Raw genomic sequence first — 121,653 nt, forward strand, 5'->3', positions numbered from 1 at the left:
ACAGTGGGCACGGCCCAACCCGTAAGATTAGCATCAAAGGCCCCTAGCGGAGGGACAGGTGAGGTCGTATCAACTGGTGAGTACGGCACCATACACTGTGCTGAAACCATTTCACCACATGCTGTAGAATCTACTCAGAATGATGTTATTGGACTTAATCCCGTTAGGGTAATAGCAGTGCCAAATGGGAAAACTGACACTTCAGGAGCCACTCCTGTCAGAAACATCGCCATGCACTGTCCTTTTTCCCGAATGGATTTAAGAGCAATAGTGTCTGAATTCCCTGATCCTGGAAAAGATCTAGTTGCTAGCCAGAAATACATTAGAGAACTAGGAAATACTGTAGTGCCCAATAACAAAGACTGGCAGATATTGCTGAGGGCATGTTTACCTTCCAATGTCGACTCAGCAAGATTTTTAGCCGACTGTAAATTAGATGAAGATGTACCCCTTACGGATGTGTACAACCAAGACAATGTAAAGAGAATAAATTTACAGTTAAAAGAGTATTTTCCAACTGTTGCCAAATGGAACAAAATTTTCTCCATTAAACAAAAAGAAGCAGAAACCGCTGCTGAGTATTTCCATCGGGCACTACAGGAAATGGCTAAATATACAGGTATAGAAGACATTAAGACAAATGTAAACCATAGAGAAGTGGCAGTATCTGTGTTAATGGATGGTTTAAAAGAAGTATTGAGGACAAGGGTACAGACCACGCAACCATGTTGGCGAGGTCTGTCGGTGGCTACTTTGAGAGAGGCTGCTATTGATCATGATCGGAATATCACCAGACACAGGGAGTCACAAAGTGATAAGTTAATGGCCGTAAGTATACAGGCCCTGACCACAAGACAACCTCTGTATAAATCTCCGACCCCTGTGGGTAAGTCAAATGTGGGAACTTGTTATTTCTGTCATAAAGAGGGACATTTTGCACGAGACTGTAGAGTGAAAAATGCACAAAAATCATATCAACCCCCTAGACAACGACATGACACACGAAATTGGGATCAGGGACCGCAGAAACGGAGTTATGAGCCACACGCAGGGGAAACAAGAAGGTATCCCCCAAAACGAGACTGGCAAGTCTCCTCTGGTATTTCCCATTTACCCCCTTCACAGGTAATAGCGGCCACTGCAATACAGGGAGGTAACCACACACCATAGGGGTGTGGCCATACCTGTAATCTGCAGCCAGTGAAATTAATTGCGAATCTTGGAAGTGAACCCGAGGTTACAATTGATGTAGCTGGAAAATCTTTAAATTTCCTTGTAGATACGGGGGCGGCCAAGTCAGTGATAAATTCAACCGTGGGCATGAGAACCACTGGTAAAACAATTCCAGCCATGGGAGTAACAGGATTAGTACGACAATACTCTTTAAGCAAACCAACAGAGGTTACGATAGGGCCTTTGCATACCAAGCATTCTTTCCTGCTGGCTGCATCGGCTCCGACTAATCTCTTAGGGAGAGATTTACTGTGCAAAATGGGATGCGTCATATACTGTACTCCTGAAGGTGTGTTCTTGGACATACCCGAAAACCACGCTCAAGAAGCACAAGATATGCTAGACTCCCCAACAAGATTAATGTCACACACTGTTATTGTAAATAGGTGTCCGTCCAAGATTAAAGAAATGATGTCCCAGATACCAGATTCACTGTGGACCAAGGACGGACAAGACACTGGATTGATGGCAAATGTAGCCCCAGTAGTTGTGCAAGTAAAAGAGGGTAGGATAGCTCCAAAAATCCCACAGTACCCTCTGAAGCCAGAGGTGGAGTTAGGAGTTTACCCTGTAATAGAGCGCTTGCTACAACAGGGCATTCTGGTAAGGACGTCCAGCACTGCCAATAGCCCCATCTTCCCTGTTAAAAAGAGTGGGGGGAGGGGTTATAGATTAGTGCAGGATCTAAGAGGGGTCAACAAAATAGTTGAGAGTCAATTCCCCGTAGTGCCAAATCCAGCTGTTATCCTAATACAAATCCCTCCCACTGCCAAATTTTTCACTGTGATTGACCTCTGCTCCGCTTTCTTTTCGGTACCCCTGCACCCTGACAGTCAATACTTATTTGCATTCACATACAGAGGAGTCCAATATACATGGACTCGCTTACCACAAGGTTTCATAGACAGTCCAAGTATATTTTCACAGGCTTTGCATGATTGTTTACAGTCTTTCCAACCAGAGAGTGGATCAGTATTGATACAGTATGTGGATGATTTACTACTGTGTTCAGATTCACTGGAGGCGTCCCTGAAGGATACGAAACAGCTCCTGTTTCATCTTTCAGACACAGGACACAAGGTTTCCAAAGACAAGTTACAATTATGCCAGGACCGGGTAAACTATTTGGGACACTGTCTGACACAAGACTGAGACACCTGACCGCTGATAGAATTCAGCTAGATACAGTAGCGCGATCCCTCCCCACATGCTTGCGAAGTGTTGCAGCAATAGCATTGCTAGTTACAAAAAGCGAAGATGTAGTGCTAGGACACAACCTCACAATTCATACGCCACATGCAGTGTCAGCCTTGTTAAATTCTGCCCAAACCAGGCACGTCTCATCAGCGCGGTTTACAAGATGGGAATTGGCATTAATGGCCCCCGTAAACATCACCATAAAGAGATGCAGCACATTAAATCCTGCAACGTATCTCCCAGGTGTGCCTGGACAGGCACAAAGGGTGGAGGATGAGAGTGATGGTGAAGGAGGATTTAATACAGGGGATGACATGCATGATTGTATGGAATATTTGACCCAAAATTTCACGGCAAGGCCTGACATCAGTGACAACCCACTGGAAGATGTAGATTTTACTTTCTACACTGACGGTAGTTGTCACAGACAGACGGACTAGGGAGACTTGTGTACTGGATACGCAGTCGTAGATGACCAAGGTACCATAGAAGCAGAACCGCTAGGCCCACCTCACTCAGCACAAGTTGCTGAACTGGTTGCCCTAACCAGAGCATGTGAATTGGCTAAGGGCAAGTCAGCCAATATCTACACAGATTCTAGGTACGACTTCGGAGTAGTCCATGATTTCGGAGCCCTATGGCGCCTCAGAAATTTCATGACGGCAGCTGGCACACCCGTAGCGCATGCAGCCCACATCAAAAGGCTTCTAACAGCGATACAGGAACCCGACAGAGTGGCTGTTATCAAGTGTAAAGCACACACATATAGCCAAGACCCGGTATCACTTGGTAACAGCCGAGCAGACGAAGCTGCTAAAATAGCAGCCGGTACCCCCAGACAGACAGACATCACACAACTGATGGTATTTAATACTGTAAACACACAGAAATTGTGTGAAATGCTAAACTTGTGTTCCCCACAGGAAAAGGCAGTCTGGAGGTCAAAAGGATATAGCCAGGAGTCCTCAGGACTCTGAACAGATGGACAAGGTAAACCAGTGTCACCAAGAGCATACCTTCCAAGTCTAGCAGAAGCAGCACACGGGCTGACTCATCTGGGCAAAGAAGGAATGTGTAAGCTAGTAAGAGCTTATTGGTGCGCCCCAGGTTTTTCTTCCCATGCAGGAAAAAGGGCAATGACATGCCTCACCTGCTTGAGGAAGAATATCGGGAAGACAATACCAACAGAGCCATCTCATATCCCTCCAACAGATGGCCCTTTCCAAGTAATACAAATTGATTTCATACAATTGCCACCTTGTAGGAATTTGAAGTATGTTTTGGTCTGTATTGATGTGTTCTCAAATTGGGTTGAAACATTTCCCGCGGCCACAAATACCGCTATGTTTACTGCAAAGAAAATTGTGCAGGAATTTGTGTGTAGGTACGGTATCCCTAGAATAATTGAAAGTGATATGGGTACCCACTTTACAGGTGAAGTTTTTCAAACAATGTGTAAGTTAATGGGAATTAATAGTAAGCTGCATACTCCGTATCGCCCCCAGGCGAGTGCGAAGGTGGAGAGAGTGAACAGCACTATTAAAAATAAACTGAGCAAAGTTATGGCAGAAACAGGACTGACATGGCCAGAAGCTTTACCCATTGTATTATACAGCATCAGAACCACTCCCAGGTCCCCTCTTAATCTGTCCCCCTTTGAAATTCTGTTTGGTCGACAACCGCATGTTATGATTAACCCTCAGGAAGATTTGAAGTGTAACAATGAAGTGACTGTAAAGTATTTGGTTAAGATGAGTAAACAGCTAAGGAATCAGAATGACAATTTTAAGTTGGTGATTCCTGATATGCCAGATAGTAATTGTCATGACATTGAACCTGGGGATACGGAATTTTCTACGCTCAGGTTGCCTTATTGACAGATGGGAAGGACCATATCAAGTCTTATTGACCAGCACAACTGCTTTGAAGGTTGCCGAGAGAGAGACTTGGGTCCATACGTCTCATTGTAAAAAGGTTGCGGATCCAGAGAGGTCCCGTGACAAAGAATAGACGGTAGAGGTTGTATCACTAGAGTGTCTGTTCAGGGAAAATTGAGACGACACCTGAGCGTTGAGGATAATAAGACCAGAAGCTTGTCGAGCCAGATTTCTTTCTCCCATTTGTTATTTTCTCCAGTTCCCACCTCCCTCATATTTCCCTTCCCCCTTCTTATTTTCTCCTTTTACTCCTCTAAGATGGACTTGCCCCAAGAGACTGTGATACGGATTTTCCTGTTGACCATGATGTTGACCAGAGCAGTCTGTTTCGGTGAGAGTACCATGGAAGTCGAGAAAGGATCTGGAATGGGTTCCGATGACAGAGATGGAGGCGTAGTTTTCCAAGAACAACATAATCACGAGTATCAGAAAACGATCCGATAGCATTGACAATAGAAGGAATTGTGAAGGATTGTTAGCTGAAGAGAACTGTATCTGTAGACACTGTGACAGTATAGTTGAGGATGGGTGCATCAAGAAATGTCAGTCCAGTTTTAATATCCACATGGACCGGCATCCATTGAGTAACTATCACTCCTTAGTGGGTAAAGTGTTAAACCAGACAGATTGTTGGGTATGCTCTCAAGTACCTCAAGGCCATAGCAAATCAGGATTAGTACCATTCCCTTTAACTATAGGAGAGGTACTTGAGCTAAGTGGTGGGAGGCCGGTGGACAGGAGGTTTAATATCTCCAGTCCTCCTAGTTTGAAGCTCCACCAATATCATGTGGATAGATCCCTAGTATGCTTTAACATTTCCAATCCCCGAAAGCCGGGAAATTGGGAAGTGTCATGGAGTAATCAAACCATGACATTCTCACATAGAGCCGACAGATTGCCCATAGACACAGAACTTATACGCCAGATAGCCGACCATAGGAAATTCTTTCGGTATAGGTACACCTTGGGAAGTAGGATCATGCGAGTTGGAGAAGTATCACGAGGATACTGTGCACATGTCGTACAAACAGATACGTGTACTAAGCAGATGGGAGAATTAGGGTTAGGAGATTTCACATGGAAAATTTGTAATATGGTTATGTCATACTCCATCCCATATGTTCTCCCCGATGATGCATATTTCATATGCGGGAGTGTTAGGGTCTCCTGCCCTGTGCTGCCACGTCGTCATGGCAACCGGGAGACAAGTGCTAGCGGAGTAACCTGAGCGCAGCTAATACTCCGGTTCGGGTCTTTTGCTGTGCAGTGGTTATAGGCTCTGTGCACGGCAGGGGATCCGGTGCTGGTTTTGTGCTCACAGTCTGTGAGGTCTGAGTGGGGCGTGGACAGCACCTGCTTTATAAGGCCTCTTCTCAGTTTATGCAGATGCTGCTGAATCTTTGTTGGTTAGTCAGTTCCTGAAAGTTAGCCAGTACTGTGTAGCTTTGTATTTGTTTGTTGCTTACTGCAAATAGGCCTGGGGATTTGGTATTACACTCTGTCAATCCAGACCTAGCAGTAAGACTGGAGTCAGTCGTTTAGCTTGCTGGGGTTCTGTTACTACTCTTTGAACTTAGCAAGTTTGCGGCTGTATTCTAAGACTTGCCTGTCTAATCCTGTCTCACTGTGCTAGGTGTCAGGAGTCAGTTTAGTGGCAGTAAGCTGAACCTGTGCACTGCAAGTGAGAATTAGGATTGTGGAGACTCTCCTTGTGTCTATCATTCCATCTCTGACCAAGGAGTTTACTGCCACACCCGTTGGTAACCCTTTAGGGTTTTGCTGTTGCCCTTAGCAACAGCATTTCGGGTTCTCTACGTATTAAAACACAACATCTTTGCTTTTCCCATCTGAGCATTACTAATACAAGGGAGACACCCAGTTCCTTAGCCTCTGGGCTTCTCTGTTCACTTTGTGTGTATTTTGTTACCCTATCACCTTCTCTGTACGTAATGTCATATTCCCCAGTCTGTCTGAGTCCATTTGTTTTGCATACCTATCCGTTCAGACACCAGTACATTCCTGCAGGCACTGGTGTGCATAACATATTCAGCAGCCTAATACTCCTGTTGAAATTTTGTGGGAATATGGAGCATACCCCTCAAAATACGTTGCAACAGGTGGTCGATCAGGTGCAGGTCCTGACTCGACAATTTAATGATTTGTCCATTAAAATGCACACCTCCCAGGCCGCTGGCGGAGCTCCCGCAGCAGCAGCACCTGCAGGGGTTAAGGAGCCGAAAGTAAATCTCCCGGATCGTTTTTCTGGAGATCGCTCGCAGTTCTTTTGTTTCAAGGAGAGCTGCAAGCTATACTTCCGGCTTAGGCCTCAGTCTTCTGGGTCGGAGATTCAGCGGGTGGGCATAGTGATTTCCTTGCTACAAGGAGACCCACAGGTCTGGGCATATGGGTTGCAGCCTGACTGTCCGTCGCTTAAAAGTGTTGATGCTTTTTTTACGGCACTGGGCATGTTGTATGATGACCCTGACAAGACGGCCTCAGCCGAGGCTCAGATTTCGATCCTTAAGCAAGGGCGAAGGCCAGTTGAGGTTTACTGTACGGAGTTTCGGAGGTTGGCCCATGATACCCAGTGGAATGACCCAGCCCTGAGACACCAGTACCGAAGAGGTCTTTCTAACCAGATAAAGGACCAACTGGTACAATATCCCTTGCCTGATAGCTTGGATCAGCTCATGCAGTTATCCATCCGGGTGGATAGACGGCTGAGAGAGCGTAGGCTTGAAAGGGAGACTGAGATTTCCTTCTTTCCCAAGGGAACCTCAGACTCTGAGGAATTTTCCGTGGAGCCTATGCAGATTGGGGCTACCCGCCTCTCCTCGCGTGAGAAGACGCGGAGGAGACAGCAGGGGTTGTGTTTGTACTGTGGGAATAAAGGTCATGTGGTAGTATCATGCCCAGAAAAGCCAGAAAACTTCAGGGCCTGAGGGTGATGGGAAATATCCTGTCAGGCCAGAAGTCAGAATTTCCCAAGAAGACTTTTATCATTCCGGTGACCTTGAAGATCCTCGGTCAAACTGTCAAGACTGAGGCCTTTGTGGACAGTGAGGCCGACGGGGTTTTTATGGACCGCCAATTCGCCCTGAAACACTCTGTTCCCTTAGTACCCTTGGCATCGGAAATTGAGATTTGTGGGTTAAACGGGGAACCATTATCCCAAGGAAAAATTACCTCTTGCACTAGCCAGATTTCTTTGTTTATTGGAGCCACACACTCTGAAAAATTATCCTTTTATGTGACTGTCTGTACTTTTGCCCCATTGGTGTTGGGGTTACCCTGATTAAGGGCCCACAATCCTCAATTTGACTGGGTCTCTGGGGAGACTCTTAGTTGGGGTACTGATTGTTTCAGGAGTTGCTTGAGCCTTCCAGTCAGGCTCTCGTAGCTAAGTTTGCCAGGATTGCCAGGGTGTTATGCAGATTTTGCGGACGTGTTCTCCAAAAAAGTTGCAGAGGTACTACCTCCCCATCGCCCCTATGACTGTGCCATTGATTTGTTGCCAAATGCTAAGCTTCCCAAGAGCAGGTTGTACTCCCTGTCACGTCCTGAGACTCAGGCTATGGCAGAGTACATTCAGGAGAACTTGGCTAAGGGATTTATCAGACCTTCACAGTCTCCAGTTGGGTCGGGGTTCTTCTTCGTGGGTAAAAAGGACGGTTCGTTGCGACCCTGCATCGACTTCAGGGAATTGAACCGTATCACGATTAAAAACTCATACCCACTGCCTCTCATTTCGGTCTTGTTTGACCAGCTTCGTACTGCCACCATTTTTTCTAAGATTGACCTACGCGGTGCGTACAATCTGATCCGAATAAGAGAGGGGGATGAATGGAAGACTGCCTTTAATACCCACTCAGGGCATTATGAATATTTGGTGATGCCTTTTGGGCTCTGTAATGCCCCGGCAGTCTTCCAGGATTTCATGAATGATGTGCTCAGGGAATATTTGGATAGATTCTTAGTTGTATACTTAGATGACATCCTAATCTTCTCCCATTCCCTGGAGGAACATCGGAAGCATGTACGCTTAGTCCTCCAGAAACTCAGAGACCACCGGCTTGGGGCGAAGCTGGAGAAGTGCGAATTTGAAGTTCAGCAAATCGCATTTCTAGGATATATTATCTCCCCAGAAGGTTTCCAAATGGAGGGGTCCAAGGTACAGGCAGTCCTGGATTGGGTGCAGCCCACTAGTTTGAAGGCGCTTCAGCGTTTCCTGGGCTTTGCGAATTTTTATAGACGATTTATCGCTGGATTTTCGTCTATAGTGGCGCCCTTGGTGGCACTCACTAAGAAAGGGGCGGATGTTGCTCACTGGTCTTGTGAAGCTAAAGCGGCTTTTGCCCGTCTCAAAAGGGCATTTGTATCGGCCAAGGTGCTGCGACACCCAGATCCAGAGCGTCCTTTTGTGGTGGAGGTGGATGCCTCTGAGATGGGTATTGGGGCAGTGCTTTCTCAGATGGGAGTGTCTGATAATCGCCTTCATCCCTGTGCTTACTTTTCCCGTAAATTTTCGCCTGCCGAGATGAATTATGACGTGGGTAACCGGGAATTGTTGGCTATTAAGGATGCACTCGAGGAGTGGAGACACTGGCTTGAGGGGGCTAAGTTTGTGGTCTCAATTCTCACTGACCATAAGAATCTGGCATATTTAGAGTCAGCGAAGCGTCTCAATGCCAGGCAGGTACGATGGGCTTTGTTTTTTGCTCGCTTTAATTTTTTGATAACATATCGCCCTGGGTCAAAAAACATCAAGGCTGATGCGCTCTCGCGGAGTTTTGCTCCAATCCAGGAGACCACCGAGGAGCCGTTGCCCATTGTTTCCCCATCATGTATTAAAGTGGGCATTACCTAGGACCTCTTATCATTAGTCCTTAGAGCACAGGAGCAGGCTCCTCCAGACCTTCCGGTAGGTCTTTTGTTTGTGCCTCCTAGGTTAAGACAGCGAGTGTTCCTGGAATTCCATGCCAAGAAGTCGGCAGGTCACCCGGGTATTGCCAGAACTCGGGAGTTGCTATCTAGGGCGGTGTGGTGGCCCTCGGTGGCTAAGGATGTGGATCAGTGGGTTCGGGCATGTGACATCTGTGCCCGAAATAAGACTCCTAGAGGGGTTCCTGTTGGCCCATTACATCCACTCTCTATCCCATCTAAGCCATGGACCCACATTTCAATGGATTTTGTGGTGGACTTGCCCAAATCCTCGGGGATGACAGCCATCTGGGTTGTCGTTGACAGGTTTTCGAAGATGGCGCACTTCGTTCCACTGGTTGGGCTGCCATCGGCCAGACGCCTGTCTGAATTATTTATGCTGCATGTTGTGCGTCTCCACGGGTTGCCACTTGATGTGGTCTCTGACCGCGAATCCCAGTTTGTGGCCAAATTCTGGAGGGCATTTTGTTCCGATCTCCAGATTTCTGTCAGCTTGTCGTCAGGCTACCATCCGCAGTCTAATGGGCAGACTGAAAGGGTGAACCAGTCCTTGGAGCAGTTCCTCAGGTGTTATGTCTCCAAGTGTCAGACTGACTGGGTTGCTCATCTGTCCATGGCGGAGTTTGCCTATAACAACGCGGCTCACTCTGCTACAGAGATCTCTCCCTTCCTTTGTGTGTATGGGCATCATCCTAAGGCCAATTCTTTTGACCCCCTGGACTCCACGCCTGGTGGTTCCTCTGTGGTTTCGGTCCTTAGAGGTATTTGGCGGAAAGTGAAGAAAGCCCTTGTGTCTGTGTCATTAGTGACCAAAAGGGTTTTTGATAAGCGGAAAAGACCCTGCAGCTTCAAATTAGGAGACTTCGTCTGGTTGTCTACCAAGAATTTGAAGTTGAGGACAGCCATCTCATAAGTTAGGCCCCCGGTTCATCGGCCCTTATAAGATCACCAGGGTTATCAATCCGGTGGCATTTCAGTTAGATCTGCCCCGTTCTTTGGGTATCAATAAACATTTCATTGTTCCCTTTTAAAACGGGCGATTAGTAATCCTTCTTACAGTGGAAGACCTTCCCCTCTTCTGATACGTGGCCAGAGGGAGTTTGTTGTTGAAAGGATTCTTGACTCCAAGATGGTTCGGGGTCGGCTGTCATTTTTGGTGCACTGGAAGGGGTATGGCCCGGAGGAGCGGTCGTGGGTGCGCAGTTGTGATCTTCATGCCCCCAGACTGATACGCTCTTTCTTCTCGCAGTTCCCCGATAAACCCGGTGGTAGGGGTTCTTTGACCTCTCGTCAGAGGGGGGGGTACTGTTAGGGTCTCCTGCCCTGTGCTGCCACGTTGTCATGGCAACCGGGAGACAAGTGCTAGCGGAGTAACCTGAGCGCAGCTAATACTCCGGTTCGGGTCTTTTGCTGTGCAGTGGTTATAGGCTCTGTGCACGGCAGGGGATCCGGTGCTGGTTTTTGTGCTCACAGTCTGTGAGGTCTGAGTGGGGCGTGGACAGCACCTGCTTTATAAGGCCTCTTCTCAGTTTAAGCAGATACTGCTGAATCTTTGTTGGTTAGTCAATTCCTGAAAGTTAGCCAGTACTGTGTAGCTTTGTATTTGTTTGTTGCTTACTGCAAATAGGCCTGGGGATTTGGTATTACACTCTGTCAATCCAGACCTAGCAGTAAGACTGGAGTCAGTCGTTTAGCTTGCTGGGGTTCTGTTACTACTCTGTGAACTTAGCAAGTTTGCGGCTGTATTCTAAGACTGGCCTGTCTAATCCTGTCTCACTGTGCTAGGTGTCAGGGGTCAGTTTAGTGGCAGTAAGCTGAACCTGTGCACTGCAAGTGAGAATTAGGACTGTGGAGACTCTCTTTGTGTCTATCATTCCATCTCTGACCAAGGAGTTTACTGCCACACCCGTTGGTAACCCTTTAGGGTTTTGCTGTTGCCCTTAGCAACAGCATTTCGGGTTCTCTACGTATTAAAACACAACATCTTTGCTTTTCCCATCTGAGCATTACTAATACAAGGGAGACACCCAGTTCCTTAGCCTCTGGGCTTCTCTGTTCACTTTGTGTGTATTTTGTTACCCTATCACCTTCTGTGTACGTAATGTCATATTCCCCAGTCTGTCTGTGAGTCCATTTGTTTTGCATACCTATCCGTTCAGATACCAGTACATTCCTGCAGGCACTGGTGTGCATAACAGTTCAAACACCAGTACTTTCCTGCAGGCACTGGTGTGCATAACAGGGAGAAAGGCATATAAGTGGCTTGCCCCAAACTCAGAAGGGTTGTGTTATATTGGAAAAGTACTGCCTGAGGTAATGACTGTATCCCACACTAAAATGAAAGATATTCACCGTGGTGCCCAAGCTCCTTACACTCACACTCATTACAAGCACGTAGTTAAAAGGCAACTGACAGAAAGAACAGAGCATCCGGCCTCTGACCTGATCCATGAATTCACCGGGATTCAGTTTCTACTCGCGTTAGATTTCACTCGCACCGCCAGAGGAGTGTTGAATTATAAATATATATCTGCGCTTGCAAATTTATTAGACAATATCACTGAAATGTATGACGACACTTTTAGGTATACTGGATGGGAGCTCCAAGCTTATAAAACAGAACTGGTTCAGCATAGGATGGTTCTCAATTATCTCACGGCAGTGACAGGTGGATATTGTGTCACACTGGCAACGCAGTACGGCGTAAAATGCTGCACTTATATTGCAAATAGCACCGAGGACCCGGTCGAGGTCATAGACCAAAATATGGACGACATTCTCCAATTAAAGTGGGAGTTCCGCAGGAGACACAATCTCACCCTTGCTGCTGTGGGTAATGAGCTGACCGGTTGGGTGTCATGGTTGAACCCGCGAAATTGGTTCTCAGGTATAGGAGAATGGGCTCAAGGAATTATAATGGATGTAGGGAAATTTCTTCTGTGTATCTTGGGTATCGTCATAACGATTGGTTTGATATGTAGATGCGTTCAGGCTTTAACGAAGTGCAAACGAAGTACTAGGGTGATGAGTCTAAGGAGTGAGGACATTGTAATTCCAATGGATTTGATTTATGACCCAACGATAGAGACAATGTTGTGATGAAAATGTGATTCTACGGTCCATTTCTTTCACCCGTTTCTCCTTTGCTTTCCTCCAAGGTAAAAAGACATCCGCTTGGAAGAAGAATTTGACAACCTTTTACACAGACAACTGATGGACTATGCCATAGACCCCCCATATCCCTAGTAATTTTAATTTTACGCTAGCCCAACACTTTTTGTAAGTCTATGGACATTGAGAAAGCTTTTTGCTCGCACTTTGGCAAAAGCCCAAGGAGACTACAGTCAACATGTACATCAAGACAAGACACCAGACAAGACTTCAATCAACAAATGTATATTAAACTCACATAGTTTATGACTGCATTTACCATAATTGCTCTTTATCTTCATTTCTACAACCTTCAGGTAATGACACACATAGTCGATAGGGAATACAGACACAGATATCAGCACTCACATATTCCCCCATTCATGTATCATCAACTAAAATGTGCTCCCCCATTTTGTTGCAACCAAAAGCCGAAAAGAGCTCGGTAAAGTTTGATAGCCCATCCACAGACCCTTAATACGGGATAAGAAGGAATTTAAATGTATACTTCGCAATACCTCGAAGCTTGATTTAAAACACGTACGGCACAATGATACATGACCCCCCAAACATGGATTCATACACACATGCTTCTGCTATCTCACTAGGTCATACCCTTTTCCCACCTTCTTGTCTCCTCCCCTACCCAATCATAGAAATGTATTTACACATGACATATATTTTTCTCTTTTTGACCTGTTTTAGGAAGTGGCAGTTATTGGTGACTGCCAAAGGGTGGACTGTTAAAGTCAGAAAAATATCGCGCTGCACGTTGCCATATATTATCTTCATGCGCGTGCCCGCTGCACATGCACTTTCACTGGCGTGCGTGCACATACTCGCAAATGCGTGATGACGCTTCTATGAGCGTACGCTCGAGCGCATGGTATGTGCACTTACGGTAGAGTTTGTGCGCGTCTAGCGAGCGTCTCAATCGCTCGTAAATAAATTCATATAGCAGGTTTTGTTGGTAATGTTCCCTTTAGTGATAAATGTTAGTTTGGTTAATGTAACTTGTTCACGGACTTGGGAATCCCTCTTTACGTGGTACAAAGGGTCTGATTAAGGTAGAACAGTTGTGTCTGGTACCTAACCGAAGAGTATTTTAATAGCAATAATCCTGTGTTGGTTAGGTACAGATTAAACGCTCCTGCATATAGTTATGGCCATTAGTAGTTTCTGGACATTTCATATATTTGCAGTTCATTACCCATGCGGCGGGAATCCGGAGATTCCCTCCCACCTGAGCTGATTGTAATAGCCACAGCCCACCTGTTCAAACTAACCTATGACCTTTTGTTATGATGCGAGGAGACATTCCTGTGTCCAATTAACAATAAGATTATAGGTCCCTTTGTAGTATACTGTATGCAGTGAATATAAGGACAAGCCGACCTGGGCCAGCTCCCACTCTCTACTCTTTCAACGGTTCTCATCACTGATAATCGGGAGCTGGATATCCGGGAAGGCGCATGCGATTGTACCCCTTTGTGCGTAAGTTTCTCTGCAATCATCTCGCTCTGTTTTGTATTGACCATTCTCTCTCTCTCTCTATCTCTCTCTGATATAGTATATGACTGTAACGTTATTGTATATTTTTGTCTAGATAATCTGTTAGAATTATGTTAGTTTGTAGTGTATGACTTGTGAACTGTTTCTCTTTTCGATATAACTTAAGACGCTTGTTAGTAAAGGTGTTGGATCCTTAGCACGGCATTGTGTGTTCATTATATTGCAAAGGGTAATAAGAGCGCCTCGATCGCTCAAACAGCTTTAGTATTATTAAGGTTAAGCAGCGTTATATCGCTACAGTGTTACAGAACAAGGTTTACAGCATAAGTGTCCTTTCTGTGTGTTACATTCAAGGTTTACTGATTGTCATAGTGTGAGCGTCTGCGCCGCTCGTGATCTCCTCGTGGTCTCGAGCGTCCGCTACGCTGGTAGCGTATCATTACGTCAGTCAGCAGCCTATAGCGTGCTTGACTCTACGCATTAAGCCGTGAGCGAACGTGCCGCTCGTGCGTCTCGTCCACGGCTAAGCGTCTACTACGCTAAGTGCGTACCCTTACGGTATATCATATGCCAATTGCGTATTAGTCTCTTACCCATATAGTAAAGGTTATAAGGTAATCAATATCAGCATTATCAAGACTGACACAGGACATATTAAAAAGAATAAGCATTTATTTATCTAAGATACAATATTGAAAACCTGCAAACAACAAGTTATACTCAGTTTTATCTCAGATGTTTTAAGATCTGTCCCAGATGATGGTCATCGATTAAGTACTTTAATAATCCAGGGTCCCACCTAATAACTTTGTCGCAAGTTAAAAGCTGGAGGGCATTTGTCGAAGTCTAGGTCCGCAGCAGCCAGACCCAGATTCAATCAGAACTCACTGCTATGTGTAAGTGTCTAGGCTTTATACCCCTGCAAGGATACGCTAACATTGTCTTACCAGATATTACATTGCCCCGAGGGAGATAAGTGATGTAGCATTAGGTCGACTGAGTGTGTCATCTGATTTGGCCCCTTTTAGAAGGGAAGAGAATAGCAGGGGCTTGATGGCCAGTTACTGCAGGCAAGTGCAGGGTTAAAATTGATGTACAGAAGGTGGGAGGTCCAAGAGATGGAGGAGGGGACGTGACCTGGAGAGAGCAAAAGGCTGAAGCACAGAAGGATTGTCCTCTTTGCATGAGATCTTTCAGTCAGAAGCCAGATACAGCTAGAAGGATAAGTAGTTTTCTTGGTATCCGGTATATAGATCTACACGATATATCTGTGATAGCTCAATAGTTTTATTAAATGTATGTTTATTGAGAAAGAAAAATCAAGCAGTACATATGAAATAAATGACACGGGTATAGGCACAGTATGGTAGTAGGCACAAAAGAGTCCACTCAGGGATACACAAGGTTGCTACAAAAATCAATTAGAAATCAGTGTCACATGGGAGAGCCTCAAGTAAAATGAAACAGATGAGAACCAACATACAATAAAAATACAACACATCCAGAGACACTGCGGAGGTAACATAATAAAGAAAACTTCCAAACAACCCAGTTAGAAAGGAGGTGCGTTCCCCACCAGGGTCGCCATGTTATACCATGTAGTAAGGTGAACAATTCTTCTAATCTGGTCCTTCTCAATATTACATAGCGTAACAATATAAGGCAGCCATATGTCAAAGAAGTTTGACGCCCGTGACTCAACATCCAACGAGCATTCAACCCAGTCCATTCTATAAACATGGGCAAGTCCGGAAACATACATGACAAAGAGATACGGTCAGGGTGTATCCATTTTGAGAGAATGGTTTTCTTAGCAACCGCAGCTATTTTGGCCAAATAAGCGACAGACACCCATTGTTGGTTCATTGGACCTTGAGGAAGGAAAGTGATTCCACAAAGCCCATGAAACAGTCTCAGAGAAAGGAATGTACAAGGTATCATTAATCTGGATCTCTTTCCAAAACAATTGACCAATGTCACAAGACCACAGACAGTGGAAGATATCAGCCTCCGGGAATGAGAATATAAAACAATTAGAATTATCCAATATGCCCATTATAAAACGTAATCTGGGGGTGTAATAAGCCCTATGTAACATTTTATATTGTATTTCTACAAAAGAAGACAATATTAATTGTTTGTTCAATGAAACTGAAAGCTTAACTATAGCCTGCAAAGAAAGCTCAGGAACGGAATCCAACCACTTAACCGTACCAGTAGTAACCGCCGATAGGTCGAGTTTTTTGCTAATCTGATCATACAGCATAGAAGTGGGGAGCGGACCCCATTTATATTCCAATACTAAAGCATCAAGAGAGTTAGTCCTATCAATTAGGGAAAGCTCTGTCATTTAAAAATATAGCTGAGGGCTTGAAAGTATGCTAACAATGGAATTGTAGCATTAGAGTATCATTTTGTGAGCTTGGACAGAGTAAGGCTAGAGGATCGGTCGTCCTACAGAAATTGATGCACTGAGCGGAGTCCATGGAGGTGCTAAGTATTAAAAATAATGTCCGCACTCCCATTATGTAAGTCTCAAGTATGAACTAAAAGGTAAAAATAACATCTTGGTACAAGACAAGCAAAGTCTCCTACGTAAAAGATGCCAGGTCAAAATAGGATTTTAATTACCTACCGGTAAATCCTTTTTTCGTAGTCCGTAGAGGATACTGGGGTCTACATTAGTACCATTGGGTATAGACGGGTCCCTTGGGAGCCATGGGCACTTTAAAAGTTTAATAGTCTGGGCTGGCTCCTCCCTCTATGCCCCTCCTACCAGACTCAGTCTAGAAACAGTGCCCGAGGAGACGGACATACTTCGAGTGAAGGACATACACAGATAGTGGTGAGATTCGCACCAGCTAACACATACAAGGCAAACCAAGCTAACCAGCTTGAACTCAGCAACAGCTGAAGAAAATTACTTATCCAAGTAACAATGCAGTACATAACCAAAAACAAACAGTACTGAATCAAGTAACCACTGCAGGAAAATTAAGCGTTGGGCAGGTGCCCAGCATCCTCTACTGACTATGAGAAAAGGATTTACCGGTAGGTATTTAAATACTTAATTTTCTCTTACGTCCTAGAGGATGCTGGGGTCCACATTAGTACCATGGGGATGTACCAAAGCTCCCAGAATGGGAGGGAGAGCGTGGAGGCTCCTGCAGAACTGCTTGACCAAACTATAGGTCCTCAGTGGCCAACATATCGAACTTGTAGAATTTAGCAAACGTGTTTGACCCACACCAAGAAGCCGCTCAGCAAAGTTGTAAAGCAGAGACCCCCTGGGCAGCCGCCCAGGAAGAATCCACCTTACAAGTAGAGTGGGCCTTAACAGATTTTGGACACAGCAATCCTGCCATAGCATACACATGCTGGATTGCCTGCTTAGAAGCAGAACACCAAACCTTCTTGGGATCATAAAAGGACAAACAGAGTCTGATTTCCTGTGACAAGCAATCTTCCTCACACAGATCTTCAAAGCCCTCACAACATCCAAGGACTTTTATGTAATTGAGGAGTCAGTAGCCACTGGCACCACAATAGGTTGGTTGATCTGAAAAGCTGACACAACCTTTGGAAGGAACTGCTGATGCATCCTGAGCTCAGCTGTATCTTCATGGAAAATTAAGTAGGGGCTTTTACAGGACAAAGCCCCCAATTCCGACACACGTCTAGCAGAAGCTAAGACCAACAATGTGACAGCCTTCCATATGAGGAACTTGACCTCAACATCCTGTAAAAGGTTCGAACCAATCCAATTTCAGGAACTGCAACACCGCGTTAAGATCCCAGGGTGCCGTAAGAAGGACAAAGGGAGGCTGGACGTGCAGAACCCCTTTCAAGAAAGTCTGAACTTCAGGGAGGGCAGCCAATTGTTTCTGGAAAATAGATAAGGCCGAAATTTGGACCTTTATGGATCCCAAACACAGGCCCACATCCACACCTGCTTGCAGGAAGAGAAACTATCCAAGTTGAAACTCCACCGGAGGAAACTTCTTAGATCCACACCAAGACACATTTTTTCCAAATGCGAAGGTAATGTTTAGATGTTACTCCTTTCCTAGCCTGTATCAGGGTCGGAATAACCGTGGTTGGAATGCCTTTCCATGTTAAGATCTAGCTTTCAACCTCCATGCCGTCAAACAAAGCCATGGTAATTCTTCATAAGCGAATGGCCCCTGTTGTAACAGGTCCGTGCTAAGAGGAAGAGGCCTTAGATCTTCCAGCGGTAACTCCAGAAGATCCGTGTACCAAGCCCTTCTTGGCCAGTCCGGACCAATGAGGATCGCCTGAACTTTTGTCCTTTTTATTAGTTTGAGAATCCTCAGGATGAGTGGAAGTGGAGGGAATACATACACCGACTGGAAGAACCACTGAGTTACCAGTGCATCCACCGCCACTGCCTGTGGGTCTCTCAACCTGGAACAGTACCTGCGAAGCTTCTTGTTGAGGCGTGAGGCCATCCCGTCTACCTGAGGTACGCTCCAAAGACTTGTCACCTCTGCAAACACCTTGGGGTGGAGTCCCCACTCTCCTGGATGGAGATCGTGTCTGCTGAGGAAATCCGCTTCCCAGTTGTCTACTCCCAGAATGAAGATTGCCGACAGCGCCATTGCATGCTTTTCTGCCCAGAGGATTTTCGTTACCTCTGACATTGCCGCCCTGCTCTTCGTTCCGCCTGGTCAGTTTATGTAGGCCACCATTGTCACATTGTCCGACTGCACCTGAATGGCCTGATCTTGCAGAAGATGTGCAGCTTGTAGGAGACCATTGTACACGGCTTAGTCCCAGAATGTTTATTGGAAGAATGGATTCCAGACTTGACCACCTTCCCTGGAAGGTTTCCCCTTGGGCAACTGCGCCCCAACCTCTGAGACTTGCATCCATGGTTAGAAGGATCCAGTTCTGAATCCCAAACCTGCATCCCTCGAGAAGGTGAGGCAGTTGTAGCCATCATAGGAGTGAAATCCTGCCTTTCGGCGACAGACATATTCTCTGGTGCATGTGTAGGTGCGATCCAGACCACTTGTCCAGGAGATCCAGTTGGAAGGACCACGCATGAAACCATCCGTACTGTAGAGCCTCATAAGCGGCGACCATCTTCCCCAGCAGACGAATGCACTGATGAACAGATACCTGGGCTGGCTTCAAGACATCAAGGATCATTGTTTGTATCACCAATGCCTTCTCCACTGGCAGAAATACCCTCTGCACTTCCATGTCGAGGATCATCCCCAGGAAAGATAATCTCCTTGTCGGCTCCAAATGTGACTTTGGAAGATTTAGGATCCATCCATGATCCCTGAGCAGTCGAGTCGTGAGAGTAATGGACTGTAACAACCTCTCCCTGGATGATGCCTTTATCAGATCATCCAGATATGGAATTATGTTCACTCCTTGCCTGCGGAGTATCATCATCTCTGACATCACCTTGGTGAACAACCTCGATGCCGTGGAGAGGGCAAATGGCAGTGCCTGGAACTGATAGTGACAGTCCAAATCTGAGATAAGCCAGGTGTGACAGCCAAATCGGAATGTGGAGGTACGCATCCTTGATATCTATGGATACCATGAACTCCCCCCTCCTCCAGACCTGAGATCACCACTCTCAGAGACTCCATTTGAATTCCCTCAGATAAGGGTTTAATGACTTCAGGTTCAAAATCGGTCTGACTGAACCGTCCGGTTTCGGTACCATAAATAGGTTTGAATAGTAACCCTTGCTTTCCAGATGAGGTGGAACTGGAACAATTACATTTGCCTTTTCCACTTTTTTGAATGGCTTCCTGTAGGATAGCCCTTTCTGTCAGCAAAGCTGGTAAGCTTGATTTGAAGAATCTGTGAGGTGGGAGCTCTGGAAACTCCAGTCTGTACCCCTGGGACACAATATCCTGTACCCAGGGATCCAGGCCTGATGAAACCCAGATGTGACTGAAATGTCTGAATCTCGCTCCCACCTGCCCGCTCTCCAGGCAGTGAGGTCCACCGTCATGCTGAGGATTTTTAGGAAACGGAGCCGGGCTTCTGTTCCTGGGAACCTTCGGTACAGGTTTTCTGGATTTTCCCCACCCACTTCTGAAGTCGTAGGAAGCTTGGACTTCTTAACCTTTGTGGTCCGAAAGGACTGCATAGTAAACAGAAAAAGGTTTCTTCGGGTTCTGCATGGCTGAGGAAAGAAAGGTTGACTTACCCGCGGTTGCCGTGGAGATCCACCCATCCAATGCCTCCCCAAATAGAGCCTGACCTGTGAAGGGTAGGTTCTCCACACTTCTCCTGGACTCTGTGTCTGCAGACCACTGGCGCAGCCAGAGTCCCATGCATGCCGAGACAGCCATGGAAGACGTCCTTGCATTTAGATGACCCAGGTCCTTCATGGCCTCCACCATGAAACCCGCAGAATCCTGTATGTGACGTAAAAACATTTCAATGTCACTTCTATCCATAGAATCTAATGACTCTAGTTATGTGCCTGACCACTTTACTATGGCTTTAGAAATCCATGCACAGGCAATAGTGGGCTGCAATGTAAATGGATTTGAGCATAGCCTCAATCTTGCATTCTGCCGGTTCTTTCAAAGCGGTAGACCCAGGGACAGGTAAAACCACTTTTTTTGACAGTCTAGATACAGAAGCGTCTACTATAGGCGGGTTTTCCCACTTTTCCTATCCTCTGGAAAAACAACTAGAACCCTTTTAGGGATCTGGAATTCTTTTTCCTAATGTTTTCCCAGGAAATTTCAAATAATGCGTTTAATTCCTGAGACGCAGGGAAGGTCAGGGAGGCTTTATTATCCGTAAAGTAAGCCTCCTCGACCTGCTCAGGTGCTTTGTCAGTAATGTGTAACACATCCCTAATGGCATCAATCATGAGCTGCTCCCCCCTGGCCAGGGATGCCTCACCCCCTCATATGCCCATCACTGTCTCCCGTATCAGAGTCGGTATCCACCTCAACTTGCATAATCTGGGCAAGAGCACGCTTCTTTGGGCATATACCAGGGGATTTTGATGAGGTAGTGAGAACAGAACCAGACAAAACCTCCAGATAAATTCAAAACCTGTGTTTCAGTCTCATTATGTGCTATCCTAGAAGAAATCTGGGATATCATTCCCTTTATGGAAGCCACCCACTGGTGTTCGGATTCGGAAGGCTGAGACATATTACATTCCTGAGTACATGGAATGGATTCCTCTGGGGAAGATACATATTCTGCAGCACAAGACACAGAGTCCCTGGACATAGTACTGTAAGAAACTAGTATACACACACACAGGAAAATGGCAGTTTCTCCCAAGTACCTTCAGAGAAACAGAGTTAATGGAGCCAGCACCCACACAGCGCCCCAGTAGGCAGTTATAGAATAAGTGCCTGGCGCTGACTGTGCACCCTTAATAGACCACACAGTTATAATGAATATACACTCTCCCTCCCTCTATAACCCGCTGGTACCGCACAGGATAGCTGGAGTACTGTGGAGGGGCAGCGTTCCCGGTCAGCGCCTCAGTGTGATGATCTGCAGGGAGAAAATGGTGCTGGTGAGCTGATGGGTCTGCTATGAGAAGCCCTGCCCCCTAAAATGGTGCGTCTTCCCGCACTTTGATTATACAGGTCTGAAGTAAATGATCGCTGGCAGCAGAGTCCCTGATAGCTTATAAGTGACCAATGTTAGGGTATTGCACTGGCCCAGGGGGCCCCTCCCAGCGCCACACCATAGTACCGCTGAGCCCACCGGAGTGCAGCTTCAGTACTGTGCTCCCACCATGATGCCGCCATTCTCACCAGCTCCCCGCTTGTCGGGTCGATGGTGCCCTACTCACCATCATAATTTTCTGGCTTGGTTAGGAGGTAGCAGGAGTGAGCGGTCGCATCGGGGACTAGAGATCATCACCCTCAGGAGCTTAGTGTTCTGTTAGCAGAGATAGTGGCCATTAACCTCAAGAGTTTGACACTACCCCCCCCCTAAGTCCCACGAAGCAGGGAGGCTGTTGCCAGCAGCCTCCCTGTGCCTAACATCTCTTAAAAAAATAAGAATTTACTTACTGATAATTCTATTTCTCGTAGTCCGTAGTGGATGCTGGGGACTCCGTAAGGACCATGGGGAATAGCGGCTCCGCAGGAGACTGGGCACATCTAAAGAAAGCTTTAGGACTATCTGGTGTGCACTGGCTCCTCCCCCTATGACCCTCCTCCAAGCCTCAGTTAGGATACTGTGCCCGGACGAGCGTACACAATAAGGAAGGATCTTGAATCCCGGGTAAGACTCATACCAGCCACACCAATCACACCGTATAACTTGTGATCTGAACCCAGTTAACAGCATGATAACAGAGGAGCCTCTAGAAAAGATGGCTCACTACAGCAATAACCCGATTTTTTTTTGGTAACAATAACTATGTACCAGTATTGCAGACAATCCGCACTTGGGATGGGCGCCCAGCATCCACTATGGACTACGAGAAATAGAATTATCGGTAAGTAAATTAACTTATTTTCTCTAACGTCCTAAGTGGATGCTGGGGACTCCGTAAGGACCATGGGGATTATACCAAAGCTCCCAAACGGGCGGGAGAGTGCGGATGACTCTGCAGCACCAAATGAGAGAACTCCCGGTCCTCCTCAGCCAGGGTATCAATTTTGTAGAATTTTACAAACGTATTTGCTCCTGACCAAGTAGCTGCTCGGCAAAGTTGTAAAGCCGGGACCCCTCGGGCAGCCGCCCAAGATGAGCCCACCTTCCTTGTGTAGTGGGCATTTACAGATTTTTGGCTGTGGCAGGCCTGCCACAGAATGTGCAAGCTGAACTGTACTACAAATCCAACGAGCAATAGTCTGCTTAGAAGCAGGAGCACCCAGCTTGTTGGGTGCATACAGGATAAACAGCGAGTCAGATTTTCTGACTCCAGCCGTCCTGGAAACATATATTTTCAGGGCCCTGCCAACGTCTAGCAACTTGGAGTCCTCCAAGTCCCTAGTAGCCGCAGGCACCACAATAGGTTGGTTCAGGTGAAACGCTGAAACCACCTTAGGGAGAAACTGAGGACGAGTCCTCAATTCTGCCCTGTCCGAATGGAAAATCAGATAAGGGCTTTTTCAGGATAAAGCCGCCAATTCTGACACGCGCCTGGCCCAGGCCAGAGCCAACAGCATGACCACTTTCCATGTGAGATATTTTAACTCCACAGATTTAAGTGGTTCAAACCAATGTGACTTTTGGAATCTAAAAACTACATTGAGATCCCAAAGTGCCACTGGAGGGACAAAAGGAGGCTGTATATGCAGTACCCCTTTTTCAAACGTCTGAACTTCAGGGACTGAAGCTAGTTATTTTTGGAAGAAAATTGACAGGGCCGAAATTTGAACCTTAATGGACCCCAATTTCAGGCCCATAGACACTCCTGTTTGCAGGAAATGTAGGAATCGACCCAGTTGAATTTCCTCCGTCGGGCCTTACTGGCCTCGCACCACGCAACATATTTTCGCCAAATGCGGTGATAATGTTTTGCGGTTACATCCTTCCTGGCTTTGATCAGGATAGGGATGACTTCATCCGGAATGCCTTTTCTCCTTCAGGATCCGGCGTTCAACCGCCATGCCGTCAAACGCAGCCGCGGTAAGTCTTGGAACAGACAGGGTCCTTGCTGGAGCAGGTCCCTTCTTAGAGATAGAGGCCACGGATCCTCCGTGAGCATCTCTTGAAGTTCCGGTTACCAAGTCCTTCTTGGCCAATCCGGAGCCACGAATATAGTGCTTACTCCTCTCCATCTTATCAATCTCAGTACCTTGGGTATGAGAGGCAGAGAAGGGAACACATACACTGACTGGTACACCCACGGTGTTACCAGAGCGTCTACAGCTATTGCTTGAGGGTCCCTTGACCTGGCGCAATACCTGTCGAGTTTTTCCCAATGGTTTATAATCATGTGGAAGACTTCTGGGTGAAGTACCCACTCTCCCGGGTGGAGGTCGTGCTGAGGAAGTCTGCTTCCCAGTTGTCCACTCCCGGAATGAATACTGCTGACAGTGCTATCACCTGATTTTTCGCCCAGCGAAGAATCCTTGCAGCTTCTGCCATTGCCCTCCTGCTTCTTGTGCCACCCTGTCTGTTTACGTGGGTGACTGCCGTGATGTTGTCCGACTGGATCAACACCGGCTGACCCTGAAGCAGAGGTCTTGCTAAGCTTAGAGCATTGTAAATGGCCCTTAGCTTCAGGATATTTATGTGAAGTGATGTCTCCAGGCTTGACCATAAGCCCTGGATATTTCTTCCCTGTGTGACTGCTCCCCAGCCTCGCAGGCTGGCATCCGTGGTCACCAGGACCCAGTCCTGAATGCCGAATCTGCGGCCCTCTAGAAGATGAGCACTCTGCAACCACCACAGGAGGGACACCCTTGTCCTTGGTGACAGGGTTATCTGCTGATGCATCTGAAGATGCGACCCAGACCATTTGTCCAGCAGGTCCCACTGGAAAGTTCTTTGGTGGAATCTGCCTAATGGGATTGCTTCGTAGGAAGCCACCATTTTACCAGAACCCTTGTGCATTGATGCACTGAGACTTGGCTCGGTTTTAGGAGGTTCCTGACTAGCTCGGATAACTCCCTGGCTTTCTCCTCCGGGAGAAACACCTTTTTCTGGACTGTGTCCAGGATCATCCCTAGGAACAGAAGACAAGTCGTCGGAACTAGCTGCGATTTTGGAATATTGAGAATCCAATCGTGCTGCCGCAACACTACCTGAGATAGTGCTACACCGACCTCCAAATGTTCCCTGGATCTTACCCTGATCAGGGAATCGTCCAAGTAAGGGATAACTAAAATTCCCTTCCTTCGAAGGAATATCATCATTTCGGCCATTACCTTGGTAAAGACCCGGGGTGCCGTGGACCATCCATACGGCAGCGTCTGAACTGATAGTGACAGTTCTGTACCATAAACCTGAGGTACCCTTGATGAGAAGGGTAAATTTTGACATGAAGGTAAGCATCCTTGATGTCGCGAGACATCATGTAGTCCCCTTCTTCCAGGTTCGCAATCACTGCTCTGAGTGACTCAATCTTGAATTTGAACCTCTGTATGTAAGTGTTCAAAGATTTTAGATTTAGAATCGGTCTTACCGAGCCGTCCGGCTTCGGTACCACAACAGTGTGGAATAATACCCCGTTCCCTGTTGCAGGAGGGGTACCTTGATTATCACCTGCTGGGAATACAGCTTGTGAATGGCTTCCAAAACTGTCTCCCTGTCAGAAGGAGACATTGGTACAGCCGACTTTAGGAAACGGCGAGGGGGAGACGTCTCGAATTCTAATTTGTACCCCTGAGATATCACCTGAAGGATCCAGGGGTCTACTTGCGAGTGAGCCCACTGCGCGCTGAAATTCATTGAGACGGGTCCCCCACCGTGCCTGATTCTGCTTGTAAAGCCCCAGCGTCATACTGAGGGCTTGGCAGAGGCGGGAGAGGGTTTCTGTTCCTGGGAACTGGCTGATTTCTGCAGCCTTTTTCCTCTCCCCCTGTCACGGGGCAGAAATGAGGAACCTTTTGCCCGCTTGTCCACGAAAAGACTGCGCCTGATAATACGGCGTCTTCTCATGTTGAGAGGCGACCTGGGGTACAAACGTGGATTTCCCAGCTGTTGCCGTGGCCACCAGGTCTGAAAGACCGACCCCAAATAACTCCTCCCCTTAATAAGGCAATACTTCCAAATGCCGTTTGGAATACGCATCACCTGACCACTGACGTGTCCATAACCCTCTACTGGTATAAATGGACAACGCACTTAGACTTGATGCCAGTCGGCAAATATTCCGCTGTGCATCACGCATATATAGAAATGCATCTTTTAAATGCCCTATAGGCAAAACATATACTGTCCCTATCCAGGGTATCAATATTTTCAGTCAGGGAATCCGACCACGCCAACCCAGCACTGCACATCCAGGCTGAGGCGATTGCTGGTCGCAGTATAACACCAGTATGTGTGTAAATACATCTTAGGATACCCTCCTGCTTTCTATCAGCAGGATCCTTAAGGGCGGCCATCTCAGGAGAGGGTAGTGCCCTTACAAGCGTGTGAGCGCTTTATCCACCCTAGGGGGTGTTTCCCAACGCACCCTAACCTCTGCCGGGAAAGGATATAATGCCAATAACATTTTAGAAATTATCAGTTGTTATCGGGGGAAACCCACGCATCATCACACACCTCATTTAATTTCTCAGATTCAGGAAAACTACAGGTAGTTTTTCCTCACCGAACATAATACCCCTTTTTGGTGGTACTCGTATTATCAGAAATGTGTAAAACATTTTTCATTGCCTCAATCATGTAACGTGTGGCCCTACTGGAAGTCACATTTGTCTCTTCACCGTCGACACTGGAGTTAGTATCCGTGTCGGCTTCTATATCTGCCATCTGAGGTAACGGGCGCTTTAGAGCCCCTGACGGCCTATGAGACGTCTGGACAGGCACAAGCTGAGTAGCCGGCTGTCTCATGTCAACCACTGTCTTTTATACAGAGCTGACACTGTCACGTAATTCTTCCAACAGTTCATCCACTCAGGTGTCGACCCCCTAGGGGGTGACATCACTATTACAGGCAATCTGCTCCGTCTCCACATCATTTTTCTCCTCATACATGTCGACACAAACGTACCGACATACAGCACACACACAGGGAATGCTCTGATAGAGGACAGGACCCCACTAGCCCTTTGGGGAGACAGAGGGAGAGTTTGCCAGCACACACCAGAGCGCCATATATATATACAGAGATAACCTTATATAAGTGTTTTTCCCCTTATAGCTGCTGTATCTTTAATACTGCGCGTAATTAGTGCCCCCCCTCTCTTTTTTAACCCTTTCTGTAGTGTAGTGACTGCAGGGGAGAGACAGGGAGCTTCCCTCCAACGGAGCTGTGAGGGAAAATGGCGCCAGTGTGCTGAGGATAGGCTCCGCCCCCTTCTCGGCTGCCTTATCTCCCGTTTTTCTATGTATTCTGGCAGGGGTTAAATGCATCCATATAGCCCAGGAGCTATATGTGATGCATTTTTTGCCATCCAAGGTGTTTTTATTGCGTCTCAGGGCGCCCCCCCTAGCGCCCTGCACCCTCAGTGACCGGAGTGTGAAGTGTGCTGAGAGCAATGGCGCACAGCTGCAGTGCTGTGCGCTACCTTGTTGAAGACAGGACGTCTTCTGCCGTCGATTTTCCGGACCTCTTCTGCCTTCTGGCTCTGTAAGGGGGCCGGCGGCGCGGCTCTGGGACCCATCCAGGCTGGGCCTGTGATCGTCCCTCTGGAGCTAATGTCCAGTAGCCTAAGAAGCCCAATCCACTCTGCACGCAGGTGAGTTCGCTTCTTCTCCCCTTAGTCCCTCGATGCAGTGAGCCTGTTGCCAGCAGGTCTCAATGAAAATAAAAAACCTAAACTAAAACTTTCACTAAGAAGCTCAGGAGAGCCCCTAGTGTGCACCCTTCTCGTTCGGGCACAGAGATCTAACTGAGGCTTGGAGGAGGGTCATAGGGGGAGGAGCCAGTGCACACCAGATAGTCCTAAAGCTTTCTTTAGATGTGCCCAGTCTCCTGCGGAGCCGCTATTCCCCATGGTCCTTACGGAGTCCCCAGCATCCACTTAGGACGTTAGAGAAACAATAAAACCAGAAAAGCTCTAGGAGCTACCCTAGCTGTAAACAGCTCCACCGGGGACATTTTCTAAACTGAGTCTGGTACGAGGGGCATAGACGGAGGAGCCAGCCCACACTATTAAACTCTTAAAGTGCCCACGGCTCCTAAGGGACCCGTCTATGCCCCATGGTACTAATGTGGACCCCAGCATCCTCTAGGACGTAAGAGAAATATGGGGTATAGAGTAGAGTAATGGATTATCGCATAGTTCCACTGGAAAAGAAGTTATCGGTAAATGTAATAAGGCATCCAAAGTAACAACAGAAACGCTTGATCAAGAGAATAACAAACATAATTGTCCACACTCCTTAACCAATCCAGTGCATATCATAGGTTTGATGTCAGGGCATAATCATGAACATTCTGGAAGTTAATGCCTCCCAGCAACGGCTGCTGCAATTTATACAGTGATATCCTGGGGCGTTTACCAGACGATATTAATTTGGTTATAGTCCTATTAATATGTGCAACATCACGGTCAGTCAGAAAGAAAGGCAACATCTCGATTGGGTAAAGAAGTCTGGGAAAGAAGACCATCAACGGCCGATATATGATAACGGCAAATGACGCCATTTATCAAAATCAGTCAACATTTGAGTAATAAAATAAGTAAAACTAACCAAATAAAGAGTGGATATATCCCCTGGAAATCGGAGTACCAAATACACTAAAAAATCTGGTGCCCAACGGAAAGGGAACGAGATACCTCAATAGTTTATGTTCATGCTTCAATGAAGATTTTATAATCCAAAAAACAAAACATAGGACATAGAATAGCACCTGAAGGAACAATGCAGGGAAATGGTGAAGATGAGTCTACTCCAGAAGATTAAAATGCTTCCCCACCTGTGTGATGTCTACAGTGTGCATCAAGAGCTGATTTATTTCTCACTCAGAACATGCAAATGGCCTCACCTGTGACTTCTCTGATGTCTAATCAGATGTGATTGCCGAGCAAAACATTTTCCACACTCAGTGCATGCAAAGGGCTTCTCACCTGTATGAATTCTCTGATGTATAACAAGATGTGATTTCTCTTTAAAACATGTCCCACACTCAGAACATGGAAATGGTTTCTCACCAGTGTGATTTCTCTGATGAATAACAAGATGTGATGAAGTAGTATAACATTTTCCACACTCAGAACATGCAAAGGGCTTCTCACCTGTGTGACTTCTCTGATGTATAACAAGAGTTGATTTGGAAGTAAAACATTTCCCACACTCAGAACATGAAAATGGTTTTTCACCTGTGTGACTTCTCTGATGTATTACAAGAGCTGATTTATTTGCAAAACATTTCCCACACTCAGAACATGAAAATTGCTCCTTACCTGTGTGACTTCTCTGATGTATAACAAGATATGATGCCTTAGTAAAACATTTCCCACACTCAGAACATGAAAATGGTTCCTCACCTGTGTGACTTTTCTGATGTGTAACCAGATTTAATTGCAGAGCAAAACATTTCCCACACTCAGAACACTTAAATGGTTTCTCACCTGTGTGACTTCTCTGATGTCTCACAAGTTTTGATTTAGCTGCAAAACATTTCCCACACTCAGAACATGATAATTGCTCCTTACCTGTGTGACTTCTCTGATGTATAACAAGATATGATGCTTTAGTAAAACATTTCCCACACTCAGAACATGAAGATGGTTCCTCACCTATGTGACTTTTCTGATGTGTAACAAGAACTGATTTGTGTGTGAAACATTTCCCACACTCAGAACATGGAAATGTATTCTCACCTGTGTGACTTCTCTGATGTGTAACAAGAACTGATTTGTGTGTGAAACATTTCCCACACTCAGAACATGGAAATGGTTTCTCACCTGTGTGACTTCTCTGATGTCTAACAAGAGCTGATTTGTGTGTGAAACATTTCCCACACTCAGAACATGGAAATGGATTCTCACCTGTGTGACTTCTCTGATGTGTAACAAGAACTGATTTGTGTGTGAAACATTTCCCACACTCAGAACATGGAAATGGTTTCTCACCTGTGTGACTTCTCTGATGTGCAACAAGAACTGATTTGTGTGTGAAACATTTCCCACACTCAGAACATGGAAAGTTCCCCTCACCTGTGTGACTTCTCTCATGTTGAACAAGATATGATTTCAGTGTAAAACATTTCCCACACTCAGAACATGGAAATGGCCTCTCACCTGTGTGAGTTTTCTGATGTGTAACAAGAGTTGATTTCCATGTAAAACATTTCCCACACACAGAACATGGAAATGGCCTCTCACCTGTGTGAATTCTCAGATGTGCAACAAGAGCTGATTTGCATGTAAAACATTTCCCACACTCAGAACATGGAAATGGCCTCTCATATGCCTTAGCTGACTGATGGGTAATAAGCTTTGTGTTCGGTGTAAAACATTTGGCATCTATAGAACAGGGAAACACTGTATCTACTGTCAGAGCTGTAACAGATGCACCAATATCAGAGTGATCAGGAGAACATTTCCCAGGATCAGAGGGATCAGCTGACAGGGCTGGAGGTACAATTGGGGTAATGGGGTTATCTCCTGGAGAATCCTGTCTACTGTCATCATCTTTTATTTCACAGTCCGGGGATAACATTAGATGTCCTTCTGAGATGTTCCTGCTTTTGTGTCCATCTGCTGGAAATAAAATACATTATGGAAATGTGACATTTCCTGTAACAATTTTAATCTTGTAAAGAATAATGGTAAAAAAATGGCAAATTACTATAAAATTAGTAGACAAGACCCAGGATGTTACATGGTACAATATATAATTCTATAAATGACATTGTAATCCGTACTATATTTCAATCATTGCTTTTCTGTTTAATTAAAAATACTAGGACGCTTGGACTGGAGTGCAACCTACACTGAGAGATCATGTGGGATTACTAGAGGTGACATGGGCTGTGCAGTAATATAACATTGCCTGTGCATACATATAGGTAACACTGAGATCAAGTGGAATTACTAGAGGTGACATGGGCTGGGCAGTAATAAATCGAGTTATGGTAGACCTACCCTTGATAACTCTATTTCTCCGAAGTCCAGTGTCTACAGGGTACCTTGGGATATGAGGTATCTTAAGCGGATTGGCACCAACGATCAAAGCTTTCAGCCTCCCAGAATGCAACAGGCCAGTCCCCTATATCCCTGCCTCTTGGCTCAGGCAATTCAGTTATTTTCCAAAGCTCAAGGCAGAAGCATCATAGAGAACCCTAATCAGGCGAGAAGAACACATACACACTTCCATACAAAAAGGAAGGGGTTAGTAAATGTAAGCATCCTCAAATCAGGTGCGTCAGGGTGGGATCCCCGTGGACACTATAGACTTCGAAGAAATAGAGTTATCAACGGTAGGTCTATCACAACTCGATATTTCTCCTGCATGGTCCACAGTGTAGTCCACATGGTACCTTGGGATGTTCCAAAGCAAACATTTAGTGGAGGGGATGCTCCTGATTGGACAGAATCCTTCGCCCGAATGCAGTGTCCTGAGAGGCATCAAAGGCGTAAAGTCTAATGAATGTATTGACGTAAGACCATGTGGCTTCCTCTCCCCGTATGTGAGCACCTTGAAGTACTGCTGAGAAGCCATGAGATCTCTCTCTGGCAACCCCCATATTTGTCTACCAGGCTCTGGAAGACCTCTGGGTGTAAAGCCCATTCGTTTGCATGAATGGTGTGTCGCCTGAGAAAATCTGCTTCCCAGTTTAGGATTCCCAGAATGAATACTGCGGACAAGGCCGGATAATGAAATTCTGCCCACCTTAGTGTGCGACTTACCTCCTTCATTGCCTTTTGACTGCGCGTTCCTCCTTAATGATTTAGGTACGCTACTGCCGTCGCATTTTCCGAACGAATCTGCACTGGCTTTTCCTGAAGAATGTCCTTCGCCTGAGGGAGAGCCAGATACACAGCCCGAAGCTCCAATATATTTAATCGGCAAGCAACTTTCTTCTTTGGTCCACTGCCCCTAAAAGCAACCCTTTTCTGAAACGGCTCCCCAGGCCAAAAGGCTGGCGTCCGTTATCAGAATCTCCCAATCCGAGATCCAAAAGGGTCGTTCTTTGTTCAGATGGGACGTCTGTAGCCACCAGGCTAATGACCTACAAACTTCCAAAGGAAGGACCAAATTCTGAATTTTAATTGTCTGATGTAACCACTTCCATTTGGAAGGAATCAGACGCAGAAGGAGCCTCAAGTGGAATTGAGTGATAATGTCGGTATTATCTTAGACCGCAAAGCTATACCTCTAAATACACTTTTACCGTTGAGCCGCTAGACTACGTGCACGTGCTACGCACTTTGTACGCTATTTGCGTACAGAGTCCTGCGCGCGATACGCACTTGGCGTACACACGCTGCGCTGAGTGTACAGAGAACACACAGCGAGCGCACACACAATTAATAAACTTTAAACCTTGTTAACGATATAATGTAATATGCTTGCACTTAAAACCCTTAACAGTAAAGTACTGTAATGATGTTATACCTTTAAACCTTAAGTAGCGCTGGCGATACAAAGTACCCGCAGTGCGTACACCTTAACAATGCTTATACACCTTAAACAGGTTAAACTACTTTAAAGCCCATGCAGGAAAGTGAAAACACAACACTGATTTGTAGTTGAAACCACAGGGTTCTAAGGCCACCGTGGTTTGATTCCAAAAGATAAAAACAATACAATTTATACACTACAGGCTAACAAGTAAATCTAAACAGAAAAATGGCTACAGAGAATGTACGTACGTGAGAATATTCGCAAGCGCAACCCGAATCTGGTCCTCCGCTCATCAGGTAGATAGCGTTCAGAGTCTTCTGACCGGCCAGGCAACAGTGGTCTTTTTATACACAACATGCATACACAATACAATGGTCACTGTAATCTCATTGTTCATTGGACACAGGGACATGTCTCTACATTACAGTAAAGGTCATAGGTGGATTTGAAAGGGTGGGCGATGTCTTTCCCCAACTGCTCTTGTGGGTGGTATCCTCTGGATTCCCGCCGCATGTGTAATTTACAGTAAATACAGTTAATGTTCATATTCTACTTTTGTACATAACTATACGCAGGAGCAAGCTATCTTTCTCTAACTAACACCGGAATGTTACCCTCAAAATACCCTACAGCTGGATACTAGACATCACCTCCCAACCTTTATCTGACCCTTCCTATCATGAAAAGGCAAATCCCTTTGTCCAGGAACTGTTTAAACTAATAATACTCGCTGACATGGTCTAGGGCAGTGGTTCTCAAACTCGGTCCTCAGGACCCCACACAGTTCACGTTTTCCATGTCACCCAGCAGGTGCACTGGGTATCACCAACTGTCACATTTTAAAAATTTACAGGTGACCTGCAAAACATGAACCGTGTGGGGTCCTGAGGACCGAGTTTGAGAACCTGTGGTCTAGGGGAACTACTTCTAAAATGTACGCTATTTGGGTTAAATATGCAATGTTCTAATAACACTCTACACGCTCACAAACCCTACCGTAAATGTGCATACCACGCGCCAAGGCGCATGGCCGTGAAAGCTCCGTTACGCAAAGTGCGGATATGCGCACGCACGTCAGAGCGAGTGCGCGCGCAGCGGGCATGTGCATGGGGTTAGCACAAGGCATATACATTATATTTTTCGACTTTGACATGAGCATATTCCGCCATGTCGAAACCATAGATCCCATCACAAGCATCGCTGCGTGAATGGACACCCTTCGACTGTGTAAAAGCTCCCGAATCCTTGACTGTATTGTGGATATTTTGTTCAGAGGGAGAAACACCCTCTGAAGACCGGAATCCAATACAACCCCTAAGTGCGTCATACTTTATGACGGAACCAAGGATGACTTTTGCCCAATTTATGAGCCAGCCGTGGCTTTGTAAACAGGCAATTATCAGTTGCAGATGGCACTGGTTTCCTGGGACTGAGCCAGAATTATCAGGTCACCCAAGTATGGGAAATTCCTTACCCACTGACGACGGAGATAAGCCGCCATCACCACCATAATTTTGGTGAACACTCTTGGAGCTGTAGCCAGTCCAAATGTTAAGGCCTGAAACTGAAAATGTTGCCGGAGGATAGTAAACCTGAGATAATACTGATGGGACTCTGCTATAGGTATACGTAGGTAAGCATCCTGAATGTCTAGGGATACCATAAAATCCCCCGGCTCCATGGCCAAGATAATGGAACGTAAAGTCTCCATATGAAACCGCGGCACTCAAATGTATTTGTTCAGAGTTTTGAGATTGAGAATGCTCCGGAATGACCCATTTGGTTTCTGTACTAGAAACAGGTTGGAATAGAAACCTTGTCCCTGCTGTGCAGGTGGGACCAGTACTATCACCCCTGATTGTACCAACTTCTGAACTGCCTTCTGTAAAGCCCTGGCCTTCGCTTCCACTGAAAACGGGCTGGTACAAAGCTTACAGCTGCTAGAACAACAGCCCAAAGATCGTGGTCCGGCTCCTGCCGCACCAACATAAAAAACAGAATCGCCTGAGCCAGGAAGCGGGGATATAGGAGACTGGCCCATTGCATTCTGGGAGGCCAAAAACTTTGATCTCTGGTGCCAATCCACTGATGCTACCTCATATCCCAAGGTACCCTGTGGACTTCACTGTGGACCCTGCAGGAGAAAATAGGCTTTTAATATACCTACTGGTAAATCCTTTTCTCATAGTCCGTAGAGGATGTTGGGCAGCATCAAAGACCATGGGGTATAGATGGGTCCTGTGGAGCCTTGGGCACTATAAAATTTGAATAGTGTGGGTTGGCTCCTCCCTCTATGCCCCTCCTCCAGACCTCAGCTTAGGAACTGTGCCCGAGGAGACGGACAACCTCGAGAGAGGATACTACAATGATATGCGGTGAGATTCACACTGAACTTATAACATGCAACCACATGTAACTCAATGGAAACATGTCAGTATACATGTACCAAAGAGAGACCGCAACCGCTGCCATTATTTAACAAGTAACTGTGCAGAGAATAGAAGCACTGGGCGGGCGCCCAACATCCTCTACGGACTACGAGAAAAGGATTTACTGGTAGGTATATTAAAATACTATTTTCTCTTACGTCCTAGAGGATGTTGGGGAGCATCAAATGCCATGGGGCCTATACCAAAGCTCCCACTAGGGGAGGGAAAGTGTTAATGTTCCCTGCAAAACTTATAGACCAACTGGAGGTCATCAGAGGCCAAAGTATCAAACTTGTAGAACTTTGCAAATGCGTTTAATCCTGATCATGTAGCTGCTCAGCAAAGTTGAAGTGCTGAGACACCCCGGGCAGACGCCCAGTAAGAGCCCACTTTAAGAGTAGAGTGAGGCTTTACCGATTTAGGTTCCGGCAATCTTGCCGTAGATAGTATGCGGAATAGTACATCTGATCCAGCGAGGAATAGGCTGCTTTGAAGCAGCACACCAAATCTTATTGGGATCATGAAGCACAAACAACGCTTCTGACTTTCTAAGAGGAGCAGTCCTCTTCACATATATCTTCAAAGCCTCTTGTGAGACGTCCAATGACTTAGCTGAAGTAGAAATGTCAGCAGCCACTGACATCACAACAGGTTGGTTGATATGAGAAACTGACGCAACCGTTGGAAGGAAGATTGACGCGTCCTGAGCTCAACTCCAACCTCATGAAAAACAAGGAGGGCTCTTGTGAGACAAAGCCCCACATTCTGACACCCGCCTTGCGGATGCCAAAGCCAACAAAGTGACCAGCTTCCATGTAAGAAACTGAAAGTCAGCCTCTCGTAAAGGTTCAATGAATCCGAATGCAGGACTTGCAACATAACATCAAGATCCCATGGCACCATAGGAGGCACACAAAAAAAAAAAAAAAATAGAGGCTGGATGTGCAGAATCCCTTTCAAGAAAGTCTGTACCTGAGGAAGTGCAGTCCGTGTTTCTGGAAGAAAACAAGGCCGAAATCTGGTCCTTGAGCTAGCCTAATCGTAGGCCCACAACCATACGTGACTGTAGAAAGAGAAGTAAATGACCCAAATGAAACTCCACCAAAGGGAATTCTTGGATTTACACCAAGACATCTTTCCTCCAATTTCAATGGTAATGTCTTGACGTGACTCCTTTTTCTCCTGCCTGAATAAGCGTAGGGATGACTTCGGAATAATATTTCGAGCTTATATCTGGTGGTCAACCTCCATGCCTTCAAACTTAGTTGTGGTAAGTGTTAATTAAAGAACTGGCTCCTGCAGACGCAGGTCCTCTTGACGAGGAAGAAGCCTTGGAACCTTTTGAAGTAACCTGAGAACCAGATAACAAGTTCTCCTTGGCCGTCTCAGGGCAATGAGGGACGCCAGATTTTATGTTCCATTTAGTGTAACTGGAGGGAACACCTCCATTAACTAAAACGCCCCCTGAACCAACAGAGGGCTGTCACTGTATGTGGGCTTGTTCTGGAACCATGGCCAGTATTTACTAAAAATCCGAGTTTTGCCGATTTGTGTTTTTTTTTCTAAGTCCCAATCCGGGAATTCACCAAGCAGAAAACTCGGCAGTGTCTGGTCTATTTGTAATGGTTTGATTGGCAAAGTTCTGAAATACGAATGAATAGACCATCGGTCAAATGCGGCTGTTATTTCATACAATACGGGTATTCACTATTCATTCGTATTTGGGTGTTAGTCTCTGAGTGCTCAAGTGCGGGTCTATTTTTTTTCGAATCGTTAAAAAAAGCAGGAAAAAAAATAGACCTGCTTTTTCCAGTCGAGTTTGGATAACCACGCACGGATCAGTGAGATCTGTGCATGGTTATCTATGGGAAAGGGTGTGTTTAGAGTCAAAAATGAAAAAAAAAATTGCGTGGGGTCACCCCTCCTAAGCATAACCAGCCTCGGGCTCTTTGAGCCGGTCCTGGTTGAAAAAATATGGGGAAAAAAATGAAAGGGGTTCCCCCATATTTGATCAACCAGCACTGGGCTCTGTGCCTGGTCCTGGTTCCAAAAATACATGGGACAAAAACCGTAGGGGTCCCCCGTATTTTTAAAACTAGCACCGGGCTCCACTAGCCAGGTACATAATGCCACAGCCGGGGGACACTTTTATAGTGGTCCCTGCGGCCCTGGCAGTACATAGCCAACTAGTCACCCCTGGCCGGGGTCCCCCTCTCCAGCCACCCAAGGGCCAGGGGTGAAGCCCGAGGCTGCCCCCCCCCCATCCAAGGGTGGCGGGTGGGGGGCTGATAGCCAAGTGTAAAAAAAGTGAATATTGTTTTTAGTAGCAGTACTACAAGTCCCAGCAAGCCTCCCCCGCAAGCTGGTACTTGGAGAACCATAAGTACCAGCATGCGGTGGAAAACCTGGGCCGCTGGTACATGTAGTACTACTACTAAAAAAATACCCCCAAAAAAACAGAACACACACCGTGAAAGTATAAGTTTATTACATACATGCACACCTCCATACATACATACTTACCTATGTTCCCACGAGGCTCAGTCCTCTTCTCCCTGTAGAATCCTTGGGGACCTGTGAAAAAAATTATACTCACATAATCCAGTGTAGATTCTGTCCTTTGTATAATCCACATAGTTGGCAAAACAAAAAAACGGAAACCCGACCACGCACTGAAAAGGGTCCCATGTTTACACATGGGACCCCTTTCCCCGACTGCCAGGACCCCCCCTAACTCTTGTCAAAGAGGGTCCCTTCAGCCAATCAGGGAGCGCAATGTCGTGGCACTCTCCTGATTGGCTGTGTGCTCCTGTAGTGTCTGTGAGGCAGCACACGGCAGAGGTACAATGTAGCGCCTATGCGCTCCATTGTAGCCAATGGTGGGAACTTTGCGGTCAGCGGTTGACCGAAAGTAACCTCACCGCTGACCGCAAAGTTCCCACCATTGGATACAATGGAGCGCATAGGCGCTACATTGTATCTCTGCCGTGTGCAGCCTCACAGACACTACAGGAGCACACAGCCAATCAGGAGAGTACCCCGAGGATTCTACATGGAGACGAGGACCGAGCCTCGTGGGAACATAGGTAAGTATGTATGTATGTATGTATGTATGGAGGTGTGCCTGTATGTAATTAAACTTATACTTTCACGGTGTGTGTGTCCTGTTTTTTTGGGGGTATTATTTTAATAGTAGTACTACTACAGGTACCAGCGGCCCAGGTTTTCCACCGCATGCTGGTACTTGTGGTTCTCCAAGTACCCGCTTGCGGGGGAGGCTTGCTGGGACTTGTAGTACTGCTACTAAAACAATATTCACATTTTTTACACTTGGCTATCAGCCCCCCATCTGCCGCCCTTGGATGGGGGGACAGCCTCGGGCTTCACCCCTGGCCCTTGGGTGGCTGGAGGGGGGACCCCTTGATTTAAGGGGTTACCACTCCTCCAGGGTACCCCAGCCAGGGGTGACTAGTTGGATATGTAATGCCAGGGCCGCAGAGACCACTATAAAAGTGTCCCCCGGCTGTGGCATTATGTACCTGGCTCGTGGAGCCCGGTGCTGATTTTAAAAATACGGGGGACCCCTACGCTTTTTGTCCCCCGTATTTTTGGAACCAGGCGCAGAGCCCGGTGCTGGTTGATAAAATATGGGGGAACCCCTGTGATTTTTCCCCCCATATTTTTTCAACCAGGACCGGCTCAAAGAGCCCAAGGCTGGTTATGCTTAGGAGGGGGGACCCCACGCAATTTTTTTCAGATTTTAAAACACTTTAAACACCTTTTTAAGGTACACAATGAAGCCCTGCACGGATCTCACAGACCCGGCTGGGATTACTTGTGTTTTGTCAGGCAGTGTTTTACTCATCACTCCCGTAAAACACTGCCTGACATTACCAATCACATCGACATCGGAAAATACGAACTGGGAAAAGTCGGCAGCTTAGTGAATGACCGTATCAGGATTCAAAAAGTTGCAGTAAAATGCACCCGATACCATTCGAGATCAAACACCCTTCAAAACAGCAAAAACACGAATCTTTGTAAATATACCCCCATGTGTCCATAACTTTATTGTGAGACTTTGTCTGTTTGACCTTCTTCCTAGAATTCTTGTACGAAGAAGTTTGAAAATGCGCGGAAGTACTACCCTTGCGCGAATGTCTTCCAATCTTTCTCCTGATAGAGGAGGACCCAGGTCTGACTCCTGAACCTGCGTCCCTCGAGTAGATGATACCGTATTACCCCTTTTAGGGAAATGAAATCTTGCTGGAAGCGCAACGGCATACTCACTGTTACATCCAAAGATGTGATCTGAACACTTGTTCTAGAGATTCCACTAGAAGAACTTGCTCTGGAATCGTTTAATTCCGCCACAGCAGTGCTGTGAGATATTACGTTATTTGGGGAGATGTGAACATCTGGACAAGGACCCTCTGCAACTTGGAAAGGTCTTAGAACCTCCAGAACTGCTCTAACAGTGTAGCATTGCCAACCTTATGAAGGCAAGAAGCAGAGGTTAATTGGGAAGCGGGCCTAGCCCCGCTAGTCTTAGAGACATCCTTTCCGAATTTAAATCAGAAGTTTAGTTTTCAAATTTCTTTGATAATTCTGCCAGGCGGGAGCCTGTTAAGTCATTGACTTGTGACCTTAGGTAATTCCTACCCTTAGCGGATCCCTGTCTCCCACCTGCTTTGACTCCCAGTTGGAAGCCTTAGCGTCATGCTAAAGTAGTAGGTGGACAGATGTATTCTGTTCCTGCCCCTCCTCTCCCGGGGAAAAAAAAAGAGAGGGGGGGAAACTCGGGACCATTTTGTTTTCCCGGACCAAGGGTTGAGACAATATCATCCCTGTCAATCAAATATATATATATATACCCACAATAGGTGGCCTGAGGACAGTTTTACTGGCCGTGTATATAAATCTGAGTGTAGTCTCAAGTTTGCGGACAGCCGGTTCTTTTAGTGAATTCGTACCGGGGATGGGCCAGGTAACAGTAATCTGAACAAGGCGGTGTTCACCATGGAAGAAGTCTCGCATTATGACTTATTCTTTTCAGGAAACGGCTAAGCCGTGAAAATCCCTTAAAGATCAGTAATTTATGTGCCTGGGATGTCCCAGGCATGTTCACACATAACATTCTCTATTTCAGATACATTAAATGCTATCACAGGTTTCGTATTCATATGAAAATAAACTCTTTTCTCCTGTACTGGAGGTATAACAGTGATTTCTAATACCCCTTTCACATCGCACAAATAACCCGGTATTGCCGTGTCGAACCGGGTCAGTGTGCGATGTGAAAGGTCCTTTCACGATTTAGCGGGTCGCCTGACCCGGTAATTCAACCCGGTAAAAAAAGAAGGGTTTTACCTGGGTTGATTACCGGGTCAGGTGCGGTGTGAATGGGAGCCGTGCCGATGCGACACGGTTCCCATTCACAGCATAGGAAGAGGCGGCACAGGAGATGAGCTCATCTCCCGGCGCCGCCTCCACCCCCGCCCCTGCTGCTCCCTCCGCTGCTATGGCAAAAGACCCGGTATATTGCCGGGTCGGAAAGCCAGCAGCGGAGCGCAAATGCCGGATCCCACCCGTTAAGTACACGTTTGTCTTACCGGGTAGGATCCGGCATTTGCGGTCTGAATGTAGTATAACTCTTCCCCGAAGTTTGCATCATAGTTTGAATACAGTTTGCTAGGGTAGCAGTCTGTCTACATATCCCCTTCCACGTCACCCGTGTCGACCTCTGTCGACTTGCATTATACGTGTAATAGCACGCCTCGAGGGATCTGAGGGGTCTGAAGAAGTTTTCAGATTGTACAAATCTATCATTCAACTGAGAAATTATAACTTAATGTTCTCTAAATCCTTGTCATGGGGACCAGGAAACATTACACCGTCCTGTCTTACTGACAGGAATCAATAGCTGAATTACATTCTGCATTTCTGACATATTCCTTATAGACATGATATACCGCAATTTCACACATACACAGTGTATGCAGAACAGTTATCATAATGATTGATCAGGTTAATATGGCAGGAATTCATCTGTAGTTGACATACATTCCACATCCTCTGCTATATACTCTATAGATGGATAATGTGACCTTTCACCCACATACCCAGTCACAGAGGGTCTGGAGAACAGTTACCTCAGAGATCAGATTAATACAGAAGTATGAACCAGACGCATACCAGCGCTCCTAGAAGCTTTTTTTATAACCTTCTGCTTTTGTTAATTAATACGTGTTATGATTCCAGCACTCTGGTCTGAGGAGGTCTTATTGCAAGGACTGGAGCACTGGAACGTAATGCTGGGGAAGGGAGCGGGAATAGAAAATAGCCCCTGGCGCCCTAACTCCGTTGTCTCGCCCGTGCTGTCAGAAATCCCCTGCGAGACTATGGTTGCTTGAGCCCATGGCAGCCGCGTTTGAAGGGCGGATTATGTCTGCCCAACTCCGATGCCCCCTCAGGTCTTAATGGGAGACAAAGGGAAATCCGAGACAGGGTGATAACAAGGGGCCCTCTGACTAAACAACCAGGCCAGGGGCTACAAGCTAACTGACAAAACCTGAAGTATGTGCGGAAACCCGCCAGGGAAAAGGACAACCAAAATCCACTTGTCCAATACTCCTACCCGGCACCGCCGGATACCAGAGTGGACCTGTGGAAGCGGAACCCTCGCAAAATGCACCAAAACACAAATAATAAATAATAAAGCGGACAAGCCGCAACACACGGCAAGGCCGCGACTCACGAACACCACTGGATGTTATAAGGTGATTAGTCAGGACTCCAGGAACAAGATGACAAACTTCCGAGTTCAGAACTTCCAATACTGGAATGACCGGATACAGCAAGACTGGAACAGACTCTCAGCAAACAGAGACAGCATGCAGGAAGCTATTACCGGCGTCTGTGAGAAGCCCTGGGAGTGTATTTAATAAGGAGTCCTCCAATCAGCTGCAAAAAGGCTGATTAGAATAAATGCCGTGCAGCTGCCTTGCTGCCCGGCCAGAGAGCAGGAGAATACATTAACCCTTAAAGCCTAGCAACGGGGAACACGGTCCGCCAGTGGCGTCCCTGTTGCTAGGGTCCGTGCGGCTCAGCGCGCCCGGCGTCCAGCGTTGCCAGGGAGCCGGCGGCTGTTCGCGTACGGCGTCCCTGGTTGCTAGGCGCCGGGCCGCACCGACGAGCGGACCCCGGCGCCTAACAGTACCCCCCCCTTGAGGAGGGGTCAAGGAACCCCTAAAGCCAGGCTTCCAAGGAAACTCCCGAAAAAATGCCCTCTTGAGCCTTGGGGCATGAAGATCCTTATCCAGGACCCAGGACCTTTCCTCTGGACCATAACCTCTCCAGTGAACCAGAAAATAGAGCCGGCCCCTGGACAACTTGGAATCGAGAACCTTCTCCACCAGGAACTCCTGTTGTCCCTGTACATCCACTGGAGATCTTTCCTGAGAGATCTTCCGAGGAAATTTATTGGAAGAAATGTATGGCTTCAACAGGGAGCAATGAAACGTATTACCAATCCGAAGAGATTTTGGTAAACGTAACCGGAAAGCAACTGGGTTAACTTTTTTAATGATATGAAATGGTCCAATAAATTTGGGTCCCAACCTAGCTGAAGATTGTCGAAGTCTAATGTTACGAGTCGACAACCATACCCTATCTCCCACCTTAAAATTGCAAGGACGTCGGAGCCGGTCAGAAAAAAATTTCTCTCGAAAGGCCGCTTTTCTGAGAGCAAGGTGCACTTTTTTCCAAATGGCTCTGAGATGGGAGGTTAAGGTTAGCGAGGAAACTGAGGAATGTTGAAAAAAAGAATTAGCTCTGGGGTGAAAACCAAAAACTGAAAAGAATGGAGACACGTTGGTGGAGGAATGACAAGAATTATTGTAAGCAAACTCCGCCAATGGAAGAAACTCGGACCAATCATTCTGGAGTTTAGCTGAATACAAACGCAAATACTGTTTCAATGATTGGTTAACTCGCTCGGTTTGCCCGTTGGACTGTGGGTGGTAACCAGATGTTAATGACAATCTCATCTTTAATGAAGCACAGAAACACTTCCAGAATTGTGCAATGAATTGTGGACCCCGATCAGAAACAATATCAGTGGGCAACCCATGAAGTCTGAAAACATGGCGGAGAAACAACACTGCCAATCCTTGGGCAGATGGCAGTCGGGGAAGGGCAATGAAATGAGCCATCTTGCTAAAACGGTCTACTACCACCCAAATGACTCTGCATCCAGCTGAAAGGGGAAGGTCCACCACAAAATCCATGGAAATATGAGACCATGGCCTGAGAGGGACATTCAAGGGCATAAGTTGCCCGACAGGCAAGGAACGGGGAACCTTATGCTGTGCACAAACCTGACATGAAGAAACAAACTCCTTAACGTCTTTAGAAAGACCAGGCCACCATACTGAGCGGGAGACTAACTCCAATGTCTTACAGATCCCCGGATGCCCGGAAACTTTGTTATCATGGAACTCAGTCAAAACATTAGCTCTCAAGAACTCAGGGACGTAAAGACGACCAGCAGGAGTATTTCCAGGAGCTTGGTGTTGAAGCTGTTTTAACTGGGTAAATAAATCTTGTGTGAGGCCTGCCCAAATGACTGAAGATGGAAGTATGGGAGTAACAGGACTGTTATCATGAACCGGAAGAAAACTGCGTGACAGAGCATCTGCCTTGGTATTCTTGGAACCTGGCCTAAAAGTTATAATAAATTTGAAACGAGTAAAGAACAAAGCCCAACGAGCCTGCCAGGCATTCAGCCGCTTAGCTGATTCGATGTATTGCAGATTCTTATGGTCAGTCAATACTGAAATGGTATGTGTTGCTCCCTCCAGCCAATGCCTCCACTCCTCGAAAGCCCATTTTATTGCCAGTAATTCCCGGTTACCAACGTCATAGTTGGATTCAGCGGAGGAGAATTTCCTGGACATAAAGGCACAAGGATGTAGTTCCTGAGACTCTGGATCCTTTTGAGATAGTATAGCCCCTACTCCAACCTCCGAGGCATCAACCTCCACAACGAAGGGCAATCCTGGATTGGGATGTCTAAGGACTGGAGCCGAGACAAAGGCTTGTTTCAAGGCCCGAAAGGACAACTCCGCTTTACGCGACCAGTTGGTAGGATCCGCTCCTTTCTTTGTCAGGGCCACAATGGGAGCAACCAGGTCGGAAAAAGAATGAATGAACCTCCTGTAATAATTTGCAAACCCTAAAAAGCGCTGAATTGCTTTTAAATTGGTGGGTTGCGCCCAACTAAGGATGGCCTGGAGCTTCTTTGGTTCCATGAAAAATCCCCGAGGGGAAATAATGTATCCTAAAAAAGATACCTCCGTGACATGAAACTCGCATTTCTCCAGTTTGGCATATAGATGATTCTCACGTAACTTTTGAAGAACCTGACGCACCTGGGTAACATGTTGTTCAATAGAGTCAGAATAAATCAGGATGTCGTCTAAGTAAACGACCACGAGTTTCCCTAGGAAGTCACGGAGCACATCGTTAATGAGGTCCTGGAAAACTGCTGGAGCTTTAGACAAGCCGAACGGCATCACTAGGTACTCGTAGTGACCCGACTGAGTACTGAAGGCTGTCTTCCACTCATCTCCGGACCTGATTCGGATGAGGTTATACGCTCCCCTTAGATCAATTTTGGAAAAAATCACAGCCGAACGCAGCTGATCAAAGAGGACAGAAATCAGCGGCAGAGGATAAGTATTTTTAACTGAGATTTTATTTAGGGCTCTATAGTCAATGCAAGGTCTGAGCGAGCCATCCTTTTTCTCCACAAAGAAGAAGCCTGCACTTAAAGGAGATTTAGATGGCCTAATAAATCCTTTCCCTAGGCTCTCTTTAACATAGTCATTCATGGCCGCAGTTTCTGGCCCGGATAAAGCATATAACCTTCCCTTTGGCAATGCGGCACCAGGAATTAGCTCAATGGCGCAATCATAAGGCCGATGGGGAGGCAGAATGTCTGCATTGCCCTTGGAGAACACATCAGCAAACTCCTGGTACTCCACGGGAATGAGTTCAGGAATTGCAGCAGCTATTCTGACAGGAAACAAAATACATCCCTTATCACAGAAAGCACCCCATTGAGAAATCTCCCCTGACCGCCAATCAATGGTGGGATTGTGAAAGGCCAGCCAAGGGTGACCCAGAACCACTGGAACTGCTGGGCAATGGGTAAGGAAGAACTCGATTTTTTCAGAATGAAGAGCTCCTACCGTAAGTAGTACAGGGGGTGTACAGAGGGAAATAACCCCATTGGACAGTGGACTCCCATCTAAGCCATGCATGGTGACCCTCCTACCCAAAGATAACTGAGGAATGCCTAAGGCCTTAGCCCAAGTTAAATCCATAAAGTTTCCTGCGGCTCCACTGTCGACAAAAGCCGACACCGAGGAACTGAGGCTGCCAAAGGAAACCTTAGCTGGGACTAAAAGGGAGTTATTCGAGATGAGCTGCAGACCTAGGTGAACCCCCTCACAATTCACCTGGTCAAGGCGTTTCCCGACTTATTCGGACAATTACGAGCAAAATGTCCCTTACCCCCACAGTACAAACAAAGACCAGAGTTTTGCCTTCTGGCTCTCTCTTCAGGAGACAACCGGGAGAGACCCATCTGCATGGGCTCCTCTATGTCCTCAGGGATGGAATATACACACGGAGATGACCTGACCGATGCTCCTTTTTCAGCCTTCCGCTCTCTGAGACGACGATCAATCTTAATAGAAAGCTCCATGAGTTTATCGAGAGTCTCAGGAGCGGGATACTGGAGGAGACTGTCTTTAATAGATTCTGATAAGCCGATGCGAAACTGACTGCGCAGGGCTGGGTCGTTCCAGCCACAGTCGTTCGACCACCGGCGAAACTCCGTACAATAAACCTCTGCTGGATTCCTACCCTGTCTGAGAGCGCGCAACTGACCTTCAGCAGATGCCTCTCTATCAGGGTCATCATATAACAGTCCTAAAGACCCAAAAAAAGCGTCTACTGACAACAACACCGGATCATCTGCTTGTAAACCAAATGCCCAAGTCTGGGGATCTCCCTGGAGCAAAGAAATAATAAACCCGACCCGCTGAGATTCAATACCCGAGGAGATCGGTCTTAAACGAAAATAAAGTTTACAGGATTCTTTAAAATTAAAAAACTCTTTTCTATCACCAGAAAAACGGTCAGGCAAATGCATTTTTGGTTCAGGAACTACCCTCGGGGAAGTTCGTAAAAGATCTTCCTGCGACTTCACCCGAAGGGAAAGATCCTGAACCATCTGAGTAAGTTCTTGAATCTGACTGACTAAGAGCTGACCAGGATTTGGTCCTAACCCTGTCGGATTCATGAGGCCGACAATTTCTTACAAAACTGAATAAGAAAAAATTAAACTCCGTTTAAGTTTTGGTATGGCCGGTAATAATGTTATGATTCCAGCACTCTGGTCTGAGGAGGTCTTATTGCAAGGACTGGAGCACTGGAACGTAATGCTGGGGAAGGGAGCGGGAATAGAAAATAGCCCCTGGCGCCCTAACTCCGTTGTCTCGCCCGTGCTGTCAGAAATCCCCTGCGAGACTATGGTTGCTTGAGTCCATGGCAGCCGCGTTTGAAGGGCGGATTATGTCTGCCCAACTCCGATGCCCCCTCAGGTCTTATTGGGAGACAAAGGGAAATCCGAGACAGGGTGATAACAAGGGGCCCTCTGACTAAACAACCAGGCCAGGGGCTACAAGCTAACTGACAAAACCTGAAGTATGTGCGGAAACCCGCCAGGGAAAAGGACAACCAAAATCCACTTGTCCAATACTCCTACCCGGCACCGCCGGATACCAGAGTGGACCTGTGGAAGCGGAACCCTCCGCGAAATGCACCAAAACACAAATAATAAATAATAAAGCTGACAAGCCGCAACACACGGCAAGGCCGCGACTCACGAACACCACTGGATGTTATAAGGTGATTAGTCAGGACTCCAGGAACAAGATGACAAACTTCCGAGTTCAGAACTTCCAATACTGGAATGACCGGATACAGCAAGACTGGAACAGACTCTCAGCAAACAGAGACAGCATGCAGGAAGCTATTACCGGCGTCTGTGAGAAGCCCTGGGAGTGTATTTAACAAGGAGTCCTCCAATCAGCTGCAAAAAGGCTGATTAGAATAAATGCCGTGCAGCTGCCTTGCTGCCCGGCCAGAGAGCAGGAGAATACATTAACCCTTAAAGCCTAGCAACGGGGAACACGGTCCGCCAGTGGCGTCCCCGTTGCTAGGGTCCGTGCGGCTCAGCGCGCCTGGCGTCCAGCGTTGCCAGGGAGCCGGCGGCTGTTCGCATACGGCGTCCCTGGTTGCTAGGCGCCGGGCCGCACCGACGAGCGGACCCCGGCGCCTAACAATACGTTAACATCATCACCAAAATACACCGTTGACTTTTAACCCCCTGGTACCACAGGTGAGTTATGAGGAGGTCAGCGGTCTCTGCAGCGTGTCCTCTGCGGTGCATGCAGTCTCAAAATGGCGCTGGTGTGCTGGATCTGAAATGAGAGGAAACGCTGCCCACAAGATGGTGCGATTCTCCCGCTCTTTTTGTTATTTATACTGGCCGGAGGGATTTATACGCAAACACAGGGTTAATCACCCTTGGTTGCCGCTGGGCCAGTTAAGGGATAATATGGCAGCTCAGAGCGCCCCCCCGCACTCTGCACCCAGTGGATTACAGTTTAAGCTAGTGTAGTGCAGCGCCTCATACCTGCGTCTCCGTCCCCCGTCAGCCGCCATAGACGCTAGCTTTCCGCTGCCGGCTCGTTAGCGTTTTAATACTCCCCACTGACGTCTTCTGGCAGTTTCAGGGGGTGGCGGCTGGTGCTGCAGGAGTGAGCGTTCGCCATCAGGGGCTATGCGATCAGTACCCTCAGGAGGTAATGGTGTCCTGTCACCGGGAGCAGAAGCCATGAACTCTTTAGGAAGTTGGTACCTGCTCCCTCCACGAGTCCCACGAAGCAGGAAGGCTGTTGCCAGCAGTCTCCCTGTAGTTTAAAAACTTAGAAATATTCTTTACTGGGCTCCTCTTCTGGAGCTCCCTGGAAGTGCTGCCGGCTCTCGGGCACAATTTCTAAACTGAGGTCTGGAACAGAAGCATAGAAGGGAGGAGCCAACCCACACTACTCAAATTTTATAGTGCCAAAGGCTTCACAGGACCCATCTATACCCCATGGTCTTTGATGCTGCCCAACATCCTCTAGGACGCAAGAGAAGAAACATCGCCTGTGCTTACATTTAGGTAACACTGAGAGATCATGTGGGATTACTAGAGGTGACGTGGGCTGTGCAGTAATATAACATCTCCTGTGCATACATTTAGGTAACACAGAGATCATGTGGGATTACTAGAGGTGACATGGGCTGTGCAGTAATATAACATCGCCTGTGCATACATTTAGGTAACACAGAGATCATGTGGGATTACTAGAGGTGACATGGGCTGTGCAGTAATATAACATCGCCTGTGCATACATTTAGGTAACACTGAGAGAACATGTGGGATTACTAGAGGTGACACGGGCTGTGCAGTAATATAACATTGCCTGTGCATACATTTAGGTAACACTGAGAGATCATGTGGGATTACTAGAGGTGACATGGGCTGTGCAGTAATATAACATCGCCTGTGCATACATGTAGGTAACACAGAGATCATGTGGGATTACTAGAGGTGACATGGGCTGTGCAGTAATATAACATCGCCTGTGCATACATTTAGGTAACACTGAGATCATGTGGGATAACTAGAGGTGACATGGGCTGTGCAGTAATATAACATCTCCTGTGCATACATTTAGGTAACACTGAGATCATGTGGGATTACTAGAGGTGACATGGGCTGTGCAGTAATATAACATCTCCTGTGCATACATTTAGGTAACACTGAGATCATGTGAGATTACTAGTTGTGACATGGGCTGTGCAGTAATATAACATCTCCTGTGCATACATTTAGCTAACACTGAGATCATGTGAGATTACTAGTTGTGACATGGGCTGTGCAGTAATATAACATCGCCTGTGCATACATTTAGGTAACACTGAGAGAACATGTGGGATTACTAGAGGTGACGTGGGCTGTGCAGTAATATAACATCTCCTGTGCATACATTTAGGTAACACAGAGATCATGTGGGATTACTAGAGGTGACATGGGCTGTGCAGTAATATAACATCGCCTGTGCATACATGTAGGTAACACAGAGATCATGTGGGATTACTAGAGGTGACATGGGCTGTGCAGTAATATAACATCTCCTGTGCATACATTTAGGTAACACAGAGATCATGTGGGATTACTAGAGGTGACATGGGCTGTGCAGTAATATATCATCGCCTGTGCATACATTTAGGTAACACTGAGAGAACATGTGGGATTACTAGAGGTGACATGGGCTGTGCAGTAATATAACATTGCCTGTGCATACATTTAGGTAACACTGAGAGAACATGTGGGATTACTAGAGGTGACATGGGCTGTGCAGTAATATAACATCGCCTGTGCATACATGTAGGTAACACAGAGATCATGTGGGATTACTAGAGGTGACATGGGCTGTGCAGTAATATAACATCGCCTGTGCATACATTTAGGTAACACTGAGATCATGTGGGATAACTAGAGGTGACATGGACTGTGCAGTAATATAACATCGCCTGTGCATACATTTAGGTAACACTGAGAGATCATGTGGGATTACTAGAGGTGACATGGGCTGTGCAGTAATATAACATCGCCTGTGCATACATGTAGGTAACACAGAGATCATGTGGGATTACTAGAGGTGACATGGGCTGTGCAGTAATATAACATCGCCTGTGCATACATTTAGGTAACACTGAGAGATCATGTGGGATTACTAGAGGTGACATGGGCTGTGCAGTAATATAACATCGCCTGTGCATACATTTAGGGAACACCGAGAGATCATGTGGGATTACTAGAGGTGACATGGGCTGTGCAGTAATATAACATCTCCTGTGCATACATTTAGGGAACACCGAGAGATCATGTGGGATTACTAGAGGTGACATGGGCTGTGCAGTAATATAACATCGCCTGTGCATACATTTAGGGAACACAGAGATCATGTGGGATTACTAGAGGTGACATGGGCTGTGCAGTAATATAACATCGCCTGTGCATACATTTAGGTAACACAGAGATCATGTGGGATTACTAGAGGTGACATGGGCTGTGCAGTAATATAACATCGCCTGTGCATACATTTAGGGAACACAGAGATCATGTGGGATTACTAGAGGTGACATGGGCTGTGCAGTAATATAACATCGCCTGTGCATACATTTAGGTAACACAGAGATCATGTGGGATTACTAGAGGTGACATGGGCTGTGCAGTAATATAACATCGCCTGTGCATACATTTAGGTAACACTGAGATCATGTGGGATAACTAGAGGTGACATGGGCTGTGCAGTAATATAACATCTCCTGTGCATACATTTAGGGAACACCGAGAGATCATGTGGGATTACTAGAGGTGACATGGGCTGTGCAGTAATATAACATCGCCTGTGCATACATTTAGGGAACACAGAGATCATGTGGGATTACTAGAGGTGACATGGGCTGTGCAGTAATATAACATCGCCTGTGCATACATTTAGGTAACACTGAGATCATGTGGGATTACTAGAGGTGACATGGGCTGTGCAGTAATATAACATCTCCTGTGCATACATTTAGGTAACACTGAGATCATGTGAGATTACTAGTTGTGACATGGGCTGTGCAGTAATATAACATCTCCTGTGCATACATTTAGCTAACACTGAGATCATGTGAGATTACTAGAGGTGACATGGACTGTGCAGTAATATAACATCGCCTGTGCATACATTTAGGTAACACAGAGATCATGTGGGATTACTAGAGGTGACATGGGCTGTGCAGTAATATAACATCGCCTGTGCATACATTTAGGTAACACAGAGATCATGTGGGATTACTAGAGGTGACATGAGCTGTGCAGTAATATAACATCGCCTGTGCATACATTTAGGTAACACTGAGAGAACATGTGGGATTACTAGAGGTGACGTGGGCTGTGCAGTAATATAACATCTCCTGTGCATACATTTAGGTAACACAGAGATCATGTGGGATTACTAGAGGTGACATGAGCTGTGCAGTAATATAACAGCGCCTGTGCATACATTTAGGTAACACTGAGAGATCATGTGGGATTACTAGAGGTGACATGGGCTGTGCAGTAATATAACATCGCCTGTGCATACATGTAGGTAACACTGAGATCATGTGGGATTACTAGAGGTGACATGGGCTGTGCAGTAATATAACATCGCCTGTGCATACATTTAGGTAACACTGAGATCATGTGGGATTACTAGAGGTGACATGGGCTGTGCAGTAATATAACATCGCCTGTGCATACATTTAGGTAACACTGAGAGATCATGTGGGATTACTAGAGGTGACATAGGCTGTGCAGCAATATAACATCGCCTGTGCATACATTTAGGTAACACAGAGATCATGTGGGATTACTAGAGGTGACACGGGCTGTGCAGTAATATAACATCGCCTGTGCATACATTTAGGTAACACTGAGATCATGTGGGATTACTAGAGGTGACATGGGCTGTGCAGTAATATAACATCTCCTGTGCATACATTTAGGTAACACAGAGATCATGTGAGATTACTAGAGGTGACATGGGCTGTGCAGTAATATAACATCGCCTGTGCATACATTTAGGTAACACTGAGAGATCATGTGGGATTACTAGAGGTGACGTGGGCTGTGCAGTAATATAACATCGCCTGTGCATACATTTAGGTAACACTGAGAGATCATGTGGGATTACTAGAGGTGACATGGGCTGTGCAGTAATATAACATCTCCTGTGCATACATTTAGGTAACACAGAGATCATGTGGGATTACTAGAGGTGACATGGGCTGTGCAGTAATATAACATTGTGCATACATTTAGGTAACACTGCGATCATGTGGGATTACTAGAGGTGACATGGGCTGTGCAGTAATATAACATTGTGCATACATTTAGGTAACACTGAGATCATGTGGGATTACTAGAGGTGACCTGGGCTGTGCAGTAATATAACATCGCATGTGCATACATTTAGGTAACACTAAGAGATCATGTGGGATTACTAGAGGTGACGTGGGCTGTGCAGTAATATAACATCGCCTGTGCATACATTTAGGTAACACAGAGATCATGTGGGATTACTAGAGGCGACATGGGCTGTGCAGTAATATAACATCGCCTGTGCATACATTTAGGTAACACAGAGATCATGTGGGATTACTAGAGGTGACATGGGCTGTGCAGTAATATAACATCGCCTGTGCATACATTTAGGTAACACTGAGAGATCATGTGGGATTACTAGAGGTGACACGGGCTGTGCAGTAATATAACATTGTGCTTACATTTAGGTAACACTGAGAGACCATGTGGGATTACTAGAGGTGACATGGGCTGTACAGTAATATAACGTCTCCTGTGCATACATTTAGGTAACACTGAGAGATCATGTGGGATTACTAGAGGTGACATGGGCTGTGCAGTAATATAACATCGCCTGTGCATACATTTAGGTAACACTGAGAACATGTGGGATTACTAGAGGTGACATGTGCTGTGCAGTAATATAACATTGCCTGTGCATACATTTAGGTAACACTGAGAGATCATGTGGGATTACTAGAGATGACATGGGCTGTGCAGTAATATAACATTGCCTGTGCTTACATTTAGGTAACACTGAGAGATCATGTGGGATTACTAGAGGTGACATGGGCTGTGCAGTAATATAACATCGCCTGTGCATACACTTAGGTAACACTGAGAGATCATGTGGGATTACTAGAGGTGACATGGGCTGTGCAGTAATATAACATCTCCTGTGCATACATTTAGGTAACACTGAGATCATGTGGGATTACTAGAGGTGACATGAGCTGTGCAGTAATATAACATTGCCTGTGCATACATTTAGGTAACACTGAGAGAACATGTGGGATTACTAGAGGTGACATGGGCTGTGCAGTAATATAACATCTCCTGTGCATACATTTAGGTAACACTGAGAGATCATGTGGGATTACTAGAGGTGATACGGGCTGTGCAGTAATATAACATCGCCTGTGTATACATTTAGGTAACACTGAGAGATCATGTGGGATTACTAGAGGTGACATGGGCTGTGCAGTAATATAACATTGTGCATACATTTAGGTAACACTGAGAGATCATGTGGGATTACTAGAGGTGACATGGGCTGTGCAGTAATATAACATCGCCTGTGCATACATGTAGGTAACACTGAGATCATGTGGGATTACTAGAGGTGACGTGGGCTGTGCAGTAATATAACATTGTGCATACATTTAGGTAACACTGAGATCATGTGGGATTACTAGAGGTGACATGGGCTGTGCAGTAATATAACATCGCATGTGCATACATTTAGGTAACACTAAGAGATCATGTGGGATTACTAGAGGTGACGTGGGCTGTGCAGTAATATAACATCGCCTGTGCATACATGTAGGTAACACTGAGAGATCATGTGGGATTACTAGAGGTGACATGGGCTGTGCAGTAATATAACATCGCCTGTGCATACATTTAGGTAACACAGAGATCATGTGGGATTACTAGAGGTGACATGGTCTGTGCAGTAATATAACATCGCCTGTGCATACATTTAGGTAACACTGAGAGATCATGTGGGATTACTAGAGGTGACATGGGCTGTGCAGTAATATAACATCGCCTGTGCATACATTTAGGTAACACTGAGATCATGTGGGATTACTAGAGGTGACACGGGCTGTGCAGTAATATAACATCGCCTGTGCATACACTTAGGTAACACTGAGAGATCATGTGGGATTACTAGAGGTGACATGGGCTGTACAGTAATATAACGTCTCCTGTGCATACATTTAGGTAACACTGAGAGATCATGTGGGATTACTAGAGGTGACATGGGCTGTGCAGCAATATAACATCGCCTGTGCATACATTTAGGTAACACTGAGAACATGTGGGATTACTAGAGGTGACATGTGCTGTGCAGTAATATAACATCGCCTGTGCATACATTTAGGTAACACTGAGAGAACATGTGGGATTACTAGAGGTGACACGGGCTGTGCAGTAATATAACATCGCATGTGCATACATTTAGGTAACACTGAGAGAACATGTGGGATTACTAGAGGTGACACGGGCTGTGCAGTAATATAACATTGCCTGTGCATACATTTAGGTAACACTGAGAGATCATGTGGGATTACTAGATATGACATGGGCTGTGCAGTAATATAACATTGCCTGTGCTTACATTTAGGTAACACTGAGAGATCATGTGGGATTACTAGAGGTGACATGGGCTGTGCAGTAATATAACAGCGCCTGTGCATACATTTAGGTAACACTGAGAGAACATGTGGGATTACTAGAGGTGACGTGGGCTGTGCAGTAATATAACATCGCCTGTGCATACATTTGGGTAACACTGAGATCATGTGGGATAACTAGAGGTGACATGGGCTGCGCAGTAATATAACATCGCCTGTGCATACATTTAGGTAACACTGAGAGATCATGTGGGATTACTAGAGGTGACATGGGCTGTGCAGTAATATAACATCTCCTGTGCATACATTTAGGTAACACTGAGAACATGTGGGATTACTAGAGGTGACATGGGCTGTGCAGTAATATAACATCGCCTGTGCATACATTTAGGTAACACAGAGATCATGTGGGATTACTAGAGGTGACATGGGCTGTGCAGTAATATAACATTGCCTGTGCATACATTTAGGTAACACTGAGAGATCATGTGGGATTACTAGAGATGACATGGGCTGTGCAGTAATATAACATTGCCTGTGCTTACATTTAGGTAACACTGAGAGATCATGTGGGATTACTAGAGGTGACATGGGCTGTGCAGTAATATAACATCGCCTGTGCATACACTTAGGTAATTTTGTTATTATATATTGAAAATATATATTTCAAGGACGGCCGGAGTCAGAAAATCTGACTCGCTGTTTATACTGTATGCACCCAACAAGCTGGGTGCTCCTGCTTCTAAGCAGACGATTGCTCGTTGGATTTGTAGCACAATTCAACTTGCACATTCTGTGGCAGGCCTGCCACAGCCTAAATCTGTCAAGGCCCATTCCACAAGGAAGGTGGGCTCATCCTGGGCGGCTGCCCGAGGGGTTTCGGCATTACAACTCTGCCGAGCAGCTACGTGGTCGGGGGAGAACACGTTTGTAAAATTCTACAAATTTGATACCCTGGCTAAAGAGGATCTGGAGTTCTCTCATTCAGTGCTGCAGAGTCATCCGCACTCTCCCGCCCGTTTGGGAGCTTTGGTATAATCCCCATGGTCCTGACGGAGTCCCAGCATCCACTAGGACGTCAGAGAAAATAGGTGCCGGGTTAGGACATAACTTAGGACGTCAGAGAAAATAAGAATTTACTTACCGATAATTCTATTTCTCGTAGTCCGTAGTGGATGCTGGGCGCCCATCCCAAGTGCGGATTGTCTGCAATACTTGTACATAGTTATTGTTACAAAAATCGGGTTATTATTGTTGTGAGCCATCTTTTCAGAGGCTCCGCTGTTATCATGCTGTTAACTGGGTTCAGATCACAGGTTGTACAGTGTGATTGGTGTGGCTGGTATGAGTCTTACCCGGGATTCAAAATCCTTCCTTATTGTGTACGCTCTTCCAGGCACAGTATCCTGGCTGAGGCTTGGAGGAGGGTCGTGGGGGGAGGGGCCAGTGCACACCACCTGATCCTGGGGCTTTTGCTTTTGTGCCCTGTCTCCTGCGGAGCCGCTGGTCCCTGTGTTGGCGGAACTGGGGATTAGCGGCTCCGCAGGAGACAGGGCACAAAAATAAAGCTTTAGGATCAGGTGGTGTGCACTGGCTCCTCCCCCTATGACCCTCCTCCAAGGGGATTAGCGGCTCGGCAGGAGACAGGGCACAAAAGTAAAAGCTTTAGGATCAGGTGGTGTGCACTGGCTCCTCCCCCTATGACCCTCCTCCAAGCCTCAGTTAGGATACTGTGCCCGGACGAGCGTACACAATAAGGAAGGATTTTGAATCCCGGGTAAGACTCATACCAGCCACACCAATCACACTGTACAACCTGTGATCTGAACCCAGTTAACAGCATGATAACAGCGGAGCCTCTGAAAAGATGGCTCACAACAATAATAACCCGATTTTTGTAACAATAACTATGTACAAGTATTGCAGACAATCCGCACTTGGGATGGGCGCCCAGCATCCACTACGGACTACGAGAAATAGAATTATCGGTAAGTAAATTCTTATTTTCTCTGACGTCCTAAGTGGATGCTGGGGACTCCGTCAGGACCATGGGGATTATACCAAAGCTCCCAAACGGGCGGGAGAGTGCGGATGACTCTGCAGCACCGAATGAGAGAACTCCAGGTCCTCCTCAGTCAGGGTGTGCCCCTGACCAAGTAGCTGCTCGGCAAAGTTGTAAAGCCGAGACCCCTCGGGCAGCCGCCCAAGATGAGCCCACCTTCCTTGTGGAATGGGCATTTACATATTTTGGCTGTGGCAGGCCTGCCACAGCATGTGCAAGCTGAATTGTACTACACATCCAACTAGCAATCGTCTGCTTAGAAGCAAGAGCACCCAGTTTGTTGGGTGCATACAGGATAACAGCAAGTCAGTTTTCCTGACTCCAGCCGTCCTGGAAACCTATATTTTCAGGGCCCTGACAACATCTAGCAACTTGGAGTCCTCCAAGTCCCTAGTAGCCGCAGGTACCACAATAAGCTGGTTCAGGTGAAACACTGACACCACCTTAGGGAGAAACTGGGGACGAGTCCGCAGCTCTGCCCTGTCCGAATGGACAATCAGATATGGGCTTTTGTGAGACAAAGCCGCCAATTCTGACACTCGCCTGGCCGAGGCCAGGGCCAACAGCATGGTCACTTTCCATGTGAGATATTTCAAATCCACAGATTTGAGCGGTTTAAACCAATGTGATTTGAGGAATCCCAGAACTACGTTGAGATCCCACAGTGCCACTGGAGGCACAAAAGGGGGTTGTATATGCAGTACTCCCTTGACAAACTTCTGGACTTCAGGAACTGAAGCCAATTCTTTCTGGAAGAAAATCGACAGGGCCGAAATTTGAACCTTAATGGACCCCAATTTGAGGCCCATAGACACTCCTGTTTGCAGGAAATGCAGGAATCGACCGAGTTGAAATTTCTTCGTGGGGCCTTCCTGGCCTCACACCACGCAACATATTTTCGCCACATGTGGTGATAATGTTGTGCGGTCACCTCCTTCCTGGCTTTGACCAGGGTAGGAATGACCTCTTCCGGAATGCCTTTTTCCCTTAGGATCCGGCGTTCAACCGCCATGCCGTCAAACGCAGCCGCGGTAAGTCTTGGAACAGACATGGTACTTGCTGAAGCAAGCCCCTTCTTAGCAGCAGAGGCCATGAGTCCTCTGTGAGCATCTCTTGAAGTTCCAGGTACCAAGTCCTTCTTGGCCAATCCGGAGCCACGAGTATAGTTCTTACTCCTCTACGTTGTTTACGTGGGCGACTGCCGTGATGTTGTCCCACTGGATCAATACCGGCTGACCTTGAAGCAGAGGTCTTGCTAAGCTTAGAGCATTGTAACTTGCCCTTAGCTCCAGTATATTTATGTGGAGAGAATTCTCCAGACTTGATCACACTTTTCGGCATCTGTTTTTATAAGAAAATAAGATTTTACTTACCGATAAATCTGTTTCTCGTAGTCCGTAGTGGATGCTGGGCGCCCATCCCAAGTGCGGATTGCCGAGAAGGGTGCAATCTAGGTGGCTCTCCTAAAGAGCTGCTTAGAGTAAAAGTTTTGTTAGGTTTTTTATTTTCAGTGAGTCCTGCTGGCAACAGGCTCACTGCATCGAGGGACTTAGGGGAGAGAAGTGAACTCACCTGCGTGCAGGATGGATTGGCTTCTTAGGCTACTGGACACCATTAGCTCCAGAGGGAGTCGGAACACAGGTCTCACCCTGGGGTTCGTCCCGGAGCCGCGCCGCCGACCCCCTTGCAGATGCCGAAAAGTGAAAAGTGAAAAGGACTTGGTACCTGGAACTTCAAGAGATGCTCACAGAGGACTCATGGCCTCTGCCGCTAAGAAGGGACTTGCTTCAGCAAGTACCATGTCTGTTCCAAGACTTACCGCGGCTGCGTTTGACGGCATGGCGGTTGAACGCCGGATCCTAAGGGAAAAAGGCATTCCGGAAGAGGTCATTCCTACCCTGGTCAAAGCCAGGAAGGAGGTGACCGCACAACATTATCACCACATGTGGCGAAAATATGTTGCGTGGTGTGAGGCCAGGAAGGCCCCACGAAGAAATTTCAACTCGGTCGATTCCTGCATTTCCTGCAAACAGGAGTGTCTATGGGCCTCAAATTGGGGTCCATTAAGGTTCAAATTTCGGCCCTGTCGATTTTCTTCCAGAAAGAATTGGCTTCAGTTCCTGAAGTCCAGAAGTTTGTCAAGGGAGTACTGCATATACAACCCCCTTTTGTGCCTCCAGTGGCACTGTGGGATCTCAACGTAGTTCTGGGATTCCTCAAATCACATTGGTTTAAACCGCTCAAATCTGTGGATTTGAAATATCTCACATGGAAAGTGACCATGCTGTTGGCCCTGGCCTCGGCCAGGCGAGTGTCAGAATTGGCGGCTTTGTCTCACAAAAGCCCATATCTGATTGTCCATTCGGACAGGGCAGAGCTGCGGACTCGTCCCCAGTTTCTCCCTAAGGTGGTGTCAGTGTTTCACCTGAACCAGCTTATTGTGGTACCTGCGGCTACTAGGGACTTGGAGGACTCCAAGTTGCTAGATGTTGTCAGGGCCCTGAAAATATAGGTTTCCAGGACGGCTGGAGTCAGGAAAACTGACTTGCTGTTATCCTGTATGCACCCAATAAACTGGGTGCTCTTGCTTCTAAGCAGACGATTGCTAGTTGGATGTGTAGTACAATTCAGCTTGCACATGCTGTGGCAGGCCTGCCACAGCCAAAATATGTAAATGCCCATTCCACAAGGAAGGTGGGCTCATCTTGGGCGGCTGCCCGAGGGGTCTCGGCTTTACAACTTTGCCGAGCAGCTACTTGGTCAGGGGCACACCCTGGTTGAGGAGGACCTGGAGTTCTCTCATTCGGTGCTGCAGAGTCATCCGCACTCTCCCGCCCGTTTGGGAGCTTTGGTATAATCCCCATGGTCCTGACGGAGTCCCCAGCATCCACTTAGGACGTCAGAGAAAATAAGAATTTACTTACCGATAATTCTATTTCTCGTAGTCCGTAGTGGATGCTGGGCGCCCATCCCAAGTGCGGATTGTCTGCAATACTTGTACATAGTTATTGTTACAAAAATCGGGTTATTATTGTTGTGAGCCATCTTTTCAGAGGCTCCGCTGTTATCATGCTGTTAACTGGGTTCAGATCACAGGTTGTACAGTGTGATTGGTGTGGCTGGTATGAGTCTTACCCGGGATTCAAAATCCTTCCTTATTGTGTACGCTCGTCCGGGCACAGTATCCTAACTGAGGCTTGGAGGAGGGTCATAGGGGGAGGAGCTATTATTTTATAACCTATAAAAATCGGGTTATTATTGTTGTGAGCCATCTTTTCAGAGGCTCCGCTGTTATCATGCTGTTAACTGGGTTCAGATCACAGGTTGTACAGTGTGATTGGTGTGGCTGGTATGAGTCTTACCCGGGATTCAAAATCCTTCCTTATTGTGTATGCTCGGGATTAGCGGCTCCGCAGGAGACAGGGCACAAAAGTAAAAGCTTTTAGGATCAGGTGGTGTGCACTGGCTCCTCCCCCTATGACCCTCCTCCAAGCCTCAGTTAGGATACTGTGCCCGGACGAGCGTACACAATAAGGAAGGATTTTGAATCCCGGGTAAGACTCATACCAGCCACACCAATCACACTGTACAACCTGTGATCTGAACCCAGTTAACAGCATGATAACAGAGGAGCCTCTGAAAAGATGGCTCACAACAATAATAACCCGATTTTTGTAACAATAACTATGTACAAGTATTGCAGACAATCCGCACTTGGGATGGGCGCCCAGCATCCACTACGGACTACGAGAAACAGAACCATCGGCAAGCAAATTCCCATTTTCTCTGACGTCCTAAGTGGATGCTGGGGACTCCGTCAGGACCATGGGGATTATACCAAAGCTCCCAAACGGGCGGGAGAGTGCGGATGACTCTGCAGCACCGAACGAGAGAACTCCAGGTCCTCCTCAGTCAGGGTGTGCCCCTGACCAAGTAGCTGCTCGGCAAAGTTGTAAAGCCGAGACCCCTCGGGCAGCCGCCCAAGATGAGCCCACCTTCCTTGTGGAATGGGCATTTACATATTTTGGCTGTGGCAGGCCTGCCACAGCATGTGCAAGCTGAATTGTACTACACATCCAACTAGCAATCGTCTGCTTAGAAGCAAGCAATGTGGGATTACTAGAGGTGACGTGGGCTGTGCAGTAATATAACATCTCCTGTGCTTACATTTAGGTAACACTGAGATCATGTGGGATTACTAGAGGTGACACGGGCTGTGCAGTAATATAACATCGCCTGTGCATACATGTAGGTAACACTGAGAGATCATGTGGGATTACTAGAGGTGACATGGGCTGTGCAGTAATAGAACATCGCCTGTGCATACATTTAGGTAACACTGAGATCATGTGGGATTACTAGAGGTGACATGGGCTGTGCAGTAATATAACATCGCCTGTGCATACATGTAGGTAACACTGAGATCATGTGGGATTACTAGAGGTGACGTGGGCTGTGCAGTAATATAACATCGCATGTGCATACATTTAGGTAACACTAAGAGATCATGTGGGATTACTAGAGGTGACGTGGGCTGTGCAGTAAAATAACATCTCCTGTGCATACATTTAGGTAACACAGAGATCATGTGGGATTACTAGAGGTGACATGGGCTGTGCAGTAATATAACATCGCCTGTGCATACATTTAGGTAACACAGAGATCATGTGGGATTACTAGAGGTGACATGGGCTGTGCAGTAATATAACATCGCCTGTGCATACATTTAGGTAACACTGAGAGATCATGTGGGATTACTAGAGGTGACATGGGCTGTGCAGCAATATAACATCGCCTGTGCATACATTTAGGTAACACTGAGAACATGTGGGATTACTAGAGGTGACATGTGCTGTGCAGTAATATAACATTGCCTGTGCATACATTTAGGTAACACTGAGAGATCATGTGGGATTACTAGAGATGACATGGGCTGTGCAGTAATATAACGTCTCCTGTGCATACATTTAGGTAACACTGAGAGATCATGTGGGATTACTAGAGGTGACATAGGCTGTGCAGTAATATAACATTGTGCATACATTTAGGTAACACTGAGAGACCATGTGGGATTACTAGAGGTGACATGGGCTGTGCAGTAATATAACATCGCCTGTGCATACATTTAGGTAACACTGAGAGATCATGTGGGATTACTAGAGGTGACATGGGCTGTGCAGTAATATAACATCGCCTGTGCATACATTTAGGTAATACTGAGAGATCATGTGGGATTACTAGAGGTGACATGGGCTGTGCAGTAATATAACATTGTGCATACATTTAGGTAACACTGAGAGATCATGTGGGATTACTAGAGGTGACATGGGCTGTGCAGTAATATAACATTGTGCATACATTTAGGTAACACTGAGAGACCATGTGGGATTACTAGAGGTGACATGGGCTGTGCAGTAATATAACATCGCCTGTGCATACATTTAGGTAACACTGAGAGAACATGTGGGATTACTAGAGGTGACATGGGCTGTGCAGTAATATAACATCGCCTGTGCATACATTTAGGTAACACTGAGAGATCATGTGGGATTACTAGAGGTGACATGGGCTGTGCCGTAATATAACATCACCTGTGCTTACATTTAGGTATCACAGAGATCATGTGGGATTACTAGAGGTGACGTGGGCTGTGCAGTAATATAACATCTCCTGTGCATACATTTAGGTAACACTGAGATCATGTGGGATTACTAGAGGTGACATGGGCTGTGCAGTAATATAACATCACCTGTGCATACATTTAGGTAACACTGAGAGAACATGTGGGATTACTAGAGGTGACATGGGCTGTGCAGTAATATAACATCGCCTGTGCATACATTTAGGTAACACTGAGAGAACATGTGGGATTACTAGAGGTGACATGGGCTGTGCAGTAATATAACATCACCTGTGCATACATTTAGGTAACACTGAGAGAACATGTGGGATTACTAGAGGTGACATGGGCTGTGCAGTAATATAACATCACCTGTGCATACATTTAGGTAACACTGAGAGAACATGTGGGATTACTAGAGGTGACATGGGCTGTGCAGTAATATAACATCACCTGTGCATACATTTAGGTAACACTGAGAGAACATGTGGGATTACTAGAGGTGACATAGGCTGTGCAGTAATATAACATTGTGCATACATTTAGGTAACACTGAGAGACCATGTGGGATTACTAGAGGTGACATGGGCTGTGCAGTAATATAACATCGCCTGTGCATACATTTAGGTAACACTGAGAGATCATGTGGGATTACTAGAGGTGACATGGGCTGTGCAGTAATATAACATCACCTGTGCATACATTTAGGTAACACTGAGAGAACATGTGGGATTACTAGAGGTGACATGGGCTGTGCAGTAATATAACATCGCCTGTGCATACATTTAGGTAACACTGAGAGATCATGTGGGATTACTAGAGGTGACATGGGCTGTGCAGTAATATAACATCGCCTGTGCATACATTTAGGTAACACTGAGAGATCATGTGGGATTACTAGAGGTGACATGGGCTGTGCAGTAATATAACATCACCTGTGCATACATTTAGGTAACACTGAAAGAACATGTGGGATTACTAGAGGTGACATGGGCTGTGCAGTAATATAACATCTCCTGTGCATACATTTAGGTAACACTGAGAGATCATGTGGGATTACTAGAGGTGACGTGGGCTGTGCAGTAATATAACATCGCCTGTGCATACATTTAGGTAACACTGAGAACATGTGGGATTACTAGAGGTGACATGGGCTGTGCAGTAATATAACATTGTGCATACATTTAGGTAACACTGAGATCATGTGGGATTACTAGAGGTGACATGGGCTGTGCAGTAATATAACATCGCCTGTGCATACATTTAGGTAACACTGAGAACATGTGAGATTACTAGAGGTGACATGGGCTGTGCAGTAATATAACATCGCCTGTGCATACATTTAGGTAACACTGAGATCATGTGGGATTACTAGAGGTGACACGGGCTGTGCAGTAATATAACATCGCCTGTGCATACATTTAGGTAACACAGAGATCATGTGGGATTACTAGAGGTGACATGGGCTGTGCAGTAATATAACATTGCCTGTGCATACATTTAGGTAACACTGAGAGATCATGTGGGATTACTAGAGGTGACATGTACTGTGCAGTAATATAACATTGCCTGTGCATACATTTAGGTAACACTGAGAGATCATGTGGGATTACTAGAGGTGACATGGGCTGTGCAGTAATAATAAGAATTTACTCACCGGTAATTCTATTTCTCGTAGTCCGTAGTGGATGCTGGGAACTCCGAAAGGACCATGGGGAATAGCAGGCTCCGAAGGAGGCTGGGCACTCTAGAAAGATTTATGACTACCTCGTGTGCACTGGCTCCTCCCACTATGACCCTCCTCCAAGCCTCAGTTAGGACACTGTGCCCGGACGAGCTGACATAATAAGGAAGGATTTTGAATCCCGGGTAAGACTCATACCAGCCACACCAATCACACCGTACAACTCGTGATATTACATCCAGTTTGACAGTATGAAAACAACTGAGCCTCTCAACAGATGGCTCAACAATAACCCTTTAGTTAGCAATAACTATGTACAAGTATTGCAGACAATCCGCACTTGGGATGGGCGCCCAGCATCCACTACGGACTACGAGAAATAGAATTACCGGTGAGTAAATTCTTATTTTCTCTGACGTCCTAGTGGATGCTGGGAACTCCGAAAGGATACAAAGAGGAAAAGTAGCAGGTGCACAATCTCACACTAGCTCTACCTGTAGTAACCAGAGGCATTTAGCATATTCCTGGCCAGGGCTATGAGCTTACCCACCGCATCAAGGTAGCCTCTCATTGGGTAAGTCCCTAACACTAACTATGGGGGTTCAGGTCCGGGGGGCGGGACACCCCAGAGCCACCCAGCCAGACAACCCTAGGGCATCGCAGGAGTGATAAAATTATAGGGTTAAGGTGATAGGAGCAGCTGTTGCTGCATGTGTGAATAATGTGAGCAGTAAAAGAAAATTATGTGAAGGTGTTACATATATATATAAAACAAACTAAGTGCCATGGAGTGATGAAATAATGTTAAATTGCGATGCCCCAGGGACACCCAGCTACGGCAGGCACAGGGAGCCCCGCACCCCAGAGAATTCCCCCCATTATGGACTGCCATATTAAACAAAATGTAGGAGTCTTACCACAGTGTGCTCATTCCAAATGTAAAGGCTAGAGTGTTAGACTATTTAAAATCAGAGGGGTGGGTGGGGCAGGGTGCTAAATTAGGATGAAGGCGTCTCCTACCTTCAAAAATGTATGAATACATCGGTTACAGAAGGAAAAGGGCCCTAATTTGCACACCTTAATTAATTAGTGAGGTGCTACTCTGCTTGAGACTTAGTAAAGTGTACAAAGAGGAAAAGTAGCAGGTGCACAATCTCACACTAGCTCTACCTGTAGTAACCAGAGGCATTTAGCATATTCCTGGCCAGGGCTATGAGCTTACCCACCGCATCAAGGTAGCCTCTCATTGGGTAAGTCCCTAACACTAACTATGGGGGTTCAGGTCCGGGGGGCAGGACACCCCAGAGCCACCCAGCCAGACAACCCTAGGGCATCGCAGGAGTGATAAAATTATAGGGTTAAGGTGATAGGAGCAGCTGTTGCTGCATGTGTGAATAATGTGAGCAGTAAAAGAAAATTATGTGAAGGTGTTACATATATATAAATCAAACTAAGTGCCATGGAGTGATGAAATAATGTTAAATTGCGATGCCCCAGGGACACCCAGCTACGGCAGGCACAGGGAGCCCCGCACCCCAGAGAATTCCCCCCATTATGGACTGCCATATTAAACAAAATGTAGGAGTCTTACCACAGTGTGCTCATTCCAAATGTAAAGGCTAGAGTGTTAGACTATTTAAAATCAGAGGGGTGGGTGGGGCAGGGTGCTAAATTAGGATGAAGGCGTCTCCTACCTTCAAAAATGTATGAATACATCGGTTACAGAAGGAAAAGGGCCCTAATTTGCACACCTTAATTAATTAGTGAGGTGCTACTCTGCTTGAGACTTAGTAAAGTGTACAAAGAGGAAAAGTAGCAGGTGCACAATCTCACACTAGCTCTACCTGTAGTAACCAGAGGCATTTAGCATATTCCTGGCCAGGGCTATGAGCTTACCCACCGCATCAAGGTAGCCTCTCATTGGGTAAGTCCCTAACACTAACTATGGGGGTTCAGGTCCGGGGGGTGGGACACCGCAGAGCCACCCAGCCAGACAACCCTAGGGCATCGCAGGAGTGATAAAATTATAGGGTTAAGGTGATAGGAGCAGCTGTTGCTGCATGTGTGAATAATGTGAGCAGTAAAAGAAAATTATGTGAAGGTGTTACATATATATAAAACAAACTAAGTGCCATGGAGTGATGAAATAATGTTAAATTGCGATGCCCCAGGGACACCCAGCTACGGCAGGCACAGGGAGCCCCGCACCCCAGAGAATTCCCCCCATTATGGACTGCCATATTAAACAAAATGTAGGAGTCCGAAAGGACCATGGGGATTATACCAAAGCTCCCAAACGGGCGGGAGAGTGCGAATGACTCTGCAGCACCGAATGAGAGAACTCCAGGTCCTCCTCAGCCAGGGTATCAATTTTGTAGAATTTTGCAAACGTGTTCTCCCCTGACCAAGTAGTAGCTCGGCAAAGTTGTAAAGCCGAGACCCCTCGGGCAGCCGCCCAAGATGAGCCCACCTTCCTTGTGGAATGGGCTATTACTGATTTAGGATGCGGCAGTCCAGCCGCAGAATGCGCCTGCTGAATCGTGTTACAGATCCAGCGAGCAATAGTCTGCTTAGAAGCAGGAGCACCCAGTTTGTTGGGTGCATCCAGGATAAATAGCGAGTCAGTTTTCCTGACCCTATCCGTCCTGGAAACATAAATTTTCAAGGCCCTGACTATGTCCAGTAACTTGGACTCCACCAAGTCCCTAGTAGCCGCAGGCACCACAATAGGTTGGTTCAAGTGAAAAGCTGATAGCACCTTAGGGAGAAACTGGGGACGAGTCCTCAATTCTGCCCTAATCCAAATGGAAAATCAGATAAGGGCTTTTACACGACAAAGCCGCCAATTCTGACACACGCCTGGAAGAAGCCAAGGCCAATAACATGACCACTTTCCACGTGAGATATTTTAGATCCACGATTTTAAGTGGCTCAAACCAATGAGATTTTAAGAAACTCAACACCACGTTGAGATCCCAAGGTGCCACTGGAGGCACAAACGGGGCTGAATATGCAGCACTCACTTCACAAACGTCTGAACTTCAGGCAGTGAAGCCAGTTCTTTCTGGAAGAAAATCGACAGAGCCGAGATCTGTACCTTAATGGAGCCTAAATTCAGGCCAATAATCACTCCTGCTTGTAGGAAGTGCAGAAATCGACCTAGTTGAAATTCCTCTGTTGGGGCCTTTTTGGCCTCACACCAAGCAACATATTTCCGCCATATGCGGTGATAATGCTTTGCAGTTACATCTTTCCTGGCTTGAATCAGCGTAGGAATGACTTCCTCCGGAATGCCCTTTTCCTTTAGGATCCGGCGTTCAACCGCCATGCCGTCAAAACGTAGCCGCGGTAAGTCTTGGAACAAACAGGGCCCCTGCTGCCGCAGGTCCTGTCTGAGCGGCAGAGGCCATGGGTCCTCTGATATAATTTCTTGAAGTTCTGGGTACCAAGCTCTTCTTGGCCAATCCGGAACCACGAGTATTGTTCTTACTCCTCTCCTTCTTATTATTCTCAGTACCTTGGGTATGAGAGGCAGAGGAGGGAACACATACACCGACTGGTACACCCACGGTGTTACCAGAGCGTCCACAGCTATCGCCTGAGGGTCCCTTGACCTGGCGCAATATCTTTTATAGCTTTTTGTTGAGGCGGGACGCCATCATGTCCACCTGTGACCTTTCCCAATGGTGTACAATCCTTTGGAAGACTTCTGGATGAAGTCCCCACTCTCCCGGTTGTCCACTCCGGGAATGAACACTGCTGACAGTGCTAACACATGATTTTCCGCCCATCGGAGAATCCTTGTGACTTCTGCCATCGCCATCCTGCTTCTTGTGCCGCCCTGTTGGTATACATGGGCGACTGCTGTGATATTGTCTGATTGGATCAGTACCGGCTGGTTTCGAAGCAGAGGCCTTGCCTGACTCAGGGCATTGTAAATGGCCCTCAGTTCCAGAATATTTATGTGTAGGGAAGTCACCTGACTTGACCAAAGTCCCTGGATGTTTCTTCCCTGTGTGACTGCCCCCCAGCCTCAAAGGCTGGCATCCATGGTCACTAGGACCTAGTCCTGTATGCAGAACCTGCGGTCCTCTTGAAGATGGGCACTCTGCAGCCACCATAGTAGAGATACCCTGGTCCTTGGAGACAGGGTTATCCGCCGATGCATCTGAAGATGTGATCCGGACCACTTGTCCAACAGGTCCCACTGAAAAGTTCTTGCATGGAACCTGCCGAATGGGATTGCTTCGTAGGAAGCTACCATTTTTCCCAGGACTCGCGTGCAATGATGCACCGATACCTGTTTTGGCTTCAGGAGGTCTCTGACTAGAGATGACAGCTCCTTGGCTTTCTCCCCCGGGAGAAACCCTTATTTCTGGTCTGTGTCCAGAACCATCCCCAGGAACAGTAGACGTGTCTTAGGAACCAGCTGTGACTTTGGACTGTTTAGAATCCAACCGTGCTGTTGTAGCACTTCCAAAATAGTGCTACCCCGACTAACAACTGCTCCTTGGACCTCGCCCTTATAAGGAGATTGTCCAAGTACGGGATAATTAAAACTCCCTTTTTTCGAAGGAGTATCATCATTTTGGCCATTACCTTGGTAAACACCCTCGGTGCCATGTACAGTCCAAACGTCAGTGTCTGGACTTGGTAATGGCAATCCTGTACCACAAATCTGAGGTGTCTGCCATCTGAGAGAGCGGGCGTTTTTGAGCCCCTGATGGCCTTTGAGACGCCTGGGCAGGCGCGGACTGAGAAGCCGGCTGTCCCACAGCTGTTACGTCATCCACCCTTTTATGTAAGGAGTTGACACTGTCGGTTAATACCGTTCACCTATCCATCCACTCTGGTGTCGGCCCCACAGGGGGCGACATCACATTTATCGGCCTCTGCTCCATCACCATATAAGCCTCCTCATCAAACATGTCGACACAGCCGTACCGACACACCGCACACACACAGGGAATGCTCCGACTGAGGACAGGACCCCACAAAGCCCTTTGGGGAGACAGAGAGAGAGTATGCCAGCACACACCAGAGCGCTATATAATGTGGGGATTAACACTATAACTGAGTGAATTTTCCCCAATAGCTGCTTGTATATACAATATTGCGCCTAAATTTAGTGCCCCCCCCCTCTCTTTTTAACCCTTTGAGCCTGAAAACTACAGGGGAGAGCCTGGGGAGCTTTCTTCCAGCTGCACTGTGAAGAGAAAATGGCGCCAGTGTGTCTGAGGGAGATAGCTCCGCCCCTTTTTCGCGGACATTTCTCCCGCTTTTTTATGGATTCTGGCAGGGGTATTTGTCACATATATAGCCTCTGGGGCTATATATTGTGATTGTTTTGCCAGCCAAGGTGTTTTTATTGCTTCTCAGGGCGCGCCCCCCCCCCCCCCAGCGCCCGGCACCCTCAGTGACCGGAGTGTGAGGTGTACATGAGGAGCAATGGCGCACAGCTGCAGTGCTGTGCGCTACCTTGGTGAAGACTTGATGTCTTCTGCCGCCGATTTTCCGGACCTCTTCTTGCTTCTGGCTCTGTAAAGGGGACGGCGGCGCGGCTCCGGGACCGAACACCAAGGACTGGGCCTGCGGTCGATCCCTCTGGAGCTAATGGTGTCCAGTAGCCTAAGAAGCACAAGCTGGCTGCAAGCAGGCAGGTTCGCTTCTTCTCCCCTTAGTCCCTCGCTGCAGTGAGCCTGTTGCCAGCAGGTCTCACTGAAAATAAAAAACCTAATTCTATACTTTCTTTCTAAAGGCTCGGGAGAGCCCCTAGTGTGCATCCAACCTCGGCCGGGCACAAAATCTAACTGAGGCTTGGAGGAGGGTCATAGTGGGAGGAGCCAGTGCACACCAGGTAGTCATAAATCTTTCTAGAGTGCCCAGCCTCCTTCGGAGCCCGCTATTCCCCATGGTCCTTTCGGAGTTCCCAGCATCCACTAGGACGTCAGAGAAATAACATTGCCTGTGCTTACATTTAGGTAACACTGAGAGATCATGTGAGATTACTAGAGGTGACATGGGCTGTGCAGTAATATAACATCTCCTGTGCATACATTTAGGTAACACTGAAAGAACATGTGGGATTACTAGAGGTGACATGGGCTGTGTAGTAATATAACGTCTCCTGTGCATACATTTAGGTAACACTGAGAGATCATGTGGGATTACTAGAGGTGACATGGGCTGTGCAGTAATATAACATCGCCTGTGCATACATTTAGGTAACACTGAGAGAACATGTGGGATTACTAGAGGTGACATGGGCTGTGCAGTAATATAACATCGCCTGTGCATACATTTAGGTAACACTGAGAGAACATGTGGGATTACTAGAGGTGACATGGGCTGTGCAGTAATATAACATCGCCTGTGCATACATTTAGGTAACACTGAGAGAACATGTGGGATTACTAGAGGTGACATGGGCTGTGCAGTAATATAACATTGTGCATACATTTAGGTAACACAGAGATCATGTGGGATTACTAGAGGTGACATGGGCTGTGCAGTAATATAACATCGCCTGTGCATACACTTAGGTAACACTGAGAGATCATGTGGGATTACTACAGGTGACATGGGCTGTGCAGTAATATAACATCGCCTGTGCATACATTTAGGTAACACTGAGAGAACATGTGGGATTACTAGAGGTGACATGGGCTGTGCAGTAATATAACATCGCCTGTGCATACATTTAGGTAACACTGAGAGAACATGTGGGATTACTAGAGGTGACATGGGCTGTGCAGTAATATAACATTGTGCATACATTTAGGTAACACAGAGATCATGTGGGATTACTAGAGGTGACATGGGCTGTGCAGTAATATAACATCGCCTGTGCATACACTTAGGTAACACTGAGAGAACATGTGGGATTACTAGAGGTGACATGGGCTGTGCAGTAATATAACATCGCCTGTGCATACATTTAGATAACACAGAGATCATGTGGGATTACTAGAGGTGACGTGGGCTGTGCAGTAATATAACATCGCCTGTGCATACATTTAGGTAACACTAAGAGATCATGTGGGATTACTAGAGGTGACGTGGGCTGTGCAGTAATATAACATCGCCTGTGCATACATTTAGGTAACACTGAGAGATCATGTGGGATTACTAGAGGTGACATGGGCTGTGCAGTAATATAACATTGTGCATACATTTAGGTAACACTGAGATCATGTGGGATTACTAGAGGTGACATGGGCTGTGCAGTAATATAACATCGCCTGTGCATACATTTAGGTAACACTGAGAGATCATGTGGGATTACTAGAGGTGACACGGGCTGTGCAGAAATATAACATCGCCTGTGCATACATTTAGGTAACACTGAGAGATCATGTGGGATTACTAGAGGTGACATGGGCTGTGCAGTAATATAACATCGCCTGTGCATACATTTAGGTAACACAGAGATCATGTGGGATTACTAGAGGTGACATGGGCTGTGCAGTAATATAACATCGCCTGTGCATACATTTAGGTAACACAGAGATCATGTGGGATTACTAGAGGTGACATGGGCTGTGCAGTAATATAACATCGCCTGTGCATACATTTAGGTAACACTGAGAGATCATGTTGGATTACTAGAGGTGACATGGGCTGTGCAGCAATATAACATCGCCTGTGCATACATTTAGGTAACACTGAGATCATGTGGGATTACTAGAGGTGACATGCGCTGTGCAGCAATATAACATCGCCTGTGCATACATTTAGGTAACACTGAGAGATCATGTGGGATTACTAGAGGTGACATGGGCTGTGCAGTAATATATCATCGCCTGTGCATACATTTAGGTAACACTGAGAGATCATGTGGGATTACTAGAGGTGACATGGGCTGTGCAGTAATATAACATTGCCTGTGCTTACATTTAGGTAACACTGAGAGATCATGTGGGATTACTAGAGGTGACATAGGCTGTGCAGTAATAATAAGATTTTACTTACCGATAAATCTATTTCTCGGAGTCCGTAGTGGATGCTGGGGTTCCTGAAAGGACCATGGGGAATAGCGGCTCCGCAGGAGACAGGGCACAAAAAGTAAAGCTTTTCCAGATCAGGTGGTGTGCACTGGCTCCTCCCCCTATGACCCTCCTCCAGACTCCAGTTAGGTACTGTGCCCGGACGAGCGTACACAATAAGGGAGGATTTTGAATCCCGGGTAAGACTCATACCAGCCACACCAATCACACCGTACAACTTGTGATCTAAACCCAGTTAACAGTATGATAACAGCGGAGCCTCTGAAAGATGGCTTCCTTCAACAATAACCCGAATTAGTTAACAATAACTATGTACAATTATTGCAGATAATCCGCACTTGGGATGGGCGCCCAGCATCCACTACGGACTCCGAGAAATAGATTTATCGGTAAGTAAAATCTTATTTTCTCTATCGTCCTAGTGGATGCTGGGGTTCCTGAAAGGACCATGGGGATTATACCAAAGCTCCCAAACGGGCGGGAGAGTGCGGATGACTCTGCAGCACCGAATGAGAGAACTCCAGGTCCTCCTTAGCCAGAGTATCAAATTTGTAAAATTTTACAAACGTGTTCTCCCCTGACCACGTAGCTGCTCGGCAAAGTTGTAATGCCGAGACCCCTCGGGCAGCCGCCCAAGATGAGCCCACCTTCCTTGTGGAGTGGGCCTTTACAGATTTAGGCTGTGGCAGGCCTGCCACAGAATGTGCAAGTTGGATTGTGCTACAGATCCAACGAGCAATCGTCTGCTTAGACGCAGGAGCACCCATCTTGTTGGGTGCATACAATATAAACAACGAGTCAGATTTTCTGACTCCAGCTGTCCTTGCAATATATATTTTTAATGCTCTGACAACGTCCAGTAACTTGGAGTCCTCCAAGTCACTTGTAGCCGCAGGCACTACAATAGGCTGGTTCAGATGAAATGCTGACACCACCTTAGGGAGAAAATGCGGACGAGTCCGCAGTTCTGCCCTGTCCGAATGGAAAATCAGATATGGGCTTTTGTAAGATAAAGCTGCCAGTTCTGACACTCTCCTGGCCGAAGCCAGGGCTAGAAGCATGGTCACTTTCCATGTGAGATATTTCAAATCCACCTTCTTTAGTGGTTCAAACCAATGAGATTTTAGAAAGTCCAAAACCACATTGAGATCCCACGGTGCCACTGGAGGCACCACAGGAGGCTGTATATGTAGCACTCCCTTAACAAAGGTCTGGACTTCAGGGACTGAAGCCAATTCTTTTTGAAAGAAAATCGACAGGGCCGAAATTTGAACCTTAATAGATCCCAATTTGAGACCCATAGACAATCCTGATTGCAGGAAATGTAGGAATCGACCCAATTGAAATTCCTCCGTCGGAGCACTCCGATCTTCGCACCACGCAACATATTTTCGCCAAATTCGGTGATAATGTTGCACGGTTACTTCCTTCCTTGCTTTAATCAAAGTAGGAATGACTTCTTCCGGCATGCCTTTTTCCTTTAGGATCCGGCGTTCAACCGCCATGCCGTCAAACGCAGCCGCGGTAAGTCTTGAAACAGACAGGGACCCTGCTGAAGCAAGTCCCTCCTTAGAGGTAGAGGCCACGGATCTTCCGTGATCATCTCTTGAAGTTCCGGGTACCAAGTCCTTCTTGGCCAATCCGGAACCACTAGTATCGTTCTTACGCCTCTTTGCCGTATAATTCTCAATACTTTTGGTATGAGAGGCAGAGGAGGAAACACATACACCGACTGGTACACCCAAGGCGTTACCAGCGCGTCCACAGCTATTGCCTGCGGATCTCTTGACCTGGCGCAATACCTGTCCAGTTTTTTGTTGAGGCGAGACGCCATCATGTCCACCATTGGTCTTTCCCAACGGGTTACCAGCATGTGGAAGACTTCTGGATGAAGTCCCCACTCTCCCGGGTGAAGATCGTGTCTGCTGAGGAAGTCTGCTTCCCAGTTGTCCACTCCCGGGATGAACACTGCTGACAGTGCTATCACATGATTCTCTGCCCAGCGAAGAATCCTTGCAGCTTCTGCCATTGCACTCCTGCTTCTTGTGCCGCCCTGTCTGTTCACATGGGCGACTGCCGTGATGTTGTCCGACTGGATCAACACCGGTTTTCCCTGAAGCAGAGGTTCTGCCTGGCTTAGAGCATTGTATATTGCTCTTAGTTCCAGAATGTTTATGTGAAGAGACGTTTCCAGGCTCGTCCATACTCCCTGGAAGTTTCTTCCTTGTGTGACTGCTCCCCAGCCTCTCAGGCTGGCGTCCGTGGTCACCAGGATCCAATCCTGTATGCCGAATCTGCGGCCCTCCAATAGATGAGCACTCTGCAACCACCACAGAAGAGACACCCTTGTCCTTGGAGACAGGGTTATCCGCAGGTGCATCTGAAGATGCGACCCTGACCATTTGTCCAACAGATCCCTTTGGAAAATTCTTGCGTGGAATCTGCCGAATGGAATTGCTTCGTAAGAAGCCACCATTTTTCCCAGGACTCTTGTGCATTGATGTACAGACACCTTTCCTGGTTTTAGGAGGTTCCTGACAAGCTCGGATAACTCCTTGGCTTTTTCCTCCGGGAGAAAAACCTTTTTCTGAACCGTGTCCAGAATCATCCCTAGGAACAGCAGACGAGTTGTCGGCATTAACTGGGATTTTGGAATATTCAGAATCCACCCGTGCTGTTTTAGCACTTCTTGAGACAGTGCTAATCCCATCTCTAGCTGTTCTCTGGACCTTGCCCTTATTAGGAGATCGTCCAAGTATGGGATAATTAATATGCCTTTTCTTCGAAGAAGAATCATCATCTCGGCCATTACCTTTGTAAAGACCCGAGGTGCCGTGGACAATCCGAACGGCAGCGTCTGAAACTGATAGTGACAGTTTTGTACAACGAACCTGAGGTACCCCTGGTGTGAGGGGTAAATTGGAACGTGGAGATACGCATCCTTGATGTCCAAGGATACCATAAAGTCCCCCTCTTCCAGGTTCGCTATCACTGCTCTGAGTGACTCCATCTTGAACTTGAACTTCTTTATGTACAGGTTCAAGGACTTCAGATTTAGAATAGGCCTTACCGAGCCATCCGGCTTCGGTACCACAAAAAGAGTGGAATAATACCCCTTCCCTTGTTGTAGAAGAGGTACCTTGACTATCACCTGCTGAGAGTACAGCTTGTGAATGGCTTCCAAAACCGTCTCCCTTTCGGAGGGGGACGTTGGTAAAGCAGACTTCAGGAAACGGCGAGGTGGATCTGTCTCTAATTCCAACCTGTACCCCTGAGATATTATCTGCAGGATCCAGGGATCTACCTGCGAGTGAGCCCACTGCGCGCTGTAATTTTTGAGACGACCACCCACCGTCCCCGAGTCCGCTTGAGAAGCCCCAGCGTCATGCTGAGGCTTTTGTAGAAGCCGGGGAGGGCTTCTGTTCCTGGGAAGGAGCTGCCTGTTGCTGTCTCTTCCCTCGACCTCTGCCTCGTGGCAGATATGAATAGCCCTTTGCTCTCTTATTTTTAAAGGAACGAAAGGGCTGCGGTTGAAAAGTCGGTGCCTTTTTCTGTTGGGGAGTGACTTGAGGTAGAAAGGTGGATTTCCCGGCTGTAGCCGTGGCCACCAAATCTGATAGACCGACTCCAAATAACTCCTCCCCTTTATACGGCAAAACTTCCATATGCCGTTTTGAATCCGCATCGCCTGTCCACTGTCGCGTCCATAAAGCTCTTCTGGCCGAAATGGACATAGCACTTACCCGTGATGCCAGTGTGCAGATATCCCTCTGTGCATCACGCATATAAAGAAATGCATCCTTTATTTGTTCTAACGACAGTAAAATATTGTCCCTGTCCAGGGTATCAATATTTTCAATCAGGGACTCTGACCAAACTACCCCAGCACTGCACATCCAGGCAGTCGCTATAGCTGGTCGTAGTATAACACCTGCATGTGTGTATATACTTTTTTGGATATTTTCCATCCTCCTATCTGATGGATCTTTAAGTGCGGCCGTCTCAGGAGAGGGTAACGCCACTTGTTTAGATAAGCGTGTTAGCGCCTTGTCCACCCTAGGAGGTGTTTCCCAGCGCTCCCTAACCTCTGGCGGGAAAGGGTATAATGCCAATAATTTCTTTGAAATTATCAGCTTTTTATCAGGGGCAACCCACGCTTCATTACACACGTCATTTAATTCTTCTGATTCAGGAAAAACTATAGGTAGTTTTTTCACACCCCACATAATACCCTGTTTAGTGGTACCTGTAGTATCAGCTAAATGTAACGCCTCCTTCATTGCCAAAATCATATAACGTGTGGCCCTACTGGAAAATACGGTTGATTCGTCACCGTCACCACTGGAGTCAGTGCCTGTGTCTGGGTCTGTGTCGACCGACTGAGGCAAAGGGCGTTTCACAGCCCCTGACGGTGTTTGAGTCGCCTGGACAGGCACTAATTGATTGTCCGGCCGTCTCATGTCGTCAAACGACTGCTTTAGCGTGTTGACACTATCCCGTAGTTCCATAAATAAAGGCATCCATTCTGGTGTCGACTCCCTAGGGGGTGACATCCTCATATTTGGCAATTGCTCCGCCTCCACACCAATATCGTCCTCATACATGTCGACACACACGTACCGACACACAGCAGACACACAGGGAATGCTCCTAACGAAGACAGGACCCACTAGCCCTTTGGGGAGACAGAGGGAGAGTTTGCCAGCACACACCAAAAGCGCTATATATAACAGGGATAGCCTTATAATAAGTGCTCCCTTATAGCTGCTTTATATATATCAAAATATCGCCATAAATTTGCCCCCCCTCTCTGTTTTACCCTGTTTCTGTAGTGCAGTGCAGGGGAGAGACCTGGGAGCCGTCCTGACCAGCGGAGCTGTGAGAGGAAATGGCGCCGTGTGCTGAGGAGATAGGCCCCGCCCCTTTTTTGGCGGGCTCGTCTTCGCTATTTAGTGAATCCAGGCAGGGGTTAAATATCTCCATATAGCCTCTGGGGGCTATATGTGAGGTATTTTTAGCCTTTATATAGGTTACATTTGCCTCCCAGGGCGCCCCCCCCCAGCGCCCTGCACCCTCAGTGACTGCGTGTGAAGTGTGCTGAGAGGAAAATGGCGCACAGCTGCAGTGCTGTGCGCTACCTTTAGAAGACTGCAGGAGTCTTCAGCCGCCGATTCTGGACCTCTTCTGACTTCAGCATCTGCAAGGGGGCCGGCGGCGCGGCTCCGGTGACCATCCAGGCTGTACCTGTGATCGTCCCTCTGGAGCTAATGTCCAGTAGCCAAGAAGCCAATCCATCCTGCACGCAGGTGAGTTCACTTCTTCTCCCCTCAGTCCCTCGTTGCAGTGATCCTGTTGCCAGCAGGACTCACTGTAAAATAAAAAACCTAAGCTAAACTTTTTCTAAGCAGCTCTTTAGGAGAGCCACCTAGATTGCACCCTTCTCGGCCGGGCACAAAAATCTAACTGGAGTCTGGAGGAGGGTCATAGGGGGAGGAGCCAGTGCACACCACCTGATCTGGAAAAGCTTTACTTTTTGTGCCCTGTCTCCTGCGGAGCCGCTATTCCCCATGGTCCTTTCAGGAACCCCAGCATCCACTAGGACGATAGAGAAATAACATCGCCTGTGCATACACTTAGGTAACACTGAGAGATCATGTGGGATTACTAGAGGTGACATGGGCTGTGCAGTAATATAACATTGCCTGTGCTTACATTTAGGTAACACTGAGAGATCATGTGGGACTACTAGAGGTGACATGGGCTGTGCAGTAATATAACATCGCCTGTGCATACACTTAGGTAACACTGAGATCATGTGGGATTACTAGAGGTGACATGGGCTGTGCAGTAATATAACATCGCCTGTGCATACATTCAGGTAACACAGAGATCATGTGGGATTACTAGAGGTGACATGGGCTGTGCAGTAATATAACATCGCATGTGCATACACTTAGGTAACACTGAGAGATCATGTGGGATTACTAGAGGTGACATGGGCTGTGCAGTAATATCGCCTGTGCTTACATTTAGGTAACACTGAGAGAACATGTGGGATTACTAGAGGTGACATGGGCTGTGCAGTAATATAACATTGCCTGTGCATACATTTAGGTAACACTGAGAGATCATGTGGGATTACTAGAGGTGACATGGGCTGTGCAGTAATATAACATTGTGCATACATTTAGGTAACACTGAGAGATCATGTGGGATTACTAGAGGTGACATGCGCTGTGTAGCAATATAACATCGCCTGTGCATACATTTAGGTAACACTGAGATCATGTGGGATTACTAGAGGTGACATGCGCTGTGCAGCAATATAACATCGCCTGTGCATACATTTAGGTAACACTGAGAGATCATGTGGGATTACTAGAGGTGACATGGGCTGTGCAGTAATATAACATCACCTGTGCATACATTTTGGTAACACAGAGATCATGTGGGATTACTAGAGGTGACATGGGCTGTGCAGTAATATATCATCGCCTGTGCATACATTTAGGTAACACTGAGAGATCATGTGGGATTACTAGAGGTGACATGGGCTGTGCAGTAATATAACATTGCCTGTGCTTACATTTAGGTAACACTGAGAGATCATGTGGGATTACTAGAGGTGACATGGGCTGTGCAGTAATATAACATTGCCTGTGCTTACATTTAGGTAACACTGAGAGATCATGTGGGATTACTAGAGGTGACATGGGCTGTGCAGTAATATAACATCGCCTGTGCATACACTTAGGTAACACTAAGATCATGTGGGATTACTAGAGGTGACATGGGCTGTGCAGTAATATAACATCGCCTGTGCATACATTCAGGTAACACAGAGATCATGTGGGATTACTAGAGGTGACATGGGCTGTGCAGTAATATAACATCGCCTGTGCTTACATTTAGGTAACACTGAGAGAACATGTGGGATTACTAGAGGTGACATGGGCTGTGCAGTAATATAACATTGCCTGTGCATACATTTAGGTAACACTGAGAGATCATGTGGGATTACTAGAGGTGACATGGGCTGTGCAGTAATATAACATTGTGCATACATTTAGGTAACACTGAGAGATCATGTGGGATTACTAGAGGTGACATGCGCTGTGCAGCAATATAACATCGCCTGTGCATACATTTAGGTAACACTGAGATCATGTGGGATTACTAGAGGTGACATGCGCTGTGCAGCAATATAACATCGCCTGTGCATACATTTAGGTAACACTGAGAGATCATGTGGGATTACTAGAGGTGACATGGGCTGTGCAGTAATATAACATCGCCTGTACATACACTTAGGTAACACAGAGATCATGTGGGATTACTAGAGGTGACATAGGCTGTGCAGTAATATAACATCTCCTGTGCATACATTTAGGTAACACTGAGAGATCATGTGGGATTACTAGAGGTGACATGGGCTGTGCAGTAATATAACATCTCCTGTGCATACATTTAGGTAACACTGAGAGATCATGTGGGATTACTAGAGGTGACATGGGCTGTGCAGTAATATAACATCGCCTGTGCATACATTTAGGTAACACTGAGAGAACATGTGGGATTACTAGAGGTGACATGGGCTGTGCAGTAATATAACATCGCCTGTGCATATATTTAGGTAACACTGAGAGATCATGTGGGATTACTAGAGATGACATGGGCTGTGCAGTAATATAACATCACCTGTACTTACATTTAGGTAACACTGAGAGAACATGTAGGATTACTAGAGGTGACATGGGCTGTGCAGTAATATAACATTGTGCATACATTTAGGTAACACTTAGAGATCATGTGGGATTACTAGAGGTGACATGGGCTGTGCAGTAATATAACATCGCCTGTGCATACATTTAGGTAACACTGAGATCATGTGGGATTACTAGAGGTGACGTGGGCTGTGCAGTAATATAACATCGCCTGTGCATACATTTAGGTAACACTGAGATCATGTGGGATTACTAGAGGTGACATGGGCTGTGCAGTAATATAACATCACCTGTGCATACATTTAGGTAACACTGAGAGATCTTGTGGGATTACTAGAGGTGACATGGGCTGTGCAGTAATATAACATCGCCTGTGCATACATTTAGGTAACACTGAGATCATGTGGGATTACTAGAGGTGACGTGGGCTGTGCAGTAATATAACATCGCCTGTGCATACATTTAGGTAACACTGAGATCATGTGGGATTACTAGAGGTGACATGGGCTGTGCAGTAATATAACATTGTGCATACATTTAGGTAACACTGAGAACATGTGGGATTACTAGAGGTGACATAGGCTGTGCAGTAATATAACATCACCTGTGCATACATTTAGGTAACACTGAGATCATGTGGGATTACTAGAGGTGACATGGGCTGTGCAGTAATATAACATTGTGCATACATTTAGGTAACACTGAGAGATCATGTGGGATTACTAGAGGTGACATGGGCTGTGCAGTAATATAACATCGCCTGTGCATACATGTAGGTAACACTGAGATCATGTGGGATTACTAGAGGTGACGTGGGCTGTGCAGTAATATAACATTGTGCATACATTTAGGTAACACTGAGATCATGTGGGATTACTAGAGGTGACATGGGCTGTGCAGTAATATAACATCGCATGTGCATACATTTAGGTAACACTAAGAGATCATGTGGGATTACTAGAGGTGACGTGGGCTGTGCAGTAATATAACATCGCCTGTGCATACATGTAGGTAACACCGAGAGATCATGTGGGATTACTAGAGGTGACATGGGCTGTGCAGTAATATAACATCGCCTGTGCATACATTTAGGTAACACAGAGATCATGTGGGATTACTAGAGGTGACATGGTCTGTGCAGTAATATAACATCGCCTGTGCATACATTTAGGTAACACAGAGATCATGTGGGATTACTAGAGGTGACATGGGCTGTGCAGTAATATAACATCGCCTGTGCATACATTTAGGTAACACAGAGATCATGTGGGATTACTAGAGGTGACATGGGCTGTGCAGTAATATAACATCGCCTGTGCATACATTTAGGTAACACTGAGATCATGTGGGATTACTAGAGGTGACATGGGCTGTGCAGTAATATAACAATGTGCATACATTTATTGCAGCTGGAATCTACACACCTGCTATCTTGCACAGAAGACACCTCTATGGTGGAAGAGAACGTTCTCACCATCTGTTACCCTTTCCTTACTGCTGTCTGCTGATGGGTCTGTAGATGATACGCCAAGGACTAGACCCTAACACATTACTCCGACAGTGTCACTTACCTCTGTATGGTATGTGTATGCACTGCCAGGAATGTCATGTGGATACATGACAGAGGCTGCACCGGATATTTCCTGTGTCATGTGGCATTAGGAACCCCGAGCCTGTGTCCCAGCAAGCAGCCGCACCATGCCAGAGATAGGGAGAGGTTGTCAAAGTCAGAAAAATGTCTCTATGCACGTTGCCATATTTGCACCGCACACTGGTCCGCGCTGCGCATGCGTACGCTCTCCCGTGAAGGCGCATACCCGCAATAGCGTGCACTCGCAGGCGCGGTATGCGTATTTACGGTAGAGTTTATGTAGTCGTAGCGTGCGACTCATTCGTTACAAATGTTCACAATTAATGTAGTTTGTAGATCATGGTCACCTTGATAGATTCTGAAAGCTTGGTTAAAATAGAAGGTCCCTGGTTAAAGGAATCCCTCTTTGTATTGTACGAAGGGTCTGACAGGAATCATACAGCAGTGTTTGGTACCCATCGGAAGAGTATTTAATTAGTAATATTCCGGTGTTGGTTTGGAGCGTATTAATCGCTCGTGCGTATAGTTATGGACATAAGAAGTTTATGTCCATTTCTATTATTTACACATACTCAGGTATGCGGCGGGAAACCCAGTTTCCCACCCACCTGAGCTGTTGGAAATCGTCACAGCCCACCTGTATGAATCACCCTATGACCTTTTGTTATGATGCAGGGCCGAATTCCTTCGGCCAATGGACAATGGGATTGTAGGACCATGAGATTGCATTGTGTGTGGGGCATAAATAGGCAGGCCGACCACATCCAGCTCTCACTCTCTCATCAACGGTTATCTGCTGATAGCCGGGAGCTGGATATCGAGGCGCAGGCGATCATACCCTTTGTGCGTAAGTTTCTCTCCGTAATCATTGTCTTTCTGTGAGCCAATTTCTCTCATCTCTCTCTCTCTCTCTCTCTCTCCCCGTTCTGTTCTCTCATATCTCCCCTAGACTAGGCTAGTATTGTATTGTATTAGATAGTATTGTATTGTATTGCATTTAGGTCAGTGTAGTATTGTCTTTTTTTTTTGTATTTATTGTTTAGTTCTGTGGTTAGGAAGTCTCTGTTATATTGTAGTGTATCATTTGTACTGTTATCCCCTTTTACAAAATATTAGATATAATACAGTTAATAGGCTTTGGAACCTAAACCAGTATCTGTGTATTTTCTATAGTGTTAAGTGTTCACTTGAGCGTCGGTGACGCTCAAGCAGCTTTGTGGTTAGTCAGGTTACACAAGGTTGCACTTACACCCTGTACTCACATTAAGGTATTCTGTGTATATCATTGTTGAAAGGTTTAATATCGAAGTATAGTGCTGTGAGCGTCTGCATCGCTGGTAACCTCCTCGTGGTCTCGAGCGTACGCTACGCTACAGCGAATCGTTACGTTAGTCATAACCAATAACGTGTCCTGTGATCACAGGGCCGTGAGCGAACGTGACGCTTGAGCGTCTCGCTTACTGCTGAGCGATCGTTACGCAAATAGCGTACCATTACGGTACTTCTTAAGCAAACAGCGTACAGTGTTCTTAGACTTCATAAAGGGTTGTTTATACGACAAAGAAATTTAGCATTGTCAATTGGGGACTCGTCCTATCCTTCTCACATCTGCACTAGGTAGATCAGCAGACATTATCCCCCCAGCAAAGGGTGGGAGGTTGTCTCCCAGTGCTGACGGGATAAGCGTCTGCTTCGCTTAGATAAAGAGTGCTGAAGGAATCCGGGAACCGGAAGTAAGAACAAAACGCTTGTGTCTTTTAAAACTGTTTTATTTCTCTTCTGTCTTGCGTATACACGCACGCATACATTTATCTGCATTTCTTTTTCAATTTCGTATATCACTATTCCTGTTTGCCAATTTTTATAGTTGATAGAAAGTGCAAAAAAAGAGATTTGCTGTTATTTCATAGTAAAGGTAATAGTTAAAGTATAGAACAACACACGATTTGTCTAGGAGACAAGGCAGTCAGTGTGGATTGCGGTAGATGATCAGGGATCATTTACATTGATAAAAGTATATATTGTGTTACGGTGGATCTTTGCATTGCGTACACGTGTCGCTAACAAAGACTAGCGTACGCAATCCAAAAGGCAGACGCACGCAGCGTTCATTACGCAACGTAGCGTCCGGTTACGCCCACGTAGCTCGTCACGAAAAGTTGAATTAGCGCAAAGCGATAATTAGCGCAAAGGCGATAAGTAACGCACAGCGGTAGATAACGCGAAGCGGTAAATAACGCAAATCTATTTTTGGAAAAAAAAAAAAAAAAATCTGAAATTTAGTTTAACAGATCCTGCTCCTAATTGGTAACACTGTTGGACTGAAGACAATTTCTGCGCAGAAATAGATATAGAAACAAAGTGTACATGTGTTGAGTGAGTGTGGTTTTGTATACATAAGTTTATACAACTTTAAGGTGGAACCAAAAGGAAAGCCGGGTACTCGTCAAGGGACATACGTGTAAGTGACATATACGGTGGCTAGGGAGGCATCCCTGGTTAAAATAATATTTGAGCATTAGAGTATAGCGGACCATAAGGTAACAAGACCAGGAGGTCATAAGGTAACAAGACCAGGAGGTCATAAGGTAACAAGACCAGGAGGTCATAAGGTAACAAGACCAGGAGGTCGTAAGGTAAAAGGTCCGCTATAAAAGTCCAGTGGCACAACGCCTGGGGTGTTGGTGCAGAACCCATATAGGCCATACAAGCCCTTGCTGAAGGAATCGCGGCCGGAAACATCGATTCCATTGATCATTCAGTACATAACAAGTAGTGCTTGTGTACTGAACGATTGGACCGCACGTAATTGTGTGCAGTAGTTAGTAATCTGACCTAATACCATTAGAGTAAAGTGGTCACAAACGCTATTTGTACATTCTGACGTGATTTGTGTAATTTTTTATTTTTGGAAGGGAAGTTCGCTGGTCACTCAGGAACTATCTAACAACCCCACCTTTACTGGAAAGAGTAAGTGTCCTGCGGGTAACCCTCATATGTTCCAGTAAACTGAAGGTTCCATAGGGGCCCTGTATCGAGTACGCCAGCACCATATCGGTGTGATCAGGTCGTATTGGTCGAGGTGGGCGAGTGAGTGGGGTACTCGGTAAACCGCCACCGCCGGCCTACTGTGGAGTAATTTGGTTGTCTGAAAAGGCTTGCTGAAAACCTTGATACAGAGATCCAAGGAGGACTAAGCAACACCTGCAGACTATGGGGGCCAGTTGCTCAGGTAGGGGGCGATCAACCCTGGTTCAGGTTGATTCTGTGAACCGACCAGTTGGGTCGGCACGATATGTAATGTGTGAAAAATATGGAAGTCACACCGAATCTTTATGTGATGAATGGGAGAGAATGACTGTACAAGACAGGGACAAATTCCCAAGAATAGGTAGCTTTAGTCCAGAAGTGTTACAAAATTTAAGGAGGAGGATATGTCTCGTAAAATCAGCAAAGAGACGAATTCAACATCATGATTATTTACAGTTATGGCACCAGGAAGGTGAGATACAGAGAGGTTTGGCTCTGGCGGCAGGATCTGGGGCAGTCAGGAAGCTGATAGCCACAGCTCCTCCTCCACCATACATTGCAGGAGAGAAGTTGATTGCGGAGAGAAACGCACTGGGTTGTAAAACACAAACTCTTAGTAACCCTGTAAATGTTAATGATGTTAACCAAATAACTCATGCAAGTATTAACCCGTGCAAGATGTACCCTGTTTTGAACCTTCCTCAGGAGTGTGATCAAGAAGACGATTCAGCAACAATTTCAGCTCTCTCTCTTGCAGCCACCATAGCAGAGACCACAGTAGGCACCGCGACACCCACGAGATTAGTGAAAGCCCCTAGCGGAGGGATAGGTGAGGTCGTGTCAACGGGTAAGTACGGCACCATGCACTACACTGAAACAATTGTACCACAACAAGCAGTAGAATCTACACAGGAAGAGGCTGTTAGAATTGCTCCTGTAAGGGTAATAGCAGTTCCCAATGGAAAAACAGATGTGTCTGGAGCCACTCCCATAAGGAACATTGCCATGTACACTCCATTTTCCAGAATGGAATTAAGAACAATAGTGTCCGAATTTCCTGACCCCAGAAAGGACTTAGTTGCTAGCCAAAAATACATCAGGGATCTAGGTAACACTGTAGAACCCAACAACAAGGATTGGCAGATACTGCTAAGAGCTTGTTTACCTTCCAATGTTGACGCAACTCAATTTTTAGCTGACTGTGCATTGGATAAAGATGTACCGCTTACAGACGTGTACAACAAGGATAATGTAAAAAGGATAAATTTACAGCTAAAGGAGTATTTCCCAGCCGTTGTTAAATGGAATAAGATATTTTCCATTAAGCAAAAGGAGTCCGAAACGGCAGCAGAATATTTCCACCGGGCACTATCAGAAATAGCAAAATACACTGGTATAGAAGACATTAAGACCAACCCAAACCATCGAGAAGTAGCAGTATCTGTACTGATGGATGGTTTGAAAGAAACATTAAAAGCTAGGGTACAGACCACGCAGCCATGTTGGCGAGGTCTGTCAGTGTCCACATTGAGAGAGGCTGCTATTGATCACGACAGAAATATCACTAGGCACAGGGAATCGCAAAGTGATAAGTTGATGTCCGTAAGTATACAGGCGCTGACCACAAGGCAGCCTGCGTATGTACCACCGAATCCTGTGGGTAAGGCAAGTGTAATAACATGTTTTTCTTGTAACAGACCGGGACACTTTGCACGAGAATGTAGAACAAAGAATGTACAAAGATCTTTTCAACCCCCTAGACAACAACACAACACACGACATTGGGAGCAGGGTCCACAGAGGCGGAGTTTTGAGCCACATACAGGGGAAACAAAAAGATATCCCCCGAACAGAGATTGGCATGCCTCTGGTAGTTCCCAGCTAACCCCCTCACAAGTAGTTGCTGCCAACGGGATTCAGGGAGGTCAGCATACCCAATAGGGGTGTGGCCATACCTGTAATCTGCACCCAGTTAAGTTGATTGCTAGTCTTGGAAGCGAACCAGAAATTGCAATCAATGTAGCTGGTAAAACTTTAAACTTTCTTGTAGACACAGGGGCGGCCAAGTCAGTGATAAATTCGACAGTGGGCATGAGAACCACTGGTAGGACAATTCCAGCCATGGGAGTAACAGGAGTAGTCCAGCACTACCCTGTTAGCAAACCAGCCGAGATTACAATAGGGCCTTTGCATACCAAGCATTCCTTTTTGCTGGCTGCATCGGCACCAACTAATCTCCTGGGTAGAGACTTACTATGTAAAATGGGTTGCGTCATTTATTGTACTCCTGAAGGTGTATTCTTGGACATCCCTGAGAATCACGCTCAGGAAGTACGAGACATGTTAGACTCCCCATCAAAATTAATGTCACATTCCATTATGACAAATAGGAATCCATCCCAAGTAGAAGAGATGACATCTCAGATACCAGAGTCACTTTGGACAAAAGATGGACAGGACACTGGATTAATGGCAAACGTAGCTCCAGTAGTTGTACAAGTAAAAGATGGTAGGATAGCTCCAAAAATCCCACAGTATCCTCTGAAGCCAGAGGTGGAGTTAGGAGTTTTCCCAGTAATAGAGCGCTTGCTACAACAGGGCATTCTAGTAAGAACGTCCAGCACAGCAAATAGTCCCATCTTCCCTGTTAAAAAGAGTGGGGGGAGGGGTTACAGGCTAGTGCAGGATCTAAGGGGGATTAACAAAATAGTTGAGAGTCAGTTCCCCGTAGTGCCTAATCCAGCTGTCATCCTAATGCAAATTCCTCCCACTGCCAAATTTTTCACTGTTATTGACCTCTGCTCCGCATTCTTTTCGGTACCTCTGCACCCTGACAGCCAATATTTGTTTGCATTCACATACAGAGGAGTCCAATACACGTGGACTCGGTTACCCCAAGGTTTCATAGATAGTCCAAGTATATTTTCTCAGGCTTTGCATGATTGTTTACAGTCTTTCCAACCGGAGAGTGGATCAGTGTTGATACAGTACGTGGATGATCTACTACTGTGTTCTGATTCATTGGAAGCTTCCCTGAAGGATACGAAACAGCTCCTGTTTCATCTTTCAGACACAGGTCACAAGGTTTCCAAAGACAAGTTACAATTATGCCAAACTAAGGTAAAATATTTGGGACACTGTCTAACACAAGGACTGAGACACCTGACCGCTGATAGAATCCAAGCCATTAGAGACATGACACTGCCACAAACCCAGCAACAGATCAGGACGTTTCTAGGAATGTGTGGGTATTGCCGTAATTGGATCCCAGGGTTTTCCATATTGGCGCTACCTTTGCAGGAAATGGTCTCTTCAAACAAACCTGATCGGATTTCGCATACAGACGAATCTGAAACAGCATTTGAGAGACTCAAGCAGTGTCTAACGCAGGCACCAGCACTAGGTATGCCAGACTATGGGAAACCCTTTGAACTATACGGAACAGAAAGTGCTGGGTGCGCAGCAGGTGTACTAACACAAAAACACGGTGACGCCAGCAGGCCAATTGCATATTACAGCGCTCAGCTAGATACGGTAGCGCGATCCCTCCCCACATGCTTGCGTAGCGTTGCGGCGATAGCATTGCTAGTGACAAAAAGCGAAGATGTCGTGCTAGGCCACAACCTCACAATCCATACACCGCATGCGGTATCTGCCTTATTGAATTCTGCCCAAACCAGACACGTCTCATCAGCAAGGTTTACGAGATGGGAATTGGCATTAATGGCCCCAGTAAACATCACCATAAGGAGATGCAGTGCATTAAACCCTGCAACATTTCTCCCAGGTGTGCCTGGTCAGGCACAAAGGGTGGGAGGTGAGAGTGATGGGGAAGGAGGATTTAATGCAAAGGAAGATACACATGATTGTATGGAATATTTGACCCAAAATTTTACCGCAAGGCCTGACATCAGTGACAATCCACTGGAAGATGCAGAACTCACGTTCTACACGGACGGTAGTTGTCACAGACAGTCAGACTCGGGAGACTTGTGTACTGGATACGCAGTCGTAGATGACCAAGACACCATAGAAGCGGAACCGCTAGGCCCACCTCACTCAGCCCAGGTTGCTGAACTGGTCGCCCTAACCAGAGCATGTGAATTGGCTAAGGGTAAGTCAGCCAATATCTACACCGATTCTAGATACGCCTTCGGGGTAGTCCATGATTTCGGAGCCCTATGGCGGCTCAGAAATTTCATGACGGCGGCTGGTACACCGATAGCGCATGCAGCTCACATAAAAAGGCTTCTAACAGCGATACAGGAACCCGACAGAGTGGCTGTTATCAAATGTAAAGCACATACATATAGTCAAGACCCAGTGTCACTTGGTAACAGCCGAGCAGACGAAGCCGCAAAGCTTGCAGCTGCTACCCCCATACAGACAGACACCACACAACTGATGGTATTTAATACCATCAACACACAAAAGTTGTGTGAGATGCAGAATTTGTGTTCCACACAGGAAAGAGCAGTCTGGAAGGCAAAGGGATATGGCCAGGAGTCCTCAGGGCTCTGGACGGATGGACATGGTAAACCAGTGGCCCCCAGGGCATACCTTCCATGTCTGGCTGAAGCAGCTCACGGGCTGACTCATCTAGGCAAGGAGGGGATGTGCAAATTGGTAAGAGCATACTGGTGCGCCCCAGGATTCTCCTCTCATGCGAGTAAAAGAGCAATGTCATGCCTTACCTGTCTGAGAAAGAATATTGGAAAAGCAATACCTACAGAACCATCCCATATCCCACCTGCCGGCGGCCCTTTTCAGGTAATACAAATTGACTTCATTCAATTACCCCCATGTCGAAATTTGAAATATGTACTTGTCTGTATAGATGTTTTCTCGAATTGGGTCGAAGCTTTTCCAGCAGCTACAAATACCGCTATGTTTACAGCTAAGAAAATTGTGCAGGAATTTGTATGTAGATATGGTATCCCTAGAATCATTGAAAGTGATAGGGGTACCCATTTTACAGGTGATGTCTTTCAAGGAATGTGTAAGTTGATGGGAATTGATAGTAAGCTGCACACTCCGTACCGTCCACAGGCGAGTGCGAAGGTCGAAAGAGTGAACAGCACTATTAAAAATAAATTGAGTAAAGTAATGACAGAGACAGGATTGACGTGGCCAGAAGCTTTACCCATTGTTTTGTATAGCATCAGAACCACTCCCAGGTCCCCCCTTAATCTGTCTCCTTTTGAAATCTTGTTTGGTCGACAACCGCATGTCATGATTAACCCTCAGGATGATTTGAAATGTAACAATGAAGTAACTGTAAAGTACTTGATTAACATGAGTAAGCAGTTGAGGAGTCAAAATGATAATCTGAAGTTGGTGATTCCTGATTTACCAGGTAGTAATTGTCATGACATTGAACCTGGGGATTATGTAATGATACGAAATTTTCTACGCTCAGGTTGTCTTATTGATAGATGGGAAGGACCATACCAGGTCTTATTGACTAGCACCACAGCATTGAAGGTTGCTGAGAGAGAGACTTGGGTCCATTCGTCCCACTGCAAAAAGGTTGCTGATCCAGAGAAGTCCCGTGATAAGGAACAGACGGTAGAGGTTGTATCACTGGAGTGTCTGTTCCAGGAGGACTGAGGCGGCACCTGAGCCTTGAAGACCGAAAGCAGTTGTCGACTCCCTTCTCCCTTTTATTGTTTTTCTCCACTTCCCAGCCCCTCTCCCTTAAAATTTCTTTTTCCCCCTTCTCATTCTTCTCTATTTCCTCCTCAAAGATGGACTTGCCCCAAGAGACTGTGATCCGGATTTTGATGTTAACCATGATGTTGACCAGAGCAGTCTGTTCCGGCGAGAGTACCATAGAGGTCGAAAGAGGTTCTGGAATGGGTTCCGATTATGATGATGGAGGCGTAGTTTTCCAAGATCAACCAAACCAACAAGCAAAGGCGAGTATCAGAAAACGATCCGATAGAAGAAATTGTGATGGATTGTTAGCTGAAGAAAATTGTATCTGTAGGCTCTGTGATAATCTGGTTGAAGATGGGTGCATAAAGAAATGCCAATCCAGTTTTAATATCCATATGGACCGGCATCCATTGAGTGACTATCACTCCTTAGTGGGTAACGTGTTAAACCAAACAGATTGTTGGGTATGCTCTCAAGTACCTCAGGGTCACAGCAAATCAGGGCTAGTACCATTTCCTTTAACGTTAGGGGAGGTACTTGAGCTAAGTGGTGGGAGACCGGTGGATCGGAGGTTTAACATCTCCAGCCCTCCTAGTTTGAAGCTCCACCAATACCATGTGGATAGGTCCCTCTTATGTTTCAACATCTCCAATCCCAGAAAACCGGGAAATTGGGAAGTGTCGTGGAGCAACCTTACCATGACCTTTTCACACAGAGCAGATAGAATGCCTACAGATACAGAGCTCGTACGCCATATAGCCAGTAGAGGAAAATCTTTTCGGTATCGATATACCTTAGGAAATAGGATTACTAGAGTTGGAGAGGTATCACCAGGATACTGTGCACATATCGTACAAACTGATACGTGCATTAAGCAGATGGAAGAATTAGGGTCAGGAGATTTCACCTGGAAGGTTTGTAACATGGTCATGTCCTTCTCCGTCCCTTATGTTCTCCCCGATGACGCATATTTCATATGCGGGAGAAAGGCGTACAAGTGGCTTGCCCCAAACTCTGAAGGATTGTGTTATATTGGAAAAGTATTGCCTGAAGTGATGACTGTTACACATGACAAAATGAAGGACATACACCGTGGTGCCCAAGCTCCTTATACTCACACTCATTACGAGCACAGAGTTAAAAGACAACTGTCAGAAAGGTTAGAGCATCCGGCCTCTGATCTTATCCATGAATCCACCGGGATTCAGGTTCTGGTAGCGTTAGATTTCACTCGCACCGCTCGAGGTGTGATGAATTATAGATACATTTCCGCACTCGCCAATTTGTTAGATAATATCACTGAAATGTATGATGACACGTTTAGATACACTGGAAGAGAACTTCAAGCTTACAAAACAGAACTAGTTCAGCATAGGATGGTTCTTAATTATCTTACAGCAGTAACAGGCGGATATTGTGTTACATTGGCAACACAGTACGGCATAAAGTGTTGCACGTATATCACAAATAGCACCAAGGATCCGGAAGAGGTCATAGACCAAAAGATGGACGATATTTTGCAATTGAAGTGGGAATTTCGTCGAAAACACAATCTCACCCTTGCTGCTGTAGGTAATGAGCTGACTGGTTGGGTGTCATGGTTGAACCCGCGAAATTGGTTCTCCGGTTTAGGAGACTGGGCTCAAGGAGTCATAATGGATGTTGGAAAGTTTCTACTATGTATCTTGGGTGTCGTTATATCGATTGGATTGATATTTAGATGCGGGCAGGCTTTAATGAGGTGCAAACATAGTACAAGAGTGATGAGCTTGAGGAGCGAGGAAACTGTAATTAACCTGGATTTGATTTATGACCCAATGATAGAAACCAGAATGTGATGAAAATGCGATTATACGGTCCGTTTCTTTCACCTGTTTTTCTGCTTTTCTCCAAGATACAAAGACCCCCTTGGACGAGGAAGCTGACGAGACGAGATGTATACAGACAACGGATTGACCAAAGAAGAAGATTTGACAACTTTAAATATGGACACTTGATGAACTTTGCCATGGATCCCCAGTTTCCCTAGTATTTTTAAACTCACGCTAGCCCAACATTTTTGTAAATCTGATGGCACTGACAAAGCTTGTTGCTCATGCCTAAGGAGCAAAACAGCGCAAAGAAGACGACTCTCAACAGATACCGAACACAACTTCAACAACAGATGTACATTTCCCTGACATAGAATATCATTGCATTTTTTCGTAAGTGTTCTTTATCTTCATCTCTACAACCCTCAGGTAACGACACACATAGACGATAGGGAATACAGGCACAGATATCAGCAACCACATACCTCCCCCATTCATGTATCATCAACTAAAATGTGCTTCCCCATTTTGTTACAACCACAGCCGAAATGAGCTCGGTAGAGTTTGACAGCCCATCCACAGACCTGTACCACAGGATAAGAAGGAATTCAAATGTATACTTCGCAATACCTCGAAGCTTGATTTACCACACGTACGGCACGATGATACATGACCCTCCAAACATGGATTCATACACACATGCTTCTGCTTTCTCACTAGGTCATACCCTCTTCACACCTACTCCACTCTTCTCCCCTACCCAACCATGGAAATCAATTAACCCCTGACTTACATTTTTCTCCTTAAATATTTTAGAAGGTGGCAGTTATTATTGACTGCCAAAGGGTGGACTGTCAAAGTCAGAAAAATGTCTCTATGCACGTTGCCATATTTGCACCGCACACTGGTCCGCGCTGCGCATGCGTACGCTCTCCCGTGAAGGCGCATACCCGCAATAGCGTGCACTCGCAGGCGCGGTATGCGTATTTACGGTAGAGTTTATGTAGTCGTAGCGTGCGACTCATTCGTTACAAATGTTCACAATTAATGTAGTTTGTAGATCATGGTCACCTTGATAGATTCTGAAAGCTTGGTTAAAATAGAAGGTCCCTGGTTAAAGGAATCCCTCTTTGTATTGTACGAAGGGTCTGACAGGAATCATACAGCAGTGTTTGGTACCCATCGGAAGAGTATTTAATTAGTAATATTCCGGTGTTGGTTTGGAGCGTATTAATCGCTCGTGCGAATAGTTATGGACATAAGAAGTTTATGTCCATTTCTATTATTTACACATACTCAGGTATGCGGCGGGAAACCCAGTTTCCCACCCACCTGAGCTGTTGGAAATCGTCACAGCCCACCTGTATGAATCACCCTATGACCTTTTGTTATGATGCAGGGCCGAATTCCTTCGGCCAATGGACAATGGGATTGTAGGACCATGAGATTGCATTGTGTGTGGGGCATAAATAGGCAGGCCGACCACATCCAGCTCTCACTCTCTCATCAACGGTTATCTGCTGATAGCCGGGAGCTGGATATCGAGGTGCAGGCGATCATACCCTTTGTGCGTAAGTTTCTCTCCGTAATCATTGTCTTTCTGTGAGCCAATTTCTCTCATCTCTCTCTCTCCCCGTTCTGTTCTCTCATATCTCCCCTAGACTAGGCTAGTATTGTATTGTATTAGATAGTATTGTATTGTATTGCATTTAGGTCAGTGTAGTATTGTCTTTTTTTTTTGTATTTATTGTTTAGTTCTGTGGTTAGGAAGTCTCTGTTATATTGTAGTGTATCATTTGTACTGTTATCCCCTTTTACAAAATATTAGATATAATACAGTTAATAGGCTTTGGAACCTAAACCAGTATCTGTGTATTTTCTATAGTGTTAAGTGTTCACTTGAGCGTCGGTGACGCTCAAGCAGCTTTGTGGTTAGTCAGGTTACACAAGGTTGCACTTACACCCTGTACTCACATTAAGGTATTCTGTGTATATCATTGTTGAAAGGTTTAATATCGAAGTATAGTGCTGTGAGCGTCTGCATCGCTGGTAACCTCCTCGTGGTCTCGAGCGTACGCTACGCTACAGCGAATCGTTACGTTAGTCATAACCAATAACGTGTCCTGTGATCACAGGGCCGTGAGCGAACGTGACGCTTGAGCGTCTCGCTTACTGCTGAGCGATCGTTACGCAAATAGCGTACCATTACGGTACTTCTTAAGCAAACAGCGTACAGTGTTCTTAGACTTCATAAAGGGTTGTTTATACGACAAAGAAATTTAGCATTGTCAAGGTTTATATATACACTGCTGAGTGCAAATAGTGACACTCTCAGGGCATACAGAGCTCACACAGTAAGACAAGTGACGTGTACCAGCATGGGACCAGACCTTCCTGGGTGTGTCATCTATGGGAGAATTCACCAAGCAGGATCATATATACTGACAGCAAGATGGGGTGTCACCTGACTAGTTTTCCCATAATCTGTAATATGCACTTCACTACCAGGATAGTATACTGTGACCTCACAGCTGTATGTCACTAACACATCCATAGCGTACATAATATAGCATGTAATAGGCAGAGGTACTGCTAGCACACAGTATGGCTGCTGGTGACACACAGTGACATGATGTGAGGGGGAGAGCAGGAGTATAATAGGGGCTGATGGCTCCTGATGTATGAGATACACCAGAGAGTGTGAGGAGGAGACTGGTCAGATCTCTGGGCTGGTAACACACAGTGACATGATGTGAGGGGGAGATCAGGAGTATAATAGGGGCTGATGGCTCCTGATGTATGAGATACACCAGAGAGTGTGGGGAGGAGACTGGTCAGATCTCTGGGCTGGTAACACGCAGTGACATGATGTGAGGGGGAGAGCAGGAGTATAATAGGGGCTGATGGCTCCTGATGTATGAGATACACCAGAGAGTGTGGGGAGGAGACTGGTCAGATCTCTGGGCTGGTAACACACAGTGACATGATGTGAGGGGAGAGCAGGAGTATAATAGGGGCTGATGGCTCCTGATGTATGAGATACACCAGAGAGTGTGGGGAGGAGACTGGTCAGATCTCTGGGCTGGTAACACACAGTGACATGATGTGAGGGGGAGAGCAGGAGTATAATAGGGGCTGATGGCTCCTGATGTATGAGATACACCAGAGAATGTGGGGAGGAGATTGGTCAGATCTCTGGGCTGGTAACACACAGTGACATGATGTGAGGGGGAGAGCAGGAGTATAATAGGGGCTGATGGCTCCTGATGTACGAGATACACCAGAGAGTGTGGGGAGGAGACTGGTCAGATCTCTGGGCTGGTAACACACAGTGACATGATGTGAGGGGAGAGCAGGAGTATAATAGGGGCTGATGGCTCCTGATGTATGAGATACACCAGAGAGTGTGGGGAGGAGACTGGTCAGATCTCTGGGCTGGTAACACACAGTGACATGATGTGAGGGGAGAGCAGGAGTATAATAGGGGCTGATGGCTCCTGATGTATGAGATACACCAGAGAGTGTGGGGAGGAGACTGGTCAGATCTCTGGGCTGGTAACACACAGTGACATGATGTGAGGGGAGAGCAGGAGTATAATAGGGGCTGATGGCTCCTGATGTATGAGATACACCAGAGAGTGTGAGGAGACTGGTCAGATCTCTGGGCTGGTAACACACAGTGACATGATGTGAGGGGGAGAGCAGGAGTATAATAGGGGCTGATGGCTCCTGATGTATGAGATACACCAGAGAGTGTGGGGAGGTGATTGGTCAGATCTCTGGGCTGGTGACACACAGTGACATGATGTGAGGGGGAGAGCAGGAGTATAATAGGGGCTGATGGCTCCTGATGTATGAGATACACCAGAGAGTGTGGGGAGGAGACTGGTCAGATCTCTGGGCTGGTAACACACAGTGACATGATGTGAGCGGGAGAGCAGGAGTATAATAGGGGCTGATGGCTCCTGATGTATGAGATACACCAGAGAGTGTGGGGAGGAGACTGGTCAGATCTCTGGGCTGGTAACACACAGTGACATGATGTGAGGGGAGAGCAGGAGTATAATAGGGGCTGATGGCTCCTGATGTATGAGATACACCAGAGAGTGTGAGGAGGAGACTGGTCAGATCTCTGGGCTGGTAATATACAGTGACATGATGTGAGGGGGAGAGCAGGAGTATAATAGGGGCTGATGGCTCCTGATGTATGAGATACACCAGAGACTGTGAGGAGTAGACTGGTCAGATCTCTGGGCTGGTAACACACATTGACATGATGTGAGGGGGAGAGCAGGAGTATAATAGGGGCTGATGGCTCCTGATGTATGAGATACACCAGAGACTGTGAGGAGGAGACTGGTCAGATCTCTGGGCTGGTAACACACAGTGACATGATGTGAGGGGGGGAGCAGGAGTATAATAGGGGCTGATGGCTCCTGATGTATGAGATACACCAGAGACTGTGAGGAGGAGACTGGTCAGATCTCTGGGCTGTTAACACACAGTGACATGATGTGAGGGGAGAGCAGGAGTATAATAGGGGCTGATGGCTCCTGATGTATGAGATACACCAGAGAGTGTGGGGAGGTGATTGGTCAGATCTCTGGGCTGGTGACACACAGTGACATGATGTGAGGGGGAGAGCAGGAGTATAATAGGGGCTGATGGCTCCTGATGTATGAGATACACCAGAGAGTGTGGGGAGGACACTGGTCAGATCTCTGGGCTGGTAACACACAGTGACATGATGTGAGCGGGAGAGCAGGAGTATAATAGGGGCTGATGGCTCCTGATGTATGAGATACACCAGAGAGTGTGGGGAGGAGACTGGTCAGATCTCTGGGCTGGTAACACACAGTGACATGATGTGAGGGGAGAGCAGGAGTATAATAGGGGCTGATGGCTCCTGATGTATGAGATACACCAGAGAGTGTGAGGAGGAGACTGGTCAGATCTCTGGGCTGGTAATATACAGTGACATGATGTGAGGGGGAGAGCAGGAGTATAATAGGGGCTGATGGCTCCTGATGTATGAGATACACCAGAGACTGTGAGGAGTAGACTGGTCAGATCTCTGGGCTGGTAACACACATTGACATGATGTGAGGGGGAGAGCAGGAGTATAATAGGGGCTGATGGCTCCTGATGTATGAGATACACCAGAGACTGTGAGGAGGAGACTGGTCAGATCTCTGGGCTGGTAACACACAGTGACATGATGTGAGGGGGGGAGCAGGAGTATAATAGGGGCTGATGGCTCCTGATGTATGAGATACACCAGAGACTGTGAGGAGGAGACTGGTCAGATCTCTGGGCTGGTAACACACAGTGACATGATGTGAGGGGAGAGCAGGAGTATAATAGGGGCTGATGCTCCTGACTCCCCCACTGGCAGATATATTTTCCTCAATAGTTTGTACTGACAGAGGAGGGTGTAGGATAAGAGATTGCTGTAGTGACTGAGGAAGGAGAATATGTGACTCTTATCTGTAATAAGTGTTTATCACTCACCTGTGCTGATATCTGTAGGGATCTCTTCCTCCTTACACTGCTGATCACCCCTCACATACGTCTCTTCTTCTCCCTCTATATCTTCTACCTTCATATCAGTCACATACGTCTCTTCTTCTCCCTCTGTATCTTCTGCCTTCATATCAGTCACATACGTCTCTTCTTCTCCCTCTGTATCTTCTGCCTTCGTATCAGTCACATACGTCTCTTCTCCCTCTCTATCTTCTGCCTTCAAATCGGTCACATACATCTCTTCTCCCTCTATATCTTCTGCCTTCATATCAGGCACACACGTCTCTTCTTCTCCCTCTATATCTTCTGCCTTCATATCAGTCACATACGTCTCTTCTTCTCCCTCTGTATCTTCTGCCTTCATATCAGTCACATACGTCTCTTCTTCTCTGTCTATATCTTCTGCCATCATATCAGTCACATACGTCTCTTCTTCTCCCTCTATATCTTCTGCATTCATATCAGTCACATACGTCTCTTCTTCTCCCTCTGTATCTTCTGCCCTCATATCAGTCACATACGTCTCTTCTTCTCCCTCTGTATCTTCTGCCTTCATATCAGTCACATACGTCTCTTCTTCTCCCTCTGTATCTTCTGCCTTCATATCAGTCACATACGTCTCTTCTTCTCCCTCTGTATCTTCTGCCTTCATATCAGTCACATACGTCTCTTCTCCCTCTATATCTTCTGCCTTCATATCAGTCACATATGTCTCTTCTTCTCCCTCTATATCTTCTGCCTTCATATCAGTCACATACGTCTCTTCTTCTCTGTCTATATCTTCTGCCTTCATATCAGTCACATACGTCTCTTCTTCTCCCTCTATATCTTCTGCCTTCATATCAGTCACATACGTCTCTTCTTCAGACAGACGTTCTACCTAAAAAACAAAATAATGACATTTGCATACAGTCAGATTAAACGGAGGTGAAAACGTAAAATATCAGTGTATAAAACACACAGCTGCACTACAGATCATATAGTGACAGACACTTTGGTATATGGGGGAGACCCTAAATCCCACCTACCTGATCCTCCTGTGGGATCCTGTGATTCTCCTCTGTACAATCCTGGGAATACAGAGGACGGGGACATCTCTCTGGGGTATCTCCGTTACTGGGCCCATCTGTAGGAGACACACAGTGACTGAGTACAGTGTATATATGTGATTATCAGATGATGTGTGTATATAGGGGCCCCATACCTGCTCTCCCCTGTACAATACATGACAGTCTCCTCTTACCCAGTGATGTGAGGGGCCGGTGATTCTCCATCATCACGTCCTTGTATAGACCCCTGTGTTCCTCTATATACTCCTCCTCCTGCATGGAAACATAGACAGTGACATCCTGACACCTTATAGGAACCTGAAACACACAGTGATACAGTCATCACCCAGACACATCCCCTGGTGTTACTGTATAATGCCCCATTCCCAGCAGTCACCTCTCCAGTCATCACCCAGACACATCCCCTGGTGTTACTGTATAATGCCCCATTCCCAGCAGTCACCTCTCCAGTCATCACCCAGACACGTCCCCTGGTGTTACTGTATAATGCCCCATTCCCAGCAGTCACCTCTCCAGTCATCACCCAGACACATCCCCTGGTGTTACTGTATAATGTCCCATTCCCAGCAGTCACCTCTCCAGTCATCACCCAGACACATCCCCTGGTGTTACTGTATAATGCCCCATTCCCAGCAGTCACCTCTCCAGTCATCACCCAGACACGTCCCCTGGTGTTACTGTATAATGTCCCATTCCCAGCAGTCACCACTCCAGTCATCACCCAGACACATCCCCTGGTGTTACTGTATAATGTCCCATTCCCAGCAGTCACCTCTCCAGTCACCACCCAGACACATCCCCTGGTGTTACTGTATAATGTCCCATTCCCAGCAGTCACCTCTCCAGTCATCACCCAGACACGTCCCCCGGTGTTACTGTATAATGTCCCATTCCCAGCAGTCACTTCTTCAGTCATCACCCAGACACATCCCCTGGTGTTACTGTATAATGCCCCATTCCCAGCAGTCACCTCTTCAGTCATCACCCAAACACATCCCCTGGTGTTACTGTATAATGTCCAATTCCCAGCAGTCACCTCTCCAGTCATCGCCCAGACACGTCCCCTGGTGTTACTGTATAATGTCCCATTCCCAGCAGTCACCTCTTCAGTCATCACCCAGACACATCTCCTGGTGTTACTGTATAATGCCCCATTCCCAGCAGTCACCTCTCCAGTCATCACCCAGACACATCCCCTGGTGTTACTGTATAATGTCACATTCCCAGCAGTCACCTCTTCAGTCATCACCCAGACACATCCCCTGGTGTTACTGTATAATGTCCCATTCCCAGCAGTCACCTCTCCAGTCATCACCCAGACACGTCCCCTGGTGTTACTGTATAATGTCCCATTCCCAGCAGTCACCTCTCCAGTCATCACCCAGACACATCCCCTGATGTTACTGTATAATGCCCCATTCCCAGCAGTCACCTCTCCAGTCATCACCCAGACACGTTCCCTGGTGTTACTGTATAATGTCCCATTCCCAGCAGTCACCTCTCCAGTCATCACCGAGACACGTCCCCTGGTGTTACTGTATAACGTCCCATTCCCAGCAGTCACCTCTCCAGTCATCACCCAGACACATGCCCTGGTTTTACTGTATAATGTCCCATTCCCAGCAGTCACCTCTCCAGTCATCACCCAGACACATCCCCTGGTGCTATTATATAATGTCCCATTCCCAGCAGTCACCTCTCCAGTCAGCAGCTGAATGATCTTGTTGGTGAGTTCCAGGATCTTCTGGTCATTGTGTCTCTCATGTATCAGTGAGTGAGGTGGAGGCACCGTGATGGGGCTCTGGGTCCTGCTCAGTCCTCCTGACACATGGTGATGGCTGCTGGGTGTCTCACACTCACCGGATGTCTTCCTCACTACTGTGTAATCCTGTGTATTGGGGATGACATCAATGAAAAGTTGAATTAAACTCCACCTAAATGGGGCTGATTATTCGGGTGTTCATGGTGCTAATATACAAGCGGAGTCTATTTTTTATAAATATGTTTTGACTCTGAAACGTATTGAACAAAAGGTCAAAGAGATGAAAAGATGGAGATATCACGCAGAGGAAGCCAGCAGGGACATAAGTAACATTCTCCTCGTTTCCTCCCACACTCTAAGAAAATACAGGTAGGTTAATTGTCTCCCAATGAGAAATTAACCCTGGTGTGTAAGTGTGTGTATGTACATGTGTTTAGTGCAGACTGGATGGGCCAGGTGGTTCTTATCTGTCATCACATTCTATGATCCTATGATTGGGTAGTGTGGAACTGGTAGTGTGGAACCGGCAGGAAAACAACAGGCGTTAGGCTCCGCACCCCACAACCCCTTCCCTATATAATACCTGCACACTCCACCTGGCCTTCAGTTTCATTTTCTAACAAAGTGTATAAACCCTCAGGAATAATACAAACAGCAATTGTCACAATAGAAGACGACAGGGTGGGAGTGCAGTGCCCCCAGCTGGATTATGAGGAGGACCAAAATTAAGTTTCCTCATTCATCCACGATGGGGAATAAAATATACGTTATGGTAAGAACTTACCGTTGATAACGGTATTTTCTCCTAAGTCCACAGGATAACAATGGGATATGATGAAGTAACAGCGGATTTGCACCAATCGGTCAAAGTTTTTCGGCCTCCAAGCATGCAACGGGCCCGTCCATATATCCCCGCCTCCTGGCTCAGGCAAATCAGTTGTATTCCAAAGCTCAAGGCAGGAACATCATAGATAACCCTAATCAGGCGAGAAGAACACACATGCACACCCTTCCATACAAGAAGGAAGAGGTTAGTGAGTAAAAAGATCCTCAAATAAGGTGCGTCAGGGTGGCATCCCTGTGGATCCTGTGGACTTAGGAGAAATACAGTTATCAACGGTAAGTTCTTACCATAACGTATATTTCTACGGCAGGGTCCATAGGTTACCCTCAGGATAACAATGGGATTTCGCAAAGCAATTTAGTGGTGGGGACGCTCCTGATTGGACATGAGAATCCTTCGCCCGAATTCAGCGTCATGAGAGGCAAAGGAATCCACGGCATAATGTCTAATGAATGTGCTAATGGAAGACCATGTGGCTGCCTTACATATCTGTTCTGCTGACCATGATGGATCTACCTTACGAGTAGAGTGAGCAGAGGCAACAGCCTGAGAATATGCTTCTGAAATCATCATCCGATGCCACCTTGCCAGTGTCTGCTTATCAGCAAGCCATCCTCTCTTGTGAAATCCGTAGAGAACGGAGAGAGAATCTGTCTTTCTGATGGCACTGGTACGATCCACGTAGATCCTTAAGGAACGGACCACGTCCAGCGATGCATCTCACACAGAAAGGCCCAATACCTGAAAAAGCCAGGACTACAATTTCTTCATTAAGGTGTAATTCAGACACCACCTTAGGAAGATACCCAGATCTAGTTCTGAGAACTGCTTTATCTGGATAAAAAAATCAGGAATGTGGAACAACCTGACAATGCCCCTAAATCTGATACTCTTCTAGCTGACGCCATAGCCAGTAGAAAGAGAACTTTAGCTGTCAACCATTTAAGATCTACTTTATTAAATGGTTCAAATGGGGCAACTTGAACTTAAACTTAAGTCCCAAGGCACTGTAGGAGGAATAAAAGGAGGTTGAATGCACAGCATTCCCTGGAAAAAAGTACGCACATCCTGTAAATTTGCAATTTTCTTTTGGAACCATACAGTCAATGCCGACACTTGCACTTTCAAGGAAGCCACCTTCAAACCTTTATCCAAACCTGTCTGAAGGAATGCTAAGACCCTGGAAACTCTAAAAGACTTAGGGTCCATTACTGTCTGTTGCAGATGACATAGGAGCAATTTCTGCGACTGTGCCAGGATTAAAAGATCGTCGAGGTATGGAAAAATTCTTATCCCCTGCTGGCGGAAATAAGCTGCCATTACCACCATAATCTTGGTAAATACTCTGGGGGCTGTGGCTAACCCAAAGGGTAGGGCCTGGAACTGAAAATGCTGTTGGAGGATAGCAAACCTGAGATAATACTGATGGGACAGTGCTATAGGAACATGTAGGTAAGCATCCTGTATATCCAGGGATGCCATATAATCCCCTGGCTCCATGGCCAAAATGATGGAACATAAAGTCTCCATGTGAAACCGAGGTAACCAAATGTATTTGTCCAGAACTTTGAGATTGACAATGCTCCAAAATGACCCATTTGGCTTCTGAACTAGAAACAGGTTGGAGTAAATACCCTGTCCTCGTTGTGCAGGGGGAACTGGAATGACGACTCCTGACTGAAGCAATTTCTGAACTGCCTCTTGCAAAGCCCTGGCCTTCGTCTCTACCCGAGACGACCTGGTACAAAAAAAAAACACTTCGAGGTGGGTGCTTCTTGAAGGCAAAAGCAGAACCTAGAGACACCGCTTCCTGCACCCAGGCATCTGTCGTAGAAGTCGGCCCCTCACCCTGGGCTCCCCCAGGTGGAGGCCCGCACCATCAGGCTGATGGCGTATTATCTGTTTTACCAAGCGGTCCTCTGGTAGCCCTGAGTGGGATTCGAACACCGGTCTGCATGGTTTATACTATGGGGCATTAGTCCACTAGGCCATGAGAGCTATACTACTGGGCCGTTGGTTTTACTATTCTAAATACTCTTTATAGCTAAAGAAATTCTGAATAAATCCTATGTCTCTCGTTATAGGTACTAATGTATACAACATGTATTTATATTGTTATTCGATCTAGTTTGAGTGTTGCCATTTGGTTATATATGCTGTACTTATGTCCATTGGTGTACAATTCCTATGTATATTCGCAAAAGTTTGGTGCCTAATTAGGCATATAAACGCTGATTGTTATCATTCATTATACTCACCTGTGAACAAGTAATTACATAGCTGCACGGATTGGTCATCCTTGCTTTAAAAAGAATCGTCTCAGCACATTGTTACACCTTCTGATGAAACCGTTGTTGGGGTTACCGGAGAAACGCGTTAAGGACCCGCTACGCTGCTGATAATAGCTTCTGCACGGCACTTATCCACCGCCACAGCTAGAGCCGTCTCACCAGTGGCACCCGCTACAGCCGTCTGGCCGAGAGTTGTGCCCTCCTTCACACACCGTGCAAATACCGCCGCTCCCACACCGAAATTACGGACCCTGTGTGCGTATCATCGGTCTCGCTGAGACCACACTGGAACCAGTGGTGAGCTAACAAATCTCTAGGCGGATGGGGAGGTGGTAGCAAAGCGCACTCTCCACGGCCACAGCTCAGCTTAACAGCTATTCTAAAAGCATTTGAATTCAATTCACAATAAAACTCTCTTGAGATTCATTAATGTGTGCTGTGAGTACTCAGTGGACTACCACAGTGGACTACCATTCTGTATATGGACTGACTGTTGGTCTATTAGGTGATTCTAAAAAGAAACGTGCTACACCGTGCTTTAATATCAGCAGTGTTATTCATTGTTCTTATATATATGTTTTTTTAATATTTCAACATTTTATATTATTAATACATTGTCTGAGACAAATACATATTTTAAATAATCGCTCTCTTGTGCTATCTTAGTGTCATAGTTTTCCTATTACTATAGATATAAGTGATGTCACTGTGACGCTCCCAGATCCCCTCACCTCCCCAGTCATGTCCTTGTATTATTACTATAGATATGTGATGTCACTGTGATGCTCCTAGATCCCCTCACCTCCCCAGTCATGTCCCTGTATTATTACTACAGATATAAGTGATGTCACTGTGACGCTCCCAGATCCCCTCACCTCCCCAGTCATGTCCCTGTATTATTATTATAGATATAAGTGATGTCACTGTGACGCTCCCAGACCCACTCACCTCTCCAGTCAGCAGGTAGATGATCTCCAGGGTGATATTTATTATCATCTCAGTCCTGTGACTCCCAGCCGTGTCCATGCTTAGTGATAGATGAGAATACAGAACATGTGACGTGTAATAAAGACTCTGGTTCCTCACAGCTGGAGTGTCTAGGAATAAATATAATACATATAACACATCACAGAGAACACATGTAACACAGATACATGCCAATCCATGACAAGTCAGCCCCCCCCCCCCCCCCTGCGCCAGTGATCCCTGGTTGGCGTCCCTCAGAGGTTCCTGTAACCCATAAGGCTCCTCAGAGTCACAAAGCCCTATACGGTACGTGCAAGGGGACACTGTGCACTAATTTGGGTTCCTGGTCATGTTACATAGAAAATGACAACAAAAACAGAAAAAAAATTCAGGTCGACACTTTGATTCATAACCAGGGTAGAAGTACACAGGAGAGCAGACGGGGTGTAGATGTGGGGAGAGGGGAAATAAAGTAGGAAATCTGGGTGTACAGCGGAGGGTGACCTCTCATTACTGTTATTATTACTCTGCTGCTATATGTACAGGACACCATATACCGCTCCACATGCATCATAATAATAACAACAGGACACCACAGACTGCCACCCCTGTATAATAACAGGACACCACATGCTGCTCCACCTGCATAATAATAACAACAGGACACCACAATCGGATCCCTCTGTATAATAACAACAACAACACGGCTGCTCCCCCTGTATAATAAAAAGAACAGGACACCACAGACCACTCCACCTGTATAATAATGATAACAACAGGACACCTCAGGCTGCTCCCCCTGTATAATAATAACAGAACACCACAGGCCGCTCCCCCTGTATAATAATAATACTAATAATAGGACACCACAGGCTGCTCCCCCTGTATAGTAAGACGCCATTACCTGATCACGACGGACACTGGGAGGCTGCAGCAACCGATGAAAACTCACTTCCTGTGTATGGAACTCAATGACCGGAAGTAAGGTGGAACGCACAGGCCCGAAGTAGGGTATGATTGGCACAGGCTGCTTCCTGGTGACTGGCCCCTCCCCTCCTACATCCAGGCCACAGCACCGCCCTCTTTAATGACTACTACCATACATGTCCTCAGTGCAGGAGGCCGGCGGCCATTTTCTTGTAGACCAGTCGGGCAGCAGCAATAGGTTCCCTGGCCGTGTAGTGACGTCAGGAGCGGCGGCCATTTTCCCCTGGTCTGAGCTCCGCCTTCCTTCTATCATTCCCACAAGGCAGCAGGAGCAGAGAGCAGCCATTGCTGTGTCTGGCAGCAGGTAATGATATTATTATTATGATTCTATAGGCTGAGCAGCTCTGGTGTCAGGTTGCTGTACTACAGGGGGAGCAGCCTCTGGTGCCTTGTTATAGTGCAGCTGGAGCAGCCTCTGGTGCTGCATTAAGCTAAAAGGAGTGGATGGGTGCAGGAAGTTGGCACCAATTTGCTGCACCCATCCACTCCTTTTAGCTTTGTCCAATTTTGGGTTTTTGAGGATTAATCCAGGGGTGTCAGAAAGAGGCAGCAGATTACAAGGAGCGCCCAATATGTTCTCCCCAACTTTTTTCTGTTCAAAAAATTGTTCTAATCTCTGGTGCTGCATTATCACTGCACAGGTGGCTGACACTCTAGTGTCCTATTACTGTAATACAGGTGGCACAGGCCTCGCTGTCACCGTAATACAGGTGGCGCAGACACCGCCGTTACCGTAATACAGGTAGCACAGACCCTGCCGTTACCGTAATATAGGTGGTGCCTATACTGTATTACAGATGGTGTAGACTTCTTCTCTACCGTAATATAGGTGGCGCTCACCCCGCAGTTACCGTAATACAGGTGGCGCAGTAGTACCTGCTGTTACTGTAATACAGGTGGCGCAGACTTCTCTACCGTAATATAGGTGGCGCTCACCCCCTCGTTACCGTAATACAGGTGGCGCAGTACCAGCTGTTACTGTATTACAGGTGGCGCAGACTTCTCCGTTACCGTAATATAGGTGTCTCTCACCCCGCCGTTACCGTAATACAGGTGGCACAGACCTCGCTGTCGCCGTAATACAGGTGGCGCAGACACTGCCTTTACCGTAATACAGGTAGCACAGACCCTGCCGTTACCGTAATATAGGTGGTGCCTATACTGTATTACAGATGGTGTAGACTTCTTCTCTACCGTAATATAGGTGGCGCTCACCCCGCAGTTACCGTAATACAGGTGGCGCAGTAGTACCCGCTGTTACTGTAATACAGGTGGCGCAGATTTCTCTACCGTAATATAGGTGGCGCTCACCCCCCCCCCCGTTACCGTAATACAGGTGGCGCAGTACCCGCTGTTACTATATTACAGGTGGCGCAGACTTCTCCGTTACCGTAATATAGGTGTCTCTCACCCCACCGTTACCGTAATACAGGTGGCGCAAACCCCGCCGTTACCGTAATACAGGTAGCACAGATCCTGACTTTACTGTAATACAGGTGGCGCAGACCCCGCCGTTACTGTAATTCTATACACGGGACATTACAGTCTGTGTTGTCCTACTCTACAGGGGGAGTGGCCTGTGGCATCTTCCTATTCAGGGGGAGCAGCCTGCCGTCATAGTATACAGGGAAGTGGCCAATGTTTTCATAATATACAGGGGTAGCATCCTGTGCTGTCATAGTATACAGGATGAGCAGCTTGTGTTGTCATAATATACAGGGGAGTGGACTGTGCTGTCATAGTATACAGGAGGAGCGGCCTGTGTTGTCATAATATACAGGGGAGCGACCTGTGCTGTCATAGTATACAGGAGGAGCAGCGTGTATTGTCATAATATGCAGGGGGAGTGGCCTGTGTTGTCATAATATACAAGGGGAGCGGCCTGTGTTCTCATAATATGCAGGGGTAGCATCTTGTATTGTCCTAGTATGCAGGAGGAGTGGCCTGTGTTTTCATAATATAGAGGGGTAGCATCCTGTCCTGTCATAGTATACAGGGGGAGCGCCTGTGTTGTCATAGTATACAGGAGGAGCGGCATGTATTGTCAGAATATAATCAGTGGGAGCGGCCTGTGTTTTCATAATATAAAGGGGTAGCATACAGGGGTAGTATACAGTGGGAGCGGCCTGTGTTGTCATAATATGCAAGGGTAGCATCCTGTATTGTCATAGTATACAGGAGGAGCGGCCTGTGTTTTCATAATATAGAGGGGTATTATCTTGTGCTGTCATAATATTCAGGGGGAGCGGCCTGTGTTGTCATAGTATACAGGAGGAGCAGAGTGTATTGTCATAATATGCAGGGGGAGTGGCCTGTGTTGTAATAATATACAGAGGGAGCGGCCTGTGTTCTCATAATATGCAGGGGTAGCATCTTGTATTGTCCTAGTATGCAGGAGGAGCGGCCTGTGTTTTCATAATATACAGGGGTAGCATCCTGTCCTGTTATAGTATATAGGGGGAGTGGCCTGTGTTGCCATAGTATACAGGGGTAGCATCCTGTGCCGTCATAGTATACAGGGGGAGTGGCCTGTGTTGCCATAGTATACAGGGGTAGCATCCTGTGCCGTCATAGTATACAGGGGGAATGGCCTGGATTGTCATAATATATAGGGGTAGCATCCTGTGCTGTCATAGCATTCAGGGGTAGTGGCCTGTGTTGTCATAGTATACAGGAGGAGCGGCGTGTATTGTCATAATATACAGGGGGAGCGGCCTGTGTTTTCATAATATACAAGGGTAGCATCCTGTGCTGTCATAGTATACAGGAGGAGTGGCGTGTATTGTCATAATATACAGGGGGAGCGGCCTGTGTTTTCATAATATACAGGGGTAGCATCCTGTGCTGTCATAGTATTCAGGGGGAGTGGCCTATGTTGTCATAATATACAGGGGTAGCAACCTGTGATGTCATAGTATACAGGAGGAGCAGCCTGTGTAGTCATAATATAGAGGTAGCATCCTGTGATGTCATGGTATACAGGGGGAGTTGTCTCTGCTGTCATAATATACAGGGGTAGTATCCTGTGCTGTCATAGTATACAGGGGGAGTGGCCTGTGTTTTCATAATATACAAGGGTAGCATCCTGTGCTGTCATAGTATACAGGGGGAGCGACCTGTATTGTCATAATATATAGGGATAGCATCCTGTGCTGTCATAGCATTCAGGGGGAGTGGCCTGTGTTGTCATAGTATGCAGGAGGAGCGGCGTGTATTGTCATAATATACAGGGGTAGCATCCTGTGCTGTCATTGTGTACAGGGGGAGTGGCCTCTGTTCTCATAATATACAGGGGAGCGGCCTGTGCAGTCATAGTATACAGGGGGAGTGGCCTGTGTTCTCATAATATACAGGGGTAGCATCCTGTGCTGTCATAGTATACAGGGGGAGCAGCCTGTGTTCTCATAATATAGATGGGAGCAGCCTGTGCTGTCATAGTACACAGGAGGAGCAGCGTGTATTGTCCTAATATACAGGGGGAGCGGCCTGTGTTGTCATAATATACAGGGGTAGCATCCTGTGCTGTCATAGTATAAAGGGGGAGAGGCCTGTGTTGTCATAATATACAGGGGTAGCATCCTGTGCTGTCATAGTATAAAGGGAGAGAGGCCTGTGTTGTCATAATATACAGGGATAGCATCCTGTACTGTCATAGTATACATGGGTAGCGACCTGTGTTCTAATAATATACAGGGAAGCAATGGTGTTTATTGAAGCAGAGAAATATATAAAATAACTGGCGCAATAGGAAATCCAACAGCAATTCTGTGAGAGGAACTGATAGTGTCTCTGGAAGCAAAACACTCACATAATATAGGTCGCTCTGGAAACCGGTATCACTTGGAATCCAGTTATTACTTTTATACAGAAGGAGCAGCCTGTGTTGTCCTGTTATTATTATTAATATTATTATTATTATACAGGAGGAGCAGCATGTGGTGTCCTTTTATTATTATCCAGTGAGAACAGCCTGTGGTGTCCTGTTGTTGTTGTTGTTATTATTACTACTACACAAGGGTAGCAGCCTGTGGTGTCCAGTTATTATCATTATTATACAGGAGGAGCAGCCTGTGGCGTCCAGTTATTATTATTATTATATAGGAGGAGCAGCCTCTGGCATCCTGTTGTTGTTATTATTATTATACAGTATGAGCAGCCTGTGGTGTCCTGTTATTATTATTATACAGGAGTGTCAAAGTCAGAAAATATTACAGTACACACATTACGTACAAACACTACATAGATGGCCTCCGTGTGCGCACGTATTCGGCCGTGCGTGCACATATTCGCAATTTGCGTATGGTCACTCTCGCGGCCCTGTGAATTAGAGCATGGTATGAGTAATTACAGTGGAATTTGTACTCGCATGGAAAAGCCACAAAGACATATCATATATCTAATCCATATATTGCATAAATCCCCCACTGTCTGCTTCCTCTTCTAAATAGCATGAAGATCAGTCACACATAAATTAAACTCCCAGAGACTCAAATACAATGGCCTTATTTACACAAAGCTTTGAAATTCTATGAAGAAGGCAAACACCTTTGTTTACTCCTATTATCCTAGGGTAGCCTAGTTTCTATCGAAAACAATAAGTACTGGATTGTCATTGTTTTACCTGAAGAAAAGACAAACAAAAAGACAATACCCAGGAACCTAGACTGAGTAAAAACTCAATTAGCAATAGCTAACAAAAATACAAACCAGACATTTGGAAATCTGAGGTAATAACATTCATGGTCTAAACTCTTGGAGATGTATATATTTGTATGTGTATGTATATATATATATATATATATATATATATATATAGAGAGAGAGAGATAGCCTGGCACTCCACTCGATATCAATAACAATGGCTGAGGTGCCTTCCCAGTTGGAGATACAGAATCCCAAGTAGATAGCAGTCGTATTGCGGGCGGCACTCATGCAGACTCAGCTACAATCTTAAGTCAAGTCACTTTAATGAAGCCAACATGTTTCGGGGGACCAAGCCCCGTCCTCAGGGCCAGACAAGCCAAGTGGAACAAACAAACAACATTTTATAGAGAACAGAGACATTAGTGCAGATCATACTCTCCTGCTTCACGGTGCGACCGCCCGTCAGTCCGAATGGCCACACTTCCGCGTAGCTTCCGCTGACGTCACGGTGCGCCGCGTCGCAGGCGGGTGACCATAGTGACGATACACAACGAAGATACGTCAGCTACGGGAATACACAGTGGCATAAATTCAACAACAAAAGAGATGGATAAAACACTTATACTGTACACTGGATTATAAAACTCTCTTAGTACACCTATAACAAAGTGAAAAATTAGGCCTATTACACAACCCCAAAGAGCAAATAGTATTATAGTGGATCAAAGCTTATATGTCAGTAACATCTAATATATATATGGGGGCCTGCACTCAGAATGAGCTCTAGGTCTAAACAGTGATAGCTGCTACCAATGAAAAACCTATATCTTACATCAAAGGAAACACTGCAATCCCAGGTTTTCATTGAGCCCCCTGGGTGACAGTGTTCCCCATTTAAAAATCCATCTAGATTCTAGCTGTAGTAAAGCCCTATCCCTATTACCCCCCCCCCCCTGAGTCAATGAGGATGGCTCTAATACTAGCTACACCATGACCGTTGAGCATACAATGCCGTGCAAACAATTGTTCACTTTCTATCTTTTCAAAAGCCTTCTTAATGGCACTCCTGTGGAGAGCCATACGCTCACGAAATTGCCTTATGGTCCTGCCAACATATGCAAGACCACAAGGACACGTGAGAAGATAAACCACATATGAAGTATATTAATTAGATGTTACTGACATATAAGCTTTGATCCACTATAATACTATTTGCTCATTGGGGTTGTGTAATAGGCCTCGTTTTTCACTTTGTTATAGGTGTACTAAGAGAGTTTTATAATCCAGTGTACAGTATAAGTGTTTTATCCATCTCTTTTGTTGTTGAATTTATGCCACTGTGTATTCCCGTAGCTGACGTATCTTCGTTGTGTATCGTCACTATGGTCACCCGCCTGCGACGCGGCGCACCGTGACGTCAGCGGAAGCGACGCGGAAGTGTGGCCATTCGGACTGACGGGCGGTCGCGCCTTGAAGCAGGTGAGTATGATCTGCACTAATGTCTCTGTCTGTTCTCTATAAAATGTTGTTTGTTTGTTCCACTTGGCTTGTCTGGCCCTGAGGACAGGGCTTGGTCCCCCGAAACATGTTGGCTTCATTAAAGTGACTTGACTTAAGATTGTAGCTGAGTCTGCATGAGCGTCGCCCGCAATACGACTGCTATATATATATATATATATATATATAAATTCCTAACAAATTGTAATAGCATGAGTATGCATGTGTGTGTGTGTGTGTATATATAAGTATATTAAAGGTAAGAGTCTTTCAATGTTTGTATTGTTCTGACGAAAGTTTTAAACAGCTGAAACGTTAACAGCACAACAGGGGTGTTTGCCTCGTTATTTGTATACGTTTGAAGTCCTTGTGGAGTGCCGCCGTTTCTGGATCGCATACATGCTATTATAGCTGGATGGCACGTGGGGCAATTACCATTACAGGTGGAGTGCCGGTGATTTGCTGGATTGGATTCTACCAAGAATAGAGAGCTGACACCGAGAAGTGAGAGCTATCTACTTGGAATTTACAAAGCACCACCAATTTGTTTAATTATTCATCAGTACCCTTCTTTTGCACCTGTTTGCACTTTTTCACGGTGATTAAAATGTCACTTAGTGGTGATTCAATAGACACTAGTGGCCTCAGACACATTGATGTGGCAGCATGTGATGTTTGGTCTTTCTCTGACGCTGATGCAGAGAGTATAAGGTTTAAGGAAGACCTAGCTACCTCAGGAGGAGCTGAGAGCAATGAGCAGCTATATACCAAACTGTTACGCATGCAAAAAAAACACACTGATTATTTTATGCACGGAGTCACCTTATCTGATTATCACCGCAATCGACAGATTCCGAGAGGTTTCAGAATCCGGAACATACCAACTATCAGTAAATACAACGTAGATTTTTGCCGCAAGTAGATCGGCATCTTAAACAAATGTTCGCTGGATCTGATCCTCTTAGTAATAGAGGAATCAGCAAGAGAGATGAATATAGTAAAAGAGATGATCACGACGTTTGAAAGCCAATTTGTAGCAAAATTACAATTGGATAAAGAAAATAAGTGAATGAAAAAATTGCTATACAAGTGGAAACTTACCGACAACAACTGGTTAAGTTTAAACGACAGAAATTGGATACTGTCCAGAAGGACTATAAAGAAGGTTGAGTTTACACCTGGGTAAATAATCCGGATGGTCAACAATATTCTCGACGCAAGTACCGACACAGATCACGTTGGAGGCCAAACCAGGAGTCATCGAGCGGAGACCGTACTTCACTTAGTGATAGTGATACACCGGCAAGTTCCAATGTGGGTAAACCCCCTTTAGGTGTCAATACACGGGCCGTGCGTGGCGTATAAAAAGACAATGCACGAGGCGCGGGGGGCAATGCAAAAGATCGAGAAGCAAGAAAACAACATAGTTTTCAATTTATCAAGTAAAGAATTAACAGCAGATGAGCTATCTCTCTTAAATAAAGGACTTTCATTTATTCCATCCCAGAAATTCGATGCGTTTCAATGGAAAATTGACCCCCATAGAGTTAATAGATGACTAAGGCTTAAAGAGTTCTAACCAACCACTGGTCAAGACGACATCTGATGTACCTAAGGAACTAAAAAAAACTTCACAATTTGACCCTACCACAAACAATACTTCATTAAAAGTGCTTTGCAAGAGTACCTGATTCTAATGTCATGGGACTTTCTAAACGACAAACCTATACCAAAAGATAACCTTACCAAGAATGAGAGGATTGCCCTGACTACACTCAGTAAAGATCCAAACATAATAATCCGCACAGCGGACAAAGGTGGAGGTATCATCATCCAGGATCTAGTAGATTACAAGAAAGAGGCCTGCCGACAATAATTGGACACTACCGTTTATAGACAGTTGGGGGGATCCCACCAATAAATACAACAAGGAATTCAAGATCATGTTGGAGAAGGCAGTATGCGACAACATTATTTCACCTGAGGTCCGGGATACTCTTATTCAGGAACACCCCGTGGCCCCAATTTTTTACACCATACCAAAGATCCACAAGGATCACCAGAATCTGCCTGAAGGCCGATTATTTCGGCACAAGACTCAATATTCAAGAAAACCTCACAATTTCTGGACTATTACTTTCAACCAGTAATTCAATCACAATCTACTTACTTGAAGGACACTACTAGCCTTATTAAAAAATTGAGCAAGTTACCACGACTACCAGATGGGTGTTTGTTGTGCACACTGGATGTGGTTAGCTTCTACACCAATATCCCACATGGGAGAGGTGTAGGGGTTGCCAGAAGATTACTATCCAGTTCACTAGTCTATAATGGCCCCAATATAAATTTCTTTATTGAATTAGTGCAGTTGACATTGTTCAGAAACTACTTCCTGTTTGATGGGAGGTGCTTTGAACAATGCCAAGGTTGTGCTATGGGTAGCTGTGTTTCTCCCGCATTTGCTAACAGCTTCATGTTTGAGGTTGAGAAAGATATGTTTTTTGCTGATATAGAAGTGTCTAAAAACATAAAGTTTTTTTGTTAGGTATATAGATGATTTATTTTTGATTTGGCAAGGAACGGAGGTGTCGTTTGATCAATGTCTGAAACGTATAAATAGTATGGATGCTAATATAAAATTCACTGCATCAGTTAGTGATACCAGTGTCAATTATTTGGATGTGGAAATTTCACTTGTAGAGGGAAGTATACGTACTAATCTGTATAAGAAACCGACAGATAAAAATACTGTCCTACATGCATCTAGTTTCCATCCCCCTAACATTAAGTACAGTTTACCATACTCCCAATTCTTAAGGGCACATCGTATTTCAGATGATCTGGCCAAAACGGATAAAGAAATCATGAGGATGGCTATGGATTTTAAGGCAAGGGGTTACAATTGGTCGAATTTGATGGCTACCAAGGATAAGGTTTTGAACATGAATAGGAATGAGTTATTACTGGCTGGGGTCCCGAAATCAGATTTGTTAAAAAACAAAATTTATTTTGTGCAAAGATATAACTCATATAGCAGTGAGATTAAGAAGGATACCCACCAGAGCTGGTCCATCATTACCTCTGATAGAGATCTGCCCATGTTCAAATCCAATACCTTGCTACCTTCATATACACGCAATAAGAACCTGAAGGACCTGTTGGTCCATAATGACATTTCTGGCCGTAAACCAGAGCCTATAGCCACTTTTTTGAACAAGGAAGCCAGGGTGCTATAAATGTGTTGGCTGCACAACATGCAGCTACATGGAAACAGGCCCTGTCTTTCCACATCCTCAGACGGGCAAATTCATCAAAATCACCAAAGTTCTTACCTGCACTAGCACACACGTCATCTACTTTATAAGATGTCCGTGTGGGCTATAGTATATTGGCAAAACCTCCTGGCAGTTCCGTGAAAGGATGGCAATGCATAGATCGGCCATCAGGGCTGCACTGGAGGGGAACCAGCAAGCACAGCCAGTAGCGTGGTCAAAGTGGCCAAGCACAATTTGGCATCACTTAAATATAAAATTATTGACCAGCAACCCGCTAGTCTAAGAGCTGGAGATAGGAATCAAGCTCTCCTCCGTAGAGAGGCTAGGTGGATTCACCGATTAAATACTCTTGTTCCAGTAGGCTTGAATGAGCAACTGGGTCTACCTTGTTTTCTCTAAAATCCAATGCATGAGTTAGTTCATATACTCTAATGTACGTAATCAATGTAATAGAACAATCTTGTAAATTCCAGTATTGATGTGTACTGAACTGCACGGCATTAGGGTTTATTTGCACTGTCTTGTTTTCATTTCATGTATTTGTATACATATTTCCTAGGTAACCGGCGCCATGACGGGGAAAGGAGCGCACCGCACACGTGGGCAGGTGACGTCATCCGGACCCGCCTCGCTGCCGCGCCATGGGAGCAGAGGGGGTGATGGTGAATATATATAAAGGTAAGAGTCTTTCAATGTATGTATTGTTCTGACGAAAGTTTTAAACAACTGAAACGTTAACAGCACAACAGGGGTGTTTGCCTCGTTATTTGTATACGTTTGAAGTCCTCGTGGAGTGCCGCCGTTTCTGGGTCGCATACATGCTATTATAGCTGGATGGCACCTGGAGCAATTACCATTACAGGTGGAGTGCCGGTAATTTGCTGGATTATATATATATATATATATATATATATATATATATTGCTAGGTCGCCCGGCACTCCTGGTCCTTCCTGTATTAATAGCCTGGGTGCCCTCCGTGTCAGATTTAACATAACTGCAAAAACGGCGTCACTCCGGGTCTTGTGTAAAAAGTTAGTGTATTAAAAAATAAATACATCACATGTACAGTCCAACGTTTCAGGGCCCGTAGCCCCTTTGTCAAGGCGTGATATACAGTGTAATAACCCTCTCTTACCTTATAAAGCCAGTGTCTATCACCCGTGAAGACGAGCTTCTCCCGCGCTTCCTGACGCTCCGGGCGCCGGGGGTCTCCTGCTTCTCGCGGGGATTACGTAATCCGCGCCGCCTCACCCCCTCCCTGGTGTCTCGTTGCTAGGCAGCACGTCGGGTCCACGGCCTCGTCACCATGTAACCAAAGCCGCTCGCCACGGCGTGTCATCGCAGGGTCTGCAATGAATAGGAAAAGTGAACAAGTGTTTAACCTTAGTGCATCCTTACCAAATACATACTTAACCCACTCAGTATACTCCTGGTTGACTGGTATATATACAGGGAAAGCTATCATGGCTAACTACATTAGTCTACTAGAAATCAGATCTGCTACAGGTCCTGCTCAGTTTCATCATATTGCACCATTTTACTTAAACAGGGTATTTTATATACAGTAAATCTAAAATCCCTCTTACTTAAACTGTATAGGGGGCAATATCCCTCCGTGCAATAGAACAGAACCTAGCCCACCACCATAGAGGTATAAGCACATAGTTCAATCTCGGTGATTAACCCCTGAATTTCAACGTTTATTAATCCCATTCCACAGGATTTGGTCCTTAAGGCCCTTACAGCGTATAGGCCTGTGTACGCAAACTGTGTAGTCGCTACGCCCTTTAGGCGTACGTACGCTGTGCGACTTTGTGTATGTAAGATTTGTGAATAACATAAAGGTGAAAGGTTAATTATTCGGCCGCAGCAGCTCAATATTAAAGTGTATCAAGTATGTTTAAGGTATATGCTATTTAGTCCTGTAAGTAAACCAGCATTTACAATTGGAGGCATCGTCCAGTTTCCACATGCTCACAGCCTAACAGGTCATAGCAGACTTAATCTATCAGCAAAGGGCGGAAAGTTATCCTATGTTACCTTTTCTTGGTTGATGGATACGCTGAAAACCCTACTTGTGTGCTGATTAGATGGCGTCTGCTCTCTCTGGTCTGCAGAGGTGCTGATAGAACCCGTAAAACACAGGAAAAAAGCTATTTAAAAATCTGTGAATTTTTTGGGGGGCGCCAAAAAGCGTACACAAAGGGCACCCATACTTTGCATACCCTCTCACATTGTTGCCACAAGACTCAGATTGCTAGACTCATTTAGATCTGTGTGTTGCTATATAGTTAAATTTGAAATAACAGTATTTTAAGGAAGTAGGTGTAAAGACACAAACGCAGGTCTGCATAAAAGTTTATACAGAACAAGTTGTGTCTAATGGGCAATAGTAATTAGTATTGTTCACATTTATAGAGTTGTGGGATTTGTTTTATTGCGGACGCACAGTTTTGTACACGTGTCTCAGACAAAGTACAGGACCGCGCACGCAGCGTAAAAGACACGCACGGTCGCGTGTTTACGCAAGGTGCGTAAGAGTGCGGGCGCTAAGTACTAATTACACAATAGTGTCATTTAGTTAAAAGGTGGGACAGTAGCTAGGCTACAACAGCACAAAACTACCCTGTTTCTAAAGCAGATTAGTATAAAACTTTTGTTTATACTGTATTGCCTCTGGGGTAAAGCTGCCAATCAGAACGAGTGAAAATTTTCTGTACAGAAAAACAAAGTGCATTTGAGTGAGCGAACGTAGGAGTGAGTGGATTTGAACCCCGGTAATCGGGTCCCGTGGTACACCAAGTAAGTGGAGGCTTGGTGGCATGAGGCGGCTGACTCACATTCATATAGATTGAAATACGCAAATCATTAGGAGCTTTGCAGAGGAGCGTAATAGGGAATTGCGCATTGTGTAGTATTGAAGTAAAAAGGTTTTTTTGTTACGCTTCGGCTGAAGGGTCGCAATTTGTACATCGACCCATGGTTGTACGGCAGATAGGTAACAAGTACCTATACGCTGTGCGATTGGACCGCACGTTTGTGGGTGCGATATATAGCGCAACGTGATACCCCTTTTTATGAGCTTTTGGGTAAAATCGTGGTTTCATTAGCGCTGTGTAGAGCATACGCAAGCGTGATTTGTGTATAAAAAGTGTATAGGGAGTTATCGTTGGTCTCTCTCAGGAAAATCTCCAGCGGTGGATATTTGCTGGAAAAGGTAAGTCACTCCAAACACTTCCAGTAAATAGAAACCAAAAGGGCCTCACTGGGTATGCAGTGTTCACTATTGGAGTGAGTCGTGGTACTCAGCGGAGAAGGAGCGAGTGAAAGCGCTAGGTGTCTTTCACCATCTATTTGCGGTATGCATTGGGGATTGCATTTATTGGCAAAAAGTCCGCGATGGGATCCAATTGTACAAGCAATGGGCGTTCAGTAGCTAGGATTCAGGCTGAAGAAGTGGGACCGAGAAGGTCAGAATTGCGACCGAGAGGGTCAGCAAGGTTTATTATATGTGAAAAATATGGTTCACACACAGAGGCTTTTTGCAATGAATGGTTACGTATGACTGACAAAGATAGGGTACCATTCCCTAGGGTGGGCAGCTTTGAACCAGAGGTACTGCAGAACTTAAGGATAAGGATATGTCTGATAAAATCCAGAAAACAAAGGATTAGACATACAGATTGTTTAAATTTATGGCAGCAAGAGGGGGATGTGCAAAGGGAATTAGCTCGCGCAGCAGGTTCCAAACCTAGCAGGAATGAGGACACAAACACACCATTATCGACACAGGTCGAGAGGGAAAAGATGGCTACAGTCAATGGTATATCGATAGTATAATGCAAGAGCAATGTATTAACCCTAATTTTTGCAAGATGTATCCTGTTTTGAAGTCTTTTCAAGGTTATAGGTCACAGGAAGAGGAAGTACCCAGCCAAATCACAGCTCTCATTCAGGCAGTGGCCTTGCAGGAAACTCAGGTGGGTCCTGTCCACCCAGTTAGAGCAGTAACAGTGTTCCCCACTGAAAGAACTGGTGAGGTCACAGCTACCGGTAAGTGTGAGACGGGTCATTGCACAGAGACAACAACACCCTACAGCAAACAGATTAGGAACGAAATGGTAGGATTACACCCTGTCTTGGAAATAGTAACTCCTAATGGGGAAACCGATAGTCAGGGAGTAATCCTCACCAGGAATAATGCAATGTATTGCCCGTGGTCCAGAGCTGAGCTGCGGTCAATCATTTCGGAATCCCCCGATCCCCGGGAGCATTTAGCCAGATGTCACAAGTTTATCAGAGATCTGGGTAATGCTCATGAACCAGCTAATAAAGATTGGCGGATACTTTTAAAAGCGTACCTACCCCCTAATATTGACACCCAAAAATGTGTCACTGATTGTAAGTTAGAGTCGGATAGTCCTATGACTGACGGAAACAATCAGGAAAATATAGAACTAATTAATAGGCAACTAGAGTTGTGTTTCTCCACTGAGTGGAAAATAATTTTCTCCATAAAACAGAGGGAAAATGAAATGGCATCTGAATATTTCCATCAGGCCCTGCAAATAATGGATAGAAACATTGGGGTATCAGATACAGGGAACGATGCGAATTACAGAGAGATGGCTGTCTCTGTGCTAATGGACGGGCTCAATAAGGCAGTAAGGGACAGGGTACAAACATCTTTGCCAAATTGGAGAGGGGTCACAGTAGCTTGTCTTAGAGAGTGCGCAATGGAACATCATAAGAATATTGCTAGGTGCAGAGAACAACAGGAGGAGAAGATGATGACAATAAGTCTACAGGCTCTTACAGTAAAGCCTCATCAGCCTAAACCCCGAAACCCAGGTAGTAAGAAAAGACTGATAATATGTTACATTTGTAGAAATAAAGGGCATTTTGCCAGAGACTGTAGGAGGGGTGGTCTTCTGTATGACGGCGGTCGGGCTCCCGGCGCTCAGTATACCGGCGCCGGGAGCCCGACAGCCGTCATACCGACACTTATTTTCCCTCGTGGGGGTCCACGACCCCCATAGAGGGAGAATAAAATAGTGTGGCGCGCCACCGTGCCCGTAGCGTGGCGAGCCCGCAAGGGGCTCATTTGCGCTCGCCACACTGTCGGTAAGTCGGCGGTCGGGCTCCCGGCGCCGGTATGCTGGTCGACGGGAGCCCGACCACCGGCCAGCCGTAGTGAACCTGTAGGAGTAGTAGAACACATAGTCAATATAGACCCCTAGACAGAGAAAACAAGCCACATTATTAAACACATAGACTGGATCAAGGGACATATAGTAAGGAATCACGATACAATATAGAAAATACAGATTCGGTTAATGGGAAGAACGGAATAAATGCAACTTTACCCTTTTGACAGAACTTTGTGGGGTTAAGATGAGGCCTCTAAACCTTTGCTTCTTTCTGTAGCAGAAATGGCCCCTGATTAACGTAACAGAAGTTTTGTTAGAGATGTTATACACATAGGCCCTCATTCCGAGTTGATCGGTCGCAAGGCGATTTTAGCAGAGTTACACACGCTAAGCCTACGCCTACTGGGAGTGTATCTTAGCTTCTTAAAATTGCGACCGATGTATTCGCAATATTGCGATTACAAACTACTTAGCAGTTTCTGAGTAACTTCAACCTTACTCTGCCTGTGTGATCAGTTCAGTGCTTGTCGTTCCTGGTTTGACGTCATAAACACACCCAGCGTTCGCCCAGACACTCCCCCGTTTCTCCGGCCACTCCTGCGTTTTTTCCGGAAACGGTAGCGTTTTCATCCACACGCCCATAAAACGTGTTTCCGCCCAGTAACACCCATTTCCTGTCAATCACACTACGATCGCCGGAGCGAAGAAAAAGCCGTGAGTAAAAATACTATCTTCATTGTAAACTTACTTGGCGCAGTGCGAATATTGCGCATGCGTACTAAGCGGATTTTCACTGCGATGCGATGAAAAATACCGAGCGAACGACTCGGAATGAGGGCCATAGTGCGCTCCCGCCCAGGAAGCACAAGGTATGTTGGATACCCACAAAGACTAATGTTGCATGTCACTGTTCTAGATGCATGTCCATCACAGGTAGAGGAAATTATCTCATAGATACCGGGTTCCCCATGAACTTAGGATGGACAGGACACTGGATTGATGGCTGGGATAGTCCCAGTAGATATAGAACACAGATAATTTTTTTAGGGGGTATAGACAGTAGAGAATCACTTCCCCATAGTGGCCCAATCCAGTTGTCAAATTTTATAAAATCCTCTTTGCCTCTACAAATTTATCTGTTACTAACCTCTATGTGAAGTTTCCTCCTCATTTCTTATGTTCACCGACAGGAGGGTACAATACATGGGCCCGATCACAGTTCAAACGCCACATGCCTAATTGGTCCTTCAGAGCTCTACCCAAATCCAGTATATCTCACCAGCATAAGGACATAAGGACACCAGTATTACTGCAGTGTGCCTGGTCATGCACAAAGGGTGGAGAATGAGAATACTGGTGAAGGGAGACTGTGCACAAACACCGATATGCATGATGGTGTGACAGCCTGTTGGTGAATGCCAAACCTGACATTTTCTTTTTTTATTTACTATTTTCCCCCCTCTCTCCTCTCATCCAGAGATGTTTACTTCACACAACTGATAACACACGATAGTAAATTAAAATGAAAAATTTGTGTTCCCTACAGGAAGGGTCAAGTCTGGAGGACAAAGGAGTATGGCCAGGAGTCCTCAGGACTGTGGACAGGTGGACAGGGTAAGCCAGTAGCCCCGAGAGCATATCTTCCAAGTCTAGCTGAGGTGGCACATGATCTGACTCATCTAGGCAAAGAGGGTATGTGCAGGCTGATGAGAGCCTACTGGTGTGCGCCAGCATTCTCTTCTCATGCAGGTAAGAGAGCAATGACATGCTTTACTTGCTTGAGGAAGAATATTGGAAAGACAATACCAGCAGAGCCATCCCATATCCCTCCTACAGACGGACCCCAGTGAGTGAGGCAGCGCCGGAGCCAGTAACCCAGCATCCCTATTGGCTGGATGCAGGTTTGAGTTGTGCAGCACTTGAGGTCACTGGACTGGGGGAGGGCACAGGGGCGCAGTGGTTAGCATAACCACTGAGACTGTGGGATCGGTGGTCTGTGCTCAGTCACTGTTTCAACCCCACCCCCATGTTCTATCCCAGCCTCTGTATCACCCCCCCCCCATGTTCTGTCACTGCTCCATCACCCCCCCACTGTATTCAGTCCCAGCTATTGTGTCACCCCCGTGTTCTGTCACTATTCCACCCCCCATGTTCTGTCACAATTCCACCCCCCCCCCTCCGTGTTCTGTTCCTATTCCATCCCCCATGTACTGTCCCAGCCATTGTGTCACCCCCCCCGTGTTCTGTCACTATTTCAGCCCCCCACTCTGTGTGCTGTCCCAGCCATTGTGTCACCCCCCCCCCCTCTGTCTTCTGTCACTATTTCATTCCCCCTGTGTTCTGTACCAATTCCACCACCCCCCATGTTCTGTTCCTATTCCATCCCCCCCACTCTGTGTTCAGTCCAAGCTGATATGTCACTCCCCCTGTG

General features: G+C 46.2%; 2 protein-coding genes across 3 annotated transcripts; both read right to left on the reverse strand.

The window, feature by feature from the left end:
• Nucleotides 1-27,567: 27,567 nt before the first annotated feature.
• Nucleotides 27,568-97,600, reverse strand: LOC135056960 (oocyte zinc finger protein XlCOF6-like). 2 transcript variants are annotated; one of them, XM_063962757.1, is made up of 2 exons: nt 96,720-97,600; nt 27,568-30,280 (listed from the first exon to the last, which is right to left on the reverse strand). In XM_063962757.1, the coding sequence occupies exons 1-2, from the start codon at nt 97,570-97,572 to the stop codon at nt 28,560-28,562; spliced, it is 2,574 nt and encodes an 857-aa protein (XP_063818827.1). In that variant the 5' UTR covers nt 97,573-97,600; the 3' UTR covers nt 27,568-28,559. The 2 variants fall into 2 exon arrangements, with proteins under 2 accessions (XP_063818827.1, XP_063818825.1); XM_063962755.1 differs by having other exon boundaries at nt 27,568-30,283.
• On the reverse strand, nt 97,595-111,722 carry LOC135057075 (oocyte zinc finger protein XlCOF29-like). Its single transcript, XM_063962973.1, has 6 exons — nt 111,674-111,722; nt 103,647-103,795; nt 99,498-99,689; nt 97,975-98,053; nt 97,756-97,857; nt 97,595-97,611 (listed from the first exon to the last, which is right to left on the reverse strand). Exons 1-6 carry the CDS (start codon nt 111,720-111,722, stop codon nt 97,595-97,597), a joined length of 588 nt encoding a protein of 195 aa, XP_063819043.1.
• Nucleotides 111,723-121,653: the final 9,931 nt, after the last annotated feature.

This window comes from Pseudophryne corroboree, chromosome 3, assembly GCF_028390025.1.
Source record: "Pseudophryne corroboree isolate aPseCor3 chromosome 3, aPseCor3.hap2, whole genome shotgun sequence".
Classification (NCBI taxonomy): Eukaryota; Metazoa; Chordata; class Amphibia; order Anura; family Myobatrachidae; genus Pseudophryne; species Pseudophryne corroboree.

What these genes read in the sequence shown, in the direction of transcription:
- LOC135056960 (XM_063962755.1), bottom strand. Translation starts at nt 97,572, where the DNA reads ATGAAGGCAGAAGATATAGAGGGAGAAGAAGAGACGTATGTGACTGAT. An exon ending in CCCTACAGATATCAGCACAG is followed by an intron (nt 30,284 to 96,719) that starts GTGAGTGATAAA and finishes TTTTATTTCCAG; the next exon opens with CAGATGGACACAAAAGCAGG.
- LOC135057075 (XM_063962973.1), bottom strand. Translation starts at nt 111,722, where the DNA reads ATGCCGATCTACTTGCGGCAAAAATCTACGTTGTATTTACTGATAGTT. An exon ending in TCTACCTGCTGACTGGAGAG is followed by an intron (nt 99,690 to 103,646) that starts GTGAGTGGGTCT and finishes CCCAATACACAG; the next exon opens with GATTACACAGTAGTGAGGAA. An exon ending in CCGGCCCCTCACATCACTGG is followed by an intron (nt 97,858 to 97,974) that starts GTAAGAGGAGAC and finishes TGTCTCCTACAG; the next exon opens with ATGGGCCCAGTAACGGAGAT.